This window comes from Neovison vison, chromosome 7 (genome assembly GCF_020171115.1).
Source record: "Neovison vison isolate M4711 chromosome 7, ASM_NN_V1, whole genome shotgun sequence".
Taxonomy (NCBI): Eukaryota; Metazoa; Chordata; class Mammalia; order Carnivora; family Mustelidae; genus Neogale; species Neogale vison.
In genome coordinates, this window is record NC_058097.1 from 181,954,160 (window position 1) to 182,098,338 (window position 144,179).

At 36.4% G+C, this 144,179-nt stretch overlaps 1 non-coding gene across 1 annotated transcript; it reads left to right on the forward strand.

Moving 5' to 3' along the window:
* Positions 1-130,936: 130,936 nt before the first annotated feature.
* On the forward strand, positions 130,937-131,079 carry LOC122914696. The gene has a single exon (XR_006385820.1). It is a non-coding gene; the product is annotated as a U4 spliceosomal RNA (small nuclear RNA).
* Positions 131,080-144,179: the final 13,100 nt, after the last annotated feature.

Here is a 144,179-nt window from a genome sequence, read left to right on the forward strand (position 1 = left end):
CCAACTCTTTTTATTTACTTTTATTTTTTAATTTATGTCTGGAAGCCTGGCTACTCTGCATTTGGGATTGGGGATGTTTGGGTGGGGTGCGGTCCATGTTCAGCATTCTGAACAGTGTGTGTGTGTGTGTGTGTGTGTGTGTGTGTGTGTAAAAGCTGCAGCCAAAATACCATCTGGCCAGATGGGCCCACCAACAAAAAAACCACAAACACACACACACACACACACACACAAAACAAAAAAACAACTATCTATCTATCTATCTATCTATCTATTGTTGAGAAAGAGAGCAAGAGAATATGAGCAGGCAGGAGAGGCAGAGGGAGAGGGACAAGCCAACTTCCCGCTGAGCAAGGAGCCCAGTGCAGGACTCTGGGATCATGACCTGAGCTGAAGACAGCTGTTTAAACCTACTGAGCCACCCAAGGGCCCCATATTGGAGATCTTTCTAATAAATGGAGAATGTGTAGTTACTTCAAATGGTAGGACCATGATGCCTTCATTACAGCTTCTCTTTCCCCTCCAGTTTCCTCCCTCTCCTCCTCCTTCTTCTGGATATGGAAGAACTTTTTTTAAAATTTTTTTTTACAATTTTATTTTTGAGAGAGAGAGAGAGAAAGTATAAGCAGGGGAGGGAGGCAGAGGGAGAGGGAGAAGCAGACTTCCCACTGAGCTGGGAGCCTGACACAGAGCTCCATCCCAGGACCCCAAGATCACGACCTGAGCTGAAGGAAGAAGCTTCACCCACTGAGCCACAGGTGCCCCTGGATGTCGGAGAACTTTTGACCGAGGGGACTCTATTCTCTGACCCCATATCACATGCTCTTATTATTAAACCTCTGCCTTGCAAATTAGTCACATTTCTTCCTTACACATTCTGAATGTGGAGGTAGACACTTCCTCTAAATTATAGATGGTTTTGTTCCGATGAAAGTAAGACCCACTTGTTTTTCCACTTGCCATAATCAGGGTTCTTGCTGAAGTGTCCAGGTGTGCGTGTTCTTTCTGGGCTTCCCCTGCATTAAGGTAATGACTGTGCCTTTGGTGTAATCATAGATTCTGAAGGATTGTGCTGTGACCTAGACCAAATGAAACGCTACTTTCTTCTAAACTCCAGGAAGTAGTTTCCATCCACAAATTTTAAATTATATATTTTGATATTTAACTTCTTTTATGTGAAGCCTATCGCCTGCTTTTTTGCCCTAAGTAACTTTCAAGATGGAGCTTTCATTGCCCTCAAGAAACATTATAAAATTCTCTTTATGTTATGGCATCAGCTCAGCCTGTTTTATTTGCAATCCTACTATAAAGTATAGCCTTACTCTCAGAGTTCTAATTATTGTAAGTAAAAGGAGAAACTGTGTACATGTGAGAGACAAAGAGAGAGAATCTATACCCTAAATATATGATTATACATGATTGTATAAAAAATTCTAGAGATCAAAAACTTAATAGCTCTAATAGCTCTAGACTTAATAGCTCTAAAAACGGTACAGTAGAGGTGAAGCATTTCTAAAGCAAAAGGCTGATAATACTACATGACAGAGTGAATAAGAAAATTGTATACTTGGGCAGGTGATAATGGTTGTCTTGGTACTGAGGAAAATATGTGGAATTATTCTCAGCTCATCAGGATTTGCCTTACTGCTTTATTTTTATTTTTCCATTTATATAAAACTTTTAAAGAGAAAAAAAAAAACCCTAAAAACATATAATGACATATATGTTGGAAATTCTGGCAATGCACTGTCAAGAAATTGAAAAGGCAAGTTGAAAATTATTTTTTAAAATTTGTTCTTTCCGCAAATACTTTTAAGCTTTATTTACTTATTTGACCGACAGAGATCACAAGTAGGCAGTGCAGCAGGCAGGCAGAGAGAGAGGAGGAAGTAGACTCCCCGCTGAGCAGAGAGCCCCATGCAGGGCTTGATCCCAGGACCCTGGGATCATGGCCTGAGCCGTAGGCAGAGGCCTAACCCACTGAGCCACCCAAGCGCCCCTCTTCCAGCAAATACTTAATGAGTTCTTATTTTGAGCTGGATGCTGTTCTAGATGCTTTGTAACAGCCAAGGTAGACTCAGTCACTATTTTCATGGCATTTACTTTGTGGAGATAGAAACAGACAAGAAACAAGTAATTTTCATAATGTCTGATGACTGTTAGGAGAAGAGACATAAAAGGTGCAGAGGGAACTCGTAGCAGTATTAGGGTACGCTAACCATTCTGTGCAGTTGATGAAGTTGGAGGGATATCTGGTCGACAGGAAGACAGATCCAAGGTTGTGAGGGCGAAGTCCCACATAAGAAGTCCATTCAATTCAATGGATTCCCTAAAATTATTGTAATTGCTCTTTGGCTTTGAGCACTATTTCATCATTTTATATTTTGGGAGTAGGTTATGAGCTAAAAATGGTAAAACTAGTTTGTGTTTGCTACTTACCGAGTCTTCTGTGGGTAGTCTCCAAAATCCCTTTAGAATGTATGAGTAAGAGGGTGCCTGGGTGGCTCAGTCAGTTAAGCGTCTGCCTTTGGTGCAGATCATGATCCCAGTAGGATCCAGTTCTGCATGGGCTCCCTGCTCAGCGGGAAGTCTGCTTCTCCCTCTACCCCTCCCCCTGCTCATGCTTGCTAGTGCTCTCTCTCTCTCTCTCTGAAATAACTAAAATCTTTTCTTTCTTAGAGAACATATGAGTAAGAAGTATTCTTAGTTCCCGTATTTGGGGACTCAGCCATAGATAAAGTAGGAAAGCTCCCGCTTAAACATAATGAGGTACATTGGCATAATGGGTCATCTGCTCTGGTTACTTCTGTTGTTCATGTAGGACCCTCAACTAAGTACATTCCAGTTAACATAGGAACATAAAAGTCGATGAAGTCTTTATATTTTCCAAATATGGCTGTACAGTTTCTCTCATCCCTTACACTTTTTGAAACTTACCATGCTACCATCCACATATGGTCCCCAGTTACCCTCTTGAATCTGAGCTGGCTTGAAGTTAGTTTGTAAACAATTGAATTTGGCAGAAGTGTTGCAGCTTGGGTCTCAAAACCTGGTCATAAAAAGCAAGATGATTTCTGGCTTGTTGGCTGGGAAACTTAACTCCGGAGGCCTGAGAAATGATGTAAAGATGATCTTGAGGGGACCGTGCTGTGAGGAAATTCAGGCCTCATGAAAAAGCCATGTGAAGTGCTCTGCTCAACCGCTCCAGCTCTGGGTCCAGCCTATAGCTAGCACCAACTATCAGACACATTTACACAGTTCTAGCCCCCTGTGTTCAGGTCAGCTCAGCCTCTGCACCTTTCCAGCTGAGGCTTCAGATAAGGGACAGACACAGATAGTTCTTGCTGTAGTCTCTATACATTACAGACACACAGAATCCATGAGCCTATTTTTTAAATCATTACTTTGGGGTGACTTCATTACATAGCAATAGTAACTGAAATAGTTACTGTGATTGTCAAACATTGTGTTTACAGAGGAGAGTTAGTGCTCGCTTCGGCAGCACATATACTAAAATTGGAACGATACAGAGGAGAGTTAATATGCACCAATAATATTTATAATTTATTTTATTTTAAATTTTTTATTTTTTAAATTTCTTTTCTGTGTACCAGAATTCTGTTTATGCACCACACCCAGTGCTCCATGCAATATGTGCCCTCCACAATACCCACCACCAGCCTCACCCAACCTCCCACTGCCTGCCCCTTCAAAACCCTCAGATTGTTTTTCAGAGTCCACAGTCTCTCATGGTTCATCTCCCCCTCCAATTTCCCTCAACTCCCTTCTCTCCATCTCCCCATTCTTGTTATGCTCCACAAATAAGTGAAACCATATGATAATTGACTCTCTCTGTTTGATTTATTTCACTCAGCATATCTCTTCCAGTCCTGTCCATGTTGCTACAAAAGTTGGGTATTCATCCTTTCTGATGGAGGCATAACACTCCATAGTGTATATGGACCACAGCTTCCTTATCCATTCGTCCGTTGAAGGGCATCTTGGTTCTTTCCACAGTTTGGTGGCCGTGGCCTTTGCTGCTATGAACTTTGGGCTACAGGTGGCCGTTCTTTTCACTACATCTGTATCTTTGGGGTAAATACCCAGTAGTGCAATTGTGGGGTCATAGGGAAGCTCTATTTTCAATTTCTTAAGGAATCCCCACACTGTTTTCCAAAGTGGCTACACCAACTTGCATCCTCACCAACAGTGTAGGAGAGTTCCCCTTTCTCCACATCCTCTCCAACACATGTTGTTTACTGTCTTGTTAATTTTGGCCATTCTAACTCATGCACCAATAATATTTAAATGAAGATTGTGGTTTTATGGCAATTAGGATTTAATTTAAGAATACAATGGTCAGGAAGATCAAGTCCTTTGGCTTTTCTATTGTTTTTGTAATTGGATCAAGGTGAGATTAGAAATATGAGAGAGATTATTGGCACTAAATAAACTTACTTGAATTTAGCCTTTTCAAAAAGAAAAACAGGAAAAACTCTCTACTTCTTAGAATTCCATTATAAGGCATCATTATTTTTCAAGTTTTTTATTTGTTTTGCTGGACTTTTCATCGAAGAGGGAAAAAGTGATCAAACACTAGATAAAGAATAGGTACTTTTATAACACCGTGAAAGATAAAATAAAGAATAAATAAGTTCTAGGATCTGAGAAACTCACTGAATTGGTTTTTTAAAAATTAGTCATTATAAAATCTATTCGGTTAATTTTTCATCTCTTTCTTATTTCTAGATTTTAAAGGCACATAATTATGTGTGTGCTGTGTTAGGACTTAATCAAAAGGAAGAGAAGCAGAGAGTCACATAATTTTAACAATCCAAATTGTATTATTTTCCCTGGGAAGCTGAGGAACTCTTCAGACTTTATCTAATATGCTGTGTGCCATCCTTCCATGACACTGTGAAGTCCGTAGCTTCTAGTTACTTAATGCCATTTACAATCACGAGGCTTATGTTGTGTCCCTTTCTCATTGCATGAAGATTTACAAGCAGAAGATAAGATCAGTCAAAGTTATGCATATTAATTCAGAAATGATAGATGAGTCTAGGCGTTTTCCTCCTTCTTACAAGGGAATGAAGTACATTTTTGATCAGAGAAAGAAAGTTGAGTGGTTGCTTGTGTTTCTTGTTGCTCCTAGCTATTGAGTAAGATTATATAATGATTTAATACTGTGCAGATTTTTACAAAGCATATGCATGTCAAACATGCAAATTTATTTCATTGGAAGCATTACAAAATAGTGTTAGTCTGGTGTAAATATAGTGCTGATGAAAGATTGCCAACATGGGTAATGAAAGAGTATTTTCCTACGGAACCATGTGTTCAAGTGGCCATTTAATAAATAGCCCTCTTTACACTACTGTAATACATTGGTGATAGTTTGGTTGCTCTGCCAAGTCTTTCGATTATGCCATATTTTTAATTTGGAAGATTTTCTATTCAAAAATGATAGAAAAACTGTAATAATTAAAAATAAAACAATAATTAAAAACTGCCTTATTAAAATGCAATAAAACCATGGAAATTCAATTGTTTTCATAACTGTTATGAAATACTTCCAAGAAATACTGTGAAAAATAAGAGAATATAAGCATTGCTGCAGATTAAAAAAATCCATCTGATATAATTCCTGATCTCAAGACTATATAAATATTTTTATATAGAACCGGAAGTATGATGGGTGTTAATAACCATAAAACAAGGAAACAGAAGAGTGGACACCTGCACAGACTCCTCATCCTTTTTATTCTATTCTGAGATCACTTCTGTGTGTTCTATACACAACAGCAGAAAGACCTTAAAGCACAAAAAAGATAATGTCTTACTATATTGGGACCCAGTCAGTGCCAGTCTGCTTCATTCAGAGTAAGATCCAAATGTATGATAGGATCTCCCAAATCCTATGTAATCTGGCCTCTGGATGCTTTGTTGATACTATTTTAGATACTATTTTATTCTTTCCCCTCTTTACTCGAGTTAAACTTTGCTTTTGGTATTCTTAAACATTTCAGCCATAGTCTTGCCTCAGCCTGGGTAAAGTGTTTCTCTAGGGTTTTTCGATGGCAACACTGTATCTTACTTGAGGTCTCTGGGTATTACCCCTGGAAGGGGGTTATGTAGGCTACACAACTCACATTGTCTCCTGACTCAGATGTTCTTCCTCATTGTGAATTAATGGAGTCATTTAAAAATGAACAAGTGGGAAACAATCACAATAGGTGGGATTGGGTAGTCTGACCACTTTGGAAGTATTGGTAGTATGGGTAGAGTGGGATAGTGACAGACTTCTGCATATCAGTTTTCTTGGCACCAGAGACTGAAGCTCCTTGTGTAACTGAATCAATGTGAGTTTGCTCCTTGATGAGTCAGAAACATCACCAGGTTGAGTTTTTGCAGCAAGTAAGAGGATTATGGTGAATCGCTTCTAATGCCATAACTCCCTGAGCAAGGGGAATGGGTTCCTTTATTTAGGGTTAGGATGAATATTGAGATGGGGAACCCTTGTCGTCATATGTAGAGGAGGGCATAAGGATGCACTTGTATCTTAAAGAAACATGCTGGTACATACATTGTGTTATGTAAATGAGGCTCGTGCTTGCCCTTGGGTAGAGATTTTAGTATTATAAATGAGGTAAGGGTAGTTGTCAGTTGCTCTAGAAGTCACTCCATAGTCCGTCTGCACCAGCATGAATGGGGTTACACTCAAACTGGTCTGGGTAATCCGGGCTAGGTCACGGTTTTGTCAGGGCTGTTGCTATGCCTGAGGGGCAGTTTCAGTTTCCATTTGCCTGAGTTAAGAGGGAAGCTGGAGGGCACCTGGGTGGCTCAGTGGTTTAAAGCCTCTGCCTTCGGCTCAGGTCATGATCTCAGGGTCCTGGGATCGAGGCCCGCATCGGGCTTTCTGCTCAGCAGGGAGCCTGCTTCCCCCTCTCTCTCTATCTGCCTCTCTGCCTACTTGTGATTTCTGTCTGTCAAATAAATAAATAAAATCTTTTAAAAAAAAATCATAAAAAAAAAAAAGAGGGAAGCTGGAAAGAAGAGTTTAAGGAAAATGTAAGATAAAGGTCAGTGAGTAGACACAAGTAGGCCATAAAGGTCAAATCTTGGAGTCTAGCTGGTGACACTTGTCCTAATGAAGTTTACTTTCTAAAGAACAGGATATGGAACTCGAAGGCCCTTCCTAGGTAAGAATAGGTAAGAATAATTTTATATATCCAGATATGCATTTCTATCTATATCCATATCTACTATCTGTCTATCTATCTATCTACCTATCTAGAGTCAGACGTAAAGTTCTTAATCTGTTCAGTGAACTCTAGGACTTCATTAGTATCCAATGGAAAGGATGATGTGTCTATTTTCTCATAAAATCATCATCCATTGAATAAGTCCTTGATGAGCACCTACCATGGCTTCTAAAGCGTTGGTAAACTTGTGGGACAATCTAATGTGAATGGGGTTGAGCTCAATCTTTATTTGAGCTCAAACTGAGTGTTTGTTTGAGTGTGGGCGCATTCTTTCGACACTACAGCCATTATTCATATGTCAACAATAAGCAATTCCTGTTGGTTTGGTGCAGCTTAAAGGAGGTAAAATCCTTAAAGACAAACTAAAAGAAATCAGTTTGGAAAACCATTCCTAGTTTATAAGAGTAAAACAATTTAATCATTTAGGAAATTATATTAATGATGAAGACCATAAAGATGGTATTGAGGAAAACTAATATGTATTATTAAGTATTTATTATGACCTAGGTACTTTTAAACAAAAGTTACTTAGTTGTCGCACAATCCTATAATATAGATACAGTTACGATCCCCATTTTACTGATGAGAAAGAACAATGCACACAAAGAAGTTAAATAACTTGACTAAATTTGCACTGCTGATGATTGACAAAGCCAGGACTTGAATTAAGGTTGTCTCTCTCCAGCTTCTAGAAATTCTGACAGTGAGATATATTCTGAATTGTCAACATGATAACATACATTTTATGATAGGAATATTTACCAGTGACTATGTTCTCTTCCCAGTAGTTTAATTAGGGGCACTGTTAGTTCTGAGTGTGACTGATTGTACGGACAGTAGTGGTGATGAGGACAAAGGTAGAAAGTGGAGACATGACTGGCTGACCTTAGTCATTTCCAGTTCCAATTACCATGAATTTTTGAACTTTCAGGAAACGAATTCTCGTTTGAACTAGCTGATTTTGAGCAAATCACTCTTCGGGAACTGATCCTAAAAGATAGTCTCAATCACTTTTGGAGGCAGAGGGACTGATGCTGTTTGACATATTGCTGGCGTGCTCTGAATCCACTTGCCTGTCAGGATTTTGAAAGACATAAAAGGAGTTTTTAGCTATTCAAACTGGGGGCCTAAGGGACGCTCTGAGTCTCACAACTGGAAAAGAAATAAATTGTGTCAAGTGTTTACTACTCAAATCCTCCCTCAAAATTGGCATGTCAGATTTGCAGGAGAGGGTGGACCCTTCATGTCAGTTTCCAGTAATAGTAGGGGAAGAGTATTTCAGATCTGCAGCACTTAACAACACAGAAAGGGTGGGGGATACTGCTGTGCAGATTGGGTGTCAAGACTAAAAGGTAGGGAAGCAGTGCCAGGGAAGGAATCATATTTTTATAAATGTGTCCAGTTTCGACTTCTGCTATTTCAGATGATTTTTAACTCTGGAGCTCCAGCAGGCATTTCACCGAAGAGTTAGATACTTACATAGTGATTCCCAAGTAATTTATCATTAGGAAGTCTTCTTCATTATTTTCTCTTAAAAAGTATCACCGCATCTTCACATTGTGAATGATGCTAATACCACAGAGACATGTAGTACAGAAAGTATACATACTCTGCTATTTTTAGTTATACCCTTCGAAATAACAATATATTAGCAATTTTGAGTTTATCCTCTCCGTTTTCATTTGTATGAATACACACACAGAGAGTTTCATGGCTTTGTGAACACTGCTTTTTTTTTTTTTTAATTTATTTTAACAAGGTGTCTTAAACATCTCTCCATGTTGTTCTTTTCAAAGGCAAGATGGAGTTTAAAGGTTAAATAATTTATTTAACCAATTATATACAAATGAGTATTTAGTTTATTTCCAAGTTATTTGTTGGTGATTTTGTTCTTCAACAGTGCTTTAGAAACTCCGTATCTGGCCCTGGTTCCAAACTAGTTCCAAACTTAACCTTCTGCTATAAGGAACTCTGCAGCTGCACAAAGTACGTGACACAGCTCTCTTCAGGCCTTGGACAGCAGGCAGTGCAGTATGGTGATCCTTGGGAGAAGTCCCTCCCTGTGTCCTGACCTGATACCTGGGGGCACATCTATGGAATACTGTGTAGTGGGCTAAATCCTAGAAGAGCAAGGAGATCTTGCTGAATTGAGAGTTTCTAGACCACTGAAGCAGCTGGAATTTGGAAAGCAGGGAACGCTAAGGGAGGCAGGGAGGCAGGGCCCAGAAGCCTGATGGGTTCCCTGACGATCCTTGTGCAAGTGCTGAGCTAACAGACAGAAGACACAGCTCCAAGAGACCTACGGGCTGCCACGGAGTGGAGGGCTGACTGGGGGTATCCAAGGTAGGGAAGTGCTGGGGGCACTGGAGTTTCACCCCAGCCAACGGGAGGAGCCTTGCTGATGGAGCACTTCAGACATTCAGTTAGGACCCCAGAAAGGATACACCTTATCAGTAAAAGGACCAAACTATTGACTAAAGTCCAAAATCAGAAACAAAATAGACCAGCCCTGACAAAATATAAAGCCAAGGGCATCTGCCAGTAATTTTGTTCTGAAAGGCAGATCAAAAGTCAACATCCTCTAAAAGAAAGCAACAGAATCTGGACTCCCTATGGCATATCATCCACAATTTTCAACATAAAAATATTTATGTGATTTTTCTAGACATGTGAAAAAGTAAATTTCATCCATTATCATAAAATGTATTCAGTATAAATAGGCCAGGAGATGACGCAGGTATTTGCAATTATCAGACATGTCCCTCCCTCCCTCCCTCCCTTCTTTCCTTCCTATTCATACATGTACTTTAAAACAGATATTGTAAATACATTCAGAGGCTTGCAGAAACAGATGCAATGAGTAAATAGATAGGAAATAATTAGCAAAGAAATGGAAACTATATATAAAAAAAAGATCTGCTTAGTACTGAATTAAAGACGCATTAATAGGAATTACCCAATCTGTAGAATAGAGAGCCAAAATTTTACAAAAATAAATGAATAATGATGTATGGGACAATATTACTCTAGCATATCTGTAATGGAAATATTAGTATGAAAGAAGAGAGTGGACAGGAAAAAATGAAGATGTAATGCTCCCAAATGTCCCAAAGTTGTTGAAAATATCAAACTTCAGAGTCAAAGGTGTCAGAAAAATCAGGATAAATTCAAAGAAAACAAAAGGATTCCTAGGTGACCTATATAACAATGAAATGCCTTAAAAATGATATTCAACTCTGTCAAAGTACTTTAATACTTTTTGTTTTGGTTTCAATGGAAATATGGATAAATACTTGATTTCTCTCATTTTTCAGCTTACTACATAGAGGTGTCTCTGTGGGAAGCAATTCACCCTCTGTATAAGGAGGCCATGTACTTTCGTAAAATATACTTTTGTAGGTCCAATCTGGCATCAAGAGGTCTGTGTGTTTCCAAGTCTATTAAGGAGTGTTCTTTCCCAGGCAGTTGGAAACAAAAATCTGGTGTTAGGAATATCTGGCTGTTCATCAAAAGTCATGCCTCGTGAACCAAAAAAAAAAAAAAAACAAAAAACCAAACAAAAAACCAAAAAAACCCATAGAGAAATACAAATGCAGCAATTTCAAATAGGAGTGCCAAAAAGACCGTGCTAAACATTTTATAAACAAGTTTAGTTTTTCAAATGACATTATTTTTGTGTCCTAAAATGAAAAAGTAAGCCAAACAACTTTGTGGTTGGTGATTCAATTCTGGAAAACTGTATAGCCATTTGGCACATTAAACATTGTATATCCTCCTGTTTCTTTTTTCCCCCTCCTTCTGATGTTCCAAATAGGCTATATCAGACCTTTAAATTCTGTTACTCATGGAAAATAATTATTTTTAAAAATGATAGGAAGTGAGAGAGAATATTGCTCTCTGTGATCCATTTTGGGTGATTTCCTTAGATACCAAATTCAGTATAAACTTCTTTCTTTGGCTGTGTGGAATTTTCTCTTTAACCTATAAACTGAGTTTTTATTCCAAGTCACTCTATTTCACATGCATGAAAATTTTATTTGATTCCTCTGTAAATAGGTGCCTATTCTGTTAATACTATTTGGTTATTTGATTTTGCCTCCTACTCTTTATGTTTTTAATTTTTTTAAACAGATTTTGAAATAGGTTTGTTCAGGTGCCTTATTATTTTAGTTCTTTTCTTGGATGTTTGCATTATTTACTATCACTCATGAAAATTTAGTTGTTCATGTGATTTGCAACTATTTTAGTTTGCGCCGTAATTGGCAAGTGTTATCCTTTGTGGGAGTCCATGAGTCTTCAGCTATGAAAGTGGTTCCTATAGGAATAGCTTTTTATTTCAGTCAGATCAATAGAAGTTTTGACAGTTTGATACCAGATTTTGTCAATTTCTCAGCAATATTCTCTCTCACTTCCTAGGTGTGAATTTGTACCTTACATCCATATGTGGCATTTTTTTCTGTGTGTTTTTACCTGCAGTCTAGAAAAAGCAACACTTACAGAAGATGGCTTACATGCTATTATTTTAAGGGGATTTTAAGTGCAGAGAGTAGCAGTAGCATGGGACAAGGGGAGTGCACATAGAACAGAAAGTTGATATGTATGTGTGTTATCTGGTTGGCTGCTAAGTGTGACTTATATTGGGATTATGTCTCTGAACAGCTTTGTAAATTTCCTTTCAGTAGCATTGCTGTGTCTTAGGCAGGGCGAGGAAGGAGAGAGTCAGAAAAGAGAAAGAAATTTTTCTGGGATCCACTGGTAAAGAGTTCAGGCTATACCTGTGAACTTCCCTGCACTTCAAGGTTTCATTTGCATGGATGTCCATCAGGATTCCTCATGTTTGAGAAAAAACACAGGAAAAAGGCAGGAAACATACAGCGTGTGGGCAGGTAAGAGGTATTGTGTAGTCAGGTTGGGAGTTTTAGGTCTTGTCTGGGTACTCAAGAGCGACCAGAAATACAAATGCCTCGGTCATTTTGACTCTCTAGAATCTCTTGTTAGCTGCAGCAACTTCTTCCTAGAAACATCACCAAAAGCAAGAGAAGAAAGGGCAAAAATGAACTATTGGGACTTAATCAGGATAAAAAGCTTCTGCACAGCAAAGGAAACATTCAACAAAACCAAAAGACAACCGACAGAATGGGGAAGATATTTGCAAATGACATCAGATAAAGAGCTAGTATCCAAAATTTATAAAGAATTTATCAAACTCAACACCCAAAGAACAAATAATCCAATCAACAAATGGGCAGAGGACATGAATAGACATTTCTGCAAAGAAGACATCCTAATGGCCAACAGACACATGAAAAAGTGCTCGATGTCACTCAGCATCAGGGAAATAAAAATCAAAACCACAGTGAGATACAACCTCACACCGGTCAGAATGGCTAAAATTAACAACTCAGGAAATTATAGATGTTGGCAAGGATGCAGAGAAAGGGGAACCCTCCTACACTGTTGTTGGGAATGCAAGCTAATGCAGCCATTCTGGAAAAGAATATGGAGGTTCATAAAAAGTTGAAAATAGAGCTACCCTATGACCCTGGAATTGCACTACTGGGTATTTATGTGAAAGATACAAACGTGATCTGAAGGGGCATGTGCACCTGAAGGTTTATAGCAACAATGTCTACAATAGCCAAACAATAGAAAGAGCCTATATGTCCATCAACAGATGAATGGATAAAGAAGATGTGGTATATATGATAGGTGAACAATGGAATATTATGCAGCCATCGAAAAATGAAATCTTACCATTTGCAATGACGTGGATGGCACTAGGGGTTATTATGCTAAGTGAAATAAGTCAATCAGAAGAAGACAATTATCATATGATCTCACTGATATGAGGAATTTGAGAAACAAGACAGAGGATCATAGGGGAAGGGAGGGGAAAATGAAACAAGGTGAAACCAGAGAAGGAGACAAACCGTAAGAGACTCTTAATCTCAGGAAACAACTGAGGGTTGCTGGAGAGGAGGGGGTGGGAGGGGTGGGATGGACATTGGGGAGGGTGTGTGCTATGGTGAGGGCTGTGAATTGTGTAAGCCTGATGATTCACAGACCTGTACCCCAAAATAAATAACATATCATATGTTAATTAAAAATTTGCTTGCTTTTGAGTTATCTATTTATGTCATTAAATGTTTATAACTTTTGGGGGGGAAAAAAAAAAGAATCTTTTGTTAGCCTGGATTCTGGACCCTGAAAAGAGTCTGTCTGAGTAATCATCAGAGCGGGTTTGATCAAAAGACAAGTATGTGATCCTGGAAATTCCATAAAGCAATCTAGCAGATTTTGGTTTCATTTTTCTATGGAGTACATTTTTTCCTTTCTTTTTCTCTTGATAACTGATCATCTTTCTCAGTGTACCTACATGGATGGGTAGACACATATTTAGCTCCTTTATTTTCATGGAATTAGTAGTTATTTTATGTTCTAAGTTTTATGCTGAATGTCAAGATTCCATTTTTCCTGCCTCATCTCATGCACAGGTATATTTGGCAGGATGTCATTAATGATCCAAGTGAGGGAGAATCACATATATATGTATGTAAAACTTCCCTACCTTACAGAGAATGATTGACTAAGACATGTAAGGTGAGATATACCTGATTTTTAAAAAACTATGGAATACCATGTAGATCTTGTTCTTATATTGGTGTTTATTAATTTATGAAATTTCAAAGAGAATAAAAATTTATATTTTTTAACACACCTCAGTTCTAGTGACAGTGTCTTAATACATAATTTTAGGCATTATCTCATCCAGTTTCTAATAGACAAATGTTCTTACGCTATAGGTAATGTCACTCAGATATTTTGGATACTTTTAAAGTTATAAAGATGCATAAATAATCTAGACAATGTTATTTATTTAAAAAGATTTTGTCTAGTTTTCTATATTTAAAAGTTTAGCTGTGTTTCCTTCGTTTGGATTTCATTGCAGATACATCTGCTTCTGTTTTGTGTCAGAATTGGAATGCTTCCACAATTATATAAATTGTACAGCTTCCAACATTACGGGCTGAAAAAGTTTATAAGTTTCTAAAGTGTGAATCAGATAAATTAATATTAAAATATTTAAAATAGTATATTTGATGTTGCAATATGATACAAAGTTTAGTAATTATTCCTATTAGCTATTTGTGTCATGGCAGATAGCTAGGAAAGTTAGAAAAGACAGGAGTAGTAATATTTACCATTAAGCTAGAGCTAAAACACAAAGTAGGAGTAGTTGATTGACCTTCAAATAAGAACAATAAAATGATTTCCTATTTAATTGCCTCCCTCACATCTGGGTTGGTTCTATAAGCGCTGCTGTTCATCAACGTTCTTAGTATGTTTTTTTCTCCTTATTTAACCACATTGGTGCCTTTGCAAAGTAACCCCAGGGAGAAGGTCTTCCATTGGTAGTCTGGGATGAATAAGCATTTATGATTAATAAATACCAGATTATTGCACATTACATACACAATTGGCTTTCTGAGATTTTTAGGCAGTAAAGAACTTAAAAGCCTATAAACGGCAATTAAAAAGTAAGAAAATAATACATCCTGACTAGAGAATTGTAATAAGAAGACATGCCAGAATGCAAACCCAAATTTAGAAACTTGGAAAAATAATTAAAGGCAACTAAATCTTGTTTGGCTTAGAGTACATCCAGCTAGGGTTTTTCTAACTTGTGACGACACTTTGAGATGACGCTTCCCTGTATCCCCTCTTCTCTCCCTTCTTGTCACAGTCTCACAGAATCTTTCAATATCAAATTCGGTCTCATCCCATGAGAGTAAGGGAAAAATAAGTTCGTTTTTAGGCTTTAAGGGAGAGAGAGTGGAACTACCAACCCAAACTCTCCAGTTCAAGTGAATATAGCATTCTGTGGGAAGGAATAGATGATTTTTGTGCATATATTATTTATGGACAGGAACTTTTCCTCTTTAATAGGAGCAAAAATTAAGTAGCACTATAAATGGGTTGTGTTGAACCAGGAATGTCACTTCTATCCCAATGGATGTCAGCACAAATGAGTATACTTAACAGTGTGAATGTACTTAGTATACACTTAGTGAATACACAGTGCTGAACTGTATACTTAAAAATGATTAAGATGGTAACTTTTATGTAAATTTTAAATAGTGTAAATTTGCATTAAATGTGAGTTTAATGTAAATTAATGTAAATTTTAAAATAAATTTTAAAATCCATAGACCAAACCTCATGGACTCCGAGAAGAGACTGCATACGTATGAGAATATTAGAAGATAGGGATCATTTGGGTTCATCTTGGGGACTGGCTATGGTACCGTTAAAAACTGACATTGTTTCTTTTTCTTGTGACATAGTATATTATATTGGACTAACCTATCCATCAAAATATTTTTGAAAACCGCATAGGATACAAAAATCATATTTGAGACTGGTAGAAGGCAAGCATATGATGTTGTATGTATTTTAACACAATTAAAAAAAACACACTGATGCATTTACTACCCTACACAGTTTCTGAAGATCAGGAATGCAAAAGCAACTTGACTGAATATTCCTGGCTTTGGGTCCCTCGTGAGGCTGTGATTAAGCTATCTGCTTAGGTTGCAGCCATGCAAAAGCTTGACTGGGGCTGGAGGATCTATTTTCTTTTACTTAATTTTTTTTTTTTTAAATTTGAGCATAGTTGACACGCATTCGTTAGTTTAAGGTTTATAACATAGTGATTCAATTTCTCTATACAGTATGCTATGCTCACCCAAGGCATAGCTACCATCTGTCACTATACAATGTTACAATATCATTGACTGTGTTCTTATGCTAGGACTTTTATGATCATTAATTACTCATTCCATAGCTGGGAGCCGGTGTCTCCCACTCCCTTTCATCCATTTTGCCTGTCCTGTACCTCCTTTCCTCTGACAAGCATCAACTCATATTCTATATTAATAGGTCTCATTTTGTTTTTTTTTGGCTTGTTTATTCATTTTATATTTTATATTCCACATATGGGTGAAATCACATGGTATTGGTCTTTGTCAGACTGACTTGTTTCAGTTAGCATAATATCTATCCATTTTGTTGCAAATGGGAACATTTTTATGGCTGTGTAATATTCCCGTGTGCATGTGCGTGTGTGTACATACACCACAGCTTCCTTGACCTTCAAGATCCATTTTCAGGAGGAATCACTCATCTGACTGTGACAGGAGACCTCATTGTCCCTGATTCATGGTAGAAGGCCTCAGTTTCTCACTTCTTGGCCTTTTCACTGGGGTGCCTGTCCTTATGGCATGGCACTGACTCCTGGAGCAAGGGGTCAGGAGTGAGGCAGAAGCTGCGGTGTCTTTGTGACCTAGACTCGGTAGTGCTGTGCCATCACTTGTGCTGTATTCTAATCCACAGACCAGACCTCATGAACTCCAAGAAGAGACTGTGTAACAGTGAGAATGTTAGAACATAGGGATCATTTGGGCTCATCTTGGAGACTGGCTATGATACCATTCAAAACACATTTGTTTCTTTTTCTTGTGACATAGTATATTGGACTAAGCTGTCCATCAAAATATCTTTGAAAACCGCACAAGATATAAAAATCATTTTTGTGGCTGGTAGAAGGCAAACAAGGAAGTCAGAATTTGAGAGGCCAGGATACCTGAGAGAGTGCAAATTTTTCCACTGAGATCTACCTTTACCTGCTTTCTCTCCTCAGAGCATTTGCTGATTTGTGGCACTGAGCACAGGGGACAAGGAAGCAGCAGTGATAGTTTTCCAGGGCTGGGGAGAAGAAAATTGGTGTTTGGGGTTACATGCTCAACCAAGGTCCAGCATATGTGCAGTGTTAACAGCTGTAGACATTGGAGAAGACAGACTTGACGGTGTTGGCCTGTGTTATATATACGTTATCTCCTCATCTCTTTTACTTCTTAGCCCCTGGCATTTGGTGAATATGATTTGAAGAAATTTTTAAATCAGATTGGAAATGCATGAAAATTAATTTTATGATTAGAAGAAAAAAGCAATACATTTTACATTGAAGTCAAACCCGGGGTAATAATAATAATAATCTTAATAATGAATACTCTCATTGTTATGTTGGCCTTATGCTGTGTACTCCGTTGGAGGCTTCATAAGGAGAGGGATTGAGGCATTTAAGATTGAGGTAGTTCTGGTCCATATATTGTCTTTATTTATAGAAATAAGACTTTGGCTTATTTTATCAGGGCAGCAATAATGCATGGGTTTTCACCTAATTTGGAAAGTATACTTGATGTTGCTGTTATTTATATCCTGTGTGTAATGGTTGATGTAAAAATTCACTTTGGAGGACCCAGGTAACACTTAAAAGAGATAGCTGGTTATCTCTATATAGTTATACACACACAATTATGCATATCATAACATATATACACATAATAGTTACATAAATATATTACTGATATATATGATATATATGCATATATATGTAGATATACTTTTTAAAAAATTATTTATTTATTTATGTGCTTACTTTGGGCAGACACTTCCAATGCTTTATAGACATGACATTATTTAATCTCCAAAGATATCCCTGTGAGGTGAACATATCACTCAGAGTCAGACTCAGCTGCTATCGCACATTGAAACCATATGTAGAATAATCTCTCTCTCTAAGATACTAGTTCTAAGAAAGATTTCCATGTCAGCAAGTGTTTTCATTTCATATAGCAAGGGACCTACTGCATTCTATTTTTTTCTGTTCCTTAAGGTATTGTCCTCACCTACATAGAAAGGTTGATGACCTAAAATTTAGGTTTTAGTTGGCTCAAAAAAAAGTAAACTGCAAGAAGAACATGGACGAAGAGTATTCTTAATCCTATAGATGTAGTGCTACAAGCAGCTCTCGTCACTTTTGCTCCCATTTCTGTGGTGGTAACATCTAACGGCAATGGGCTTGAGAATATAGTCCAGATACTTGTGGAAAATGAGCAGTCTTTCCCATGATAGTTATGGTAAAGGTGCTGGTTGTTTCTCAATATATTCTTCCCTTTTATTTTGGGAATAGAATTCCTACTTTTTGGCTTCTGGGAAGTCCATCTAAAATGGATGCCATATTTTCCAGCCTTTTTTTTTTTTTTTTTTTTTGCAGTTGGATATGGCCCCATGTCTAATTCTGGCCAATGGGATGTCAACCCTTTGTGCCATGCATCTGCTTTTTTTTAGTCAGCAAGTGTTCCCCCCCCCGCCACCTCTCCATATTTATTCCTTCCTTCCTTCTTGGTCTTACATCAAAATGCTGATTTCCCTGATCTCTGAAATAGAAGCCATGAAAGATAGAATAAGATCAAGGGGTTCTGGTCCCTTGATGCCATCCCCATCCTCCTGCTCTGTGTTTTATATGAAAGAGCATTAATTGCAGTCTTGCTTAAATCTTTGTTACTGCTTAGATCTCTATCACTAGAAGTTAAATATAATCCTACCTGATGTAATTTGACATTATTATCCTTATCTTATTTAATTAATTAATTATTTATTTATAAGAGGGGGAGAGAGAAAGGAGGGAGGGGCAGAGTGAGAAAAGAGAATCTTAACTAGGGTTCATACCCAGCATGGAGCCTGACACAGGGGTTGGTCTTGAACCCTAAGATTATGACTTGAGCCAAAACCAAGAGTTGGACACTTAACTGACTGAGTCACCAAAGTGCCCCTATCCTTATTCTAATGCCAGATATATGGCCAATGAGGTAAATGATCTTGATTTAGGATATAAACCCAATTTGTCTTTCTCCAGATTAAGTGCTTTTGCCCCTTTGCCCATAAGCCAAGACACAGATGAAAACAAATCACAAGCTTTTTTAGTGACAATGAGAATATACATATGTCTCTTGAGGCAAGAATTTTAGCAAGCTGTTTAGTCAAATCACTGTGCTGAACCAACTTTTTATGTCAGTGTGTCAAAACAGTGCTACCTTTCCTTTCCTTAGCCTCATCCGGGTAGCTCTTTGTAAAAGCCCTAGAATTCTGAGCCTCAAAGGAAGAAATAAAGAAGAACATTAGATTTGTTGAGCTAAATTAAACACCAGATAAAAGCAAACAGGGAAATGTTATCAGTTGAGGGAATAAACAGTATATTTATTCCAGTCTGTGTCTCCAGTGCATTAGAATGGAAGGATACAAATTGAATCTCCTCTCTCTCTATTTTCCTTTGTTGACAACAAATGTTGTGAACATTAAATCCATCAGAGTGTTTGTGGGGAGATAGGTTAGCTGATCCTTCCCAATGATTGACATCTTTGAGTTCTAGAGAATTGACTGATGTAGAGATGATCTAGTCTTTTGACCTTGAGGCTGTTATATTGGTAGTGTCATGGAGTTTGCACTGGTTATAAGTTGCTGACTGAACCTGATTTTTTTCTTCCCTATGAACTAGGATTATGCATTAAATCGGGGAAAAATGAAAACTTAAGCTGCTATAATAGTCTCTTCTCTTAATAGCGGCATTAATATTCTTAATGTGTTCTGAGATACACATTAGGCATGTAGTTACTGATTAAGCCATTATGTTGTGTTATAAAATATTCTCTTCTAGAAAATAAAAGAGATAATATTGTAGAGATTCACTTTGGCAGTGTGGAAAGAACACAGAAAGATGAAGATACAAGTTCTAGACTCAGCTCGGCTACTAACTCACAGGATGACCTTGAAGAAGGAAATCACCTGAATTTTCTGAATCTCATTTTCCACATCTATAAAATAAGAGTACAGCAACCTCTAAGGGGTCTTTCAACTGTAAAATTAAAAGGGGGAAAATCTGGACTTTCATTATCTCAATTCTAATATAAACCTTTTCTTGTGCTAATTTTTGGGAGCAGGAATAATTCTCAATAGAACTACTTTTATCAGTATTTTACCATATGGAGTTATTTTTGATTGAAGGGAACACGATTTGACATCTATCTTTTTTCAGTTTTTATAACCCCAAACTATGTACTAATAACCAGAATGGACCATCATAATATCTGCTAGGGGTTTTCTGCTCTTTTTGAGAAATTGAAGGTGATTATTTGTTTGAACTTTGCTATCATGTAATTCTGTGCTGACACTAAGGAAAATTAGTCCCCAGTTTCTGAAGTGGTTTATGTTTTAAGCATGCATTTGTAAACTTTCCTCCTTGGTAATTATGTTGTGAATGATTGCTATTATTTTAGAGACGAAGTCATGTAGATACTAAGGAGTGAAACAGCAACATTGTCAAACGTAGGAGTCTTAAAATTTCTTGGGGTACAGTTTTATTTTGTGACTACTTCACTTTCTGATTTTGCAAACAAAGATGAGAAGTAGAAAAATAGCCCTCCAAACCTTCCTGGATTTTATGACATAGAACCTGATACTGTGAATTACTTGCGTATAATTTAGCCAAAGCAAATGCTGCCATCATCCAGCTTATAAACATTTGTATTTTGCTAGTTTTAGGTCTCTTTTTTTTTCTTTACTTTAATTTTACTAACACAGCTGAAGCTTCCTTTTAACTCCTTATGTTTCTTATTCCCTTTCTTATCTCCTAAATATAAACCCCATACTAAAAGCATTATGAATTACTCATATCTACAGACAATATATATACTAGCTTTTAAATTTTTTCTTTAAGATTATCTTTTTGGATGTATTCTTCTAATTATTATTATTTAGTGAGTAGAAGCTGGCGTTGTTGCTAAACATCTATATTGCACAGGACACCCCCATGACAAAGAATAATTAGGGCCAAAATACTCTAAAATACTGCTGATGTTGAGAAACCTGATTAGCCAGTTTAAGTATTTTTATCTTATTGTATTAACAGAGTTGTTGAATTGAGGTCCTAAGTATATACAGTTAAGTGGGGGTGGGGGGATGCAGGCATTCCGTACTGTCTTGCTTTTCTCAACTTGAGAAACACAGTGCCTCTAACTTGTGAAGGAAAAAAAAAAGTATGTGACAACACTATATTGTTGAGCTCCTCACCAAATATATCTTGGAGAGCATTCTAAACTTGAAATTTGGAATGCTTTTCCCCCATCCCACTGTCTTGGTTTTATCAAGGAAGCTGGGGTTTCATATTTAACTTTCTGTATCTATTTTAACTTAATTGTCAAAATGTGTTAATCACTTAACAGACAGAAATAACGTCTTCTTACGTAGTAGTGACTGTTTTATTTTTTCCTTTGTGTTAACATCTGGATGTGTGAGGCACTCGTTCCTAATTTAGAGAAAAGCTGGTTAGTTTTACTACTCAAACACAATTTTTAAAAATTATATTTTGTTGAGGTATAATTTATATACCATAAAATTCACTCATTTTAAGTGTACAGCTCAGTGATTTTTAGTAAACTTATCAAGTTGTATTATCACTGGAATCCAGTTTGAGAATACTTTCATTATTCTAATCAGATCATTCATATCTATTTATGGTTAATTCCTATCCCCTCCTTCCCACCATACTCAGATTAGATAATCACTAATCTTTTTTCTGTCTCCATAGATGCACCTTTTTCAAACATTCTCCATAAATGGAATCATAAAATATGTGGTCTTCTGTGCCCAGCTTCTTTCTCAAACAGATTTCATTTCTTTTTCACAATAAATTGCAGAAATTTCTGTAATGGTTTTAGTATGAGTCCGTGGTGGAAGTCACTGAGTTTTAGGGCAGGGTTTTTAATTGTGGTGGTTTAATGAGCTGAACTTGGATGGAGATCACTGGATCGTAATTGGAAGCCACATGTTGGAATTAGTTGAGAGAACAACTGTGCTCTCATTTATGTAGATCATAGTTTTCTGGAAAATTAAAAAAAGGAAAAACATCTTACTGAAAGTGTTATGGAACTTATTCATTCCCTTATTCCTTATTCATTGCCCTTGTTGAATGCTTATAATATGACATCAGTGTATCTTATGCCTTCTGCTATGCAAAGAGACATGGAATAATTTTCAATCCATTTACTATTTCATTTTAATACATTTCAAAACAGTGATTCATGGTGAAGGTGTTTCATAAACTATTAAGCATTTTGAAGCTGTCTATAGGACAAAACATGAAAGACAGTACCTTTTAGTGTTAAGTAACATTACATTTAGATGTTTGAATATTTTGCTATTATAGAGATAAACATTACTTATTTTCGTTTTAAAGATTTTATTTCTTTATTTGACAGAGATCACAAGTAGTCAAAGAGGCAGGCAGAGAGAGAGAGAGAGAGGAAAGCAGGTTCCCTGCTGAGCAGAGAGCCCAACGTGGGGCTCAATGACCCGAGCTGAAGGCAAAGGCTTTAACCCACTGAGCCACCCAGGTGCCCCAAATATTACTTATTTTTTTAAAGAGTCTTTCCTAATATGATTATTATTGTCTCTTTTTCTTGGATTAAAATCAAGAAATGTCAAATCACCAAAACAAAGTTGAAAAACAGCAAAACACAAAGCATATGTAAAGTCTTACATGGTGTTGGGAATCCTTTATTCCGTTATTCCCAATCACGAGAATATTTTGGGACACCTGAAGAGAGAATATAAAAATTATAGTGCCTGAGGAACACATAAGATTCTAAACTGAGCTGCAAAAATCTTCCTATTTCAAATTATTCTTTGAACAAAGAATATAGAATTTTGTTCTGCTATTAAGCACACTGAATCACATAAAATTTCAAAAAAGTAAAAATTTTGGGGACTTATATTCTGCTAATACATGTTTTAGTTGATACTTTTAAAAAAATCTAAGTATAATTTATATACAACAAAATGCAGAGATCATAGGTGATAAGTTTAAACAGTGGTGACAGCTGTTTCACTGTGATGATCACAGCCAACAGCATATACAAGAATTTCACCATTCTAGAAAGTTCTTTTGTGTTCTTTCCTCTGTTCCTTTGTTTCCCTCACTTAGATTTTCATTTCTGTATGTGAGTAATTTTATATAAATGAAATTATATAGTCTTTGGTCTTTTATAACAGATTTATTTCATTCAGTATAATTTGAATGTTTATATAATTTGATAAAGATTTATGTAATAGTTATATTTATATATACATTCATCTATGTTTATTCATATACATTTTTTCTCTTTATTTTGTTGTCAAGTGATATGGATACAGAAAATTTTGTTTGTTGATTCTCAGTGGCGGGACATTTGAGTTACTTTTAGTTTTATTTGTTATGAATAAATTTGCTGTAAATATTCTTATATGATCCTTTTTTTTTAAAAAAAAGATTTATTTAGTTAGAGAGCATACACAAAGGTTCAGGGGGGCAGTGCAGAGTGAGAGAGAGAGAGAGAATCCTCAAGCTGACTCTTCATTGAGCACAGAGCCAGATGATGGGCTCCATCTCAGGACCCTGAGAGCATGGCCTCAGCTGAAAATCAGTGGTCGGTGCCTAACTGACTGAACCACCCAGGCTCCCCTATAATCTTTTTATGGATATATGCTTTAAAATTTTTTAGATAAATACCTTGGAGTAGAATTGTTTGATCACAGTTCGCCAAAGTGATCAAAATGATCAATTCTATCAAACTTTAAGGAACTGGGGTGCCTAGGTGGCTCAGTTGGTTAAGTGGCTGCCTTTGGTTCAGGTTATGATCCCAGGGTCCTGGGACTGAGCCCCACATTGGACTCCCTGCTCAGTGAGAAGCCTGCTGCCCTGCCTGCGATTCCCCCTGCTTGTGCTTGCTCCCTGTCTCTCTCTTGCTCACTTAACTCTGCGTCAAATAAATAAATTAAATCTAAAAGAACAACAAAACTTTAAGGAAAAAATAGTACAAATGTTACAAAACTTTCCCAAAAATCCTTTCAGGTGCCACCATATCCCCAATAACTAAAACATAGCAAAGATATTTTAAGAAGAAATTACATACCAGTATCTCTAATAAAGATAGCTATAAAATTCCTTAAAGAAATACTGCCAGATTTAGTTCAGAAATGTATATTAATACTAAATAAAACATGAGAAAGTGGGATTTAGCCAAAGAATTAAAGTTTAATTTTAATATTTGAAAGTAAATCAATGAATTTATTAGATTAGAAGAATAAGGGACAAAACTATATAATTATTTATTTAAATGCATAAAACATATTTTATAAATTCCATATTTTAATAAAAATTCTTAGAAAAAATCTATAATAAAAGGATCTACATACACACACACACACACACACACACATATATATAAATATAGTTCATGGTGAAAAGTTTAAAGATTTGTTCAGTAAGACAAAGAAAAAACAAGAATTTCACCATCACAATTTTTAGTCAACATTCTGCTAGAGACCCTAGATATCACATTATGGGGAGAACTAGAAAATAATGCCTAATGTTGGAAAGATACAGTGAAAGTATCATTGCTTGAATAGATCACAATTAATTATAGAAAACTACTAATGAATCTACAATAAATAAGAAAAATTTGTAGAAATACAAAGCTAATAAAAATCATTTACATTTCTATACAATAGCAATAAATATTAGAACATGAGATTTTTACAACAAAACATTTTCAGTATCTAAGGAAAAAAATTTCCAGGAATAAAACTAAGAAAAATACGTGCAAAAACTTCATGCTGAAAACTGAAACACTGCTGAGAGAAATTAAATAAAAGTTAATAATTGAAGGAATATACTATGTTCATGGATTGAAAAACTTCGTATTAAGATATCCATTCTCCTCAATTTGATCTATAAGAGCAATGCTATCATCCTAATCAAAATCTCAGCAGGTTTTTTTAAGAGTAATTATCAAACTAATGCTAAAATTTATATGAAAATGATAAAAATCTAGAAAAGTCAAGAAATACAGATTATATACTATCTGACTTTAAGATATCTTTACCATAAAGTTAATGTAATCAACATGTATGTTAGCTGCGTATATACAGACTAGGAGACAAACTGAGCTAATCTTCCTATACGTCAGTTTCCTCATCTTTAAAGTATTTCATATGGATGTTATGAGTATTTTTATAGCAGCAGTTTTGTTACATGCCCCGTAAAATTCTTAAACATAGGAAGAGTTTAGAAAATTATTGTCTCTTTAGAATGTTTCTCCATATCACAGCCTCTAGATGTCTGATGATAGTAGTCAGGGGAGGCAATAAAATAGATCGGGGCCAGGGAGAGAAATTCAAAGCTACAAATAGATGAACACAGAAATGTAAAGTTGCTAAGACATAATAACGACGTGAAGTAGAAAGTTTCCTTTTTATGTATTGTCACTGGTACTCTTTACTCCATTTACAAATATATTTAGCTTCCTCTAATCCCATTTGTGAATTGTGAAATATCCTTGTTCACTTTGTGTTCAAACTGTGAGCTTTAAAAAATTTTTTTTTCCTGTGTTTATTATAATGAGAGGAACTGAAACATAGGTGAGCACATTTCTTAGCTACTACTGGCTGAGACTCCAAAATGCAGGCTTCTATTCCTTTTTACAGAGACCAGGATTTCCTCATTTAAGAGTTCTTGGAAATTGTACTAAAAAGAATGATAGTTTATAGGTCAGTGGTCTCTTCTCAAAACAGATTCTTAACTTAGGCCCTTTTGGATTCTACTAAGGAAAATATACAAATAAAATCACCAAATCAAAGAACCTGGTTAGGTTTTATAACTTTGGTCAACTTATTTAATCTTTTTGTATCTCAGTTTTCTCATCTCTAAATACTGTGTGTATCTCAAGGCCCATCTTGCTCTATGAATATGAAATGGTAAATAATATAGTATCATTTACAGCTTTTTAGATGATTTGGTAACCTTCATGGGTTCTATTCTAATTGCTGTTGACACAGTACATCACTAAAGAATAATTTAATAGATTGTAGCATTTTCTGGAATTGATACATATTAAATTGAATAAGGACTAACCTCTAATTATTGTCCAGATAGTTCACAAAGTAGCATATTAGGATATTATGTGTAAAGGAGTCACACGGAGGCATTATTTCTATATTAGATATTTTTAAAATCCAGATTATTTTTTAACCCATACCATATCATCTTCTAAAATGCTCTTTATTTGTCTATGTCTATTTTTGCAACTTTCTTTATTTACATCCTATGCCTCCTTTGCCAATTATCCCATCCTTAAGAGGTTTCATACCCAGCACTCTACAATCTTGATTTTCATGACTGATTACCTACCATATGTTCCCAAACAACTGTTCATTGATCGTGTTACCTTATCATACCAATGCCCCCCCTTTTAACCTTTCTTAAGCATTCATTGTAGATTATCTGATCTTTTAGCCCATAGAAGTTATGGGATTTGAAGCTTAAAGGGAATAGTTCAAGAAGAAAAAACAATGGTGTAAAAACAATAAGGAGCAAGGGGGACACATGGGCATATCCTTGTGCCGCTGGACCAGGTAGAACACAAGAAACATGTTCACCTCAAGGGGTTGAGGAAAATTCCACGGACTATCAGGGAGGACTCATGTTTCAGTTTATGCAAGATGATAAGTTGAATATCTGAGAAGTGGTTAAGGATACCAGGCAAGTTTCAGATGACATAGTTAAGCATAAGTGAATACATCAATTAGAAAATATCTAATAAGTCATTTAGAAATCCATGCTTTCATTTCCCAACCTATAAAATGGAAATTATACTTGCTTACATCTTTCCTCATGGGCTTATTGTTCAGGGTGGGGAGAAACACTTGACATAAATATATTTTGTAAATTTTAAGGCATTTGACATTTATAGCATTATTATCAATACTTTTAAAACTCATTTAATTAATCCAAGCAGTAGATCATTTTTTTCACTTTTGAATTTGATAAGCCAGGATGTATGCATGTGTGTGTGTGTGTGTGTGTGTGTGTGAATTTGCTATTGATATATGTTTGCTAAATCATTCTTTTTTTTAAGCATTATTTTTCAAATGAAAAAGATATACTTAAAATTTTTTGAAAAAGAATGGTGAGGACAGAAAGGACAGTCTTTAAATGTATTAGCTTTATGAAAAATTCCTTTATGTTTTTCTTCATTCATCTCAGGCCAGTGAAATCTTCATCATGGAACATAAGACCAAAAGTTATTGTTTAAGAGCCACTGCTGTAGACACTGCCTTTAAGAGGTATAAAATTTTTATTGCTTCAGGTACTAATATCACAGAAGATGATTTTGTAAATTCAGAGAACACTGAAATATCATTAAAAAGTGACTTTAGTCATGACCTCTAAAATGCCACATGCACTGAACTTTGAGTGCAGCCCTACTGTCAAATTACCATTTTAAATACTGGTTTATTGGGCCAGGTGAAGTGTGAAAATACTCAGAGAACTAACACATATACTTTTGTTTCTGTAATAAATAATAAAAAGAGAAAATCTGCTCAGATACTACATTAATCTGCTTACATTTGGCTCTGCCTCTGACTTAGCCAAGAAATGATGAGCTTTTTGGAAAAATAGAGCCGTATCTCAGTCTTGGCTGCTTTTCACCATAACAACTAAGACATTTTTCTTCTCCTCTTCCTTCTTCTTCTTCCTCCTCCTCTTCCTCCTCCTCCTTCTTCTTCTTCCTCTTTTCTTCTTCTTCTTCTTTTTTTTTTCATATAAAATATTTACCAGTAAGTTTTTTAGAGGCCAAAGTGCATTTAGAATCAAGTATAGATCATTTAAAATTGTATAGTAATCTGATTCACGGTTCCCAAGTCAACCTGCATCCTAATCCCTGGAATCTGTGAACATTACCTTATATGACAAAAAGGCATTGGTGGATATGATTACATTAAGGATCTTGAGATGGGGAAATGGTCCTGGAAAATCCAGGTGGGCTCTTTTTAAGCCTAACTGTCCTCCTAAGCAGGAAAGCAGGAGTCAGGGGAGAAGGCATGTGAAGAAGCAAGCAGTGATTGGAGGGGTGCATTTTGACACAGAGGAAGGGGCAAGGACCTGAGGAATGTAGGTGGATGCCAGGAGAGGAAATAGGCAAGGAGACACATTCTCCCCTCAAAGCCCCCAGGAGGAATCCACCAGGCCAGCACTGTGACTTTAGCTTTGTGAAAATCATTTTAGACTTCTGACCTCCAGAACCATACAATAATAAATTACATTGCCTTAAGTCACCAGGTCCATGGTATTTTCTTATTGCACCAACGGGAAACTGATGGACATAGTAAGGGATACACAAGCTGTTTCAAAATGAAACCCTGAGTTACTTGGAATTGATGATGCTACTTGAATTTGTTCTTTTTCAAATACCAATAATCAGAGAATATTTAAAAGCCAATTTTGCCCAAAGGTCCATAGCGCAGGGACTAACAAGGATTGTTTTCTTCTTTACTCTCTTGGTTAATTATCCCTTTACATTTTTTGGGTGGACTTTTTATCCAAGAAATGGCTTAAATGTATAAAATACTTTTAAATGCACAAAATGTATTTATTGTATAAGGTACATGTAACAGGCCTACAACTTAGTTAACAGCTGTTACTGCTTTTATGATTGTTATTACTGCATTTCATAATGAGATTTATCTTTCATATGTTGATCAACTGAGATTATTCTTCCATGAATAATCTAATAGACCCATTAGAGAAATATTTGCACTAGTATTTTTCTGTAATCATATCCTCCAAATTCTATTCCTACTTGTTAAGAATTTTTTTTTTTATCATGAGTAAGTGTTGGCTTTTATCAAATGCTTTCTAACACCTTTAAAATCCTAGTTTGTCTTTTTAAATACATTAAGATAATAAATATATTTTTATATTCTTTTTTTAAAAAATATTTTTATATTCTTAAAAATACTTTACATTTACATTATTACATTGAGCCCCAGTGGGTTGTGATTTTTTTTTGTACATTACTTTATCTAATTAACTAGTGATTTACTTAGGATAATTCATATCAATATTCATAAATAAGATAAAATTATAATTTGCCTTTATCTAACAGTGTTTGCCTGGCCTTGATGTGGAGTTTATATGAACCCATTAAATACATGTGAATATATTTTCTCTTTTTATACGCCTTAGCAAAGATTTCATAAAATAGACATTATCTGTTCCATGAGGGTTTGAAAAAAATAATTTTAAAGCCTTGTGGTTATAGCGTGTGTTTCCCAGATGATATGTATAGATGTAGGTATAGATAGCATATATACATTGGAACAGAGAGATAGAGAAGGAGAGAAATGATAGGTAGGTAAAAGGTAGATTTACATACCACTGTAGTGATTGGCAAAATACAGTTTGCCAGACAAATCTGACCTATAATCTACTTTTATAAATAAAATTTTATTAAAATACAGTCATATACTTCATTTACATGTTGTCTATGACTGTTTTCATACTATGATAGCAGCTCTGAATAGGTGCAATACAGAATATAGGTCCAAAATTTTCCAAAAATATTTACTGTCTGTCCTTTTAGAGCAAAGTTGTTCACTCCTAGATTACAGAATCAATATATTTTAGTGTTGTATGTTTATTAAAAATTTCTTTTTAATATCAAGTCAACTTGACAGTGTATATATTTTCTTGACAATTTTTCATTACATCTAATTTTTCAATAAATATTTAATGAGTCTTTTTTTAAGCACCAGACACTTTTCTAGACAGTGTAGGTATAACAACAGACAAAACAAAGCAAAAGAAAACCCTGTCCTTTTTGACTTTCTGTTCTAGACTAAAGACAGTTAAACTAATAAATGAATGCAGCAGCTTTAGGTAATGACCAGTGCTAGTAAGAGCACAAGGAAGTGCTTAAAATTGTATTTTTGATAATGTGTGTAGGAAAGGTCTCTTTGAGAGACCTTTGGACAAGTATGGAGTCAAGGGAGTAAATCTTTTGACTACCTTGGGGAAGAGCAATACGGGAAGAGGAAACTTCAAATGCAGAGCTCCTGATACAGAAACATACTTACATTTATTTTATGGAAAAACAGCAAGGAAATCAGTGTGGCTGGAATGGAGTGACTGAGATGCAGAAGGTTAGAAGATGAAGTTAGAGAGTGTTAGAAGGTTTAGAAGGGGCCAGTGTCAAGATTCATTTGTCTCTTAATAGTGGGATGCTATTGGTAAGTTTTGAGCAGGATTGTGACATAACATACAACTTATTTTATTTTAATTATTTTATTTATTTATTTTTATTAAGATATAATATATTATTTGCTTCAAAGGTACAAGTCTGTGAATCACTGATCTTACACAATTCACAGCACTCACCATAGCACATACCCTCCCCAATGTTCATAACCCAGCCACACTATCCCTCCCACACCACCCCCCAACAACCCTCAGTTTGTTTCCTGAGATTAAGAGTCTCTTAAGGTAAAACTCATTTTTAAGTGAACAATATTGACCTTGTGTGGAGAGCAAACCTTTAAAGAAATAAGGAAACTATCTAGGAGTTTATTGTCCAGGATTGTCCTCAGTAGAAAAACTGGTAGTTGGACCAAGGTGCTAGCATTGAAAAAGTTACACAGATTTTCAGTTGAGATATATCTGAACAATGATTTTTACTCATGGAATGGATGTGCATTATGAAATCGAACACAGATCATGACAACATTTTTGTTCTGAAAAACTGGGTGATTTTAATGAGATTTGCTGCAATAGAGAAACATATTTGATGTTGGGGGAATTATGAATTTTGTTTGAACACGTTAACTTTATGATGATTATTTAATGTCCAAATGAAGCAATATAGTACACAATGAAATAGAAAATCTGGGCTCCAGGGAATTAGGCTGGGATGGAGATAGAGTCTTGAGATTTATTATATTATGGGACGCCTGGGTGGCTCAGTTGGTTAAGCAGCTGCCTTCAGCTCAGGTCATGATCCCAGCGTCCTGAGATCGAGTCCCACGTCGGGCTCCTTGCTCGGCAGGGAGCCTGCTTCTCCCTCTGCCTCTGCCTGCCTCTCTGTCTGCCTGTGCTCACTCTCTCTCCCTCTCTCTCTCACAAATAAATAAATAAAATCTTTAAAAAAAAAGAGATTTATTATATTATACATTGCAGTTTAAGTCAACAGCCTGGATATGATCATTTTTTGGAAGGTAGATAAAATTCACAATCTTGAATTCTGGACTATTCCAGCACCTAGTGGTCAGGAAGAAGAGAGAGAACCTTTTTAAAAAGATTCTGAGGAAGAGTGAAGTAAGAAGAGAAATAGAATAGGACTAGAAATTCGTCTTATCATGGAAACAAAGGAAAGAAAGAATTTCAAAAGGGAAATAGTGATTGACTATGTCATATGCTATCAAGACACCTCCGTGAGGACTGAAAATGACATTGGAGAGGCACCTGGGTGGCTCTGTTCGTTAAGTAGCAGTCTCTTGGTTTTGGCTCAGGTCATGATCTCAGAGTTGCTGGATCGAACCCCACATCAGTTCCATGATCCCCACCCCTGTTCACTCTCTCTCTCTGAAATAATTAAGTCAGTCAGTCAGTCAGCAAGTAAATAAATAAAATTTAAAAAGAGAAAATGATAGTGGATTTTGCAGCTCGGAGATTATTGCTGTCTGTGATGGCGATGTTTTGTTGCAGGAAATGGACAGCATCATGTGAAGAAGCATCAAGAAAAATGCTAGGTGAAAAATTCAGATGGTAGATGTTCTTATGATTTTAAAATTTCAATTGTATACATACTTATTTCCCTCTTTTAAAAAATAAATTCAATTTTTTTCTTGATTTATTTGTATTTCCATAGGATATCTACGTTGTATTTTCTAAGAATCAACTTTTGTTCTGGTATGTCTAAAGTGGCATATTTATGTAAAGAAGAAAGGATGCTCTCTCCTTTTGTATGTTTTTCACTTCACAGACATTTTGGGTAAGGGAGAAAAATCTGAGAAACTTTTTATTCCTGTAGCAATAGACCTGTGTATGTTGACGGCTCTCTTCTACCCATACCTATGCAACATCCGTCATGTGAATGACCCCTTAGTAAAAATGGATCTTCTACTCACTTGGTTTTGGTCTTTGAGATCCTTTTCTTAAAATAATTTATGCAACTAGAAGCCTTTAATGATTAAAATTATCATCTACCCAGATATATGGGCAATGTATCATGGCACTTTCTATAATTACTTAACACAAATTCTTCACCTGGAGAAGCATTGAATTTATTGTTGTGTTTATGACATAGGAGTCAGTTTGCATGTGATTAGAAAGATTTCATAACACATCTATACTTTCAATAAAATCCCTTAGTAATTAAGATGATATTATATAAAAGTATTTTGAGAAATAAAGTAATTAATACCTTATCTTTTCTTTCTTTTTCTTTCTCTCTCTCTCTCTTTTTTTTTTTTTTTTTTTTTTTGAAGTAGGCCCCTTGTCCAACATGAGGATTGAATTTATGTTCCTGAGATCAAGAGTGGTATGCTCTACTAACTGAGCTAGCCAAGTGCCCTGATTTTATTTTGTTTATTTATGGTAATTAGAGGTGCTCTTTTTAACCAATGTATCTTTTGATTTAAGTAAAAAAAAAAAAATTAAAAATAAAAAGGGAGAGAAAGAGAGACAGACTGACAGAATCTTGATTCTGCCCGTGAAGAATTAACTGCTATAGGAACTGTAGTCTCACCAAAACAGAACAAAAAGCCCTATAACAGTACACCATAAGGGGCACCTGGGTGGCTCAGTTGTTAAGCATCTGCCTTTGTCTCAGGTCCTCATCCCAGGGTCCTGGGATCTAGCCCTGTATCAGGGTCCCTGCTTAGCAGGAAGCCTGCTTCTCCCTCTCCCACGCCCCCTGCTTGTGTTCCCTCTCTCAATATCTCTCTGTCAATAAATGAATAAAATCTTTTTTAAAAAGTACACCAAATATTATAATATAAAGAAATACATCTATTTCCAGACACTAGACAACAAAAATGCAGGACTCTATTCTTGAAAAGAAAGGAAACAACTATTTCGTGCCTTATGATTGTAATGTTTACTGCCTGGAAGTCATTTCCAGGCTGCAGGTGTGAAACAGAGTCCAACATGGAGCTCTGTAGTCTTGCTTAGTTGGGAGCAGGGATAGGAATTTGATGGAACTAAAAGAGCTAGGATTTGCAGAGCAGAGTAAAGGAAAGAAAGGAACCGTGCATAGAGCAAACCCAAGAGATTTTCAGGTGGACTCCCTTGGGTTGACTTTTTTTTTTTTTCCCCCGAAAACACTGATAGAACTGACTTGCCAAGCCATTTATTTAGCATCCTGTAGAGCTCTTGAGTATAGAGAAATTCAATAGAACTGAATCTTCAGAGTTTGTATAGCTTGATTTTAGAGATTGTTAAATTCACCTCCATGTATTATTGTCTTGATGCATAAGAGAAAACCATGAAAAGCATCACTGCATCTTGTGAATGATCACTTCAGAAGAATACCTAGTATGTTATCCAATGACATTTTCATTACCTTTAGAGAATTTCTTTTAGAATTTGGAAACCACGGGATCAATTTCTCTCTCTGCAAATTGATAAGCTCTAAGAAATACATAATCCATTTTGGTTCTTTTTTCCCTCTTTCTTTCTAAGCTGCTTCAATGAGAAGCTCTCCTGGTGTGATCTATGTGGACCCTGAGGTCCTCAGCCTGTATGAGATGGAAATGAGGAAGAAAGGCACAGTGCAGATTATCCTCTGCTTCAACTACCCTTTTTTCAATGGAAATTCATTTTTCAGATAGGATTTTGTTTGAAAACAACTTCTGTTCCTCTTAGAGTAATAGGAACCACTAACTTTAAATTCAGCTGTAAATCGATTAACCCCATTTTCTTAAGTTTCTGGTCAAAGTGGCGGTTGGAAGTAATATAATCCAAATCAAGATATGAATTACATCTTTATTCATTAGTCTCTGTGACCTCTGGTAATTTCTTTAACATTTGTATGATCCAGTTTTCCCATCTTAAATGAGAACATTTACCTCCTAAAGTTGTTATAAGGCAATAATGAGAAGACATGGCTGGTACTCAGCAAGGATGATCAAACAGTAGCTCTTTGTATAAATTTGGCCACAACCCTAGCTACAGATTAGAATCATCAGGGGAGCTTGTAAAATTCAACACTGAATATATTCCTTCAGAGATCCTTTTAAATTACTCTGAGGAGTAGCTTGGGGAATGGGAGTTTTAAAACTCTCCAGGCAATTTTCATCTCTTGAGAAGTTTAAGAACAACTAAGTTAGGTATGCTGTTTTTGAGAGAAAGAGAGTTACTCTGAATCTGTATGTCAAAAAAGAAATTCATTGGAAGCTTATGATATGGCTCACAGATTTGAAATAAAACAGTACGGTGCTACCTTTGGGTGGACCCAGTGATCCAGGTGCATGAGCTAAACAACTGTTTCTTCAGAGGATAACTCAGCCCTGGGATATTTTTTTAAACCTTTGTCTCCAAACTTCAGTGTTAGAGTTTACAAACTCAAGAGAAAGATAGAGATCATAATTAAACTGGCTTGGGCCATATGCTCTCCTCTTGGCTACGAAAAAGTAGGACACTGTGGTAGATTTAAAAAACAGAAAGCATAGTGATGGAAAGGTAATTCCTCACATGGGAAGTGCTTTTATAAGAAGAAAATGAGAATTAGACCTAGGTAGCCAAATAATGCCAATCATTCAATCAATACATACACACAAACACACATACACATTGCTATTATCTCTCACATAACGACCTCCCCTCTTAAGAGTTTTTAATTATATAATTATACATCTGTATTTTAATGGCTAGTAGTTCATAGTTCTGGGGAATAGTTCAGAGAGCCCCCAGGTGACTGCATTATAAACAGGTGCTAATGATAAAGCAGTGACCATCAGAACAGTGGCTCTCTAGGGCCTTGGTAACTGCGCGGATTCTCTCTTCTGAGTGCTGTTGTTCTCAGTGCTTGAATTCTAGATAATCTGGATTATAATCCCTATTTCTATGGCAATTAAGTTTTGAATATCATTCACCTCTGTTGCAGTCTATGTCCTGAAGCATTGATAAAAGATAGTATTAGTTTGGGGCGCCTTGGTGGCACAGTGGGTTAAAGCCTCTGCCTTCGGCTCAGGTCATGATCCCAGGGTCCTGGGATCGAGCCCTGCATTGGGCTCTCTGCTCGGCAAGGATCTTGCTTTTTCCTCTCTCTCTGCCTGCCTCTCTGCCTACTTGTGATCTCTGTCTGTCAAATAAATAAATAAAATCTTTTTAAAAAAAAAAAAAAGATGGTATTAGCTTGATGCTCCAGGAATCTTGGGAGGGCAATATTTTACTGAGGAAGGCACACAAACCCTAGCAAGTGCACCAGAGCTGGGTAATCATGGGTATAAACCTCTTGTAGCAGATAAACAAGGCAAACAAACAAACAAACAAACAAAACCCTGTAAGAATCAGTAATGGTGGCCTGATTTATCCAGATATATAAAAGGGCAAACTTGAAATAAGTTTGCAAATCCTTAGAAGAAAAAAACACAGTGGCGGCCACTATTTTTAAGGCCCAGAAAGAGTGAACTCATAATGCCCTTAGAAATGTGTGCTATGGTGAGTGCTGTGAATTGTGTAAGACTGAAGACTCACAGACCTGTACCCTTGAAGCAAATAATGCATTATATGTTAAAATAAGCAAGCAAGTAAATAAATAAATAAATAGATAATAAAATTTTTGAAAAAGGAACATTAAAAAAATAAAAGTAAAATTAAAACTGCAAGGAACTCCTAATTGTCTATAGAACACTTCCTGACCTTGGCATTATTCGATCAAGAGAAGTAAAGAGGAGAAAATTAAAATCTGACTACAAAATCAATTTGGGGAAATCTCTTAGGCATATGATGCTGTGTTTACTTAACAAATACCAGTAACAATATAGCTAGTAATTAAGCCAGGTAATATTTTCACCTTTCATACAACATGCAAATAAATGTTAAATGAGCATTTATAATTAACAATATGCAGGATACTCTATTATAAGGTAAATAGATGTAGTTTAACATGAGAATAAACTCAGTTTTATAACCCTAGATTTATTTCATATATGTTCTTTTCAAAGATAAAAATCATAGATTAGGGACAATTTAAATAGACCTGGCATATACTCAAAGTGACAGAGTTAATACTCAGTCATACTTGGAATAGTGACACTTTCTATCAGGAGAGGTTAAAGTTAAGAGACCAGAAAGCAAGGGGTGGGGAGTATTACAGTCAGGAAAAAATTGGCTTTGAATCAAATTTGAGCCCAACTCAATAAATAATTCTTTGTGTTATAAAAGCCATACATGATTATACATGAGTATATGTTACACATAACTGTGTAACAAACTGGAATAGGTCACATAAGACATGAAATTCATTAGACGTTTCAATTAGAAGGAATTGTTAGAACCCTTCTGCCATGATCAGAGGTCCACCCTCTTATTCTGAGACATCAACATATCTATCAGCTTTCTGAACATTTTCCAAATTGTGGAGGACATGTATGTGTATGTTTCCATAAACAAAAAACTTAAAAAATGTAATTTGTCTTCTAACTGGAATGACAGTCACCCTATATATTAATTTTAGGAGATTTTATATTCAGTCATTTATTTTTAAATCCAAACAAAAAAAAATATTTGAGTGTCAGACACTTTGTTAATCGGGGGGAAAGAAAAAAAAAAAAAGGAAAGCTAACATGCAGTCCTTATTTTCCTGTGTTCATGTTAACATGAAGTTAAGCTACAGCTCAAGGAATAGTGAAACAAGATTTTTGTAGGCAGGAAAGGCAGCGTAGAGAAGATGAGACTTTCCCTCCAAGAGTTGGCAAGAATTTTCTGCAAAGGGTCAGATAGTAAAAATATTTTAGTTTTTGTGTGCCATGTGGTTTTGGTCTCAAGTACTGAACTCTGCTTTGTAGTGGCTGAACAGCTATCAACAATACAAAATCAAATGGGCAGGACTGAGTTCTGGTAAAACTGTGTTGACAAAACTAGGGGTGGGGTGAGGTGGGGTAGATTTGGCTCACTGGCCATACTTCTCAGAACCCTGATCTTGATATTGAAGAGACAGATGGAATTAGCTGGAGAAGAATAAATATCACATCAGGCAGAGGAACTAGCATGGTCAAAGCATAAAGTAGTGTGATGTGTTTTGTGAATGATGAAGAGCCATTGAGAGTCTACTCCCATGTTACATAGCTGGAGGCCAGATTATAGATCGCCTCTTCAATCAATACAACAACCATTCTTACTGATGAAGCAGAAGTCCATATTAAGTGGTGAAACCAGGATTCAAAGAGTCAAACACAGGCTTGACTTCAAAATCCTGCTGTTTGCACCATAATTTGCTTCTTTGGTCAGAGGAATATATGCTTATTAAATACCAAATACTTAGTAATTAAATTTCCACCTTTTATACAGGAATTGCATTTGGTGGATCCAAAGAATTTAGCATGTATGGTGAGCTCTACTTGCTTAGAATGCTGAAGAAAAATTAAAAAAAATTTACCTGTGATTGCATGGTTAGGGCCATCTAATTAATCTTCCCTGAAACATCAGCTAATTATGAATTAGAGGTTGCCAAACAGACTGAATTTGAAATCGAGTCACTTTTTAATTTTCTTTTGCTCAAATTGTAGTGATGATTCTGCTTTCATTCACGTATCATTGGCTGTAAGTGGAAATGAATCTGTTTCCTTTAACACTTTCCCATTGCAATGCCCACCAACATATGTTCTTGTGGGAGTCTCAATTAATTACAAGAGAAACTGTGAAGCACCCTCTGTGCTTCCTCTAGAAAGTAAAATGCTATCAATCATTTTTGCCTGTTGCCTTGAGAAAATCAGTGATGTGCTATTTAGGCTACAAGATGGGAATGTTATGAAGCCTCTATATTAAAAATAAACAGGCAAAATCATCCCCAAGGGCTTTCCAATTGCAGGCAGTATAAACATACAAAATGGGGTAAAGGAATGACTTCTAAACATGTTATTCATATGTTGAAACATTTTATAAGATCAATTTTCAATGTCAAAAGTGAAATCTGGAGCCTGGTTACACTTCATTAGGTCCATTAAGTGTGACGACAACATCTTAATATAAATTATTCTCATATGAGTTCTCAAGAAGAGAATTAAACACTTTTCAAAAAAGATGAAAAAGAAAAAAATAATGGACTGCATGGTTTCTGATCTTGTGATCATTAATGAGCCACATATCTTTTGTGCTGTTAAATCACCTCTAATTAGTCTATTACAAGAAGCACACTCCTTACCATTGATCTTTCCACCATGTAAAAACCCTCTCCATACAGAATGATAGAGCTACAAATGACTTGAAGATTAGTACATTCTACACCTTCATTTTGCAGAGAGGAAAATTAGAGGACCAAAAAGTGGTCATGTAAGTAGTTAATAGCACAGACAAAATGACCAGAGTGCTAATTTAGTACCCTTTACACTCTCACATATTTCTTTGCTCTCCTTTCTTTGAAGGGTATTTTGAACTTGGATATACACTGCTGTAGCATGTAAGTTTGATTTCATGTCAGTGTTAATGCCTTAATTTTACAACTTATTTTACCAAATTAACCTCCCTTAATTTAGTCTTAATATATAATATTGTCTTTTCTTCCCCCTGCAGATATTACAATCCCAACTCTAAATATCAGATACTATTGATCAGATACTTGATCTCTGAGTCACTGCATTATGTGATCAAATTGGATTGTGGGGATGGACATTACTCACATACGTATAGCGTCATTGTTTTAACTTTGATAAACTTTAACTTTGAAAGTTTAACTTTGATACCTAACTGTGTCTACATATATTAGACAGGTGAGTCTACTATCTAAATCAAATACCTACAACAATCTATTGTTCCTTGCCTGGTCAGCAACATTCCGTTGGCTGCTGAAATGAATTTATGCTTCAAAAACCATTCAAACTTACCTTTTCAGTTTCTTTTCTCCTTCTCTTTCTCTCCCCCAACAACAACTACTCAGTCTTCTTTTCCTATTTTTGTTCAAGCTGATACCTCCGTTTGCATTATTCTCTCCAGTGTCTTCTCTACACATTTTGCATGGCTCTTAAATACAAAATTTTCATCTCTGATCAACCAGCTATGATTTCTCCTAGGATTCACACATTATGATGTGTCCAGAATTTTTTCAGTGTAATATTAGTACTAAGAGTCTCCTTCTAGTAGCTCTAGCTGATTAGGTCTTCGAATTATATAGATTTGGGGTATCAGAATCACAGGGGACATTATGACACTGTTCTTTCAACGTGGTGTCCTTATTTGGCCATACGTATCAGAGTATAATTTCTGTGGAAAATGTTTAGAATTGCTAATATTACAATAAAGTATCTATACTATGTTCCCAATGTTACAATGTATTATAAATCATATTTTTGCCTATTTCATTCCTTCTATGTCTATATATTGTTATAATATAAATCAAATTAAAAGTAGAACAAAAGAAAGGATTTTCTATTATTTTATCTTCCAGGATGATATCCAAAAGGGTTGTTGGTACTTTGACTAGATCTCCCATAATCTAGTAAAGAGAGAGCTAGAGATGCCTGGACATTTTCTCCTTCCTTCTGTAGACTTCTGCGGTGACTGATTATTCTGGTAGTACAATGTTGGATGGGAGAACCTTGACAGCTTGCACTCTAGTTCCTCATTGGTCATTCTATGATCAGGCTACATCTGTATTGCAGGGACATTGCCTGACATGGTTACCTTGTTTGGCCACTCTTTCTTTCTTTTTTTTTTTTTTAAGATTTTTTTTTATTTATTTAACAGATAGAGACCACAAGTAGGCAGAGAGAGAGGGAAGCAGGCTCCCCACTGAGTAGAGAGCCCAATGCGGGGCTCGATCCCAGGACACTGGGACCATGACCCGAGCCGAAAGCAGAGGCTTCAACCCACTGAGCCACCCAGGCGCCCCTGGCCTCTCTTTCATTGCCGTGGTGTTGTTCCCTTCTTTCTCTTTAACATAACACTTGTTTCACTGTTTGCTTCGAAGAAACTAGTCTGAGGTACTAAAGAGAAATTGCTCTAAAGAGAAATAAGGCATGCATCTTTTTAGGATTTCCTAAGACTTAGCCCAACTGTGCTAGCAGTTACCACAACTGCCCATGGGAAAGGTTGGAAATTCATTGAATGTGAAATTTATCTGGAGTGAATTCATAGGAATAAAACAAACTATGGAATTTCCCTCCTTTCTCCATGAGGCAGGAGATGAACATACTCCCCATCTCTTGAGCCAGGGAAAAGGACAGCAAAAGAACTCCTTACAGAGATTGGGAGGGGACTTTTCACAAAAGGAGACTATAAATGATGGAGGTTTTCTGAAATACAGGATCTCAAAGGCTCCACAGTGTTGTTCCCTGAACGCAGATTTGAAATAGTTCTTGATACAGTTTGATGCGGATGTAAATTTGGAACAAAGATGCTGGTTGGTGTGTGCCTATACTCTGTGGAAGTCTTGGTGCAGGGGTCTGTCTGGAGATTTTCTGATGACATGTGTTGGAGAAAGGCCTCCCTTGAACTAATTGATGGGGCCAAGATGCAGGAAATATCCCTGTGGCCAAAGCGGGCAGGGCAAAAAAGTAGCTGAGCTTGCATCATCTGCAAAAGACCCCACATAGGATAGCTTCTGTCTGTGTTCGCTGACGGACACAGTGGGAGGCAGTAGCCAAGGAAAAGTTAAGAAACGTGTGGGGATTTCTATTGAGTGGTGCAAAGAACATACTTAACAGTGGGGAAGGTCCCAGAGGTATGCTTCAAAGTGACTTATTTGGCATCTGATAGCTATGAAAGACCTATACCGAACAGATGGCAATTAGGGAAATCTTGCCAATTAAGTAAAACTTCAACTCTCTTTTCCTGCTCCCATATTGGAAGTGCTACCAGAACAAAAGGAAGTTGGATAGGAGCGAGAAAGAATGGACTGTACCTACCTTACCAGCTTTGGTCAGATGTGAGCTTCTGGGGTAAGAAAAAGCTTGGGATTGAATGAAAGAGTAAAAATAATTTTATTTTACTAATTGAAAACAAAAGAGTTATGGCTGAGAACCACAGCGCATTTGTCATTAGAAGACTAACAACCCATTCAAGTTATCGTCTAGTAAAGAACAAAGGATATCTGACAAAGTATAGCTAAAGGCAGAGATAGAAAAATATTGGGCTGTTACCTGATCCTACCTGATCACATAGGCCTCTTTCACAAGCCATCTGCAATCTCTATAGATTAGCTGTCTTTTTCAGAGTACCCAGCACAAAAACCAGCCATAAATGGAACTCTGTTTTTGACTTTCAAAGACCATCAGATCTAAATGTAGAAAAAATTACAAGAGGGAAGTTGCTAGGGAAAAGAGCGGTTTTAAAAAGTTACCAATAGGAGATTGTCTCATCCTAGTCCTTTTGTGTGGTCATTGAATTGCCTGCTGACTCTTCCTAGCTGAAGAGGAGAGTCTTTCTTTACAAGATAGAAAGCTGATTAAAGCTACAGTTATTTGTTTGTTACATCTCCTCTTATTAAGTGGTAAGACACGTGCAGCGCATAACTTATCCGATTGTCTTTTATAGAGCAAGTCCTCAAAAAATACATTTGGGTTGAGTTGAAAACAAGCACACTGGCTCAAGTTTGGAATCTAGTCTCAAATGTGCTTCTTTCAACTATGGGTATAACTACTATTACGGAATTGTGTGCTTTTTAAAATTAAAAACTGTGTTCTGTATATCTGCAGATGCTCTCGCACCAGTGAAGGTGGACATTCCTGCATTTAGACATAAGTAGACAGACGGCTGCCAGTCTGAACAGTGTCATAATTTTGACTTGTGAGTCAGAACGACCATAGTCCAAAGAGAGCAGAATTTTTATTATAATTTATTATAATTATTATAATTGTATTCATAATAAAATAGAATTTTATTAATAATTTTTAAAATACACATCTGCAGCTCTATCATGTAATGCATATAATAATTTACTTCGTAGCTGCAGTGCACCAGGATCACGTTAGGGCTTCATGAGCTTTATCTCACTGAACCTTCAGGGTAGGCATCAAGTGACACTGAGGTTGCATTCCACCAAGCCTAAGGAGGAGACGGAGGGCAGTTGTTGCCTCCTCCTTTATTCCAGTTCTGTGCTCCCTAGCTCCCCAGCTCCCCAGTTCCCCACTCACTCAGTTCCTGCACCGCACCCACTTTTTTACAATTTTGTGGTCAACACCTGATTCCTATGGTCGCTTGCTTTTTTATGAGGCTCTACTCCAGGAGGGTGTTTACTGGAAGAAACTTTCCACTGCAGCTAGTAGTTATGGTCAACCCTACTCTCTAAAGCACAGGAACGTAACATATAGCTTTATCCCTGCCCCCAGTGACAGCACGGCTATCACGCATCTGAGGGCATGAAACGCTGTTGTCGTGTGGTGAGCAAACCTGCTGCAGATCTCCGCATTCTCTCTTGCCTTCCATCCAGAGGTGTAGCTACAAGGGATATTGTTTTCCTTCGCAACATTCTTTGTGTCTCTTGGGAATTCCTTGTGGGGGCGAACATGTGCACACATCATGTGTTTTTCCTGTTCTCCCACTCATGCTTTCTTGTCTTCTCACACCTCCATATGGATGTATTAATTTGTCCTGCAACCAAAAGCTCCTCTTCCCTTGCTTACAGTGTAAAATAAGGTCAAGTCTCCATTTACTCTTCTTTCTGTTATATTGTTTCTCTGCACATCCCACTTAGTGCTCAGCCAGAGGTGCTCTCTGAGCAAATAACCTGGATGACTTCTTGCATCTTTTTTTTTTTTTAAGACTTATTTATTTATTTATTTGAGAGAGAGAGAGAGCATGAGCAGGGGGTGAAGTAGAGGGATAGGGAGAGAGAGAACCTCAAGTAGACTCTCCACTAAGCACAGAGCACAGCATGGGGCTTGATCTTATGACCCAAGCCAAAACCAAGAGTCAGATGCTTTAACAACTGAGCCATCTAGCCCTTGCATCATTCTAAGCCTGTTTCTTAGGGCTTTTCTACAAGCCTTTGATTTAGGGCCAAACATTTCCTTTTGTGGACCTGTTTCCCTTCAATGTTTGCTGTCACATGTCTGAACTCTGTCAATTATTCCTCTTCCGTATTTCAAGTTAATTTCCATATAACTTCCAGAATAAGCAACATTTATTTCAGGGAGGGAAAATCCTCGATGAACTGCGTAATCATCTTCCTCCTTAAGCAGCAGTTGTTTTCCCCGTGTCAACATAGCAGTAGTAAAGAAGAGGCTACAATAACAAAATTATAATCAGTAACGAAAGCTGAAAGCCAGAAACATCTGACGCTTCTACATCAACACATTTGTGTATTTGGTATCTAAATTGTGCTGATGTCACCAGAAAGTTACATTTGTTTACTTGTACAATTCTGAGTCCAAAAAGATTTAGTTACTGTCATTATCTGTTATGAAGGAAGACTGATTTTTTTTTTTTTTAACCAAGCTCTGGAAGATTTCCTGAACATGAGACTTTTGAACAACTCTAAAACAGTTCCAATGATATCTTTGTTAATCTTTTACAACATTGATTACATATGCCTTTTGGAATTAAAAAAGGAATTGAATTATTTGTTTTGCAAAATGTTAGATGAGTAGATTTTCAGTATAATCAATTCTTTTGAATGCAGCCTTTCTTTCTGTGAACATCTACTGAGTACATACCAAGACTTAGACACAGGTATAAATAGATTACCTATTTATAGATAATATAATAGATATATAGATAGGTATCTATATAGATATATAGATTAAGCAAGAAAACAAAAGTACATGCCAATAGGGAGCTTAGTTTCTGGTGATAAGAAGCATGTTAAACTGGTTATTGCATTAAAACTTAGTTTATGGTACAGTAGGTGTAATTTATCTAGAAGAACCTTTTCATTTAAGCTGCCTGGTCATTAAATGCCATAGAATAGTGACGTAGAATATATGAAGGGTACCATCCTTTTTCCATCTGCCTACAATGAGCTGGATGCAAACTTTTTGACAAGATTCAGGTTTAATATCAACTTTTCAGAGAAATCTTCCCCATAAAAATGTCACCGCCTAGTCATGTTAGCCCTTCACCATATTTTAATTCTCTGCATAACTTTCTCATTTATTTATTTATTTACATGCTTCTGACATACACTTCTCTCCTGGTATTTGCCATTGTATTCTTAGAGCTTGGATTGGTTTTAAGCAAATGATACTTGTTCAACTAATATTTACAGATTAATTGGATGGTGATACATAGATATGTCTCCTTGAATATAAATATGGGTAGTTATTTTAAAAATTACCATTATTAGTTTAGCAATATGGTTTTCGTAACCTTTAAAAACTACAGTTGTAAGTGACTAAAGGTCATAGGCCACCAATGTGTATAATACTAGCCTGCTCAGCACTCATTCAGCTTTATTCTGGTAACATCATCCTGTTCTTTCTTGGCTAATGGCGTCTCTAAAATCTCAATTATTTTTATTGGTTCAGGCTTACCCAGACTCTAAGGAGAATAGCAACTTGACCAGCCAGAGTACCACAGACTTTGGGACTTCTGTTGGAATTCTCAGAAAGTGCAGTTCCCCTTTTCACCTAAATTGGGCCCATGATGCCATTAAACCAGTGCCGCTGTGGTCCACCATGAGAGCAGGACCAGCCTGAGAGCGCGAAGCCAACACGTAAGGAAGCAGAAGTGTAGTACCACTCCCTGTACAAGCATTTTGGTGCCTGGCTTCAGCTCTGTGTTAAAATTCTGCTGTGGACTTGTGTACTGTGTCAGCCAATTTAAATAGAGTTTGTGTCACTTGCAAATGAGAGTCCTTACTGTTAATCTATCATTTTGTTGACTGCTATGTCTTAATACCTATAGACTTCACCTTACATCTCTTTGCTAATTAATGTCCTCACCATGCATCATCCCTCATCATGGCTTTCCAGCTTTGATTCTCCTGCCACTTGCCCCATTCTCATGCTGTTTCTAAGCTCAGTTTTACAAAGAAGGAATCCAGGTGGCATAGCTTTTTGTTTCCTAGAAGTGTTATAGATCAGGTGTAGAGTTTGTGAGTTGGCTATGTTTGGACGAGGTGACCATACTTTGCCTGTCTACTAAAAGGATGGGTGGATTAGAGTTATATATGATATAGTATAAATTTGACTACCTAAAGGACATTGGAGAAACTGAAAAAGACAGGGAGTATGGTAGGCAGGGCTATACTCAGTGATAATTTTAATACATGGATGCAGCACATCCATTAAATATTATTGTCTGTGCTTGTCACAAGAAGGGAATCTTTAGTTGATATTGCATGGAAGCATATACATGAGGTAAGCAAGAGGTTGGTACAGAGATTTTCTTGCTGCTTTTCACTTCAGCTGGTGTGTCATGCAAGGTGAATAGCCAGTGGCTGATCACTTCTTTTTAACCCAGATTTTTCTTACCTTTCAATCCAAAGATCTCTGTCTTTCTTGTACTAGCAGTCACATAACCGAGACAGCAGGAGAATTAGAAGAAGCTGTCATTTCTGTAGTAGGAGACTATAGTCGCCAGACTCTTCCTATGATAATACTGTTGATAAAACATTGGAAGTCCAAGCAAGTTTGGTCTCTCTCTCTTTCTCTCTCTCTCTCACTTTTCTTTTCTTTCTTTCTTTCTTCTTTTTTTTAAGTCCTGTTTCTATTTCATTAAATTCCGACCCATTTCTGGCATACCCTCCACAAACAAGGATCTCAAAATCTACACTTTCCTGCTCCAAGCCTCCATGTGCTCAGTCTCCACTTAAGTCCCTCACATTGGCAGGATGACAGTAACCCTTTCATGTAAAGCTACAGTGTAAACTGGTGCAAAAGGGCCCTGGGCCAAGGGTCAGGGGGCCTGGGTCTTCTCCTAGCACGATGACTCATAAAGCCATGTAACTGTGGGTACCACTCTGCCTCCTTGGGCCCAAGTGAGCACTAAGGTCATTTCCTACAGTGAAATGCCCCACATGAGCTCTATAGCGTGGGAGGGGCAGACATCAATGCCTTTCTTTGCTCTACAACTGAGAAAACAACGTAGTCGGTCAGGTCACTGCTTCAGGGTGACATGGGTCTTCATATACTTTCTTCTTCTTCATTGGGCTGAGGCTGGTGCTTAAGGTTCTTTGGGAAGTTGGGTAGATAATTGGCCTCTGCTTTGGGACTTCCACATTTATCAACTCATTTTATTAATATTTTAAACTTTGAGGAAGGTATTACCTCTCATTTAATAGATGAAGAAACTGGGTTTTATAGAATTTCAATTATTTTTTAAAAGGATCGTATTTATTTATTTGAGAGACAGCGAGAGTGCACAGGAGTGGGGATGGAGGGCAAAGAAGAAGAAGGAGAAGCAGACTCCCACTGAGCAGGCAGCCCAATGTGGGACTGACCCCAGAACCCATGACCTGAGCCAAAGGAAGACACTTAATTGACTAAACCACCCAGACGTGCCCAGAATTTCAATGATTTTTCAGTCTGTGTCTTATAGTGTGGTTAATGCTACTCTGTTTTTCCCCTCTCTCCTTTTTGGAACCATAGGCTAAGCAAACTCTTATACATGGGTCGGGGATTCTAGGCATGATTTTTTTTTTTTTTTTACTTTTTTACTTGTATGATTTTGTTACTAATAACACATAACTGATGATTGATGTTGATACGCGTTTTCTAGGATGCCATTATAAAAAATATCACATTTTATTTTAATATGCAGACATTTCAATGCAGTAGGAATTATAAAGTCACCAATTTTCACAGCCTTGAGAATACTTTTTTGTTAGTTATCAATCAATCATTATGAAATATTAGTTGATCCTCTAGGATATATTTCTGTTCTGAATTATAAGATTTTAAGAATATGTTATACAGCTGGAGGTAAAAGGAGGCTAATTTATAACTCAAATGCCAAATAGAAACTTCAACCTTTTCCTGTAAAATGAACTTACGGCTCCCTTATATTTATTAGTGACAGCCGTACTTTGCTGTGGAATTGAATCACATAATAGACATCAATCATTTGTTCTTTACTGATTGGAAGAGAGACTCTTTTGTATCTAAGACTCAAATTCTTTGCTTGGCATTTTGCAGTGGATAGTAAAATCAGTAGTGTTACTATTCAAATAATTAAACATTGAATTCTCCTATGATCTCTGCTCTTTGTGTAAGTGTTTCTACTACCAAAGCATGAGAAATAAATATGTTTAGATTTGTGAGGATGATCAACACAGTGGAGATTGGTGGTATAAAACTGTAAAGTAGTGATACGTCACCAGATATATTTGGGTCCCTAGCCATATAGTACAGACAAATCTGGTAAGTTTTATAAGACCAGTAAGAACAACCAAGTTTCTTAAGCTGTTTAGCCCTAAAAAATATTCAGATAAAAGAAAACTCATGGCATCTGCTAGTATAGGAGGGTATGCAGAGAAGTGCAGTATAAATGAGGTCACATTTGTCCCCAGGGCTACATACTCCCTGCCAAGTGGCAGGAGAAAGAGGCTTCCTTCCCTGTGGGAACAGATGTGGCCTTTTGATCTATGGAGGGAAACAGCAATAGATAGATGGTACAGAGACACGGAGAAAGATAAGGAGAAAAAGAAACACTATCTGCTGAACGTGCTTACTTCCCTACCACGGGCGGTGGAGGGGAGCACCAGAAGAAGCTGCAGAGAGCCTCCTTTGTGAATGAGATCTTTAAAGTGCAGTGACCCTATGCTCAAGCACACAGGGCCCAGTCAGGATCTGGGATTGAACAGCAGAGGCTGACGGTCTGTCTCTCCTTTAGGTGATAATTTAGCGAGAGGTCGAGGTGCTGGTAGAAACTGCTTCATTATCTCTGCATTACCACGCTAGGAAGTAACAGAACAGTGATATGGTCCTAGAACTTTCCTGGGAAGAGGGACAGTGACTGTTTTCTGGTATGACATCCTAGCTTGGTGACTGAGAAGAGAGATCAAGGAGTGTTTAAAGTGTTAGAAGTCACCCACTGCCTTCACATTTTTATGTGTAAGTGTGGTGCATGGCTAACATGGCAACAATGGGTAACATCTGCTTGGGTAACAATGTAGTGAGTGATCATATCCCCACAGGCTGCCTGAACTTGGGTTTCACATAATGACCTTCTTCAGAAAGGTCAAAGAGTTAGGCGCTTGCATTCTAACATTTGTTCCCATGACTATCTGGGTAAGACAGAAAGTCTTGTAGTGGCAAAAATATACAAAGATTTATGAACAACATCATTAATTGCAAAACTATTGGTAATAGTAAAAGTCTAAAAATTAACCAAATACATAGCCATAAAGACTTTGTTGAATAAAAAATAGCTCATCCACACAATGATGTACCATGCATCTATAACAAAAGGAATGAAGGGCATCTCTACATAGTTCTACAGAAAGATTACCAGAACTGCTGTTAAATAAAGCAAAGAGAAGAAAGTGTGTGTGCTAACAACCTACTTTTTTATCCAACTATGAAAGAAATGGATATATCTATGTATTTGTTTATATATTTTTAATGGATAGGTAAGTCTTGCAATATAAAAATTATTACCCAGAGGGGAAACTAAAAAGGGAGGGGGAACTGGGATACAGATTGTTTTTTTACTATATCTTCCTTTTCGTATTCTACTTCAGAATACTGGGAAATTTTTACCTCATTATAAAATTAACTTACATTAAAAATCACTAAAATCAAAAGTTAAATTAAATAAATGAACCTAAAGATGCAGTTGGTAGAATAAAATGCAGATAATAAAGGAATGCATCAGCTAATTGAATAGTCTCCCACTAGCCAAAATTGGGACCATTTCAACATCAATTAGAATCATAATTACAATCAATTGAAACACATCATCTGCTTCATCTTGTGAGTGGGAGTAAAGAAGACATAAAAGTCGCCAGGAGCTGATAAATTTTAAAGCTGAATAATGAAGACACCGTGTTTCAATATACTATTCTCCTTGCTCTTTTGTGTGTTTGAGACTTTCCACAAAAAGACCAAAAGGAAGAGAAAAGAAAAGAAAGGCCATTTGCATTCGCAGGGAAAATCAATGCTAAATTTATATCACAATGTTCTATTACAAAATACTGTGTATTAACCACAAGTGATTTCTCTCACCTACACAGAAGTGGAAGACAAGATAAAATGGTCTGTCAAGCAGATTTCTTTCCTATTTTGTTTCCACAAATCATTACAAGAGATAAACTGTTAAATTAAGCTATTTACAATGCTAGACATGTTCTGTTTCTAAAACGCAGAAACACAAAGCATAACTTGAATTGCCGGGCATCTGTTTGTCAAAGATGAATCAAGAGTAGGGAAATACTTTCTTGAGGCTGTTCTGTGGGTGTTTAGAGGATGGCCCCTAGAATTACAGTCACTGGAATGGTAGCCACTAGCGACGTGAGGCTTTTTAAGTTTAAATTAATTAAAGTGAAATACAGTCCAGACAGTTCAGTTCCTCAGTCACACTGGCCACATTATGAGTGTTCAATTGCCACATGTAAGAGAGACATTACCTCACGCGGGAGAGCTGCTGTGAACGTTTATGTCATCACTGAGAGTGCCTGTGGCCAGAGCTGGTCTAGAGGTCGTCACCCTGTATTCAAATGTCAGCTAAGCTTATGACTGACCATGTGAACTTTCTGCTCCTCAGTTTCCTCATCTTTCGAATAGTATTAAAAATACAGGATAGAGCCTGCCTCTGGAATGGCAGCAAGGGTCGACAATAAAGCACTTAGAAGGCTACTTTGTATAGTACAAACACTCACTCGATAAATAGTGCGTCTTTGATTTCAACCATTCCTTGAAATAGTATTAGAAGGATTAGACAGGGACGCCTGGGTGGCTCAGTCAGTAAAGTGTCTGCCTTCGGCTCATGTCATGATCCTGGAGTCCTGGGATCAAGCCCCACGTGGGGTTCTCTGCTCAGCAGGGAGTCTGCTTCTCCCTCTCCCTCTGCTTCTGCCCCCTGATTGTGTGCTTTCACTCGCTCTTGCAAATAAATAAATATATATATATATATATATATGTATTTTTTTTTTTAAAGAAAGATTAGACAGCCTTGTCTGATTACGTTGCACACACAACTTTTTGGTAAGTGAAGCATTCTGCAAATGGTAACTGATTTCCAAATGTTGACAAATTCAGACGGTGCTCTAAATATAGATTTAAAAAGTTGAAGAAATCCACAGTTCACTTTTCTTAGATTTTCATGATGCATCATTTTGCTTAGCTTTTATGGGTGAAACTGTCTGTAGTATTCAGACCACAGATTCTTTCTGTCTAGAGAATCTGGGAGATATTTAATCAGTACATTAGGTTCTTCAAAGATGTTCATGCTGTAGTTTGAGAACCTGTGACTTGTGTCAAGTAAGATGCAGGTAGAAACAGGTATGATTTGAAGTGTGAAAAGGACTCATTCCAGTGTTGTTAGCTTCAAAGACAGGGGAAGGGGGCCACTAGTCATAGCACATAGAAGACCTTGAAGGTCTGGGTATGGACTGGTATCCTGGTATCCTGCCAGGCAACCGGGATTTCAATTCTGCAACCCCAAGAAATGAGCAAGGGATAAGATTCTCCCCCTAAAATCTCCAGAAAGGAACTCAGCCCTACTTCTGCCTTAATTTAACCCCTTGAGATCCATGGCAATATTTTGACCTGGGGAACTATAAAATCAGGAATTTGTATTATTGTAAGCTGCTAAGTTTTTGATAATTTGTGGTAGCAGCAGGAGAAAACTGATACAATCAGGATAATTGAAAATGCATTTAAAAACTGGCAAAGCAAAAGCCTTAAACTTTTTAATATGTTCCTGCCATGTTACCATGACAGCAGAATGTAAGTGCTTATCAGTTAAGATCCTCATGAAGATAAAACTTGATAAAAATATTGAGGCTGAAGAGAGACCATATTCATGTTCTAAGGGACAGTCCATAGTATGAGGATGTATGAATTGAGAGTAAAGGATCTTGATTGGTATATCCTCTGATGAGAAAAACTAAATGACTTTTGATAGAGGCAGGATAGTCCTTCAGTGCACATCACAAGTTGATCCCAACTCTAGATGTGAGAACTCAGCATACAGAAGAAAACTGTATTTCATGGCAGATGAATCTGGGTTGGTCAGAAATGTCACCTAATCCCCATTAGTTAATTTCTTTCCATCATCTTTTAAGGAGAACCATGATATTTTAATATGCCTATACAATTATTTTAATTGAGTTTAAAAAAAGAATACTGGTTTTTCTTTTAAAAATAGATTTCATTTTACCTGTGTAAAAATAAAAAAAAATTAAAAAATTTTACATTTATATAGGTGTAAGATAGTCTAAACACTTTTACTCGAATAGACCATATAATCCTTACTACAGCTATATTAAGTAGGCCACTTAAAACAATATATATTGACAGTTGTGTGACATAATTTTTCATTGCTTATTTCATTTGTATTATCATAATAGTGGACGAGAGTCTTACCAAAATACCCAAGAATTTCTCAAACAAAACAGAAACAGAAAACATAGAAAAAAGTAAGAATTACCTGAGATTAAATGTTGCAGATGCTTCTGTTAAAATGTAAAGTTCTGTTGGGCGCCTGGGTGGCTCGGTGGGTTAAAGCCTCTGCCTTCGGCTCAGGTCATGATCTCAGGGTCCTGGGATCGAGCCCCACATCGGGCTCTCTGCTCAGCAGGGAGCCTGCTTCCTCCTCTCTCTCTCTGCCTGCCTCTCTGCCTACTTGTAATCTCTCTCTGTCAAATAAATAAATAAAATCTTTAAAAAAAAAATGTAAAGTTCTGTTAAAAATGTAAAAATGCTTTATGATGTTAGAGTCAGGAGCAGGGGTATGAATAGATTAATGAAATTGGGTTTCTCTTCCATATTATGTCACCAAAGAAACAGAATTTACTATCATCTTGTGATAGGTTATGTCCCAGATTAACTTTTCCAGACAGGAGGACCTGTGGAATATAATGGTAAGTAAAGTTAGTTTCTAAAGTTTGATACATTCTTTTGCTTATTCAACAATGTAAGAATCTCTTATTCAACTGAATTGCCACCTTTCTCACCTTTACCTCCATGGATGTGAAGTTTTAATTTCTCAAAAATGTCCTTGACAATTGGGGAATAATTTCCATGTGGGACACAATAATTTGAGAGCTTATTTCTTTATCTTCAGTATGACTGTCCCTAGTATTCCATAAAACAAAGATCATGTTTTCAGTTTGGGCAGCTAAGCAACTGCGTGTGTGTGTGTGTGTGTGTGTGTGTACACATATACACACACAGCACACACTAAGTGTATACGGTGCAGCAGGAAAGAAGTGTGTTTTTTTTAAGAATTTGCTCAAATTATAATTTGGAATCAAGTTGTTCAGTTGCAATGTTTCTAAGAATTTTCCTGATCATATTTTGATATTTGGTATTTGCTGCTGTGTTTTTTTTCCCCTACAACATGGAAAATGTTCTTTATTTTAGTAAACTTAATTCACTTTTTCTTTTTTATTTATTTATTTTTTTGGTGCCTGTTAAGGGCTTTTGAGATATAATGTTTGAAGTCATGGTCTAAAGACAAATACAAAAGAGTTTTGTAGAGGAGAATTTGGAATGGATAGCATATATAAATCTAGCGGTAATTTGTATGTGGAGAATGAGATAAGAGAGGGAACTATGAAGTGTAATGATGGTTGTTTGTGTGTACTTGTTTTGGCCGTTATTGAAAGCATATTAGAAAATCATCAGTGGTTACTGTTTTACTTTTTTTTTTATATATCTTATTTTTGGTAATTTTTCAGAGTGTGTTTTGTGGGTTTTTTTGTTTGTTTGTTTGTTTGTTTGTTTTCTTTGGTGGTAGGAAGACAGTTACCAGTTAGTCCAGGGAGTTTTAATTTCCTTGAGCTCACAAAGCTTTTATATAATAATGTTAGGATTCAGAGCCATATCTTTCTGATCTCAGACTTTATCCCCTGCACCACACTATCAGAGGAATGATGGAACCAGCTAAGAGAATTCAACTAAAATCTTGTGCTGGGGCGCCTGGGTGGCTCAGTGGATTAAGCTGCTGCCTTCGGCTCAGGTCATGATCTCAGTGTCCTGGGATCGAGCCCTGCATTGGGCTCTTTGCTCAGCAGGGAGCCTGCTTCCTCCTCTCTCTCTGCCTGCCTCTCTGCCTACTTGTGATCTCTCTCTCTGTCAAATAAATAAATAAATCTTTAAAAAAAAATCTCTTGTGTGTACTACAAAATAATCTTTGGAGGGTGTAAAGCTATATAACTTTATCAGAGTATTATAACAGCTGGTCATAGAAACTGACTCTTGTTCTTCTTCTTCCCCCCCCCCCCATCTAGAGCCTTTAATTTGTTCTAATTTTTCATAATCAAAACTCTGTTGAAAAGTGTAAATCCCATATAATGCTCTAGACTTTTGTGAGTTTTGTGTGCCCAAATGGTCCTTCCTCATCGGGTGAAATAGAAGTATCAATCATATATCAGGGTTCCATTGACGTAAGATACAGGGTTCCTTATTTGAAATAAAGAGAGATGATTCTAGTATGGAAAATCATAGTCCAAATTCAGGAACCAGGTTCTGTGCCCTGATAAAATGAAGATGCTAGGGATTAATATCTACACTAGCACTGTATAGGGAGATAGTTAGAAGCTGGGGAAGTAGATCTGGAACAACGGGTAAAGGCCTCACTGTCTGTGACATTTAGAGCAGCGTATGAATCCCAACTAAGCTATTTATTATGTGAATCTATCTCAGTTATTTATTTCTCCCATCCAGGGATAACAATGGCACATGTTTTATTGGATTGCTGTACAGGATCATCAATGAGAGAATAGCTATAAAGCATTATATAGTTTCTATCACATAACATGTACTCATTAAATGCTGGCATCCCCTCCTTGGGCTTTATATTTTATTTTATTTTTTTATTTTTTCCTCACAAGTGGGAATGAAGGAAGAAATAGTACGGTTGCAATCTAAGTGCTGACCTGTAGACTAGGAGTTCTGGAGCCCAGCACTTGGGTTTCACTATGTAATTCTGCCAAATACAGTTACTCCGAAACAGTAATAAATTGACCTTCATATGAAAGCCATTATGCAACGTTATGGTTCATTTCCTGTGACATCTAGGGCAGAAATGAACAGTAACAGTATCATATGGGATGGAGACATTGGAATGCGAGGAGGTGAGTGCTGTCAGAAAGTGCCTAGACCCAGATGTATTTGGAGGAAATACATGAAACTTGGGTTACATTTTGCAATATCATATTGATTCGATACAATCCTTATTAAAATCAAGGGCACATGACATCTTCCTTATTCTAACAAAGACTTAGTACAGATACTTGTACAGATTCTATGAGGCTTTGGAAGTGGTAAAAATAACATGTAGCCCATGTCTCTTTGGGAGACACTAGGAAGTAACCACTGTTCTAAAGTCAATAGCCGCTGCTGGTAATAATCTAATCCACTCAGGTTGAAAGGAAAAGGAGATAAACTATTTTTGCTCTGGTGTCCTGAAGTAAAGAATATGGTCCTCCGCGGTTGATGATTATTCTGAAGACTGAGTGTGGTCGTAAGTAATGACTCAGAGCTGCCTCCTCTTTGCCATTAGAACTGAAAGCATCCCAATCCCGATTAAATTGGAGACGAGTGCTGTACTTTTCATTACAATAGAGACTGTTCTTGCCAAAGGGAAATTTTCCTTAATTAATGAGTAAGTACTCCTTTCAAGTACTACACAATGAGGTCATTGCAGTACAACTTTTCCTGCAAAGGGCAGTCAGTCAGCCTCTGAATCCTGGACTGAAGGAGTAATTGTTCAGATAATAGCATTGAAGTCAGATCACCTTGCCATGAAATACTGGTTGTTAGCAAATTTTTCAATAATCTTGACCATATTATTTCACATCTTGGTTTCCACCTCTGTAAAAGTGGAAATGCCACTTCTTATCTCATAGAATTACTGTTATAATTAAACAAGGTAAGTATGATAAAGGACTTAGCACAGTGCTTAGAACTTAGTGGGGTGCTTATTAAGTAAGTGATAGCATTTTCTAAACATTTTCATTATCAGTCTTTATTGAATAATGGAAGCTATGATTTTCTCATGAAATATGTGTCCAAGAGAAAAATGATCAAAACATACTTCATTGTTTATTATGAGTTGATGTCAAATACTACCTTCTGCTCAGATCCCCCCAAACTCTACTTTTATAAAAATTACAGGCTTGGGGCACCTGGGTGGCTCCGTGGGTTAGGCCTCTCTCTGCCTTCGGCTCAGGTCACGATCTCAGGGTCCTGGGATCAAGCCCCGCATCGGGCTCTCTGCTCAGCAGGCAGCCTGCTTCCACCTCTCTCTCTCTGCCTGCCTCTCTGCCTACTTCTCTCTCTATCAAATAGATAAAATCTTTAACAATAACAACAACAACAATAACAAATTACAACCTAACTAGTAGGGATGACAAATTCGTTTTTTCTCACAAAATGTTGAAAAGGAATCTGTGGCAACACCTAGATACACTGAAATCAAGTGTCATAATTAATAGTGATCTCTACCAGTGGGGAAAGAATGGAATCTGAAGCTACACATGCCACCCGCTTTCTATAGCTGACCTGGACCAGGCTTCCCCTCTTACTTAAATGAAAGCAGCTGAAAATTGGCTCTGCTTCCCAAATGTCCATCGAGCAATGAATGGATAAAGAAGACACACACACACACACACACACACACACACACACACACACATTCCATTACAGGAGTAATGAAATCTTCCATTTCATGGATGGAGCTAGAGAGTATTATGCTGAGAAAAATAAGTCAGGCAGAGAAAGACAAATACCATATGATTTCACTCATGTAGAATTTAAGAAACAAAATCTATGAGCAAACGAGAAACAGACTCTTCACTGTAGAGAACAAACGGATAATCACCAGATGAGAGGTGGGTGGGGGGATGGGGAAGAGAAGTGATGGGGATTAAGGAGGGCAATTGTGATGAGCACCAGGTAATGTGTGGAAATGTTGAATCAGTATATTGTATGCCTGAGACTAATATTACACTGTATGTTAACTAGCTGGAATTTAAATAAAAAAATTTAAGAAAGGAAAATTGGCTCTGTTTAGTTAATATCAACATTATGTCACTTATCTCTCTGATAATTGCTAAGTCACCAGCTCTTTCAATTTTAGGGAAATATTTCAGGTGATTAATGTAAACATTAAAAAATTGTTCAACCAGTATCTCTTCATCACTGTTTAAGCACATTTTGAGTAATCAGCTTTTTTAAGTGCTGAGAAAATGATGATAACATTAACCTTATTGCTGCAGCCTCTCAATATCAAAGCTCATTCCGATGGGGACAATTTGCAAAGTTTGGAAACCCAGATGGTTCATATTTTATTTGTAAACTAATTGTTTTTCTCACATCAGAAGATTAGCATTTCATTAATTTGGGTAGACTCAATAGTTAAAAGTACAGAACTGGTATGTACTTAACTGCTTTTCCTAATTGGACATTAATTAGTTGTAAGATCAATTTCACATTTAAAAAAGAAATCTGTGTTTGTCTTTAAGATATATAGATGGTCTATAATCCTAATCCACAGATATTTCCTGATTTTGCATTTATTTATAGAAAAACTCAAGTGAAGTTTGTTATCCTCCTCCCCCTCCCCATTTTGTTCTTTCACATGTATCAGTAGTATCTTGGGTTTCTTTCAAGAGAGAAAAAATACAGAGGGACATATTTATTGTTTCTTAGCTACCAAATATTAATAGTACTGGCACTCTTCTGTACTTTATTATGTGACTCTTTATTATAAAAATACAAGGGATTTTTCACACAAAACAAATATAGGAAAATGCAGAACTGAGCAGGCACAAGGGACTTCCTTTCTCTTTTATAGGGTAGATTTATTTTTCCTTTGCTTCTCTGTGCTCTGTTTTCATGCTGTTCTCCGTTGACCCACTTTACCTTCTTAAATATATAACATGGCAGAAGGTAGCTCCACCAGTCACAGCTTCCAAAATCAAAACCTAATTCCTTGATCAAATTCTGAAAGAAAATAATCTTATTGCTTTTGCCACATCTCTGGCTTGGTTCTTCTGCCATCATTCGCCATTTGAAGTTCAATCAGCTGCCCATCTCAGGGACGGAGGGCTTGGGGAGAGGGGTCATCAGGGCAATAGTTGTTTTTTTCCTCCGAGATGGGTATAAACAGAATCCTCCTTCTGCAAACCTCATTAGTATTTTCCTTCTCACCCTTCAGTCTCTGTCTGTGAACATGTCATTCCTCCCATGTGTCGTTACATCAAAATAAGTGTTCTGTGTTTAGGTATCTTTGCTTTTTTATTAATTGTTCTTAATCTTACACCTGTAAACTTATAATTTTCCATGAGTATTCATATATTCATCTCCTGTTCTATACTCTGAATTTCTAAGAACTCTCTACCTTTTCTTTCCTTGACAACCCCCCACCCCTACCCCGCCACATGCTACAACCTTGCTTCCAGGGGCAGAAGAATGATAAACCAACTGAAAATGCAAATACCAGTTTAAAGAAATTATGCTGCCTCACTGATAAAGGAGTATGTGTATGTGAGTTCTAATTTTTATTTTTAAAAAGATCTTTATTTATCAGAGAGAGAGAGAGAGAAGGCTTGTGACAGCACAAGCAGGGGGAGATGCAGAGGGTGAGGGAGAAGCAGGCTTCTTGCTGAGCAGGGAGCCAGATGCAGGGCTCAACCCCAGGACCCTGGGATCATGACCCAAGTTGAATGAAGGCAGACATTTATCTGAATGAGCCACCCAGGATCCCCAAGATCTAATTAAAAAAAAAAAAAAAAACCTTATTCTGCAGTTTTTCCAATATCTAGATTCTACAGTTTCTCTCCTACAAACTTTTAAATTCTGCTAAATGAGGTTGAAGTGAATAATAAACCTATGATTCAGGAAAACTATATTAATACTGTTACAAAATTATAGTAGAAATAAAATACCTATAAAAAGGAAAGTGATTGATGATGGCGTGAGCCTCTACTTATAGCAAAAGTCCTTGAAGAACAAACCTGACCCCTGGATTCTGAGTCCTTTGAATAGTGACAGCAGTGACATACAGCTTGTGACTTGATCGTTGTATCTCTAGGAAACACAGTATTAAAGAAAGGATATGAGCTGTGACATAGTAATAAGTCACTGCAGCCTGAGGCTGAAGCTTCAATATGTAAATTTGTAAACTCTTTAATATGTCCAGATAATAAAACTGGAATTATACACAAAGCAATCATTTGGAGTGGCCATTTTCAGACAGCTGAAGGACACTAAAGTGTATTTGAGTTTGAGAAATATGCATTGCACTGATTTCGGTAGATTGGAATTGCCAGTAATCCACTTTGTAATAGAAGGTTCAAATGGTTTTCCTGAAAGTTTTCAGATGCTGGGGTTGCCTATAATACATTTCTCTTAACTAGACAACTTTCTTTTCTTCCTTCCTTATTGAGATGTAAATGACCTATGACATTGTATAAGTTTAAGGTATACAAAGGGTTGATTTGATACATTTATATATCGTAGTGATTATTGTCTCAGAGTTTGCCACTGACTCTATCACACAGGCAGCTTTCCAAATTATTACATAAGGATGACGAAGGGTACCTGACTCAGTCAATAGTCCTGACCTAAACTCCAGGCTTGATAGGACAGAGGAGAACAGGGCAATTATCCATGTTCTTTCTGCCTCCTTGAAAAGGTGCTGCTCTCCAGAAATTTTATACAACCTCATAAGAAATCTAGAGCATAAACAAAGCCATCTGGATTCTAAATTAAAACCAATCACAGGGGCACCTGGGTGGCTCAGTGGGTTAAATCCTTTTCCTTCGCCTCAGGTCATGATCTCAGGGTCCTGGGATCTAGCCCAGTGTCAGGCTCTCTGCTCAGCCCTTCCTCTCTTTGTGCCTGCCTCTCTGCCTACTTGTGATCTCTGTCTGTCAAATGACTAAATAAAATCTTTAAACAACGACAACAATAATCACAAGGGACGCCTGGGTGGCTCAGCGGTTAAAGCCTCTGCCTTTAGCTTCAGGGTCCTGGGATCAAGCCCCTCTCAGGCTGTCTGCTCAGTAGGGAGCCTGCTTCCTCCTCTCTTTCTCTCTCTGCCTACCTCTCTGCCTACTTGTATCTCTATCTGTCAAATAAATAAATAAAGCCTTTAAACAAAAAATCACAAACCAGTCCTGCAATAGGAATGCAAATTAGGGAAGTAATTTTTATTGGGTAGTTTTGTAAGTTTATATTTACTCTTCTATATCTGTTAGATGATTTAAAAAAATCAAAATCAGGTGTATCTATTTCTAATTTTATGTGTGCAGGTATTTCTATATTTCATTTGGTGCATCATTAATTTGTTCTGACAGCACTTAAGGATAACTTTTAGCTTCTCATGGTCTTGTTCTTTTCATTTTTCATAAATTAAAAAAAAATTCTGCTTAACAGTTGGAATAAAAGGACCAGGGAGATAGTAATTTTAAAGAACACACAGTTTCGTAGGGTAAGCTAATGTTTAATACACACATGTTCAAGTAAGGAAGTATAACACTAGCAGTATTTACCAGGTTAATGCAGTGTGATATTAAAAATATTAATGAAGATTCCAATATAGATGCTAACCAGTAAGTGGAGATGCTGGTCTTAGAATGAAGAATTGGAAGATATAATATGATCTACCAAAGTGTCCATTCTTGAGACTTGAATGCTGTCAGAAATTGTTATGCTTTCTTATATATTTTCTCCCCATTTTCCAGAGCTACTATTTCAAACCTTCTCTGCCAATACCTCTTACCACAAACTTTATCCTTTATCTATTTTGGCAATCAACCTTCTTATTTCCCTAAGGGGGGAATAAGGATTAATTAAATTTCCTACTTAAGATCCTAAAATTTATCTAAATCCTCACTATCTAATCTAAACCCTTTTTAACTTTCTAAACTGACCCAGCAAGCAAGGCTGCTAGCAGCCCTCCCCCAGGCCTGGGGAATTCTGTTACTTGTTGCCTCCTCTGAAATACTGCTCTATCGATGATCCCTCTATCATGTGTACATCTTCTTCTTTTTACTGATTCTTTCCAACCAGGGCTGATACCCAGTTCTTGTCTAGGTTCTTTATAAATGTTTGCTAACTTAATAGTCAAAATAATCTCATGAGGCCGGTATTATCATTATGAAGCAGGTGCACATTAATTCCAGTTCTTAGATGAGGTGATTAAGGCACGGAGATGTTAAGGAAATTGTTTATTAATGAAAAATTCAACAATACTCATATTAATCTGTAAATATAGGACACTCTCACCCAACTCTTCAGTGGTGGATTTTATACCTCAAATTCCTCCCAAACCACTTGTTTTAAAAGGTAGGAGGAAGGAAAGAGAAAGAGAATGAATGAATATGTTGTTCTGGAAAAAAACCTTTTTTAAAAAGATTTGTATTCTTTTATTTGTCAGAGAGAGCACAAGCAGAGAGAGCAGCAGGCAGAGGCAGAGGGAGAAGCAGGATCCCCACTGAGCAAGGAGCCTGATGTGGGACTTGATTCCAGAGCCCTGGGATATTGACCAGAGCTGAAGGCAGATGCTTAATCACATGAGCCACCCAGGCATCCCTGGAATAACACTTCTAAACTATTCAAGACAATGTATAATACAGTACAGTACAGGACAGTACATAATACTAATAATGAAAAGAGATGAGTAAAATTATTGGAGAATGAATTCATATTCAATAAATATTAGAACCTGGCTAACATTTGAAAAATTGAATAACATATATATGTATATATACTAATACATAGTATTTAATATATTACTCAAAATACATACCAAAATTAATAATATAATGAAGCATTTTTAAATTTTAAGTCGAAATGAAATTAGTTGACTTTTTAAAAAATATGGTGTAATGGGACGTCTGGGTGACTCAGTTGGTTAAACGTCTGCCTTCAGCTCAGGTCATGATTCCAGGGTCCTGGAATCCAGTCCCGCATTGGGCTGCTTGCTTGGCAGGGAGCCTGCTTCTCCCTCTGCCTGCTGCTCCTCCTGCTTGTGCTCTAATAAATAAAATCTTTTAACAAAATGTGGTATAAGAAGGAACTTTTTCATTCTGACATTAAAACCAAAAACCACAGGGACACCTGGGTGGCTCAGTTGATTACGCATCTGACTCTTGATTTCAGCTCAAGTCACGATCTCAGGGTCATGAGATTGAGTCTGATCCTTGGGTTCTAAGCTCAGTGGGCAGTCTGCTTGAGATTCTCTCCCTTTCTACCTGCCCTTCCCCTCACTTGCTCTCTTTCTCTTTCTCAAATAAATAAACCTTAAAAAAAAACCCAGAAATCATCATCATCATCATCATCATCATCATCATCATCATCATCATAAATTCAGCTATGAAGTATAACATAGAATTTTATGTATGAGGAGACATGATTCTCTTTAAAACCTATATAAGTACTCCCTGAAAATTAGAAATATATTTTTCAGTGTGTAGCTGATCTTAGAAACACAGGAATATCAATTCCAGGGGCTACAACCAAGAGAATGCTAAGCTGAATGAAGCTGAGCTTTGTTGATCTCAGTGACTTGACACAAAGGCATATGTTTTATGACTACTAAAAAACCCAAACTTTGGGCAATTTAGAAAAAAGTATTGAACTGAGATGCCTCATAAAGCTGGAGCCCTGGAGAGCTAAAATCCCAGTGAAACTGGTCTGAGGCAGTAAAGATAGACCCCATGAAAATGTGTATGTCTCAACAAGGGTTTGAGTGTAAACGTCTCTTTGAGATATATATAGCCACTAATATGCCTTTCCATAATATGTGTAAATGCTATATGTATGCATCATTGTCTGGGAAGCTCCAGGTTGAGGAAAAAAAGAAGTTCTACATTGGTATCAACATGCCAAAAGCAAGAGGAAATTCCTTCTACACATGTTGAAATGTTGAGATAAGCACCTTTCCTAGGGTTCTAAAACAGCAACAAAAATCCAGTTGAATATGAGACTATAATAAAAAATTAAACATTTGAGAAAATAACAAAGAGCAGACAGTAACCCCAAAGAGTTCAAATATGCAACTAGAAACAAAATGTAATTAGAATTAAGTTTTAACAAACCTTACTTTATACAGAAAAATTGTGGAAATAGTACAGAGTTCTATATTATCAATGTATTCAGCACCTACCCCTAATTATTAACATCTTTAAGACAGTATGTTTGTTACTGTTAACAAATTCATATTGATATTTTTAACAACAGGGCATCATTTATTAAGTTTTCCTCCTTCTTTACCTGATGTCCTTCACCTGTTCCAGGATCCCATCCAGGTATCACATTGCATTAATAGTCATGTCTCCTTCCTCTGCTCTTGGTGCAGGAGACTAGGATTAGTTCTAGAAGGGAGCTTTTATAACACATTAACACACATCTCCGAAAACCTTACAGTTGACATCAAACTTAATGGTGAAGCATTGGACAATTGGATGTTGTGAATACTGTTGTTCTGAACATTTATGTACACATTTTTTTTGTTGTTGTTGTTCTGTTGTTTTGAGTATCTGTTTTCAGTTCTTTTGGGTATATACCCAGAGGTGGAATTGCTTGATCATAGAGTAATTCTATTTAACTTATTTAGGAATCACCAAACCTTTCAGCATCATCTGTATACCATTTTAGATTTCCACCAATATTGTATAAGAGTTCCAACTTCTCCACACCCTTGCCCATACTTGTTACTTCTCATGTTGTTATTAAAAATAATTATTATTATAACTGTAATTATTATTACTATTTCCTTCCTGCTTGGTATTAAATGGTATCTCCTTGTGGCTCTGATTTGCATTTCAATGATGACTGGTGATATTGAGCATCTTTCCCTGCCCTTCTTGACTATCATTAATCTTTGGTGAAATGCCTATCCAAGTCCTTTGCCAATTTTTTAATTGAGTTGTCTTTCTTTTTGTTGTTGAGTTGTTAGAGTTATTAATATATTCTGGATACTTGATTCTTTTGTTTTTAAGATTTTATTTATTTATTTGACACACAGAGAGATCGCAAGTAGGCAGAGGCAGGGAGAGAGGAGGGAAAGCAGGTTCCCTGCCGAGCAGAGAGCCAGACATGGAACTCGATCCCAGGACCCTGAGATCGTGACCTGAGCTGAGGGCAGAGGCTTAACCCACTCAGCTGAGGGCAGAGGCTTAACCCACTCAGCCACCCAGGCACCCCTGGATACTTGATTCTTAACAAATATATGAATTGCAGATGTTTACTCCCAAACTATGAGCTGTGTTTTCTCTCTTTCTATTTATTTATTTATGTATGTATGTATGTATGTATGTATGTATGTTTTCTCTTTCTTGATAGTATCATTTACTTAATACAAAAATACTGGTATGAGAAAGTCCGATTTATGACTTTTACATTTTTTTGCTGGTGCTTTTGATGTCATATGTGAGAATCCATTAGTAAATCCAAAGTCATGGAGATTTATTGCTCTGATTTCTTCTAAGGTGTTTATAGTTTTAACTCTTAAATTTAGATCTTTGATTCATTTTACATTCATTTTTGTATGTAGTATGTAGTGAGGGGCTAATTTTATTTTTATTTTTTGCACGTGGCTATCTAACTATTCCAGCACTACTTGTTGGGGAAAACCTTTTTTCACATTAAATTGTCTTAGCACCCTTGTTGATAATCAGTTGACCCTAGGTAAGTGGTTTATTTCTGGACTACCAAATACATTTAAATTATCTATACATCTAGCTTTTTGCTTGCACCACATTCTCTTGATTACTATAGCTTTGTAAGTAAGTTTTATTGAGTTTTAAAGTCTGGAATTCTGAGTCCTACACATTTGTTCTACTGGATTATTTTGATGTTCTGGTTTTTTTGTGATTCCATAGAAATTTTAGGATCATCTTTTTTAAGTATGCAAAGAAAAGCATTTGAAATTCTGATAGGGATTCTGTTTAATCTGTACATTGGTAGGGAGATTATAGCTTTCTTAACAATTTATTTAGGCCTTTATTTTTCTTTCAATGGTGTTTTGTAATTTACAGTATATAAGTCTTCAAGTTCTTTGGTTAATATTTTCCCCAAATTTCTTGTTTTTTAAAGTTTTTATTTAAATTGCAGTTAGTTGACATACAGTGTAATACTAGTTTCAAGTGTACAATATAGTGATTCAACACTTCCATACACAAGTGTTCATCACAAGTGCGTTCTTTAATGCCCTTCACCTATTTCAGTCATCCCCCCACATACCTACCCTCTAGTAACCATCAGTTTGTTCTTTATAGTTGAGTCTGATTCTTGGGGCACCTGGGTGGCTCAGTGGGTTAAGCCTCTGCCCTCAGCTCGGGTCATGGTCTCAGGATCCTGGGATCCAGCCCCACATCCGGCTCTCTGCTCAGCAGGCTCCCTGCCTGCCTCTCTGCCTACTTGTGATCTCTCTGTCAAATAAATGAATAAACTCTTAAAAAAAAAAAAACCAATAACTAATGATGTATTTTGTGGTAACTAACACAATAAAAAAATTCACAAATGAGTGAAATCATATGGTATTTGTCTCTGAGTTATTTTGCTTAGCATAATACTCTCGAGTTCTATCCAATCATTACAAATAGCAATATTTCATACTTTTTATGGCTGACTAATATTCCTCTGAGTGTGTGTGTGTGTGTGTGTGTGTGTGTGTATACCATGTCTTTATTCATTCATCAGTTGATGGACATTGGGCTGTTTCCATAATTTGGCTATTGCAGATAATGCTGCCATAAACTCTTACTGCTTTTATTGCTAGTCTAATCATAATTTCCTTTCAGATTATTCACTGATAGTGTATAGAAATAAAATTTATTTTCATAGGGATTTTCTGTATATAAAATCATATCATCTATCAATATGGATGTTTACTTCTTTTTTTCCATATGGTTGCTTTTATTTCTCTTTTTTTTGCTTAATTCGTCTAGCTAGGACTTTCAGCACAATGTTGAATATTAGTGGGGAAAGAAGGCATTTTTATCTCATTGTTGATCTTAGTGGAAAGCTTTCAGTCCTTCATCACTAAGTAAGATATTTGCTGTGGATTTTTCTTAAATGAACTTTATCATGTTGAGGAAGTTGCCTTCTATTTCTAGTGTATTAAGGTGTTTTTTTTTTTAATCATGGAAAGAGTGTATGATTTTGTAAAATACTTTTCCAGCATCAATTAAGGTGATTTTCCCTTTCATTCTATTAATGGGATAATTTACATGAATTTTTTTATATGCATTCCTGGGATAAATCTCACTTTGTTATAAAGCCTGAGCTGTTTAATGTGCTGTTGGGTTCATTTGGCTATTGCTTTACTAAGGATATTTTTCATCTATATTCATAAGGAATATTGATCTCTAGTTTTCTTTTCTTGTGATGCCTTGTCTGGCCTGGTGTCACAGTAATACTCTCCCCAGAGTATGAATTGTGAAGTACTTCTTCTGCTTCTGTTTTTTTGGAAGAGTTTGAAAGGGACTGCTGTTATTTCTTTAAATGTTTAGTACAGTTCACCAGTGAATCCATCTAGTTCTGGGCTTTTCTTTGTTGGGATGTCTCTGGTTACTGATTCAATCTCTTGACTCCCTTTATGTCTGTTCAGATTTTCTATTTTTTTGAGTTAGTTTCAGTAGGTTGTATGATTATCTGAATCTGTTTCACCTCGGTCATGAAGATGTTAGCCTAGAGTTGTTCACACTTTTTTCTTATAACACTTTTTGTTTCTTTAAGGTTGGTAGTAATGTCATACATTGAATTCTTTTATCAATAACAGTTTTTCTTGGTAAGTCTAGCTAAAGTTTTATCAATGTATTATCATTTCAAAGAACCAGCATTTGATTTTGCTTTTTTATTTTCTATTATATTTATCTCTGCTTTTTTCCCTTTAATTTCCACCTTCCTGTTTGCTAGTGTTGGGAATCTGCTTTCCTTTTCCTAGTTTCCAAAGATAGAAAATTGGGGTATTGATTTGAGATCTTTCTTCTCACAATATAGTCACTTATAGTTATAAATTTCTGTGTACTGCTTTCACTGAATCAATGAATTTTGATATATTCTTGTTTTTATTTTCCTCAGAGTATTTTCTAATTTTTCTTTTGATTTCATCTTTGACCCTTGACCTATTGGTTGTTTAAAAGTATGTTGTGTGATTTCCACTTATTTGTGATTTTCTTCTCTTACTGATTTTTGTGTTTTTGTTTGTTGGTTTAGTGAATGTTCTGAAATAATTGTGTAAAGTATTCATTGTTTCTAATGTGTAGTCTCTGAAGTCTTTATTGTGTTGGCTTATTGGTCAGTTAGTGATTGGCAAAGATTTCCTTATACATTCAGAACCAAACCAAATTAAACAAAGAAAACAAAGCTTTCCCAGTTTTTGCAAATTGGCATTGTGTTGGGGTTTTCCTTTACTGTTGTGCCTTTGTGTTGTTCACTTCTTACTTGTGTGGACACAGAAAGTCAGTAAGAGTTGAGAAATTAGGATTTCTTGGGTCTTTTTGGAACCTGCATCTAGTCCTGGGCAAGCATGTAACCTTCTAGATTTCTTGGAATGCAAAGGAAATTTTCAAATCCCTTATTTTCCTCAAAGTCTCCTTCCCACTGTCTTTCTTCCCAGGCTTTTCAGTCTATCTATTATTTGCATGACTCTGATCTTTGTCCTGGATAGCACCTGCTAGTTCACAGCCTTGGGAGTTTTCTGGTATGTTCTGAAACCTGCTTCTATGCAGAAGAAAGGGAGAGACTGAAGAAAGAGGCAGACCACTCCAGATTGGCAGGTGACAATTTTAATGTACAAGGGAATTTACTGAAGAGGTTTGGACCTCAAGAAGAGTAGTTTTTGCACCTGCCCACCAAATTTTAAATTTTTTTTTTTTTTAAATTTTAAAAATTTATATAGAGGCCTTCACTAGATCCAATCACATATACCATCTAGGTAGTCTCAATACTATGTTTCTGTCTCAAGACTTTATCCTTTGGGAAGCTTCTGGGATTGGGGAAGAAAAGCAGAATACACATTCCAGGAATGAGAGAAGGAGTAGGGAGCCTCTAATTGCCCCCCGTCCAGCTCATGGCCAGTGGTCATATTTTCTTAATGACCTGCCCCCCAAAAGTAACATCTAGCACATTTGCCTTTATATGTTTATGACCAATGACACCTGAAAATGTTCCTCAGCCTCGGACAATTTCCAAGGTGGGTGAAAAAGAGCCAAGCCCTGAGCCAGTTCTTCATGGAACCACCAGGTAAGTTAAAACTGCTAACACAATTCTTCTGAGAAGGTTATATTGCTTCCTCTGGTACTGACAGCCTACACCAGGAATTCAGGCTCTTTTATTCAAGACTGCTGCAGAGGGGGAGAGTGGTAATAGGGTAAGTCAACATGTCACAGAGTCCTTTTACTGAAACTCAGCATTTTTTTTTTCTTAAGTATTCCATTCATGATGCTTTTCCTATTAGATAACAGAATTCCAAAATAGTTGATTCTGGCAGTTTTTGCCTGTTTAATCATTACTATTAGGGAGTGAACATTTCTGGAGTTCTCTACCTTTTTTTTTTCTAATGTCCTCCACATTTGAAGCACATTTTTCCTAGATATAAAATTAAAGGTTGATCCCCCCACCCCCACCCAGCACTTTAAATATTTCATTCCACACTCATTTTGCTTGCATGGTTTTTTTTTTTTTTTTTTTAAGATTTTATTTATTTTATTTGACAGAGAGAGATCACAAGTAGGCAGAGAGGCAGGCAGAGAGAGAGGGAGGAGGAAGCAGGCTCCCTGCTGAACAGAGAGCCCGATGCGGGGCTCTATCCCAGGACCCTGGGATCCTGACCTGAGCCGAAGGCAGAGGCTTTAACCCACTGAGCCACCCAGGTGTCCATCTTGCATGGTTTTTGATGAGAAGTCTCCTGCGGTTCTTATTCTTGTTCCTCTGTAGATGATGTGATCTCTCTCCTTTTCTCTCTCTCATATGTACATATACTTCTATTAAGATTTTTCTCTTGGTCTTTGTGTTTTTGCAGTTTGAATATGATATACCTAGGTGTAGATTTTTGGTATTTATCCTGCTTGGTATTTTCTTAGCTTCTTGGATCTGTAGTTCGATGTCATCATTAATTGTGGAAAACGCTTCACCTTAATTATTGCAAATATTCTCTCCTTCTCCTTTTGCTATTCCAATCTTGCTTGTGTTTGTTACACTTTAGAAACTGTCCAATAATTCTTAATTGTTCTTTTTTCTTTTCTCCAGTTTTTTTTTTTTTTTAATTTTTATATCCCTTCTTTGCTATGGATTCCCTAAGTACTTCTCAGAAGAAGATTGTCTTGAATTATTTTTCTGGAACCCTGTCAGTCTGATTGTAAGGCATTGAGGAGGGGAAGCACTGTACAATCTTATGATTAAATCTAAATCTCTTAATGAACCTATCTCCCTGCATTTCAAACTTCATAATGTTTATGACTTGTTACTGTTTTTTTTTTTTTTTAACACCAAAAGTGAGTCAGGAAATCTAGAGACTATAGTTTGATAAATGTCCTTCCTACAAAAGGGATAAGGCTTTGATAAAGTCTCTTCCCCTGGGGAGTACAACTTTGTGTGTGAATGCTGTAGGCATATTTCACAGTGTTTAGTTCTTCCCAATCACTATCAGAGCCATGAGGTAATCCTTCTTGGCTCATCAATACAAGAACTGGTGCAGTTTCATGAGACAAAACCTACAAAAGTATGGGATTCCCCCTAAGTCTCCATCAGAAGGAATTTATTGTTTTCACACTAGATCATACTCAGGCTCCAGCCGATTCATCAAAATTACCATTTAAGTGTTCTACCAGTTTATGGCTCTAGCACATTTTGCTCCAGATAAGTAAATTCCAGCTGTAACTGTTCATCTGTCTCTATAGATTTTGAGGTGGAATTTGTCCTACAATCTCAGTTGTCTGATACATCCAACAAAAATTGATTTTCAGTTTGCTGAGCTTTTTTCTTGCAAGAATGGGAATGATCAGCTTCTGAGATTGAAGTTCATCTTAACATTTTTAAAGTAATCAAAAAAAAGAATCAAAATAGTCTTCACTGAACAAAGAGTGAAAAAAATTCAAGTTTATAAGCAGTGTAAACAAAAATTAAGCACATATTGGGCTATAATGGAAGACATTCCAAAATATCAAAGAAGCGAAAGCACTCAGGTCATAGTCACTGACCAAACTGCAGCTACAGTAGAAATCAGTGAGCAAAATAAAACTTAAAAATCTTAAAATGAAAAAACAAAACCTCCTGAAAAAGTCTACAATTCAAAGAAAACCTACTAACACAAATTAGAAGATAGTCAACAAGTAAAACAAATATTAAAGTCTGTCATATGTAGTCAAAGAATAGAATGGCAATTTATTATGTTATAAATATTGAATATTAATGAGTTGAGTATTTAATTGAAAGATTAAAAATACCCACAATACTACAGGCATGTCTGAATTTAAAAGATAAATAGTACACTATAAAATATTTATAACATATATGACAAACATAATGAAGACTTACAACATTATAAAGAAAAATGCAAACAAACCAATAAGGAAATACACAAAGCATATGAATAGGAAGAATGAAGAATGTAAGTAAATTGTCCTAAATACATGAAATTTTTGTAGGAAAATACACCTTCAACTTGAACTCTTAACCTTGTTATAGGCTATTAGTAGGTTTTGTTGATTTCTCCAATAATTTTTCAGTGGAATACTGTGCAGCTAACTTTCTTTGAAATGAAAGTATCAGCCTTTATGGATGTCCTTCAGTATGGTTCTGTGTCATTATCTAACAGAAAATATCTTAAAGTTATAGCTATGGAATAGCTACTATACTCTGTTTTAATCCTAGTGAACTTTTCCCCTAATTCTTTTCTGTTTATTTAACTGGAGTTGAAGTTAATATAAAGATAGTTACTTCTCTGATATTTTCTTATCCTTTTCTTCTTCTTTTTTCTCTTTAAGAGCCAGAAGGAGAGGGGGTTCAGGGGAGGGACAGAGGAAGAGGGAGAGAAGGAACCCTAAGCAGGGCTCATGCCCAGCATGGAGCCCAACTTGGGCCTTAGTCTTACAACACTGAAGTAATGACCTGAGCTGAAATCAAGAGTTCGATGCTTACCTGACTGAGCTACCCAGGCACCCCTGATATTTTCTTATCTTAACCAAACAAAATTTGATTAAGTTAATGATTCTATTTTCATTGGAATAAAGTTTATGATTTGGACAATATGCTTTTGCTAGTTAATATGGTATAAAATGACAAATATTTTGATTACTTTCATCAAATGTTAATTGACTCATTCTAATAGCAGGCCCATTGGATATTCATTGATTGACTCATTGTCCATAGCCAGGGAACCACAAAATTTATTTGGACTTTTATGTCATAAATTATAATTATGACAATTATCCTGATAATGCAAACTCAACCAGTAAGTTGCATTTCCCTTTAAAGCAATTGTGTGTCTCTTGCCAATTTTCTGTGTAACTATGACATCTATATTTTTCTATTCTACTTAAAATTTGAGGGACACTTGGGTGGTCAGTTGGTTAAGCGTTTGCCTTCTGCTCAGGTCATGATCCCATGGCCCTGGCTTCGAGCCCTACATCGGGCTCCCTGCTCAGTGGATAACCTGCTTCTCTTTTTCTTTCTGCTGTTCTCCTTGCTTGTGTGCTCTCTCTCTGTCAAATAAATGAAGAAAATCTTTCTTAAAAAATTTCATGAAACTATGTGCCTTTGTGCCTCAGTAGGTTAAAAATCCAACTCTTGGTTTCAGCTCAGGTCATGATCTCATGTATCATGTGAACCTCCCACCCCACCCCCCTTACTTTGGCTCCATGCTCAGAAAGGAGTCTGCTGCCAGGATTCTCTCTCTCTGCCCCTCCTCCCACTCACATACAGTCTCTCTCTCTCAAATAAATAAGTAAATTTCTTTAAAAAAATAAAAGTTGATAAAGTGCAAAAGATTTAATTTGTTATTTAAATCACATAGTGTCAAAATGTTTAAGATGTGGTTTTCCAAGTTTGATGACATTAGCAGGTCATTCTGTGACATGCACTGAAAATTCAGACTTCTAGTATATATATAAATGTCATAATAGCTGTAATTACTATCTACTGATGCTTAGAATTTAATTCTATTTATTTTCAGATATAGTTGCTATGGAATCACAAAAGCAGTGCGTTTTGAAATTCATCTAAAGTAAACGTCATCAGTGTAATGACAATGGAATCCAAACCTCTTTATCTGTCATACTTTGAAGTTATATAATTTTTTTACTCAAAGGAGAATTCAGTGCAATTCTTGAAAGGAACAAAGAAAACAGCAGTAATGTTTACTTTATTGTTTATACATGAGCTATAAAATTAGCAGACTCCAAATGGAATTCTCCTACATTTTCTTTTACTTTAACACTTACTGATCATTTACAAAAGAACTCAACCCAAACAAAAAATCAATAAGCCAAAAGAAGCATCCAGTCAATAACATTGAAATTCACAGCTTTAAAGAGAGAACCAATGGAAGAGTTAACATTATAAACCCTTTGTTCAGGATAATCAATATATAAAATTCTACACTCATTGAATACCTGCTGTGTGTTCTGTTCTCTCCCCAGTCATAAAACTCTTGAGAAGAAGGTATTCCTATTAGTAGAAATTCACAGATAATAAAATTGAATTGCAGAGAGGTTAGAGAATGTCTTTAAAATCTACAGCCAGATTGTAGAGCTGGGATTTGAATTCTAATATCTCTAACTACAGAAAATTGTGTTTTCCAATATACCCCTTATAAACAAAAATTTCTTTTAAAAAATTTTCCTAAATAAGCATCAACAACAACAACAAATCTAACTGGGGCCATCTGGGTGGCTCAGTCAGTTAAGCATCTGCTTTCAGCTCAGGTCATGATTCTGGAGCCCCAAGATCAAAGCCCACCTTTGGGCTCCCTGTTCAGCAGGGGTTTGCTTGTCCTTCCCCTTTTTGCACCATCACCCTCCCCACTCCCCCAGTTCTGCTCACTCTCTCTCTCTCTCTCTCTCAAATAATAAATAAATAAATAAATAAATAAATAAATAAATAAAATCTTTGAGAAGAAATCTAACTTGATTCCTCTGGCAAATAAACACTAGATTGTCTTTGTGATGATCTCATGGGTGATGACATCACCTTAGAATCCATAGATACATACCCAGGAGACAAGTGAATGTCATTGAAGACATAAAGGGATTCAAAAACAATCTCAGGAGAAAATGACCTATTCAAGTCATGTGATAGTATTTTCAGTGCACCATACTTGCTTATGAAAAAAATCTTGATCAAAATTTGTAAGATGAGAAAAAGCAAATGTACTACATACTAATGAATGAATACCTTGACCTTGTGCTAGCAAATTTTTATATATAATTCATTTGTTTTATTTTCTTAATATTTTAAGTACCTGCCAAATAGTACTTTGGCTCCAGAGATATATGAACCAATTATTTAAATAATGTAACAAAACTGGATATCAGGTAATGAAAGGACACAGACGCCTAAGAGTTAGGAAACAAAAGAAATGAGTCTTAGGATTGCCGCAGCTTACTTCCTGTTTAGTTTCCAGGCTCTGGCATAGGGAGGGAGAAAGGAGGTGAACCTGGCAGAATCCTGGTGTTAAGCAGGTGAGGATGAAAACAGAATACCAGTGATAAGACTGGGCATAGGGAGAGTCCCAGCTTTTCAGAAGGCCCTCGTTTGCATATCCAGTTGTCTACTAATGAGCAGTTTCATGAAAACAGATATCTACACAAAGACTTGTACATGAACATTTATAGAAGCTTTACCTATAATAACTAAAAACTAAAAAAAAAAATCGAAATGAGCATCAGTAAGTCAATGTATAAGCCACTTGTGATAGATACATTCAATGGAATATTACTCAGTAATAGCAATGGAACCTAGTATTTTTTAAATTTATTTTTAATTTTTTTTTAGATTTTTTTTATTTGTTTATTTGACAGAGAGAGATCACAAGTAGGCAGAGAGGCAGGCAGAGAGAGAGAGAGAGGAAAGCAGGCTCCCTGCTGAGCAGAGGGCCTGATGCGGGACTCGATCCCAGGACCCTGATACCATGACCTGAACCGAAGGCAGAGGCTTAACCCACTGAGCCACCCAGGCGCCCTATTTTTTTTTTTTTTGAAATATTTTATTTATTTATTTGACAGAGATCACAAGTAGGCAGAGAGGCAGGCAGAGAGTGAGGAGGAAGCAGTCTCCCCACTGAGCAGAGAGCCCGATACGGGGCTCGATCCCAGGACACTGGGATCATGACCTGAGCCGAAAGCAGAGGCTTTAACCCACTGAGCCACCCAGGTACCCTGGAACTTACTATTGTTAAAATAATAACATGGGATGAATCCCAAAGTATTTATGCTGATTGAATGACAAAAGCAGTATATTCAGTATGACTCTGTATACATAAAGTTCTAGAAAATGCCAACTGATCTGTCATGACAAGGTAGCAGTGGTTCCCTGGGCAAGGAGTAGAGGGGAGTGATATGAAAAGGAGCCAGACAGAGCAATTTTATATAAGAAATATATGAAAAAAACCTTTTGAGGGTGATAGATAGTTTCATTGTCTTGATGGTAGGACTGCTTTCAAATAATTGTATTCATATATCAAAACTTATCAAATTATACATTTAAATATTTATAATTTATTATAAGTTGATTATTAAAGTTAAAATATAATATTAAAGTTTTCTGTTACAAAGAAAAATAGATGAATATAATGTAATAAAAATGAGTTATGGATGGAAGTAGAAGTTTTAAATTTTTGATAAATATCTTAAGATTTTTGAAGGGTAACAATTCTCTAAATTTTTGAAGGGTAACAAAAAATGTGTCTATTTTTGTGGTAAACCTTAAGCTTCCCATAATTTCAGAGAGCTACTTAAATTCAAGTTAGCACATTTTAGTCCAAATCTTCAAATAACGTTTAATACATCCACAAGGCATTAAAAAAAATTAAAAAAAAAAAAACAGTGACAGTGATGATAAAATTATTTCCTTGCAGTGATTTGTGAATAAAAATGCCTTCTTCAGATTTATCAAAATGTTAAACTAAGGTTAAAACCAATGATCTTGAAAGACATTTTCTAAGGTTAACTTTTCAAAGAATTAATCCAATCTGATAATATTCTTGAAAGTTTTATTAGGGTGGGAGTTCAGCAATATATTGGTATCAGAATAAATTCTTGCTTAAGATAACTTCAATAAATCCTTTCTGTAAAACCTATTTCTATTTATCTAGTAAATTTGGTAATAAATTGTCATCAATAAATAATATGCTTATTATAAGTAGGATGGAATTTAAATTGTATCATAAGAAAGAGCAGCAGACAAAAACATTTTATTCCCCAATACCATATATAAAAAGATTAAAGATATCCTAGGAAAATATGTCTTCAAATGTAAACTTCAAGTTTATATATATATTTTCCTTAATGATGATACTAGGTATTTATAATGCTGTAAGGTTTATAAAAAAGACTACAATATTATTTTTTTATTTGAACAAATAAATACAGCTTAAAGGGATGCCTGGGTGGCTCAGTTGTTTAAGCTGCTGCCTTCGACTCGGGTCGTGATCCCAGGGTCCTGGGATCGAGTCCCACATCGGGCTCCTTGCTTAGCAGGGAGCCTGCTTCTCTCTCCGCCTCTGCCAGCCAGTCTGCCTGCTTGTGCTCTCTCTCTCTCCCCCTGACAAATAAATAAATAAAATCTTAAAAAAAAACACAGCTTAGAAAAACAATGTATCACACAATGTCACATGTATCTCTGTGACATATATTTGTACATATGCTTTGATATTTGAACAATCTAATTGCTCCATTTCTTTTGTATATCATGATGATTCTTCAGTCACTTCTGATTTAAGTTTGCTTATTTTAAAAAATTTTAAGTATGTTGGCTTTGATGAGTTGTCTTTTCATCCAGCAGGACTGAATGCAAGATTGTAATTTTTAAACTTTTTTTTTTTTTAATATTTATTTATTTATTTGAGAGAGAGATAGAGGGCATGCAGGGCAGAGAAAGAGGAAGAAAGAGTCCTAAGCACACTCCATGCTAAGGGCTGAGCCCAGCGCAGAGCTTGATCTCATGACTCTGGGAATCATGACCTAAGCTGAAACCAAGAGTCAGATGCCTAACTGACTGAGCCACCCAAGCGCCCCAATTTTTAAACTTTCTAAGATGCATTTATTGAAAGAATTGGTATTTTAAAGAATGTAAAATACATTCAGGAGTAACATAGGACTCTAGAGTTCCTATCTCAGTTTTGTCTTTCACTAGTTACATGGTTTTTTAAGTCCAAATAACTTCTTTTCTTAGCTTCAGTCTCCTCCAAGATAGTATGAGCATGAAAATACCTACGTGCCTAGGCTGTTAAAAAGACAAAGCCAATACTATGTATAAAGCTTCTGACACAGTTAAGTGTAAATAGCCACTGTTATTATTAGCACCAGGTGCTTTTCTTGTTGTTCATATCTTGTTGTTCGAGACAAACTCTTCTGTGGTTAGCTCAGACATCACTGATGATGTCCTACTGGTCTTGTCACCTGTGACCGCCTCGCCTCTCAGTTCATTTCACTCCAGCCATTGGTGCTGTTCCTTGTGAATGACTCAGACCTGCTCCTGTTGCCCAGAACGCACAGCTCCCATGTATTGCTTGGCTAACTTACATCCTCCCAAACCCTCTTCATATGTCACCTCCAAAGCTCATTTTTGTAGGATATATGTACCAAAGGAGGCATAATCACTTGGTCTCTAAATAAGGAATTGAAGAAGTGGACAAACCAGGTTTTTACTCTGTCTTACTTCAGTGAAATTGACCTTCCTGTGAAGAGAAAGAAAGAAATATGTAAGATGTGAAGCTTAATCTATTAGTTTAATATGAAAATTAATTACCCTATGGGACTGAAAAATCATTATCTGAACTAGTAATTTTGTTTAGGGTTATCTTAGAGCACAGAAAAAATCTCTGAATGACCAAAGGTAGACTTACCTAGTCAAATAATATAATGCCACTAATTGACGCAAAACTCTGATCCATGGAACGAGATATCCTAGGAATAGCAGCATAATCCTGCTCTGTAGTTCATATCGACAGCAAGGTATGTGACCTTGGTGTTGGATCTCAGTACATCCTAACTATGTAGAACTGTTTAGGGTTTGTCGTTACAAGGGAAGTTGTATGAGATCTGAGTTCAGACTGGATCAAGTGATGTCAACTTAAACTACATTTATTCCACAAAAGACATAAAACCCACTTTACAACAGCACCATATGTTGATTAGATGGAATCATAATCATAATCATAATCATAATTTACCATAAATTTGGTAAATTTGGTAAATAGAGAATAGGGCTCATTAAGGTAACAGAACCATATAATTGCATCTAAGTTAAATGGTGATTCCCCAGAGCTTCCACTCCAGCTCGACATCTTAGCAAGTCTGTTTTGCTCAATCTTATGCTACTTATTATCCTAATCATATTTGCCATGGTTTTTCTAACACTGATTGAATGAAAAGTTGTAGGGCCGTGATTGGTAAACTGTGACCCAAATCTTGCTGTGTTTTGTACAGTCTGTGAGCAAAGAATGCTTTTCCCCCCTTTTTTCTTTTACATTTTAAAATAGACTAAAAAATCTAAAGAAATTCTTTATGATGAGTGGAAATTATACAAAATTCAAATTTTGATATCCATAGAAAGCTTTATTGGAACACATCCATGTCTGTTTGTTTACATACTGTCTGTGGCTACATTTGTGATATAATGAGAATGGCGGAGTTGATAGTTAAGTAGAGACTGTACGGCTGGAAGAGTCTAACATATTTATTATCTGTCCCTTTAGAGAAAATGTTTGCTGATCCTCCATGTAGGCTATACATGGCTATGAAAAGAACCAGACATTGTAGGTTTTTACGGACTACTGCAGCCCAGTTAAAGGTGGCCATATAATTATACATTAATTAACGACTTTGACCTTTAACATCATTAGAACTATTAGTCACTATTGCATCTATCTCATACTTTAAAAAAAAAAAAAGATTTTATTTATTTATTTATTTATTTATTTATTTATTTATCAGAGAGAGAGAGGGAGGGAGAGTGGGAGAGTCCAAGCAGGCAGAGCGGCAGGCAGAGGCAGAGAGAGAAGCAGGCTCCCCACTGCGGAAGGAGCCCAATGCTGGACTCGATCCCAGGACCCTGGGATCATGACCTGAGCCAAAGACAGCTGCTTAACGGACTGAGCCACCCAAGCACCCCTCTCATACTTTAGTATTAGCACTTAGAATACCAATCTCGGTACTCTGCCATTTGATTATTTTTCATTCTGTTTGTATTGATTCTCACTGTTGGTAGCATTCTGTGATTGAATAAACTTCAAAATATGCTTCTGTGGCCGTCCTGTAAGTAGTAATACAATTTCACAGGAGCTTACACTAGTGATTGTTTCATTATCAACTATACTAGTTAATGTGTGGTCAGTCACAGTTTCTACGGTCGTCATCCTGATTCATGACATCTTATCTTAATATGATTTATTTCAAACCCTGACAGAAATGTATTTCTGATCTCTTTTGTCTTGTACTGTTTTTCAGTAACACAGATTTCCTCTAACATGCTACAAGATTTACTTCTTTATTATATTTATTGTCTATGTCTGCTTCCCTAGCCACTAGATTGTAACCTGTATGAGGGTGAGAATTTTATGTTTTTATTGTTGTTGTTGCTCACCGATATCCCCAGCTTAAAATAATGCCTGACACATGACAGGCACTGACTATATATTATTCAATAAATCTCTTTTCTGAAACTTTTCTATCATCTCTGATAAGAGATAGTAAAACTTCCTTTGTCCTCAGAATATATTCTGTATTATAAGTATTTGTTGATATGTTGACCTTCTTAGTCTATCATTGAGTTTTTAAAAATAGGACTTCTTTTCTCTAATCTTTGTTTGCAAGTAAATGTTTGCTGAGGCAAAGAAGACATAAATAAATAAAATCTTGAAGCACTGAATTCATTGACTTCTAAATCTAAGGTCAGAATTAATTTGTATCTTATGGCTCCTGGAAGAGTAAAATAATCAGTCAATAATTAGTTAACCAAAAATTGTCCTAAAAAAAAAAAAAAAACTTCCAAATGAGTCTCTGTATTTACCCTTATAAAATTATAGGTTGGCTTAAAACATTTTGAGTCAAGAAGTCAGTTTTACTTAACATATACTTTGGAGGGGAGCCTGGGTGGCTCAGTGGGTTAAAGCCTCTGCCTTCTGCACAGGTCATGATCCCAGAGTCCTGGGATCGAGCCCCACATCAGGCTCTCTGCTCCGCGGAGAGCCTGCTTCCCCCTCTCTCTCTCTGTCTGCCTCTGCCTACATGTGATCTCTGTCTGTAAAATAAATAAATAAAATCTTAAAAAAAAAAAAAAAGGAAACAAGAAAACACAAAAAAACCATTTACTTTGGAGCACCTGCTCTGTGCAAGGCTGCAGCCGGAGCTGGGGTCTGGCAGGGCTCACACTCTCGGCCGGGTTGCAATCCACATAGGTGGAGAATGGAGCAGTGTCATTTTCCAGTGAATAACTTGTTTCCAGGAACTAAATTAAATCCTGGGAAACTGGAATATATTTTAAAATGTCCCTGAGAATTTTAGTTTGATAAATTAATCCTGGCATTTTTCTCCTCTAAAATGTCAGCAGTATCACTTGAAGCTGAGTTACTGTTTCCGTGCAGAAGCCCTCTACCCTCTCCTTGGCAGCTACCTTTTCAGAGTGAAGAGGTGTTAGGAAAATCTTGATTTTTTTATTATAATTGAAGCTATTTGTGCTGCCTTGTACTCTTCTTGAGAAAGGGAGAGAAATAATTCAAGAAGTTATCATTTTCCAGGGGACAGAAAACATATTGATTGCTTTTGGTGAATCAGAATCATGGAGACTGCCAAAATCTCGGTGGAGGCTATTTTTGTCCAACCCCCAGTACAGTCACCCTGTTGTCCTTGATTTTGAACACTCTCACAGTTGACTGTGCAGAGCTAATCATAAGGTAGAATGAACAGCCAGTTAATGATTTGCTCATAGATCATGTCACAAACCAAAGGATCATGTCACAGACCAAAGGAATAATGCCTCAGTAAAAGAAAAATGCTTCCTTGAATTCATCTATTAGAGTCTGCATGCTGCCGAGTATCTACTTTGACCACAGAGACATGAACAGTGCATACGATTATGGTCTTTGTCAGCTTGGGCTGCTCTAACAAAATGTCATAGACTGGGGGTTTAACCAACAAATATTTATTTCTCACAGTTCTGGGAGCTGAGGAGTTCGAGATCAAGGTCTGACAGATTTGATTCTCAGTGAGGACCCTTTTCCTGGCTTGTAGACATAGACAGTTACCTCTTCCCTGTGTCTTTATGTGGCCTTTTTTCTGTGTGTGCTCTTCTTTTTCTTCTTCTTTTTTTTTTTTTTTTAAGATTTTATTTATTTGACAGACAGAGATCACAAGTAGGCAGAGAGAGGAGGAAGCACGCTCCATGCTGAGCAGAGAGCCCGATGTGGGGCTCCATCCCAGGACCCTGAGATCTTGACCTGAGCCGAAGGCAGAGGTTTTAACCCACTGAACCACCCAGGCGCCCCTGTGTGTGCTCTTCTTATAAGGGCACCAATCCCATCATGAGGGTCCACCTTAATGACCTCATCTAACCTTAATTACCTTCCAAAGGCCTACCTTTAACCACCATCATACTGGGACCTAGCATTTCAACATGTGAATTTTGGAGGGATACAACCATTTTGCCTGCCCTGGTTATATACACTGTGTAGTAGAGAGTCTAACAGGATGTGGAGCCAGCAAATTATGGCCTGGTAAATCAAGTTTTATTGGAGTACAGCCATACTCAATTGTTAACATATTAGCTGTGGGTGCTTTGAGATGTTAATGGCAGAGATGAGGACTTGTGGCAGGGACTGTATGGCCCACAAAGCCTAAAATATTCACTCTGCAGCCTTTTCAATAAAGGTGTACCAACTCCTACCCTAGTTTACACAATGATTTGAGACAATCCTATGAGCATACCTGCACTTCTGCTACTGTAGATCAATGCTTCGCAAAGCTAAACATGCAAAAGGATTATCTAGACATTGTTTACAGACTCCTGGGCCCCAGCCCCCAGATGGTCTGGAGGATTTCTAACAAGTGTCCAGGTGATGCTGCTGGTCCAGAGTCTACACAGCGAGCCGCACTTGTCATAGTCGAGAAAACTGATGTTTTCCAGTGTTTGTCCAATCGAGGAAATTATTGTTACACAAAAATGTTATAATGTGTTGAAGGACTAGAATATTTAAGTAAATGTCATAATGATATAACAACAGTTTCAAATGATTGTGTTTAAGAGGAGTGAGGTACAGTGTTTTACAGACATCGTTTAATTCTCACAGTTTTATTTCTCATAATATTTCCGTAAGGTAAGTTTCATGATTTACGTTTTATGTGAATACACTGAGGCTCGTAAAAAGTATTGAAGAAATATGTGTGAAGCCACACACAGAAAGTGGAGAAAATTGAATTTGGAGCAAGGTCTTCTCACTCCAAATGCCATACTTTCAATCTCACTTTAATCTAAAAACAAAACAAAACAAAACAAACAAACACAACAAAAAAACCCACCAAGGGGCGCCTGGGTGGCTCAGTGGGTTAAGCCGCTGCCTTCGGCTCAGGTCATGATCTCGGGGTCCTGGGATCGAGTCCCGCATCGGGCTCTCTGCTCAGCAGGGAGCCTGCTTCCCTCTCTCTCTCTCTCTGCCTGCCTCTCTGTCTACTTGTGATCTCTCTCTGTCAAATAAATAAAATCTTGAAAAAAAAAAAAAAAACCCACCAAAAATAAAACCTAACTTGTGATTCTTGGATCTCTGACAACTTTGGTGAAAGAAAAGAGCATTTTTGGCAAAGAGCATTTTTGGCAATTTCAATCTTGAAGCCTGGAGCAGGTAGAAAGTGAGTATTTTATCCAAATAACTACATTTATTTTTATTTTCTCTAAACCAGATAATGAAGTTTTACTACTTAGGAAGCATACTGATTTTATTTGTTTATTTATATATTTATTTATGTATTTATTGGTGAGGTAGAAGAATATGTAGGAAGACAAGGACCAACAAAAGTAAGTGAGATGGTCAAATTACTTTTGCTGCACTAATAATACCAAACTGAAAGCCTGTTTCTCCACATTGAATGAATAACACTGCCTTCAGGCCAGCATATTTATCATACTTGCCAATAAATTCTGTTCAACATATTCATCAGTATACCAGAAGAGCATGTGCAGAAGCATATACCTTGAGGACTTAACTATCTGGCAGACATGCTCTAAGCATGTATCAGTTCATTTGATACCTACAATAACACTGGCTTCATGCCTTTCTCATCCGATTGATCAGGGACTTGATGAGACACAGACAGGACATGTATTGTGACCTACCCCATGCTCTAAGAAAATGGCAGTCCCAAAGTCTAGGTCTGAAAGGCTTTTCTTTGACCACAGCACTTAACAGTGCTGGCAGATGCTACTGTGTTGGGGAGAGGCAGGCAAAATACTCAATACTGGAATTATTGGATACTTTGATATTTTCTAATTCTATCCCAGATGATTACATTATTTTCACTATGGTAGAATGGGTTTTAGGTTGAAGCATCGATACTGTCTCCCCTTTGTCATTGTAACTATGCCCATCAGGCTCTCAGGACCCCATGCAGAAGGTCTCCAGTGACTTACCAGACTTTTGTGATGTGTGACTTGTCCTGTGGTTTGCTGTAGTTGTGGATTGAGATTTCTCTGCTAGTAATACCCTATTTCCTAACTGCTAACTGGGTATCTAATGGATCCACTTTATGTGACGCACATAAAATTGGTAGTAAATATTTTACAGGTTAAGAATTGTAGACATTGATATTTACATGATAGTAGATAACAGTTTAAAAGCTTCTCCCAGTGCGCAAATGAGCAATTATTCTTAAATTGCCCGAATGTTTATGTTCTGTACATTGTCATGTGGTTAGCAGATAGAAAGTATAGATAAGGAAATTTTATGTGTTTAAAATGGCAGAAATTAGACAAAGCTGAGTGGATTTCTCTTTTAAAAATCTCTAAGCTTTACTAATTACTATTATTAAGAATTTATATTGTACCTTGTGTTTGCAAATACTTTGTGGCCAGCATTTAACTATTTACCTGAAGTTATTGATGCTATTATTTTCACCATTTTATATGTTTATAAAACCAACAAGCAAAATTAAATGCTCTTGTGATATGCATGTTCATGTGCTTGTATGCATGATACCCTCTAGTTCTATCCGTGTCATCGCAAATGGCAAAATGACATACAATGGAGAGTGTCAAAAATTTCTGTCTCCTCAAGCCATGGTGACTTTCATGATAATTAAAATGATAGTAATTTAATTGATAAAGAATTTCAAATTTCAATAGAATATTGCTAGAACACCCAGTGACAGTTTTAGCTTGCATTCAACATTTGGCAACATACCCATTTTGTTCTAGTTCTTTAGTCCTTGGGGAAAGATATTTATCTAACTGTCATCTATAGCTAGCCCCCTCATTAACAATGTGATATTCTGATTGGCATACCTTTTTTAGAATTTTTATTAAACAGATAACTTATTAATTCCCCATTTTGTTTCTGTCATTGCTCAAGAGATCAAGCACAAAAAATTGAAGAAACCCAGAGGAGCCATATCTTTCTAGGCATACAGATTCATAACATCAGTGAATTTGGCAAATCAAAAGTTGCTATAGGAATTTAAACAAGAGGGGCACCTGGGTGGCTCAGTCGTTAAGCGTCTGCCTTAGGCTCAGGTCACGATCGCAGAGTCCTGGGATCTAGTCCCGCATTGGACTCCCTGCTCTGAGGGAGATCTACTTCTCCCTTTCCCTCTCCCCCTGCTTATGTTTCCTCTCTTGCCATCTTCTCTCTGTCAAATAAATAAAATCTTTTAAAAAGGGGGGAGGATTTAAACAACAGAATGATGTTTTCCAAACCTGGAAATAGAGTTTGTATTTGATATGTATGTAATACTTACTATTTGCCAAGCATTGTTTCAAGCACTTTTCTAATATTCATTCAGTTCTCATCTCTTTCTGAAGTAGGCACTATCAGGATCTCCGTTGCTGGTTGAGGTTCCAAGGCACAGAGAGGGGCAAAGTCACAAAGTTGACAAGTAGCAGATCCAGGACTCAAAGTCAGGCTTTTAACCACTACTCTGTGTTACCTCAGTGTTTGTGAGATGAACACAAGAATTTCACATTTCTTGTTTACAGAGGTAGGATATCTATTTATATTTTCCCTTGCTTTGACATAAAATCAGTTCCATTTTGAATGTAATATAAATGAAGTCGATGATCTTTATAAAGATACCCCCAGGATATCCTCAAATAGATGTTAGGAATCAGTAGAACAAAGTCGATGCCTTTAAAGTACCCCGAGCTTAGACAAGTAACAAAAATGAGTGAAATAGATCATGCACAAAAAAACCGTCTTTGCTTCCACAAAGAAATATTGTCCTTCTCATTTTTCTTGAAGGCTGTGGCTTTCTTGATCACTCCTTTATTTTCACATTTCCTGCAGAAACGAGTGGAGGGAATATTTCACTCTCCCGTTGATTCTACAAGAAAAACAGCAGCTCAAGTGTGGTGATGAATGGGGGCCAGTGTTCAGAATCATGGTCAGGGAGACAACAGCGGCAGGGGCATCTTGACTAACTGTGCGGATTTTTACAATGGGCAGATTCGGGCCCAGAGGTAATAGATTTCCTGATTTTTTTTTAATTTATTTTTTTAAAATTTTTTATAAACATATAATATATTTTTATCCCCAGGGGTACAGGTCTGTGAATCGCCAGGTTTACACACTTCACAGCACTCACCATAGCATATACCCTCCCCAATGTCCATAACCCCACCTCCCTTCTCCCAACGCCCTCCCCCCAGCAACCCTCAGTTTGTTTTGTGAGATTAAGAGTCACTTATGGTTTGTCTCCCTCCCAATCCCATCTTGTTTCATTTATTCTTCTCCTACCCCCTTAACCCCCCATGTTGCATCTCCACTTCCTCATATCAGGGAGATCATAGGATAGTTGTCTTTCTCCGATTGACTTATTTCGCTAAGCATGATACCCTCTAGTTCTATCCACGTCATCGCAAATGGCAAGTTTTCATTTCTTTTGATGGCTGCATAGTATTCCATTGTGTATATATTCTTCTTTATCCATTCATCTGTTGATGGACACCTAGGTTCTTTCCATAGTTTGGCTATTGTAGACAGTGCTGCTATAAACATTTGGGTGCACGTGCCCCTTTGAATCACTACGTTTGTATCTTTAGGGTAAATACCCAATAGTGTAATTGCAGTAGTGCAATTGCTGGGTCGTAGGGTATTTCTATTTTCAACATTTTGAGGAACCTCCATGCTGTTTTCCAGAGTGGTTGCACCAGCTTGCATTCCCACCAACAGTGTAGGAGTGTTCCCCTTTCTCTGCATCCTCGCCAGTATCTGTCATTTTCTGACTTGTTAATTTTAGCCATTTTGACTGGAAAAAAGACAGCCTCTTCAATAAATGGTGTTGGGAAAATTGGACAGCCACATGCAGAAAAATGAAATTGGACCATTTCCTTACACCACACACAAAAATAGACTCAAAATGGATGAAGAACCTCAATGTGTGAAAGGAATCCATCAAAATCCTTGAGGAGAACACAGGCAGCAACCTCTTCGACCTCAGCCACAGCAACATCTTCCTAGGAAGATCGCCAAAGGCAAGTGAAGCAAGGGCAAGAATGAACTATTGGGATTTTATCAAGATCAAAAGCTTTTGCATAGCAAAGGAAACAGTTAACAAAACCAAAAGACAACTGACAGAATAGGAGAATATATTTGCAAACGACATATCAGATAAAGGGCTAGTATCCAAAATCTATAAAGAACTTAGCAAACTCAACACCCAAAGAACAAATAATCCAATCAAGAAATGGGCAGAGGACATGAACAGACATTTCTGCAAAGAAGACATCCAGATGGCCAACAGATTTCCTGATTTTTAAAAGAGGACACAGACATGACATGCATCAACTCTCTCTCTCTCCCAATACAAATGTATAAGTTGAATCTTGATTTTCTTTATTTAAGCAAAAAATTAAGAAAACAAATAAACAGAAGCAACAAACCCACTGTGAAAACCAGTGCCATGTGAACCAATGTCAACCTGGCTGTGGGCTGAACTTCACAGTCTGGACTGTGTCAAAGCAAGAGTGAGATTGTGGCAGTGATGTTGAGGCACAAACCAGGGCATCTGAGGTTGAAATGAAGGAAGTGCATGAGGAGTGCCTCTGCTCCCTCTACTGCCACCAACACTCTTGAGAAAGGCTGAGCCCTTGGGGTTGGAAAAGTCAAATATCTTCCCCTTCATGTCAGTGTCTGTATCTGTCAGAATGTGCTAGTCTGAAAGGCAAGAAAACAATCCCCAAATTGTCACAACGAAGGTTCTTTTTTCGTTAAGCTCTTTGTCCGTAGCTGGTCAGTTGAGCATGATGTCCAGGACTGTGGGGCTGCCGCTGTCTCAAATACTGCTGAGTCACTGTCACAGGGAGAAAGAAAGGTCTAGTGGAGCCTCCTCCTTAATTCAGTGTTCTGGCATTTATTTGATCCCAACTGGAAACACAGCACTTTCTAGCTACAGAAAGGGAAATTCTTATACCCAGAAGAGAGAAAGCTAGACCCAATCTCCATTAGACTTTCCTATTATATAATTGAAGAGCAGGCTGCTCCTGGTCAATTAACAAGCCAAACAAATTTATTGGCTATTGATTATGTCACGGCTTTTGTTATGATTGGTTGTATTAATCTTTTTTTAAAAATTTATTTATTTTTAAAAGATTTTATTTATTCATTTGACAGACAGAGATCACAAGTAGGCAGAGAGGCAGGCAGAGAGAGAGGAAGGGAAGCAGGCTCCCTGCTGAGCAGAGAGTCCTATGTGGGGCTCAATCCCAGGACCCTGGATCAAGACCTGAGCAAAAGGCAGAGGCTGTAACCCACTGAGTCACCCAGGCACCCCGATTGGTTAGATTAATCTTAAAGCACAAAAGGCCGGATGTAGCTTCTGCTTCCCATTAATAAACGTGATTTTTACTTGCTCTAGTAGCAGTTAATCTGTCGTGATACTTGTAGTGGGAATGAGAGGGGCTCTTCTGCAGTTCTAGTTGTTAAAAAAAAAAAAAAATTGGTACTACCGGAAACACAATACATTAATCCTGTAAAAAATATCCCAGGCCAGGGCGCCTGGGCGGCTCAATGGGTTAAAGCCTCTGCCTTTGGCTCAGGTCATGATCCCAGGGTTCTGGGATTGAGCCCCATATCGGGCTTTCTGCTCCGCAGGGAGCTTGCTTCCTCCTTTCTCTTTCTGCCTGCCTCTCAGCCTACTTGAGATCTCTGTCTGTCAAATAAATAAATAAAATATTTAGAAAAATAAATAGGCCATTTATTGACATTTCTTAAAAAAAAAAAAGAAAAAAAAAGAAATGGGAACAGGCTCATCTTAACTAAATGGGAAAGTTTGTGACATCAGAAATTACATTCAAATAGGGTTTTGGAAACATTTACTATTGTCTATAAAAGATTTATCAGCTTTAGAAGTAGGTATTATTTGTGTGCAAAATAGGTCATCTTACTTAATGCCAGAGTTAATGAAAGTCCTACTATATTCAGAGCATACTGGTGCCATGAACCACGTAAAGTGAGACACATATACAAAAAAAATACGAAAGCAAAAAAAAAAGATTGTTATGCAATGCATAACAGTGTCGACCCAGAGATGGAATAGAAGCAAGAAATTAAAACTTTTGCCTGATATAGCAACAGCTGAAGTAAGCTCTTGCTATACATTATATTACGAAAAACTCCCTTAAATACATAATGCATGTCTATATGGCAAAGGCAAACAGGGTTTTAAAATTTTAAAATGTACTCCGTGTTCAGCTGACAAGACAATTTTACTTATCACTTAAGGCTCATTCCAGATGCCATCTCTAAGAAGCCTTGCCTGGAAGCCTTCACTAAAATTTCTTAATTTTCCATTCCCTAGAGTAAATATTTTCTCTCTTCTTTAGGATTGCCACAGCACTTGTTTACATTTCTACCAAAGCACCTGTCAAATCTAGCTTGGGTTGTGGTTATTTGTGCCTCTGTCTCCTGAAAAAACACGGGCTCTGAGAGCACCAGGGTTTACCTTATTTGTTTGGGGGATTATCTACATTGACGGTTCCATTATGTGCTCTAAGTAGCTGTTGGGGAACACAGCTGAGTGTCTACAAAATCTCCTCCACCAGGGGAAGAACAGTACTCGTGCTACGAGACGGTAAACATGAATTATATTTTATTTAGTTCTAGGTTCATCAGCTGACACAGATGATGGGAATATAGCAATGAACGTAACTGACAGGAATTGACCTCACATACCACACATTGCCTATTTGTAAATAAATTGTAAATAGGGAGGGAATAGCTTCTTCAAGAGTGTCAGCCTGTCCCAGTGAAATACACCCTGCGGAGTAATAAAGCATAGTTAGCACCTGAAAGTAGAGAAGAGTTGTGAAGTAGTTTATTTTTCCTAGGGAATAAAGTGCTTTAATACATTTCTGAATCTTTAGCAGACTGTCTGACTAAAGCGTTTCTATAGCAGAAGAAAAAAAAAAAAACTACTACTTTGGTTATAAATTTTGTCTACTTTAAAAAAATATGTCCTCATGACTGTCAAGAAGTTTAACCATAAGAGTTTCCTGCTATGAAATATCGGATATTCAAATAAAAGTCAATGAAACTCAGTTAATTATATTCATAATGATTGTAATTTAAAAATGTATTAGTTTAACTTTTGTGTTTTTGGTTTTCTTATGTTGGAGAAATTCAAAGTCCTCATTTTGGTGGTATTCGTGATTGTTTCTTGCAAGTTTTATTGTAATCAGAGTATTATGTGGCAGTAGTTAAACAGTTGTCCTGAAATATAGGAAATGCTGTGATAAATAACCAACAGGAACAAATGGAAATGGAATTTTCTTTCCTTTTTTTTTAGTATTTTTAAAAAATTTTTTATTTTTATTAACATATAATTATTATTAGCCCCAGGAGTACAGGTCTGTGAATCATCAGGCTTACACATTTCATAGCACTCACCATAGCACTTACCCTCCCCAGTGTCCATAACCCCACCCCCCTCTCCCTACCCTCCTCCCCCCAGCAACCCTCACTTTGTTTTGTGAGATTAAGAGTCTCTTATGGGGGCACCTGGGTGGGTCAGTGGGTTAAGCCTCTGCCTTCGACTTAGGTCATGATCTCAGGGTCCTGGGATTGAGCCCCGCATCGAGCTCTCTGCTCAGCAGGGAGCCTGCTTCCCTCACTCTCTCTCTGCCTACTTGTGATCTCTCTCTCTCTGTGTCAAATAAATAAATCAAAAAAAAAAAAAAAAAAAAGAGTCTCTTATGGTTTGTCTCCCTCCTGATCCCATCTTGTTTCATTTTTTCCTTCCCTACCCCCCACATCCCCCACTTTGCATCTCAAATTCCTCATATCAGGGAGCTCATATGATAATTGTCTTTCTCTGATTAACTTATTTTGCTCAGCAGAATACCCTCTAGTTCCATCCACATCATTGCAAATGGCAGGATTTCATTTCTGTTGATGGCTGCATAGTATTCCATTGTGTGTGTGTGTGTGTGTGTATATATATCTTCTTTATCCATTCATCTGTTGATGGACATCTGGGTTTTTTCCATAGTTTGGCTGCTGTGGACATCGCTGCTATAAATATTCAGGTGCATGTGCCCTTTCAGATTACTACATTTGTATCTTTAGTGTAAATACCCCGTAGTATGATTGTTGGGTTATAGGGTAGCTTTATTTTCAACATTTTGAGGAACCTCCATGCTGTTTTCCGGAGTGGCTGTACCAGCTTGCATTCCCACCAACAGCGTAAGAGGGTTCCCATTTCTCCACATCCTCGGCAACATCTGTCATTTCCTGACTTGTTAATTTTAGCCATTCTGACTGGTATGAGGTAGTATCTCATTGTGGTTTTGATTTATAGGAAATGGAATTTTCAAAGGAAAATTTTCAGTTGTTTCTACTGGAATAAGATTGTTAATTTTATTTATTTTTTAAGTGTTTTGATTATTCATTTGGGAGACAGAGAGAGAGAGAGTAGGAGCACAAGCAGGGAGAACAAGAAGCAGACTCCTCATCGATTAGGAAGCCCAAGAAGGGTTTGATCCCAGGAGTCTGGGATCATGATCTGAGCCAAAGGCAGATGCTTAACTGACTGGGCCACCCAAGTGCCCAAGATTTCTAATTTTAAATAATAATAATACACTTAGTTCAAAGTAACTTTGATAAAACGATGCTATATGACATATGCAATTTTTCTCTTGACTTCATGTTTTGATAAATGAAACTTTGCTTTATATTAAATCTCTACTTTCCCTCCTCTAATCCTGAAGATAAGTTATATCATGATTTTGAAGTAAGTTAAATGTTTATGTTTGCTTTATCATTATATATACACATACCACATGCAATAATTATAGATATTCTTTAATATTTCTCAGACTTAACAATTGCCTTGAATTTTTTTCCTATCTACATTACCAAACACTCTTCAACCTATGTAGCATATAGCAATGATATTTTCCAAATTATTGCATATATTGGAAAATTAATTTATTGATTTTTTTCCTTGATTGGAGTCCTTTTCCAGAGCTTCATCCATCTTCTCCAAGGCAAACTACTCTCTGATCTTGTTGTCCCATTTTCCTACTAGAAATAAATTCTTTCATTTATACTTTTCTTCTTCCTTGGTTCCATATTGTCTTTTTAATTACTTATTTTCCTTAGCAAATCCTTGGTAGCTCCAAAAAATGAAATGTAGCGTTCATTTTAACTTTTACCCTTACTGTCACACTTGACTTATATTTGGACTGTGGTCAAGTATGGAGTACTTTTCTTCAAAATTTTGAAGATACTTCTTCATTGTCTTAAATATTCCCAAATAGCTGATAAGAAGTTCCAGCCATCGTGAGTCCTGATCTTTTGCTTTTTTTAAACATTTATTTAATTTTATAAATTTTTAACTTTGTAAACATTCTGGTGATCTTTATTTCTTTGTGATGAAGTGCTCTGAGGAAGTTATGTTCATTCACTGTGTGAAGAACTTGGTTGGATTTTCCAAACCAGAAATTTTTCAGGTCTAGGAAGAAATTGTTTACATGTGTGTGTGACAAATATATTCTACCCATAGAGAGATATTTAAAATTATATGTTTAATTTAAAGCAAAATAAATATTAAAATAGCATTTTTATAAATACTACCCAGTGCTGGGAAGACATTATTTTTAATAATTTAGAAGTCTCTATTCCAGTTTAGTTACATATCTCTTACCACCAGAGTAGCTATTATCTTATTTTTTGTGTTGATTATTTCCTTGTAATTTCACTATTTATGTATATGTCAGTAAACAGTATATTGTTTAGTTTGGGGGGAAAAAAGGTGCTAAGCACAAACGTGGATGTGTTAAGAAATACAATGGCAATAGTGAAATGAAGTTTTGCAGAAAACAGTAAGGTAGGTGAGCAGAGCCTCTTTATCATGGTGGCACTTCCTTGACAATGTACAAAAACCATCCCTAGAGAGGTCAGTGAGTGAGCAAGGACAGGAGTCCAGCCCAATGCACAAATGATTATTTTGTTCACATATTCTTTTTGGGTATAGTGTATCTGCAAATCCCAGAAGTAAGTCAAAACAGAGTGCCTCTGTGGAGTAAGTGAAGTGTTTTCAGCTTTTCTGAGGCATAGAGGGAAGGGGAAAAAATTATTTTCACATGGTCAAGACAAACCAAATGTAGATAGGATTCTGGAACCAAGTAGCCAGGATATTCTCAGCTCAGGCTAAAAATGATATAAAGACAGCTTGCTGTGCTTCTCTTGAGTCCTTTCCCATGACTTTCTCTTTCTTAGTTTATCAATTTATGCTGTTAGAACTTGGTCTCCTGTAGCATTTTAAGAAAGTATATATAGAGGTGGGTGAGGGGAATGGGTGTAACAGGTTATGGAGATTAAGGAGAGCACTTGTTATAAGGAACATTGGGCAACATATGGCATTGTTGAATTACTCCATACACCTGAAACTAATATAACACTGTATGTTAACTAAACTAGAATTAAAATTTTTAAAAAAAGAAGTGAAGATCTAAAAAAAAAAAAAAAAGTATTGGGAGGCAAATTTTGAGACTTGCTGGTTTACTGTCTTCTTTGCCCAATAATGTCAGCAGGTGGGAATTAATTTTCCTTCAGAATAATGAAGGCATTGTTTCCAGCTTTATTGTTTATAAGTCTGAAGACATTCTGCTATTGATTCTTTCATGTGACCTATTTACTTCTCTTTACTCTTAGTACTTCAGTCATAAAATTTCACGATGGTGGACATGGGTACTGGTTTGTTTACATCCATTTTTCTTTATGCTCTGTAGGTCTGTTCAATTTGGTAACTTTGGTTCTTATGTCCCAGCACATTTTTTTTTTAAATATCAGTGATTCCCCACCCCCCCATCTTTTTTTTTTTTTTTTTTTTTTCTTGTCTGGAATTCTGTTATTTACAATTTGGATATCAGAGAATGGTGCTCTAAAATATATATACTATATATATATAAAATAATTTATATATATTATATATACATATATTTTGCTAAAATTTTATAAGTAAATAAAATTTATTTTATAAAATAGATATTTTGCTTATATATATTTAAAATGTTTATATACAAAATATTTTTATATATAAGTATCTATTTTACTTATGTTTTCTACACTCATTTTAACCACTCTCTTTTCCCTAATTTTACCCTTTATGCAAAATATCCAATGCAGGTTTCAATTTCTATCATATTTTTAATTCTTAACAGCTGTTTGGAAAAAGTCACTCCCTTGGAAGTTGCAGAGTTAAAATTCATACTCTCATCTTGGTGATTCCTTTCTCTGTGCCATAAGCCCCTAAATTAGGTTTTATAATACTTAGGTATTTTACTTGAATTTATTAGTCTAGATATAAAACTATAAAAGCATCATGTAATGTTAGTACTATAGAATTGTTTAATAGATTTTGTATGACATCTAGAAAGGCTTTAATTATTAAAAATCCTATTGGCAAGTTTATTAAAGTGGAGGAATATTTCATGTAAGTAGATGACCACATACATTGCACTTTGCAGATACTGTGTTTTTTACAAGTTGAACGTTTGTGACAAACCTGCATCCAGAAAGTCTATTGATGACATTTTCATCAGTGATCTTCATCAGTGATCTCTCATCAGTTACCTTTGATGTTACTATTGTAATTGTTTTGGGGCACCAGAAACCATGCCCATTGAAGGTGGTGAATTTCACTGATAAATATATGTTTCTGACTGTTCCACCAACTGGCCATTCCCCTGTTTTTCTTCCTCTCCTCAGGACTTTTTATTCCCCAAGATACAATATTAAATTAGGCCAAATAATAATCCTGCAATGGCTTGTATGTGTTCAAGTGAAAGGAAGAGTTGCATATCTCTTAATGTAAATTAAAAGCCAGAAATTATCATTGGTGAGGTAGGCATGTTGAAAGCCAAGACGGGTCAAAAGCCAGGCTTCTTGGGCCAGACAGTCAGGTTGTAAATGCAAAAGAAGAGTTCTTGAAAGAAATGAAAAATGCTACTCCCTCAAACACACAAATGATAAGAAAGTGAAATAGTCTTATTGCTGATATGGACAAAGTTATAGCTGTCTGGATGGAAGACCAAACCAGCCACAACATTCCCTTAGACCAAATCCCAATCCAAGTGAGGTCCTAACTTTTTAATTCTTTGAAGGCTGAGAGACATGAGAAAGCTGCCGAAGAAAAATTTGAAGCTAGCAGAGCTTCGTTCATGAGGTTGAAGGAAAAAAGACATATCATAAAAGTGAAAAGTATGGCAACAAGTGCTGATGTAGAAGCTGCAACAAGTTCTCCAGAAGGTCTAGCTAAGATAGTTAATGAAGGTGGCTACAGTAAACAACAGATTTTCAGTGTCAATGAAATAGCTTTCTACTGGAAGGTGCTATCTAGGACTTTTATATTAGAAAGAAGAAGCAAAGGCCTGGCTTTAAAGGACAGGTTAACTTTTTTTTTCCCATTTAAAAAAAATTTTTATAAACATATAATATATTTTTATGCGCAGGGGTACAGGTCTGTGAATTGCCAGGTTTACACATTTCATAGCACTAACGGAAGCACATACCCTCCCCAATGTCCATAGCCCCACCCCCCTTCTCCCAACACCCTCCCCCCAGCAACCCTCAGTTTGTTTTGTGAGATTAAGAGTCACTTATGGTTTATCTCCCTCCCAATCCCATCTTGTTTTATTTATTCTTCTCCTGCCCCTTTGATCCCCCATGTTGTATCTCCACTTTCTCATATCAGGGAGATCATATGATAGTTGTCTTTCTCCGATTGACTTATTTCGCTAAGCATGATACCCTCTAGTTCTATCCCCGTCATCACAAATGGAAAGATTTCATTTCTTTTGATGGCTGCATAGTATTCCATTGTGTATATATACCACATCTTCTTTCTCCATTCATCTGTTGATGGACATCTAGGTTCTTTCCATAGTTAGGCTATTGTAGACATTGCTGCTATAGACATTTGGGTGCGCGTGCCCCTTTGGATCACTACGTTTGTATCTTTAGGGTAAATACTCAAGTAGTGCAGTTGTTGGGTCATAGGATCACTCTATTTTCAACTTTCTGAGGAACTTGCGTACTGTTTTCTAGAGTGGCTACACCAACTTGCATTCCCACCATCTGTAGGAGAGTTCCCCTTTCTCTGCATCCTCGCCAACATCTGTTGTTTCCTGACTCATTACTTTTAGCCATTCTGACTGGCATGAAGTGATATCTCATTGTGGTTTTGATTCATAGCTCCCTGATGCTGAGTGATGTTGAGCACTTTTTCATGTGTCTGTTCATGCCTTCTGCTCATTTCTTTATTGGATTATTTGTTTTTTGGGTGTTGAGTTTGACAAATTCTTTATAGATTTTAGATACTAGTCCTCTATCTGATGTGACGTTTGCAAATATCTGCTCTCATTCTGTCAGTTGAGGAGTGATTCCAATTTTAAAAGAAGTTCTGTGAGTAAAATGCTGTCAAACAGCATCGCATGCTATAGAGAAATCATTTGTGAAAGAAAAAGTCACGTGATTAGATAAACTTCATTGTTGTGTCATTTTAAAAACTGCCAAATCCACTCCAACCTTTAACAACTGCTCTGATCAATCAGCAGTCATCAACATGGAGGCAAGAACCTCCAGCAGCAATAAGATTATGACTCACTGAAAGCTCAGATGATATCTAGCATTTTTAGCAATAAAGTATTTTTAATTAAGGCATGTTCATAATTTTTTAAAATTATTAAAAAACAGTATGACATAACTTTTATATGAACTGGGAAACCAAAAAGCTTATTTGATTCACTTGTTGCAGTATTTGCTTTATTGTGGTTGTCTGGAATTGAGCCCACAATATCTCCATGATATGCTTGTTTAGCTTTTTAAATCTATTTACTGGATTTGAAAAAAAAATCATTTTTCCTCTAAATTAAAGAAAAACATTTGTCCTGAATGACTCCCCTTAAGGGCAACATTGGCAATGATTAGAAAATTATACAAAAATGTCATTGTGTATTTTGTGTACTTGATGGTAATTTTAAAGAGCATAATATATGTTCACAGTATATTTTAAAATCAATTAATATATATAGGAAAGTATAAAATAAATTGACTTATTATACTGGGTTTTATGAACTGCAAATACAAAATTTCAAGCATTTGTTTATATTTCACCTCATTGAGGTTGGGTTTGGAAGTAGAACAAAGCATCTGGCTAATTTCTTCCCTGATTTTTCAAGAAAGAGTCAATTTGAAGGCAATTTCAGCTTAACTTCACCTTCTTTATGGGAGCTTTTCCCACTTTGACCTTAAAGAAGTGGAGAAAAGATTTCATTGTATAATATACTAGAATTCACTTCTATGTGCTGGAATACCTTTTATTTTCCCTAGGCCTCTGCCTACAATCCTATTACTTGAGGTTCAGTTCATTTTGCCCCATTGTATATTTCTGGGAGTTGATTACTTAGTTTTAGTTGATATTTAGCAAGAGATGGTTGAAACATAAATCATTTCTGGATCACCAAATTCATCACCTAACAAATGTAGTAAATTCTCTCATGACCATATAGGTGTAAGGAATATAGAGTGACTATACATGATTATAAATCATTGCAAATCTTGAAGTAAGTATTGGTTTGTTGAGATTTAATTCACCCTGTTTTCCTAATTATTATGTTATAAGACAGTCTGGACTACTCAACCTCAGTTGTGACCTGGGTCACAAAGTCAGGTAATTTATTTCATTGAGGATAATATGTACACTTGTTGACATTTTCCCTTTAGCTCATCCTGCTTCTAAATGTTCAAGATAAAATAAGCCACAAGCTTGTAAATTAAATTGAAAAAAAAAAAAAGCTCTGAATAATTTACCTTGAGGAAAGTATAGAAAGTGGAATGATGTGTACAGGCTTTATGCATATGTGTACTCCTATCAGGGGTACAAAACACAATATTTCCTTCTCCATCACTGTATGCATTAAATTATTTACTTGATAAAAAAGAGATCTACATATATTTTTATGTAATAAACCTCAACCTTACTTTCCTCAACTTAATTCTAAGAAGGTATCAATTTTATGGTTGCTTCAGATAACCTGAACTATTTTGTGGGTAAAATAGTGAGAGTAATTTCTGCTTATTTACTCTGAAAAGAAGATATCATCAGCCTTTTTTTGTATCTTTAAAGAAACAAAATGAAATAAATAGACGTATTTATTTTAAGATACACTATGTGAGAGTTGAGATTAAAAAACATTTAGAAAGAGTATCTGTTCATTTTTCATTATTATTTGCAGAAGCAGCCTGGGTCTGTGCTACCGTTCATGCAATTTGCTCTTTCTTCAAAAGAATGAAACACAGCCATGTGAGAGTTACTTAAAACATCTTCCCCATTCTACACTTCCTCATCTATAGATGATTAAATAATCATCTATAGATATATAAATAATCTATAGGTATGTGTATTTCATTATTGCAACATGTTTCTTGTCAAAGCTATGCTTATCTATTTACTCTTCTTACATTGCTATCATGTTTCACTTTTAGGGCACAAAAGTTCCTGGGTTTCATTAGGAGAAATGAAACTTTTTTTTAAACAGCCTTTTAAGGGATATAATATGCATACAGGAACACAAAAAATGTATAGAGTATGCATTGGAACATCCTTCTGAATGCTCATAGGAGGATGTGCAGGAGCTCTGTTCACCAGTGTTCTAGCCCTGTGGTGATCCTGAAACCTCTTTCTCCTGTTCCAGTTTGGTCTAGTACAGGAGGGAGCCACAGTTAGTTTTTAGGACTAGATCCGATCATTTAAGGGATCTCAGACCATCATGTCATTATCTATCTCTTTCCAGTTTGTGGACTTCAAGTTTGTAGGCTCTCATCTGACATCACCGAAAAGTTAACCTACCAAGTAACAAAGATCCAACATATACACTGCTGATGATTTCATTACACAGCAAAGTGTCCTCCACTCAGGCAAAACTGGAATACCTTATAAGACACATACAGACCCACCCATCTTAATAACATTGTCAACTTCTTCCAACCCATCATTCTTCTCTCTCCCTTTCCAGTTCCTGCTCTATGGAATTGAAGGAGTATGACAGAGGGGACCAGTTCTGAATAGGACAGAGAATATTGACACACTAATTTGTTTGTTTTTTAAAAAACTTTACAAATTTTTATCTCTCTTTTTGATATCTGTGTCATATTCCTTAGAAATTTACTAAATGTCAAAATACTGTTGGTTTTGAAAGAAAATTGATAAAACCAAAAGTTGTATTAGTAGCAAAGTTTGATTAAAACACTTTTGCTTTTCTTTATGCTTTTAAAAAATAAATGGTTAAGAATTAAAAAGATAACATCAGACATATGCTATGCCATTTTTTGCTTTAAAAACTTTTTATTCATTGCTTACTTCTTTTTCTTTTTTCTATTTTTCTATTCTACTTTGCTATTTTTGGGTACCTAACTATGTACCACTCATCTAAACCTTGTGGATGCATTAGTAAAGAGAAGAGACAAGTATTCCTTGTGGTGCTGTCCCCATGGAGTTTATATTCTAGTGTGCCCCCTTTGTTTGTATGCCCCAAACCATGGCATGGTGTATATAGTATTCCAGAATCTTCCATAAATCTTCCACTCCAGCAGATCTGATATCAAATCTTCAAGTACTAAGTAGTTGGATGAACTCTGAAAATCTCTTTCATTTCTCTGAGCCTTGCTATTCACATTTATTAAAAGGGAATAAACACCTTTTAGCTGCATGGAAATAATTGACCAAAATAATGTGTGCAAAATATTCTGTAGAAATACTAGTATTCCTCCTGTGATTTCATAATGATTAGGATTTTAGATAAAGAATAACTATATTATCCTTCCTAAGACCCTTTGATATACTATGGAATGGGAATTCTAATGATTCATATTTTACCTATACCAAGATAGAAATTCTCCTCTTTTTAAAAAGATGACTATTTATGTTAACAAAAGAGACTATCTATCTTCTTCTCTCCATTACCCCCAAATCTCAGAGAATATGAAAAGATCTCAAGTTTAAAAGCAGAAGAAAGGAAAACATGAGAGCATTGCTTCATTTAACCATGTGCATTGTTATTTTCTCCCAAAATTGAAGTTACAGTTCATAATGGCCTTTTGTCTACGTTAAAGAACTGTGACTCCGCAGGCACCTTGCTAGGCATCTCTGTAATGAATAGCAGTCCTTGTGGTCAGATTCAGAGACAAATAAAATTGGACAACAGAATTTTGCTTCTCCAAAGTTGCTTAACTGATTGGAAGTCTTTTATATGACAGTCTGCAGCTGTTGACGCTTCCCTCTGAGGCAGCCTTCCCCAAGCAGTGCGGAACTACCTGCTGGAGAATAGCTTTCACAGCTGGTTTCTTCTCTCCTACGGCAATAATTGTGTTCCAGGCAGGGCTACATATACAGATCTCCCAGCTGGAAGGGTAAAACATGAGCGAGAAGAAAATTCTAGGCTATCGACAGTGATTTTCCATGAGAATTTTTAAGAACAATGCCAAAATATATATGGATGTCTGAGTTTGTTTAATTAATTTATGATGTCTGATTGGGAACTCTATACAGTAAGTTTAGAGGCTTTAGAAAAATAAGCAGAACTTGCCATGGGGTTCTTGCTAAGCTGTTGCTTATTCCAAGTGGTCACAAGACAGGAAAATGAGTGAGTCAGGGCCCAATGGACATTCAGCTGCTGACCTTATAGTGCCCATCATTACTGAGTTAACATCCAATCTACTTCATAGAATTTAGCAGGCAATGTGGCCTGTCTCATGACCAAGACAAAGGAAAGGCACAGTACCTTTTTGTTAACCAGCGTATGATTTTCATGCTTATAGGAACAGACTCTCAGTTGTCAAAAGGACTGAGATACAAAGTTGGTCAAAAAGCAGATGGGGCAGTGTCTCTTGCAGGAAGTCTGATTCCACAGACACATTGGTAAGAACTTGAATGCTTGTGTTCTCAAAGTCGGAAAAGTAATTCAGCACAACTTTAACTGTGACCTTTGATTATCTCCCTAATCCTTCGTTACCCAAGACAGAATTAAAAAAAAAACAAAAAAAAAAACTGCCCTTTGCAGAATCTGTATCTCCAGAAGAAACCTCTGATGCCAATTTCAAAGGTGAGGAAGGATCAGACTGTGATAGAACTTAATGATCTATTTTCACGCCCTAGTGGGAAAGAAAAACATTCAAAAGAAAAATGAGAGTGAAAATGGGATTCTGACTACAGGTGTCTGCTAATTAATTTGCAAAGTATCCTGAAAACATTAAAGACTCACCAACAAAACTTCTACTTAGCAGCAGCCCATGTATGAGATACAATGTGGACCAAATGTTTGAGTGTTTTTATTTATGTTTCAAACACATATTTCTATATTTTATTTATATAAAAGTGCAGAACGTAAGTGGGAAAACCTACATATTTTTGAAAATTACATTTTATATAGACTATGCCATTTAATTTATCTTGAGACTCTGATGACAGCTTCATTTTCCTCCTTCCACTGGTGAAATGTGAGGAACAGAGAGGCAGAGGCCCTTGCTAAGGGCATTCCAATAGCAAATGAAAGAACCAGAATTTGGATATCATGATGCCTATAAGCAAAGGACAGAAAAGTGAGCTGTACAAACTGATACTCCTCATCCTCGCCCATGGAGAGATCTGGACTTTTAGTATTAATTTTCCAAGAGTTTTATTGAGAGCTTGAGTTTCAACGCATGTAGTGATGTCCAACAAATGCATTTCTTCCAATACTGGGCTGCATCCAGAACCTAGGCATAATATAGTTCTCAAAGTCAGGAGAGTAGCTGCCTTTTCCCAGATTATTGGTATAGGATGGCAGAGAGAACTGAACTATGCAGGTTGGGGGTTGAATGTTATGGGAAATAGCTATATGACCCTAGGCAAATAACTCTCATTTCCATATTTGGAGCCTTCTTCCATGGATTAAATAATTTAATACATGAGGAAAATTGGAATTATTCCACTCAGAGAAGTGATCAGGAAATTAAAAATCTAATGTCAAGACCTGGGCAGTATGGTCAGTGGAAGCCAGTGGAAATGTCCAGTTAGATTAGGCTACAGCTATACAGAATAAGAGAAAGCCCTCACTCTCTAGATGTGTTCTTGTTCTCTCATCCTAAAGCATCCCATATGCCAGAGCTCCCGAGTTCTGCAGAATGATTAACTGTGGGTAAAGAGTTTGGAGTATGAATATACCAAATGATTGAGACTATTGACATGCTGTCATGATAAAATAGAATACATGTGCATGTTTACTGATTTTATTAGTGATAAGTCTAACTTTCTCCTCTGTAATGTGTAACATTTTCCATCCATCTAATTGCCAGCCTCTTATTATAAGCAGGCCTTTGCCTTGTTTCTCTTTTTTAAAAAGATTTTTATTTACTTTTTTGAGAGAGAGAGAGGAAGCCAGTGAGAGAGAGACAGCATGAGAGCAGGATGAGAGGCAGAGGGAGAAGCAAACTCCCCGCTGCGCAGGGAGGCTGATACGGGACTCAGTCCAAGGACTCTGGGATCATGATGTGAGCTGAAGGCAGACGCTTAACTGACTGAGCCACCCACTTGCTCTGCCTTTTCTTTTCTTTAATTTTCATTAGTCTGGTTACCTCTAATCCAGGCATGTGGATTTTTGTCTATTAAATGAGGTAAAAATAACTATCAGAAAACAATGTGAAATGTGTTTAATTAAATCCAATTCTTAATTAGTGAGGAGAGAATATAATTGTGTTCCCAATGATGCAGACCATTAAACTGATGTTCCTCTGATGAGTTTTAACACATGGATAACTAATTCAGAATCATTGGCTGTTACCCTTTTAACTCTGAATAACATGTCTACTTATTTAAATAACACAGAGCATTCTTTTAATTCTTTGTTTTTTTTTTTTTAAGATTTTATTTATTTATTTGACAGAGAGAGATTACAAGTAGGCAGAGAGGCAGGCAGAGAGAGAGGAGGAAGCAGGCTCCCCGCTGAGCAGAGAGCCCGATGCGGGACTCAATCCCAGGACCCTGAGATCATGACCTGAGCCGAAGGCAGCGGCTTAACCCACTGAGCCACCCAGGCGCCCCTAATTCTTTGTTTTGTGCAGTAAGAAATGATTGCTTATCTATGTTCATCAAAATCTATGCTCTAGGTTGTTTTTAAGCAGAATTATTTCAAAGTGAAAATAATCCAATGTCCATCAACAGAATGGATAAGAAACTTATAGTTATATTCACAAATGGAACTCTCTAAGGCAAAAAGAATAAATATACTACATGGATGAATATCAGTAACATGTTGAGTGAAAGAAACAAAACTCAAACAAGTACATAATATCTGATTTCATCCAAATAAAATTACAGAACCAGGAATGACTAATAGATGATTTTTAGAAGTCAGGAAAGTAATTTCCCTTGGTATGAATGTTTGAAGGTTCATCAACAGAAAGTAATACAAACAAGAGCTATTCTGGTGCTACTATTGATCATTCTCAATGTTGGTTACACAAATTTATTCAATTTATGAAAATGATTAAACTGCACTTATGAAAAATTTTCATGAAATAAACAGTTTTTTAAAGTACATAGAATTTTTTAAGGGTGCACAGTGATGATTTAAGAATGCAAGAAAGTAATATTTGTTGTCTGGTGAAAAAGATGGCTTTACCTTGAATTTATATCAAACAAGGTGAAAGTGTCAGGTCTTGTAAATTAGATCCTAGAGGAAAAGAAATGTTTTAGACAAGCTTAATGGTGAAGGCTGATTATTTAAAAATAAAATAAAATAATAAAATAGAGTAACATTTATCAGGAGAAATTAGACAACTCAATGGTCTATTTTGCATTGATTACTTTAGGTAGGAACTGAATTACCTAAACTTGCTTAAAAGATAGAGTGCATAATTAAATAAAGGTGACTAATTAGGAAATGTGTTATCAATCTTGATAAATAAGAAAGTTGTAGTTAATTTGAAATTGGAATAGGAGTGTACTAGTTTAAAAAATGAATGCAATTGCTGTTTTTATAGGACATATTTATATTTATATTTTAATTATAACATTATATTTAATATTTATTTAAAAAGACCTGAAGCCAAATGATAATTTATAATGAATGTCAAATAGGAAGTTTAGTCATAGTAGTTTAGGGTCCTACATTTCCCTTTCATAAAACTAATTACACCATATATCTAGTTTCTTATTTACTCTTTGTTACCAGATAGCCCTTAAGATGAGTCTACCTTAGCCTGTTTTTTTTTTTTTTAAAGATTTTATTTATTTATTTGACAGAGAGAGATCACAGTAGACAGAGAGGCAGGCAGAGAGAGAGAGAGAGGGAAGCAGGCTCCCTGCTGAGCAGGGAGCCCGATGCGGGGCTCGATCCCAGGACCCTGAGATCATGACCCGAGCCGAAGGCAGTGGCTCAACCCACTGAGCCACCCAGGTGCCCCTACCTTAGCCTGTTTTATTTATGTTTTCTTTTTGATGCCTGGAACGTATGATAGTATTCATTAAAAATCATCAGTACAGAGATGCCTGAGTGGCTCAGTCAGTTAAGTGCCTGCCTTCACGTTAGGTGCTGGGATCCAGCCCTGCATTGGGCTCCTTGCTCCATGGGGGACCTGCTTCTCTCTCTCTCCCTCTGCTTTCTGCTCTCTCTGCTTGTGCTAGCTTTCTCTCTCTGTCAAATAAATAAATAAAATCTTTTTAAAAATCATCAGTACATTAGATGGTGGTTACCAGGACATAGGTGATGGGGAAAGGAGGGAGATTTTAGTCAAAGGGTACAAACTTCCAGTTATGACTATCTACCATACAGCATAGTGATTATAGTTAATAATATTGTGTTATATACTTGAAAGTTGTGAGAGAGTATATCTTGAATGTTCTCACCACAAAAAAATGGTAATTATGTGACACACTGGACATGTTAGCTAACACTGTGGTGGTAATCATTGTGCAATACAAATCAGTCAACACATTGTACACCTTAAATTTAGTCAATGTTATATGTCAATCATATCTAAATTAAATTGGGGAACAAATAAACAGTAAAAATATTAGGGGTGGGTGTGCCTGGGTGGCTCATTTGGTTAAGGATTTGACTCTTGATTTTGGCTCAGGTCATGATCTCAGGGTCATGAGATCAAGCCCGGTACTGGGCTCTATGTTCAGTGGGGAGTCTACTTGAGATTATCTCTTTCCCTCTCCCTCTGCTCCTCCCCCTGCCCATGCCTGCTCTAAATAAATAAATAAATAAATAAAATATTTGAAAAAAATATTAGGGGGAAAAAGGAAGTTAGCTCAAGACAAAATATCTCTAATAAATAATCAGAAATATTGATTGTTGAGGATTATTAATGACAAATAACTTGATCATTTTTATATTCCTATACATACAGTAAAGCTAAATATGTACAACTACCCTAATTTCAATAATCAGGTGACCATCAATCTAATTGAGTAGAAACTTCAGTGACCACAAATGACAACAAATACAGGCATTAGAAAATTAATACAGGATGGTACTAACAAAATAAACCACCACCACCACAACAAACATCAATAATAACAAACCTTTGGTAGGAGACAGTGAAATATATAAGAATGGAAAATTTTAAGACTCTATATCATATTTTAACTAGAAAGAAATAATCAATTAACTTGAAGATAGGTCAATTGATCTTATTCAGGCTGAGAAACAAAAGGAATAAAGAATGAAGAAACAGAGCCTCAGAGACCTGTATTCTTATACTATCAAGTGTAGGAATACATTCATAGTGGTATTATAGAAAGGAGAGGTTAAAAAAAATGTACAGACATATTTGAAGAAAGACTAGCTAAAAACTTGCCAGATTTGATGAAAGATATGAATTTACATATCCAAGAAGCCAAACAAATTCCCACTGGTATAAACAAAGAATTCACACCTAGACATATCATAATCAAACTATTAAAAGCCAAGGACAGACTTTTGAAAGCCTCAAAAAGAGATTCATCATGAATAAGGCAACTTTAATGGGTTAACAAATAATATCTCATTAAAAACCATGCGGACCTGAAGACAATGAGATGACATATTAAAAATTCTAAAAGAAAGACAGTCAGTAAAGATTTTATATCCAGCAAAACTCTACCTCAAGAATGAAGGAGAAATTAAAACATTTATAAGTAAAATACTTAAAAGAATTTTCTCAGATCTACGTTATAGAAACTACTAATGGGAGCCATCCACTCTAAAATGAAAGGACACGAGACAGTAATTGGAAACCACATGGAGAAATAAAGAAATGGAAAGAGAACTACATAGACAAATATTTTTTAAATCATATAAATGCACATTTGTGTTTTAACTCTTCTATCTGATTTTAAAGACTACTACAACAGTGATTTTAAAACTTCTTATGAGCTTATAACATATAAAGATGTCATTTATATGACAATAATTTATATGACAACTGTGTTTTGGTCCTATAACATAAAAATGTAATTTATATGACAATAATAACACAAAGCAGGGGCGGGTATTGTATAGTAGCAAATTTTAATACAGGTAAAATTAATTTAACAATGATCTGAACTATATTGTTATAAATAAAGATATTGATTTTAGTCTCCAGGGCATTCACTAAGAAAATAACTAAAAACTAAATAATGAAAGAAATAACAAGGGAGTTAGAATTATAAACTAGAGAATATCTATTTACGTAAAATAAGTGAGCCATGGAAGTATGGAGGAACAAGAAAAACATGGTTTATAGAAAGAATAGCAAAATGACAGACTATAAGTTTTACCTTTCCCTTAATTACATTAAATGTAAATGTAATAAGTACTCAATTCAAAGGTAACAATTGGCATTATAGATTTTTAAAATTCTAATTATGTAGTGTCTGTTAGAGACACATTTTTTTAATTCAGTTACCCAGCAGTTAGAATGTAAAAGATATAAAATTGTATACTTTACAAACAAGCCAAAAGAAAGCTGGAGCGGCTATGCTAATATCAGACAATATACACTTTAAGAGAAAAATTGTTCCTTTTTAAAATTAACATAAAATGTATTATTTGCTTCAGGGATACAGGTCTGTGAATCATCAGTCTTAAACAATTCACAGCACTCACCGTAGCACATACCCTTCCCAATGTCCATAACCCAGCCACCGTATCTCTACCTAAGCCACAGCAACCCTTAGTTTGTTCCTGAGATTAAGAGTCTCTTATGGTTTATCTCCCTCCCTGGTCCCATGTTGTTTCATTTTTTCCCCTCCCTAGCCCCCACGACCCTCCACCCTGCCTCTTAAATTCCTCATATCAGAGGAATTTGTGCATCTAACCACATGAGCATCTAACCACAGAGCTCCAAATTACCTGAAGCAAAAATCCGACGTAATCAAAGGAAAAATAGACAACAATACACAATAATATTTGGAGATTTCAGCATTTCACCCTAATAATAGAACAACTAGGTGGAAGATTAAAAATGAAATTAAAAAGTTAACATTATAAACAAATCAGACTTAATAGACATTTATGTAGAACTTCACCCAATCACAGTAGAATACACATTTTCCTCAAGTGCACGTGTATCTTTTGCCAGGATAGATCAAACATTATGCTGTAAAACAAGTCTTAAAATGTTTAAATGTGTTGGGGTGCCTGGGTGACTCAGTCAGTTGAGTGTCTGACTCTTGATTTCAGCTCAGATCATGATCTTAGGGTCTTGAGATTGAGCCTCACCTCAGGTTCCACACTCAGCAGGGAGTCTGCTTGGGAATTCAATCCCTCTTTCTCTGTCCCTCCCCTGTGTTCTCTCTCTCAAATAAATAAATGGATATTTAGAAAAATGTTTATTGGAAATCACTCAAATTATGTTTTCTAGTCACAATGTGATGAAATTAGAAATCAATAGCAAGAATTTTGAGAAACTAAGCAATGTGTGGAAATTACATAAAAGTCTCAAGCAACTAATGGGTCACAGAGAAAATCACAATGAGAATACAAAACTACTTTAGAAGTATTGAAGAAAAAAAAACCCCATAATATTCCAAATATAGTAGATGAAACAAATGAAAATGCCTAGAGGGAATTTTATAGTTCTTGTTCTAAACATATTCATTAAAAAGATAATTGGTAGCAAGTCAATAATCTAATTTTGTATCTTAAGAAACTAGAAAACCAAGAGCAAACTGTATTCATAGCAAGAAGAAGGAAGAAAGAATAAAAATTAGAGAAAATAGAAAATTGGTAGAGAAAATCAACAAAACCAAATTTTAGTTCTTTGGAATGATTAGCCAGTTACCAAGTTCTAGCTAGGTTGATCAAAAGAAAAATAAAAAGAACTCAGATTGATAAAATCATTATTAACTAAGGTGATATTACCATTGGATTTTTAAAAAATATTTAATTTTATTTCTTTTCAATGTTCAAAATTCATTGTTTATGCACCACACCCAGTGCTCCTCGCAATACATGCCCTCCATAATATCCACCACCACGGTCACCCAACCCTCCACTCCACTGTCCTCCCACCACTGCATTTATAGAAAAATATATTATAAGAATATACTATGAATAATTATCTGCTAGCAATTAGATAACCTAGATTAAATGGACAAAAATCCTAAAAACACACAGATTACAAAACTGACTCAAGAGGAAACAAAATCTGAACATGCCTATGACAAGAAAAGAGATTGAGTTAGTAATCAAAAATCTCCTAGCAAAGAAAATCCAGGAGTCAGATGGTTTCAGTGGTGAATTTTGCCAAAAATATAAAAAAGAATTAACATCAGTATCTCACACATTCTTTCAAAAAATAAGACAAGATGGGACCACTTCTCCAGAATGTTGAACAGGCTTGTATTATTGGATACCAAAACCTGACAAAAATACCTCAAGAAAATAAAACAACAAGCCAATATCGCTTAACACAGATCTCAAAATCCCCAACAGAACACAACTAGGATCCATATGCCAAAAAGCTAAGTTATATTCTCTACTTCACACCATATACAAACATTAAAATGAATCATAGACCTAAGTGTAAGAGCCAAAGCTATAAAACTCTTAAGAAAGGACATAGTTTTACATCTTGAATTGGACAATAGTTTCTTAGGTGTGACACCAAAATCACAAGGAGAAGTTAAACTTTGTTGAAATTTAAAATGTTTGTGCTTTTATTAAAGAACGTTATCAAGGAAGTAAAAAGACAACCTACAGATGTGAGAAAATGTTTGCAAATTATCATCTATCTCAAAGGTTTAGTATCTAATCTATATATAAAAAGTTATAACTCAAAAATAAAAATATTAATTACTTAATTTGAAAAATAGATAAGGATTTGACTAAACATTTTTCCAAAGAGGATGTAAAAATTCCTTAAAAAGTATGCAAAATGATGCTAAACATCATTTGTGAATTGGATAATGTAAGTCAAAATTGCAGTAATCTACTACTCCACACCCATTATGGGGTGTCTAATACAAAAAAAGAAAAGATAGGCAGTAACAAGTTGTACTGAAGATGTTAAGAAATAAGAACACACACACATTGCTGGTGGGTTTGTGAAATAGTGCAGCTATTTTGGAAATAAGTTTGGCTATTTATCAAATGTTAAACATGTATTTACCCAGATCTTGTTTTCCTTTCTATACCCTTGAGAATTTGAAAGCTTATTTCCACATGAAAACATGTACAAGAATAGCCACATTATTCACAATTTCCAAAAAAGTGGGAATAGCCCAAATGCCCATCAACGGATGAATGAAAATACAAAATGTGGTATCATCATACAAAGAACTTTTGGTTGATAATAAAAAGATATGAAATACTGATACATCCTGCAACATGGATGAACTTTAAAAGCATTTTGATGAGTAAAATGAGTCAGTCACAAAGGTCACATATTGCTTAATTCCATTTATATTAAATGTCCAGAGAAAGAAATCCATAGCAACAGAAAGTATATTGATGGTTGCCAGGGTCTGGCAATGAGAATGTGAGTGACTACTAATGGGAATGGGTTTCTTTTTAAATTATAAAATTTTCTTTCGTTACACAGTGGTTTTGGTTCCCCAAGTCTATGAGTGTATTGAAAAATCTCCGGATTGTACATTTTTAAAGGGTATATATGAATTACATCTCAATAAAGCTACTGTCATTAAAAAATTCCAAAATTCATGATCCCATGCTATGTGGAATGATTTATTTATTTAAAAAATCTAGAATAATTGGTAAACAAGTGTTATTTGTATGTTTATGGCTTTTTCAATCAGGATACATTAATATTTTGTGTAAGGTCTAGGTCATATCTTTCTTTCTTAGGATCCAGTATTCATTTCTTCAAATTCATTATTGCCAAATATATTATTCTTGGTGCATTTCCTATCTCTCAGGATATAACAAAAAGAGCAATTTTGTTATTTCTATATCATGTCTCTTTAGGAACTGTTTTATTGTATTAAAATTGATCTTGCTCCTTTTGTTCCTTAATACCATTTTTAGTGCTGATTACATTATTATTTATGGGATGATGCTGTATTATCTTTACTACCACCTATGAGTACAGGTTTTCAATGACTCTATCAAAGTTGTTTATTTGCTATTTTGGTAATGACCACAAGTACAAGTTTTACTCAGAACATGCAGGAAAATGAAAGCAATAGTTTGGTTTCTGTTTATGTTCCATTTACCACTTGGAATTTACAACATACAGAACAACACATATTCCACCTTTGTCTTCTATAGAATGCTTTAGGCCCTAACTGCTCCATCCCAGAATGTAAACTTTTTCCAGTATTAATCATGTATCAGTGTTGCAAATACTGCCATCAGGTGGGAGGAGAGTTTTGGGGTTGTGGGCAGAGTGAAAAGAGCAGTTACATTTATACTAAGAGTAACCCTCCCATATCTGGCTTGGCTTAAAATTAACCCAGCAGAGTATGATGATTTTGTATCAGTTGGAGGTAAAGGAAGACATCTCTTGGAGCCTACTAAAGTCTTCAGAAGACATAGGCATGGTAACTACTGGAGGACAGCCTAACTGCCATGTGTCCTGGAACCCTCAGGAATGTGAATACTGTCTGGCCCACTACCACTCCTACTACCCTTGAGTGCTGTAGACTTAAGTGGGTACTGCACTAGCAACACTGATGATGGGAATTGACCAATCAGCAAAGGCTGATGCATGGACCTTCTAGCTCAAGCCTAGGGTGCAGTGGATAGTTGTCAGCACAGAGCCCTGAACTCAGCTTATATCCCATATAAGTGAGAGTCAACAGAATCAGCATGACACCACCATTCTGGAACCCAGTTTTGTGCAGTCTCACACACATGCAAAATACCATGTATGTCAAAGGAACTTACTCACTTGCCAGGCCACCCTCTTGGAACTGACCATGTTTTGGGGTTCCAGGGTGATCTAATAAATGTGAGTTTTGGAGCTTGGACACAGTGACTGGGGCCCATGTAGTGCTGGCCTGGACTTAGATTATTCAACTTAAATGGCAGAGCCACCCCAGTCCATCTCAGGCTCTGGAGGGGGACTTAGAAAATTTTGAGAAATTTATCCTACAAAAAAGTAGGATACTGAGATACAGTGTTCAGAACAAACTTTTCTTTAGGTCTCAGAGCAATATCATCTAACCTATAAGTATTCCAGACAAGTTCTAATGTGACTATTTTAATCTTTTACTTCCTCTTGGAGCAGAAGAATTTTTTTTTTTTAATTACTGTACAAGTATAACTACGATTGTGAGTGTGAAGTCTATGGTGATTCAGATTGCAGTACTTTCCTCTTTGGTGTTCCTTAGGTCTGCCTGCATTATAGGTGCCTGGAATAGGTGGAGTAGTGGGGAGTGACTTGAGCATTTAATACAGAGTTCTCAACTTTTTTGTGTTTTAGTCAAGGGATTACTTTGGTCAAAAATTTACTTGAAAATCTGATAAAAATAAAAATACGTCTTCTCCTGGAATAAAATAAGTATCTGCTGGCATAAAATTTCAGGAAGGGTTGAACTCTTTAAGTCTCTCCTTAGATCCTAAATTTTAAGAATCTCAATATTTATGAAATGCTGTGATTCCTTTTACAGTATTTTTCTCTGCACTTATCAATGAGTAACTTAAATTCTTTGTCCCGCAACAGCTTGATTTTTCCTTATTTCTTTATTTTTTGATCATTTTTTTCTTGTTTTTAGAAAGGAGCGCTTTACAGGCCAGTTTAATATTAAACTGCTTCTAACTTATATTCAAAATAATTGGGAGAAATTGTTATAGTGTGATAAATTCTGTTTTTTCCCTCTGTCAGTCCTATGACCTTTGAATTCCAAACAATACATGGTTATCAGGTATAGGATAGCTAGAGTTAGGCTATTCCATTTTATCTTGTTTCTATATCAACAGTTATGCATAAATCTGTCTCTATTAAATGGACAATTTGCATGTAATAAACTCTGATTTTCACTAAAAAATATTGAATATTTTTGCTACATCATCTGTTTTAAAAAACATTTTTATTATAAAGTTATATATGTATAAATTAACACAAGAACCATAATACCTTTAAATAGTTTATTTAATGACAAAATAATCTTATAAAAGTTTAAAATATTTCTTCTGTGTAGCATCTTTCACTTAGTCCTTGGAAAAGAATCTTGGCTCATGAGAAACAGTGGTTGTGGAAAAAAAAATAGAAAAAGGGCAGAATTGGTAATAATAAAGAAGTCTACATATTGAGTTTGTAAGATTTATTTCAAGGGCTTGAAGGTGAATGAGAATGAAGAAGATGGAGTAGAAGATCAATGATGAATTTTAGTTCTAACTATGAATCACTCTTTCATAAATTTAGTCAAGAACATTGGCTGCATCTCAGTGCATGCAAGCGCTATGCTAGCAGTGGAGAGATACAATATCATCAGGGGAGTTATAGCCTAAAATACTAGAAATATTATTTTTTAAGGACTCAAATAAATTAAAATTTTAACTATCATAAGTGAAACTTTTCTTTAGGTTTTATTATTATTTTTTAATGTAACCTCTACCTACAACTTGGGGCTCAAGCTTATGACCCTGAGATCAAGAGTAGTATGCTTTACCGACTGAACCAGCCAGGTCCCCCAATGGTAAGATTCAGAGTCTTCATGTAAAAGCATTTGAGGGGTGCCTAGGTGGCTCAGTGGGCTAAGCCTCTGCTTTGGGCTCAGATCATGATCTCAGGGTCCTGGGATCAAGCCCCACATTGGGCTCTCTGCTCAGCAGGGAGCCTGCTTCCCCCTCTCTCTCTCTACCTTATTCTCTGCCTACTTGTGATCTCTTTCTCTCTCTCTTACATAAATAAATAAAACCTTAAAAAAAAAAAAGCATTTGACATAGGTCCTGTACTATTACTGTGGGATGGGCATAAAATTCTTCAGTGAGAAGTTACCCAAGAGTTGAAACTTGATTAATGAGAATGGAGGGCCCAAGTCTTAGGGGTGGTGTAGGGTTGTTCCTTTATGAGTAACGGCAAAGCCTAGGATAGGATCTCAGAAGTGGGTAAAATGAGTGGTAGGGCAGGTCTTTGGATAGTTGACTTACTGAGGCAATGAAAACCCAGGATGATGCCAGGAACTATGGTGAAGATGTGCCATTTTCCAAAGACTTCCATAAGGAGAATATGGTGTACAAACTCTAAAGGGGACCACCAGTTATTTTTACCTCACTCAGACCTCTTGTGTATTCCCATCCCCTTACATGTAGTCAGGACCTGTAACTTGCTGCTAACGAAGAGAATACAATGAAGGTGATAGGATGTCATTTCCTTGATTGTTGTAGAGGCTTATAACATGGTTTTGCTATCATCTCACTTGTCAGCTTTGCTGAAGCCAACTGCTATGTTCCAGGCTAGTATATGGATGCATTTGTGTGGCAAGGGAATGAGAGTGGTCTCTGGCTAACAACCAACAAGAAGCTGAGGTTCTTGGTTCTATAGTCTGTAAGGAACTGTCTCCTTCCCACAGTTACACATAAGCTTGGGAGCAGAATAGGGAGGCGTGAGCTGAGCTGATTGCATCAGGCATGTGAAAAATCTTGGGCCAGAGGACCCAGCTAAGCTGTGCCTGACATCCTGATCTATAGTGAGATAGCAACTTTTGTGATCATTTGTTACACAGTGGTAGATAACTAATACAGAGGGTATGAATTAAGTAGCTGATAATTAGAAGGGTGAGTCTAGTCATCACCTTGCACTAATATGTTTTTTGATTTTGGAAAAAGTGGGCTAACTTCTTTAGAACTTACAAGACACAATGGCTAATTTACGGCAGGAAAATATTATTTTTAGATTAAAATGAATTCATGGTATGGAGAGGCCTTAAGAAATCTATATCATTAGAAGGTATTACACATACTGTCGATCATCATTATTATTCTGTAGTGTGTTTCTGGAAGCAGTATGGTTTTTAGATAGTCCTAGCACTAATACTTACAAAATGCCTAATGCATTGCCTGGATCTCATCTGATGATAGCTATTATTATCAGTTCCAAGAAGGAAGGAATTAGTCAAATCTGAAAGCTTTTAGATAAACTACAAGACAAAAATTGTCTGAATTCTTATAAGGCTTATATCAAGTATGTATATTTTGGCAAATGCTATGCCTTTCATGAAGAGGTAGTTTCTCTCTAACATATACTTCCCATAAATTCCACATGTCTCATTGGAACATGTTACCAACTGAAGTTATTAATGCAACTACAATTTTGCAAAATGTTTATCATCTCTAGTAAAACTTCTGTGCAATTATTACCATTTCAAAGCTTAAGGTTAAGCAGCATTTACTGATTTTGCTATTGGGGTGATTTAATGGTATGTCAAATACCTAGAATGGCAAAATACCTTCAGGTAGGCAGTATCTTTCATCATCCACAAATCCCTGCTATTTACAGCTATCAAAACATATCATTACAAGCAAAAGGCAGGGAGATAGAAGTGAACAAATACATGCATTATTCATAAACTGTTTTTTTTTCTTCTGCTGGCTTTCTCAAAACCTTCTTTTCCTTAGGAGATGCCCAGAGGCACGCATTTAGATTAGTTTATTAACAAGATCATTAATCAGGAATCCATGTTTTAAAAATGTCTTGTTGATCAGCAAGTAAAGAAAAAACAGATGCCTATAGGAAGGTGTGGAATTTAATATAGTTGTACTCCTTTAGAAATTACCTGATTCATGATTTACTAATAATCCAAAAAAATAAAAAATAAAATTTACACGTAATACATACTTTATAAACAAAAATACATATTTTCAAAATCAGAAAGCTTTGCTTGTGTTCATCTCAGGAAAAAGTAACAGTTTCATTGACATCTCAAAGTGATTTTACATTTATGATCATTATGTATCCTGTTGATTGCCAGGTGAGATAGGAAGTATTTTTAGTCCTGGTGTATGGATAAGAAAAGTGAGACCAAAAGATGTGCCTATGCTGAAAAAGTCTTTCAGTCCCATTTCTAATCATTGGCAATGATCCTTTTTTAACCACTGTTTTAGATTGTTTCCTACTTCTTTGAAAGCCTGCGACTTGAGCTCAGAATAATTAGTTTTTGAACCCCAGTTGCCATGTTTGTAGGTTGAAAGGAATACCCATTATCGAACTGATAATATTGCAATTAAAACATTGGATCTGGGGGCACCTGGGTGGCTCAGCCCATTTAGCATCCGCCTTTGGCTCAGGTCATGATCCCAGGGTCCTGAGATTGAGCTGCAATTGGGCTTTTTGCTCATAGGGAGTCTGCTTCTCTCTCCTCCCTGCTTGTGCTTTCTCTTACTATCCTTCTCTTCTTTCTCTCACTCAAATAAATAAAATATTTAAAAAAAAAAAAGAGCATTGGATCTAAGTAACTTCAGGGAACATACATGTTTTAAATGTTGGCATTATTGATCACATAATCTATGTGTTATAGTAATAGTAATCTTCATTAATACTATTCCTTGCTAATATATATCAATATATCAATTGTATCAAAACTAGCTTTAAAATATAGACAAGTTATTAATTTTATAGGTCAGTCTTCATCATAATCCATGTTAAATTCAAAGCTTCCTTTTCCAAGGAAAGATGCATACAATTAAGAATTAAAGAAATATTTTGTTCTAATGATGCTGTATAATTACATTTTCTATAGTAAATACGTTATCTGGAAAGTGAAATTACATGGTATATATAAATCCTGAGTTTGTATAATAGTATGAATGTGAAAGAATGTAAAAGCTCTTCCTGTTTTCAAAAAAGGAATGTAATTGATTTCACATCTTTCAGTAAAGAACCGAAGATTCAAAATGCATTACTGATGTTATGCTGTAGTTGCTTATAAACATTTTATACTAATTATTTGAAAAATCCTTGACAATTATTATATAATCATTTAGATATTTCTTTAGAACTTACTTTAGAAATTTCTGCAAAGACATGTTGCAATAATTATTAAATTCTTATTTAGCAACTGCGTATTTTGGGTTTTGTTTTCAATTATAAGAAAACTCTTTGCAGTTTCCATAGCAATTACAAACTTCAAAGACCTAGGGAAGGACTGAATAATTTCCCAAGAGCTGATATAGCCAAATGATAGAGAGATGAAAGTGAATAAGTTGCTCTTATTATTTTCCATTTCAAGACTGCCTGTATATTAGTTACTTTGCCAAAAATCAGTGATATGATCTGATCTTATCTGGACTCACCTGCAAAAACATTCATTCTAACAGTAATTCTACATTTCTCCGAAGTATGCTTATTACTTGTCCACCCATGAATTAAGTTGTTGTTATTATTATTATTATTATTATTAAGAGAAGGAAAATACAGGGGTCACATATCCATGATGAACATTTTCCTTTAGAGTAATAAGCAAGATCAGGGGAATAGCCAGGAGTCAGAAGACCAAGAATTGCATCTGAGACATGAGATAGCAATTCAATATTTGAAAGGACACAATTTCTAAAGGTTTTAGCTTTTGTCTGTAAAATTGGATACTTCATTCCTAATGCCATTTCAGGGTTGAAGATTCTATGATCTAAAACATAATTAGAAGTATCTTCCCAGAAATGTCAACAACTAAAATTTCTTCAAGTTTCACTGCAAATATCTCCCATATGATACTCTCTAGAAAGTGTTTTTTTCTTATTCCCTGAATAATACCCCACCTCAAAAGGTATCTACCTCCTAATTCTTGGAATCGATGAATATGTGACATTATGTGGTAAGGAACTTTGCAGATGTGATCAAATTTCAGCTATTGAGATGGGGAGAACATCCCATATAATCCAGGTAGAACCAATTTAATGATAATGATTTTTAAGAGGATTGCAGGGGGGTCGGAAACAGACAGAGGTAGTGTGATGATGGAAGCAGACATAGTTTGGGTGATGCTATGCTGCTGGCTTTGAAGACAAGAGGAAGTGGCCGAAGTCCAAGGAATTGAAATAATTTCTCTATACTGGAAAAGGCAAGCAAATGTGTTTCTCGCTGAATCCTCTGGAGGGAATGCAATTCTGCTGACACTTTGATTTTAGACTTCTGACCTCCTGCACTGTAAAAAGGTGGTGGTAAGCTACTAAATTTGTGGCAGTTTATTAGAATAGCAATAGGAAATCCACTCACCCTATTTATGGTGAGATAGATACTGAGAATGGGTCAATATGGTCACTTGAAAAATGTTAATTTCCACCTGGAATATCTAGAACTGTAGCTATCCCTAATTGTGGTTTTTGAACTAATTTTGATCTCAAACCGTTTTCCTAGAGTACTTATTTGTTTTGTGAGGGTTTGATATGGAAACTACCAGAAGCAGCCAAACAATTTCTTAGAGTTTACTTTGTTCATTTTCAAACTTATTTCCCCCCAAAAAATCTATTCATATTTTACAAATTGAAGTGTGAAAAGTACATGAATAAAAGGGATTTAACCATGTTATGAAATAATATCTTTGCTGTTTGAATTTAGTAGACAGGACTTCTTGAGTGTTAAAGTCTACAGAAATATTTTTTTAAAAGGTATATACAAAGGCCATAAACCATGTATTCCTTGCCTTAAAGAAACTTTTGATATTTTGTCTGTTTTTAATTTTTGGTAGGAAATATATTCTGAAAGTGCCATAATTCTCACTCAAAAAAAGAAGCTTTTGATTGGTACAAGATATATATTTATTAGAATCTTTCACAGCATAGATTCTGGATCGGACTGTCTGTCACCAAATCCTAGCTCTGCCACACACTAAGTATGTGACTTAGGAGAAGTTATTTAATTATTAATAATATAGTAGTTAGTAATATATATATATTAGCACTTAGTAATTGGTAATATATATTAATAATTATTAGTAATTCCTAATAGTAATTAGTAACATATTAATAATATAGTAATTACTAGTAATATAGTAAAGCTATATTTCCTCTTCTATAACCTTGAGTTCAAAATAGTATCTTGTTGGAAGAATTATGAAAGTAAATATATGCAGCACTTTTATTAGTATCTAGTACAAGGAAATAAAGTTTAAACATGTTAGTTATTTTTATCGCTGCTGTTCTTATATGATCCTCAGTAGTCCAAGTGGCACCAAGTTTTTACTATTTACAGAATGTGGTATTTTATCCCATTTTAAGACTGATATCATGTGTTCCATTTTAAAATGAATCGATTCCTTATCAGGTGTTCCATTTTAAAATTAATCGGTTCCTGCAGAAACCCCTTCCCTTTCCATCTCACTTTATCTAAAAGAGTTTAAATTAAAATTAAAAAAAGATTGATTCATGCAGAAACATAGTTGCGAGTATTTAAGAATTTTTACCCCTTGTTTTATAATAGCTTGTTCTGGAAATCAGGGTAGTTTTAAATCAATTGGTCTGAACTTCTGAAAGAGGATTTAACTTTGAAAACAAAATTTCCTGAATAGACAGATTTCTTGATTGGCAAGTTATTAAGTTGAAGAGAGTCAATGAGCTGCTTCCTTAGCCAGTTTAAATTTAGATTTTTTTTTTACTGAACAATTATTTTCAGATATTTTTAATAGGAAGGTTTTTCAAGAATTTCATTTCAGACATTTCAGCTTCCATTTCAGACTAGTCATACTTTCATTGCATGTTGCTCTCACACTAGAAAAGCCGATTTCATCACATCATGTAGGGACATGTAGGTGATGGATGTTATTTTAAAATGTTAACCTTTAGGGGAGCCTGGGTGGCTCAGTGGGTTAAGCCTCTGCCTTCAGCTCAGGTCACGATCTCAGGGTCCTGGGATCAAGCCCCACATCGGGCTCTCTTCCCTCTCTCTCTCTCTGATTGCCTTTATGCAACAAATAAATAAAATCTTTTTTAAAAATCTGTAAAATGTCTTTAATTTCCCGTAGTCTGTTGTCAACTCTTGTCCTTCTTCGCCCGCTCATGTACCTGGATTCCATTTTCTGAGAAGTGAACTTCTTGCTTTTGGAGCTTTAAGTCAGTTGGAACCATTGTGTTGTAAAGAAAACAAAAGGGTGAATGATGGACGTCCCCATGCCTCTCACTCAGAACAGTTGAAAGATCTCGATCCTGGAGCATGAGGTGAGTCTGAGGAGAATGGGGAGATCTGAGATCTGGATGCTTCTCTCTTCTGCTTCCTCCATCTTGTAGCATGTTTATGAGGCGGGAAATCCTATAATGGACATTGCGGGGATCTGAGAACGGAGGAAGACTGGAACAAACACAATATCCGGAATATCCCAGGGAACCTACATGACATGGCAGGTCTTAAATCAGTCACTCAATGCAATGGTAGAGAAAGAAAAGAGCAATGCTTTTTTAATTGTATTTTATTTTTGTAAAGACATTGTTTATCTTTGCATAATATTAACATCTATTCCTAGGCAAAAGAAAAAAAGTAACTACAGAGTTATTTTGACTGAAAAGCAAAATAATCAACAACTCTAAAGGTTTTTCGATTTTAGGACTTATTTATCCAGCAAAGTTTCTTTGTAACTTCTTTCTAGACACAGGGAAAGCACCTGCAAGGGCTGGAAAGTGGGGGGGCAGGGGGGTGGGAAGAGTTCCATTTTGACAACTGAAAGTCATTCTGAGAGGGCAGTGCCTTTATTCCTCCTGTCATGTGGCTTCTTGTCAGTCTAAGACTCCTATTCGCTTACAGGGAAGGAAAGGCTTAATTTCATGTGTGTATGAGGAGGACATGCTTGACTGGCGTATCCAGGCATCTTATTTCTGCTTCCTGGAAGCCTGTGGTCTACACGGTTTTTTCAGGCTGTAAGTTTTGCAGTGGCCAGTGCCAGTGAGTGGAGGTGGGGAGCGCGTGATGGTTTTCAGTGCAGCTTATGACTGGGGTTTGTTATTAGGAAATCTCTTTGTCCCCTCATTTAAGCTATATCATAAGAGTGATATTTGGGCATCCACATCCCTGATTCTTCTCTACCCTCATTTTGTGGCAAATTTGTGCAGCAAATAGGGCAATGATAATAATTAACTGTATGGCACGGACTGCTATATGTCAGAAACTCTTCTATGTACTATAGTATAATAACATTTCAAGCCATATTGTTACTCCCATTTTTCACAGGAGGAAGCGGAGACATGCACATGCTAATTGTGGTGCCCACGATTACAGAGTTAGTGACCAGCAGGGCTGGGATTCAAACCCAGGGACCTAGGCTCTAGGTTGCATGTGTGTTATAAAGCTTCTAAGTGTTTTTTTTAAAGTCCCCCTAATTCTAGTACTATGAAGCAGTAGACTTTTGATAGATAGAAAAGATGGCCCAGATATGACCTGAATGAACAGTGCTCTAGAAAAAGCTTTGTCACTGGGAAGAAGAATCTGAAAACGAAGTGTCCATACCTACCTCCTCTTGCTTTTGTATAACGAGTTCTCCCTCTGTAGTTATTTTTTTTCTTTTGCCTAGGAATATACAGATTAATATTTTGCAAAGATAAACAATGTCTTTACGAAAATAAAATATAATATAAATGTAAAGATTAATTGCTCCTTTGGGGACAGTGGTCAGAACCCCTGAAATTCATGTGAGCTTGTTTTAAGCATTAGCATAATTTATAGGAAAATGCAGAAACATTTCTTGCCCTTTTGGATTCACAGGCTGAGACTTGCATTTGCTCCAAAGAGTGGTAACTCAGTTCTCCAACATCACATTGGGCTCACTTAGCCAGTTAAACCTCAGAAAGATATGAACACACGCTGCTGTAACTGTATTTAATAAGATAGACATTCAGCTTTGTTGGCGAAAGATTATGGCAATGTACTGTTTTATCTGAAATATTAATCATAGAACTTTGACTCACTTCAATATTTCAGAATAAATAAATAAATAAATAAATATCCCAGACTACATTACCTACTTGATTACACATGAGTCTAAATACTGAAATAAATGTGGCATTAAATAAAATTTATAGGAAAGCTGTTGGAATCGTTCACAGCTAGTACTTCTCAGTATAAGAAAGATGATGAGACCACATTTTGACAACTGCCTTTATGTGAGCTACTCTTTTCATAGTTTTCTTACTATCAGGCATCATTGCTTACTTAATAAATAGTATGATAATAGATGATTTAAACACACATTTATCTACTTTTGTTTATCACATTTTAAGAAAGTAATTAATCTTTCTTCTATTCATCATTACATGTACATTATGTGAAACAAACACATGGAGAGATTCAAAATATCTCCATATTGAAGTATAATTATTTCAAATCAATTTAATCTTTATTTTTTCCAACCCTCCACATTATGTATTTTGTATCATGTTGCTAGCTATTGTATTTGTGAAACCAACAATATTTGTTTTTACATTCTTTCATCAAAATTTTCTTAATTATTAGCTGCCATCTACCAAGGGTTGTTCTAAGTACTGAGGATAGAGTAGAGAAACTTCCTTATATAATGAAGTTTATAATTTAGCACTAAGTTTAGTAGGCGATGAGAATAGACTTGTCTTATTTCTGACCTTGGGCGATAAGTATTATATTTTTTGCCAGTAAGTATGTCACTAGCTGTAGGTTTTTCATAGATGCCCTTTATTAAGTTGAGAATGTTCTCTTCTATGCCTGGTTTGCTAAGTTTTTATCAGGAATTGGACTTGGATTTTGTTGAGATTTTTAATTTTTCAACTATTGATATGGTCATATTTTTCATTCTCTTAATATGATAAATGACAGTGATTAATTTTTAAAAATTTTATTTTTTAAGCCACTTACTGAGGTCTGATTGACATGGAAAAGGTGTACGCATTTAATATACACCATTTGAGTTTGGGGATAAGTGTATAATCATGAAGCCATCGTCATCATCAAGGCCATACATGTCCTTTACCTCTCAAAGTTTCCTTCTACCTCCATTATTATTAATTATTATTGTTATTATTATTTGTGTGAGTATGTGTGTGGTAAGAACACCTAACATAAGATCTGCCTTCTTAGTGAGTTTTACGTATATAGTGTAGTACTGTTAGCTGTAGACACTGCTGTGTGCTGGATCTCCAGAACTTCCTTATCTTGTGTAACTGAAAGTTTATATCCTTGGACTATCACCTCCCCAATTACCTTTCTCTCCAACCTCTGGCAATTACCATTCTATTCTCCTCTGTTGTGAGTTTGACTATTTTAAATTTCACATGCAATTCGGATCATTTAGTATATGTCTTTCTGTGTCTGGCTTATTTCACTTAGCATAATGTCATTCAGGTCTCTACCTTGTGTTGCAAATGGCAAGATTTCCTTCTTTGTTAAACCTCAATACATATATGTCACATTTTCTTTATCCCATTATCTGTTGGTAGGCACTTAGAAATGTTAAACAGACTTGGCATCCTTGGCATAAATTCCACTTGCTCATAATTCTTATCATTTAAAATATTTTTACCATCTATTTACTAAGCTTTTTGTCTACATTTTTGTGTCTATATTCATTTTGAGATGTAGCTTTCCCGTGGTCTCCGTCATTTGTGCTAGGGCAATGTGGGGCTGCACATTGAGGTGGGGATATCCTCTCCTCAGTTTTCTGGAAGAAGTTGCATGGAATTAGTGCTATATCTTACCTGTTGTTGGTTAGGATTGACCAGAGAAGCCATTTGAATCTGGGGTTCTCTTCATGGGGACATTTCAACTACACATTCACCCATAAACTTTTGTTGAAGATATAAAGTCTTGTCTTTTAGTTTACTGTGTTTTGTTTTAAGATGCTTTAATTTGCAGAGAATGTAAAACTATTTGGCAAAATCATGCACAAAAAGCACATTAAGTCCAAACACAGTCCTTTGGACATTTTACGAGAGTTTTTGACATCTTGCTTTAATCCTATTTCTAGTTCAAGTTTGTTTGATATGAGTTCAGATGGTGATTGTTATTTTATGATTACTCATCTCTTCTGTAGCATGATTTTACAAGTAGAATATTAAAATATAAAAGGTCACAGATTTCATAAATGTAAAGTCATACTCTAGTACTTTGCATCCTCCAGGTATTTTAAAAGATCTGAGGATCTATTATCTGATAGAAGTGTAACTGCTAAGCCATGACAGGCACTGAACTGATATATCTAACTCTTATCTACAATAATAGAACATCTCCCAAACGTTTTTACCATAGTTGATACAAAGAGTTACTCATTTTTAAAAAGCATTTTAAACTAACAATATATATATATACCAAGTTTACATGAAAATACGGACATGGCATGAAAAGATTAATTCTAAAGCTTGGATATGAAATAAAACACTGCATCCAATGTTTGGAATGTTTTTGTATTTTTTTTTTAAGTAAAGCTTATAAGATATTTACAAACTTAAAATATAACTTACATCGCAGATAATGAGAAGTCTTTGGAACATCTTGGTGTGATCCTGTGATGCCACAGAAAATAGATAATAAATTCACTGACCTTGGTAATGGAAGTCAGTTACATAAGGAGTTGTCAAAAAGTTGTAGTAAATATCTTCAATCCACTCTCTTATTGTAGTTTTTTTTTCCATTCTGTTGATTTTTAAACAGAACAATTCACATGTCAGAATGTGTGACTTCAACACTTTAGAGATGAGAGAAACATAAAAATATGGTCTCAAATATTTGAATTAAAGTAATTACTTATAAAAAATAAAGACAATCAGTGAGTTTTGTCAGGGAATTCTTTTTAATGTTGGGAAACTAACCTTAACTTTTTACCTAATCTTTCACATAGAGTTAGCTTTAACATATTAGAGATTTTCTTTTGCTTCTTTTTTTTTTTTTTTTCCATAAAGGTTGGTGGAGGGGAGAGTATTGAAACTAAGATCTTTGAGCTACTGCTGTTTGAGTAGAATAAAAATTTCAGATATTCCTTGGAGACACCTGTCTCATTAACTTCAGTATGGATTTTGTCAGCATGAAGATCGTGTGATTAGGCATTAAAATTAATTTTATAAGAAGCTCAAGTGAAATTAGATTTCACATGGGTTTAGTTTGGCAAAGTATTTTTCATCAGGGCTAAAGGGTCATTCAGAAGAAGTGTATGGATTTTTAAGTAGATGTAACTGATGTACAATATGAAGAATTTTTACTAAAAAATATTTTCATGTTCATTAAAACAATTACTAGATACTAACAGATATTACCTATTCAGCTGGATACTAGTTGGCTGAAGTTCTTAAGAAGAAGAAGGAAAAAAAGACACTATATTTTTTCCCTCTGCCACCTCTTAATTTCTCTCTCCATATTCTAACACTACACATGTACCTAAAAGTAATTAATCTTTTGATAATAGATTGGTAAATTATTGTAAATCTCATCACGATTGAGTCATAATCAGTAATGATTTTTCAATACTTAATAGATTATAACCATAAAAATGGAATGCATTACTACTTATATGGAAATATGATAAATTTGATAGGAATTACAGAAAACAATACATTCAAGGCATAATCCCTACCTTGAAGTAGTAAAATAATTAAATAGTAATGAGTTTTGAGTATTTATTTACTTGTTTTAAATATAATTCTTAAGCTATAATTTTTTAATGGCTCTACCACATTTGGCTTTCTGAATTCCTGAAAATGTAATCACCATTTCTCAAAAGCTGATGTGAGCTGTTTGTAGCACACCAGCAACATATAAGACAGACATTTACTTGTGAAAAAGGTTTCTGTTTAAAAATTCAGAAATGACATAGGTGGGTCAGCTTTCCAGTGTTCTACTGTGGCTGGGTCCTCAGGTAGGAAACCTCAGATGAGAGAGGACAAGAACAGCTTTGGCTGCATGGTCCAGTTCCAAGATGGCTTCCCTACTCACCGGTGACATGGACTGGACTCAACTGGAATTGTCCATCAAAGGGCCTTCATGTGGCTTCTCCATTGCAATACTCTCAGGGTGGTCTGACTTCTGACATGGCAGCTGAGGACCCAGTGTCAGGGGTCGTAGGACATTACTTCCTCCACAGTCTGTTGGTTGAAACAGTCCCAAGCCCGTCCAGATTCGGGAAGATGGGTTTTAGACCTTCCCTCCTGGTGGCAAAAATGTGAAATAATTTGAAGCCATGTTCTAAAATTACTGCACTGTGTATATAGGTTTGTATTCTGCTTTTCCACTTAACATTATATTCTAAGACATAAATGCTTCTCTTGTAAACATCATTGAAATACCTGTTTAGCATGATCTAGCTCTCCTCATCAAATTGTTTGCTGTAGATGCAAATATCAAGTTATAGTACTATTGAGTGATTCAGGTAGGAAAAAGGTAGTGTCTGTTTATGCAAGAGATATCTTCATAATAAGGAATCATGAGAGAATAAAACTACTTCATGGGTGTTTAGCCAGGTAAAATTATTCTAAAAGAGCATCTGCATATAGAAATGCATCTTTTAGCATTTTATGGAAAATTGCAGGGCATATTTAATTTCATAAAAATATTAGATGTTGTGTGTATATTTTAGCAAGTACAATATAATAATAATCTTACAACAACTAAACTGCAGAATTTCTGCTGCATCAGCCAATCTGTGTTTGCATCTACAACTTTGTCAAAAGCCAATAAAGCAAAAAAGCTTATTCATCTCGCTAAGGGGTTGTAAGCTCTATTTATTTAAAATGGAGTTCGGAGATTGGTTTTTTCCATTTTGTTATGAGTCGTGTATCACTTTCATTTAGTGACATCAAGTGTTAAGCCTCAGTAAAACTGCCTTATAGAAGAAAAAAATATGATGTTGATTTGGTGATAAACAACTCCAGATGAAAAGAGGACACTAACAATGGGACTAGTTGCAGAGATTTTAAAAATTTTTAAAATATTCTGGGAACATGTCTGGTTTAGAGAAACTTCTGCTTAGTAAAAATGGTTCCTGGGGCTCCTGGGTGGCTCAGTGGGTTAAAGCCTCTGCCTTCGGCTCAGGTCATGATCCCAGGTCCTGGGATTGAGCCCTGTATCGGGCTCTCTGCTCGGCGGGGAGCCTGCTTCCTCCTCTCTCTGCCTGACTCTCTGCCTACTTGTGATCTCTCTCAGTCAAATAAATAAATAAAATCTTAAAAAAAAAAGTTTCCTACTTTGGAATGCTAAGTATGTTAATGTACCATCTCAGTTAAAAATCTTGGCTGGAATATATGTTATTATTGGTAAGCTGGAAGGACACAAGAAACCAAAGAAAGCCTGCGGAAATAGATCACTTTTAATGGTTCTTCCTCCAAGTCCATCATTTTCCTGCAATCCAAGTTTGGACCTGTTACTATGATCATTGATACATACCTCATTCTAATTCTTCTCATACATCCAGACATCAGGTCATACTTATTTTTCCCTGAAGATATCCCTTGTATTCATTTCCTTCTTTTCATTTTATAATTGTCATCTTGCCATCTTAGAAGATAGGAGGACGTTCTGATTTTCTAAGGCTGCAACTGCCTTTTTAATTTTTAATTTGAATTTAAATGCTTTTAGGTGAGATAGCTCCCTTCTTAAGTTCTTGGTTTTCTCTGTGTTTTAACAAATATGATTGTATATACGTGAGACCCATACAGACATTTGCATTTGTGAAGTGTTACTATCTGAATAATCTCACACATGGTGAAAGCTACCTTTGTAGAATTTCTTGTTTCCACCTATTCACTCCTCCACAGTGTTGGCCACAAACATTTTGTACTAATTCACACTGTAGGAAAAGCTACCATAAGCTTTTTTAAATACCTGTAGTCATATGGCATCATCACCCTTTCGTAAGTTTCCATGAGTCGTGATAGTCTAGATCATGTATGTTTTATAATCTAGTCTCACTGAACTTCTGAAGATATATTTCCTCTTGGCCCCTCCCCTCAACGTCAGAGCAGCTGAGCCTCAGTTCACAACCTTGAAGTATCTAAGTCTGTCTTCATTCAGAGAGGGCATAGGCTTATCTACCTTGTTTCAAGTTGTGTTCCAGGGACCACGCTTAGGGAAAGCCAGACTCGCTGTCTGCGAGCTTTACTTCTTCTACTATAAGGTCACAGGGCAAATGTTAGACTGGAAACATAATAATAACAACTTGCACTTATTGAGGACTTACAAGGTGCCAGTTTCTGTACCAAAAAACCATTTATGTGTGCTGTTTATTTAATCCTCACAGCAAGCCCCTGAAGGAGGTAGTATCTTTTTTTTATCGGTAGGGACACTGAACACACAGGATTTGTGGAGCTTGTCCACAATATCACAGCCAGTAAGTAGCAAAAGTGAGACTCCAGTTGATGGTGTCTGATTCTAGGTAGGCATATCCCAGTCATTATGCTGTATCCTGGGTGGCTCAGTGGGTTAAGCCTCTGCCTTCGGCTCAGGTCGTGATCTCGGGGTCCTGGGATCGAGTCCCACATCGGGCTCTCTGCTCAGCGGGGAGCCTGCTTCCTCCTCTCTCTCTCTGCCTGCCTCTCTGCCTACTTGTGATCTCTCTCTGTCAAATAAATAAATAAAATCTTTAAAAAAAACAAAAACAAAACAAACAAACAAACAAAAAATCCGAAAAGGTGTGAAGTTGCTTAGATACTTAAAGAGACAGGATTTTATCACTCAAACTTATTTAAGTGCCTATGGGTACTATGTTGTGTTCAACAGGAGAATATTTTGACACACACAACAAACATTCCTGACTTCATAGAGCTTATGATGCTGCAAGAGGACAGAAAGCCCAGTGTGAGCAGAGGAGGTAGATGTATCCAGTGTTAACAGGGACATTTTTAAAATTTCGGAACCTGCTGTTAAGTGAATGATTCAGCCTTGTTTAAGTGCAGTGAGTTGTAGTTGAGACCTTTATATAAAAAGGTATTTCAAGTAACTTCCAAAGTAACTTCCAAGTAGTTGGTTCAAGATTGAAGTAGTTTTTTTCCCACTGAAATAGAAACTTACTAGCAATAATTAATATGAACTCAATTTCTTGAAAAAAGATGTACTTGTTTCTTTTTCAATAAGTTATCACATTTGTTGCATATTTTGTGTTCAATAAATATTTGCAATGAATTAATGGAATGTGTCTTAAATATCAGTTATATATGTGTATGAGAGTGCATTCTTTTTATCTTTTACAAGTATAGTTAATCTCTAATTGGACTTTTCAGTTTTATTGAATGGCTCTTCTGAGAACATTCCAATATCTTGAGAAATTATAATCTTGTGTGGCTATCAAATGTTCTCAAGAGAAGTTTTATCCATTTTTCCATTTTAAAATACTTTGAACAAGTGTATGAACAAAAACACTATATGGAATCCTTTGTCGTGGCTGTTTCATGATTTTTTAATCGGAATAATGACAGCAATGACAGTTTTAGACATTGTTTTGGGCCAGAAGAAGCTCTTCAGCCTCAATCAGCAATTTATCTTTCGTAAAAGTAATGATCCCTGAACATCTTCAGACTCAAAGAATTCTCCAGTGATTTGGAGGAAGAAAAAAACAGAATTACCAAAAAGATCTGAAAAGACTAATTTCTTGCATATGACAGATGATTGTGTGTTGTGAAACACACACATACTCACACACACACACACAATTTTTCTTAAAGTACTTTAATTTAGCTAACCTCGTTTATGGGGGTATATCAGTTCAATTTATTGGAAAACTATTATAGACTTGGAAACAGAGTGATAAAATAAAAAAGAAATAAAGTCTTAGTATTTTCCCTCCCTAGTATTTTATCACACTATTTTAAGAAATCTGGATTACATGAATAATTTAAGGCATGAAATTACATCACCTGCAAATAAGACATTAAGTGTAAAAGAAAAATCTATTTTTTTAAAAATAAGAGAGTTATAAACTCTGAAAAGCAGACAGAGTGAGATTTTATCAGCAGCAAGTACTCAGTACCCTGAGGTCCATGCACTCCCCTAGAGGAAAGGCTGCTCTGAACTTGCAGTACTCATTTATAGGTTTGAATAGTACTCAGATAGTCCTTGATGACTATTTGAGAGGTTGATTTACTCAGCTTTTTGGTTAGGTATATACCAAGAAAAAAAATAGCTTTCGTCCCTTATTTCTTATTTAATTAAGTAGTAATACTTTTCAAACCAAAAGAATATAGTGGGGTTGTTTATGATAATAAATATGGTCCTAAGACATCCTAAGTAGAGTCGATGCCAAACCAAGCAGTCTATAGGATTCAGTCAGCCTTAGTGATTCTGCATTTGAGCTTCAGAATTGTACTTGTGTGCACACAAGCATATCATTCAGGCTAGCTACACATGAAGTGTCGAGTCTGTCTCATGCACATAAAATAGTATATTTATATTGAGTGTATTTGAAACTTAGACATCAAAAATAGTTAATGCAGGAGAAGACCCACAACATATTTCAGTTGCTTGCGTTTATTTACCATACAGTTATGTTTACTAAATGTCAGGCACTGTTCTAGGGTTGTTCAAACAGAAATGTTTCCAATCTTTATTGCAACAATAAATGGTGGATTGCATGTTCTCTCTATTACATTAGGTGAGGAAATTGAAGTATCAGAGTTGTTGATCTATTCAGAGTCTCACAGCTAATGAATAGCAGGGTTGGGACGTTGTAAATACAGAGTCTGTTTCCAAAGTCTGTACCTCTAGCTTTCATTGTTTGGCTGATTTCTTGCTGAAGAATGACAATGAATACATTCCAATTTAGTGATTTCATTATGCAGTATTATGGTTAAATAAGTAGTTGGTAGAGACCTGGAGATCACTTGTTACCTTTAGAGGAAAAAAAAAATCCTGGGGTGCACATACCTAATAGCAATATCCAGTATTTATTATTTACTATGTGACAACTACTGTATTAGCACTTCATATAAGCTGCTATTTCTTCTTTACCACAAACTTTTGAGATAAATTCTGTATTCACTTCTATAGATTACCAAGTTCATTTTTTTGAGATGTTAACTTGCCCAAAGTCTTATAGCTCGTAAATGCTTGGGAAAACGTTTAAACCCATAGTCTCTTACTCTAGAGCCTGCATGACAGCACAACACCCATTCAGTCTTTGTGAATTATCAATAGTGAAATGTGGTTATTCAATTGTCCTATCATTACTAGTTTTAGCTATAATGTATTCTTTAAAGAGGAGTAAAAATAAATACAAAGTATCATGGTTAAGCATTACCGTAAGTTTTTCCCAGTGATCAACTGAGGAAACAAGAAAAAAAATTTATTCAGATTCCACTATAATTGGTCCCATTGATTTATGCCCCTACCCCTCAGAAATATTATAATAAACATTAGAGAAGGAAGAGAGCTAACTCTGTGACTGTTCTATCTAGTGCAAATAACCAGAAGAATGAAGTATTACATTATTTTTAGTAATGGCATCCCTAAATGTGTTGAGACTACATTCATTCAATTAGTTTCTCTTACTTTTCTATCAAAAAAGGATTTTTCACAAACTATAATCTTTATATTGAATCTGTGTTAAAACTAAAGGACACTGTGCCGAAGTCGTCGGCATCCCGCTTCTTCACTGAGAATGTTTGCAGAGTTCCCCATTTAACACATGTCTTTTAAGTAAACATCTCTCTCAGCATTTTGCATATAACAATGCCCATAAACACGTTAGTGGGAGACCAAACAATGCCACATAACTGGTAATCTTAATATCTTCTTTATAAACTAAATCTGCTAACCATAACAAGGTAGAATCCCAAGACTGTTTTCAAAGTCATGATATTTTAAGATAATCATGTGCTTTTGCCTAATGAGCATATGCATTTAGAGTTCCCTGCATCCACACAGTGGAGAAAAACCTTTGCTATCTTCCCAGGCTCTCTTGAGGAAGGATAGTGTGAACCATCAAACCCAGTGTATGTGTATGAGGTTGGCATGTGAGCATGCGTGCATACTAATGGTTTTATGTGCATACCAGTACCATGAAGTAGTACATCTAAAACAGTTACAACCCTGTAACTCACGTAAATCATACTGAGCTATGGCGGTGTGCTACCTCTGGATCTCGGTGTTACTCCTAGAGTTCGCCACAATACATTTTCTGCTTCTATTGATAGTTATCATTTCCTACGAATATGTCCTATCTTCTCAAGCAGATTCAAATTAATTATTTTGCCTTGTATTTAATGGGAACTCAGTGAACATTTTTTTTTTAAGATTTTATTTATTTATTTGACAGACAGAGATCACAAGTAGGCAGAGAGAGGCAGGCAGAGAGAGAGGAGGAAGCAGGCTCCCTGCCGAGCAGAGAGCCCGATGCGGGGCTCCATCCCAGGACCCTGGGATCATGACCTGAGCCGCAGGCAGAGGCTTTAACCCACTGAGCCACCCAGGCAGCCCTCAGTAAACATTTTTAACTAAAAAATAAATGAGGGGCACCTAGGTGGCTCTGTCGGGTAAGTGTCCAACTCTTGGTTTGGGCTGAGGTCATGATTTCCTGGTTGTGGGACTGAGCCCCACATCAGGCTCCCCACTCAGTGCGGAGTCTGCCTCAGATTCCTTCTCCCTCTCCCTCCCCTTCCTTGAGTGTGCATGCTCTCCCTCTCTCTCAAATAAATAAAATAATGATTCTATTACCTTTGCTATAAGTTTGAAATTTTCATAATGAACAGCCTGGAAAGAAATAACAAATTTCCATAGCTATTCTTAGAGTATACAAATACTGCACTAAATTTAAGGAAAACAAATATGTAAATACATATTATTTTTTAATATTGTTGCTCAGAAATACTAAATAGTTATAGCTTTTCTAATAGGTAAGAATAGAGTTAGCTAGTGGCAGACCATGGGACCTATGTTACCTTTTACAAAAAAATTTCTCAAAATCCCCAAATCCTTATTTTTACATAAAATATCCTATATGTTGCAATAGGGTATCCTATTGGAGAAATATGTTTTCCACAAACTATGACAATCACACATTTTTTTTTTCCCTAAAAGAATCTCATTTTCTTTCTAAAAATTTCTAGGGTGATATTCTTTGCCTAGGATGTGTGAAAAACCTTGCCTATTACACTGAAGAGATGTGCCAGGCTATATTTCTGAAATGCTGGAGATTCTAAGACCCTTTGGAATTTACAGAGCCTTCCTCTTCATTAAAATGAAATAAGGGCCTGCACCGGAAGGCAGCATGCCCCGAGAAGGGTAATGTGGAGGATAACTTAGCTCACTTCTTCAGGGAGTCACACACTAAGTTCCCCAAATAAACCAGAATGGGAGTAGTGAGCCTCGTCAATTTTTCAAAAGTCATAGAGAATAAGTTGCTTCCATAGACAATTCTTTAAAAACATTATTGGAAAAGACAAACAAACAAACAGAAACACTGTCCCCAAGTGAGCATATTTTGACTTTGAAATTCTTTGCGCAGTGGCAGTATCGTAGCCAATGAGGTTTATCCGAGGCACGATTATTGCTAATTGAAATTCTAAAAGTTGTATAATGAGACTGTAGTTAAAGGAAGGTTTTTGGTTTTGTTTGTTTTCCTTTCAGCTTAAAACATTTAATATTCAGGCTTAGAAAGATGTGGGCTAACATAAATTTGCAAGTAGATGCCTTATTAGGTTTCTGTCTTGACACAGGAAGGGTGTGAGATAGTTCTTTTCATAGTTTATTATTTCTTTTTTTTTTTTTTAAAGGTTTTACCTATTTGACAGAGAGAGAGAGAGAGAGATCACAAGTAGGCAGAGAGGCAGCAGAGAGAGAGAGGGGAGGAAGCAGGCTCCTGGCGGAGCAGAGAGCCCGACATGGGGCTCGACCCCAGGACCCTGGGATCATGACCTGAGACAAAGGCAGAGGCTTTCAACCCACTGAGCCACCCAGGCGCCCCCATAGTTTATTATTAGCCATGGTTTCTTACCTGTGACTGAGTGGGTCTCAGGCAGATTAGAAACACCTGAAATTATATTCTAAATTGTACATGTACAGATGTCTTTCTGGGTGTAAATATCTGTGTCTTTTTCAGATTCCTTAAGGGTCTTTGACGCCTGAACATTTAGGTCTTTGACTCTAAAAAATATTAAAAACATATACGCCACCGTTCAGATGTTTAGAAAGTTAATAAATGTACTTCTCTAGAATCTCTGCTTTCTGACTGAGTTCTTGGGCCTTTAGAAAACTTTAATTTCTTATCAGTAGGAGCTTAATACTCAATATCGTAGTTAAAAGTAAAATTCCACCAAATAATTTATGGGAAAATAAATTTAAAGTTTGCGACTTCACACAGAATCAATTCCATTATTCTGATTTTAGTTCATTCTGATGACCTGTCCCAGGTGGGAGTGAGTGTGGTAGGCGGGTAAGGGAATGGCAGGTAAGGGACTGGTCCCTAAAGCCCAGGTTCTACACTCACTGTCCAGGCAACTTCACGCCAAGGATTTGGTCACTTCCAGTAAAGAATGAAAACGGAATCAGTTTTGTCGTTGTATTCTGAGAATTAAATGAGGTCATTCACAGGAGGTTTTTAGAAACCTCTTAAGCACACAATAAATGTTAGCTAATAATGAGGGTTCCTAACACATGTCACTAATACTACCAGGTGTGCCTCTGAGCACTTTATATTAACTACTTTAACCCTCACAACAATCCAATGATACAAGTGTTATTGTTATGCCTATTTTGCAAATGAAGAAACTGAGTCACAGAGAAACCAATTAAATAATTTGTCCACCATTCCATAGGTCATAAGTGGTAATGTCATTTCAGACTCAGGTAGTTTGGTTTTAGGTATCACATTTAACTACTCCAGCTTTCTCAGATTATCATTACTACTATGTATTTTTTTTTTTTAGGAATTTCACTGTCTAGCTGCCTATTATAATTGGCATAATGTAGAAGAAATCACAGTATGAGAATTCTTAAAAAAATGATACGTATTACATAGATTACACAAAGGCATATTTCTTGCTAGTACCTGGAGAATTGCAACTTCTTTCTTTTTTCTTTTTCTTTTCTTCCAGAGAAAATAAATGCCAGCTAATGACATTTGTAGAATGTCAGTACGAAATCTATTTTCTGAAAAGAACATAGTCACATTCACATCCATTCTGTAAACATTCATGTAGGATGAAATAAACATATTGTTGATTTCATGTTAACGATGAAAGAGGACAGAGTTTATAGCTGATGGGGGGTTGTTATGGGTTATTTGCAAAACAGAACTGGAGCCGATATTCAGCATAGCCAAAGATAGAACCAAACTCCTACTGTAGTGTTTTAATTACTATATTAAGTGTATCTGCTTTGCAGAAAAATAAAATAATAAGTGTGTCTGTAAAGAAAAAGAAAAACATTCTGGGATTTTGCTTCAGAGGAATTTGTACTGAAATGACCAATTTCCCCTTGAGGTGCAGGAGCACAAATGGTATATTTTCTTGTTCAGCTATTTGAGGCAACAAAACATGAGGAAATATATAATCTACTGGTTTATACAGAAAAGAATTAAAGAGAGAAGAATGTGCAAGTTGAATGTATTTTTTTAAGATCTGCCTATGATAAATGAATCTAGAGAGAAATTTCCAGCACTGTAATGACTCTTAGAAGGAAAATAATGTGAATATACAGTGAAAGATGCAAATTTTTACCTGTTTCTTAATGAAGATCATCTTATCCATACTGAACACACGGTGAGACTGTTCTATGCAAAGATACAGAATAGATGTAAGTGACATGTAAATGGGCCCCCAAAACGTTAAGCACATTTAAAGCAAAACAAAACAAAAACAAACTATCACATCCAAAGCAGTTGCTTTGAAAGGACATTAATCTTTGCTCTTTCAAAGTGGGAATGTCCTCTCCCCGCATAAGAGATAGAGGTTTCTTGCTTCACTTTCATTTTTCCTTTCCCAATAGGCTTCTTTCTCTTTCAGAAAGAGAAAGAAATAATAAATAAAATAATATAATAGTATTCATAAAATAATATAATAATTAATAAAATAAATCATATAATGTTATAAAAAGTTATTCATAAATAATATATTTCATGAAATAATATAATAATCATATTTAAACCATACAAAGGGGCTTTTCTTCTCTCATGCCTGTCCCATGTTTGCGTTCATTCATTTCTGAAATCTTTTTAAAATTTTCTTAAAGATTATTTATTTATTTATTTATTTGACAGAGCGAGAGAGATATCACAGGTAGGCAGGCAGAGAGAGAAGGGGAAGCAGAGTCCCCGCTGAGTGGAGAGCCCGATGCGGGACTCAGACCCAGGACCCCGAGATCATAATCTGAGCGGAAGGCAGAGGCTTAACCCACCGAGCCACCCAGGCGTGCCTCATTTCTGAAATGTTTTATTTTTTTAAAGATTTTATTTATTTATTTGACATAGATCACAAGTAGGCAGAGAAGCAGGCAGAGAGAGAGGGGAAAGCAGGCTCCCCTGCTGAGCAGAGAGCCTGATGCGGGGCTTGATCCCAGGACTCTGGGATCATGACCTGAGCAGAAGGCAGGGGCTTTAACCCACTGAGCCACCCAGGCGCTCCTCATTTCTGAAATCTTAAGAGAATATTTTACTCTCACTGCCTTGGCTTCCAAAATCCCCACCACTGTAGGCCTCTTGATGTCGGCACTGTCTTCACCAGGGAAAAAACACCAGAACCGCTCTTCCCGGGCCTTCTGTAGAATGCCAGATCTAGTGGCCTCCCCCTTCTAGACCTTTGTGTTATCTGCTGTTTTGACTGCTAAAATCTTTTAAACCTGTCTGTGCTCTTTCCAAATCCACTTCCTCTGATTCTTACCGCCGTCCCTTAACCACTTACTGCCTCTGTTACCTTTGCTACATTCTTTTTTCCTGGTGTTATCCCAGGCTTTGTTATCCCAGAAGAATGACTTCACTTTTTCTCGTTTGTATTCTCTCCCGTGGTGGACACACTCATACTTATGGCTTAAATCCTCAGTTATTATAAAACTCACAAATCTGGAACCCCCATTTGGACACCGCTTCAAACTCCTGATCTGTATTTTTCACCTTCTCCTGTATACTGTCCGAAGAATGTCCTACTGATACTGTCAGTTCCTCTTCTAGAAGATGATTATGGTTAGTTTAAGATTAGCGGTATGCATTCACCCAATATGCAAATTAAAAATATTTGTGCTATTGTCTTATTCCTTTATTTGCCTACTGCCTTGCCAAACAGTCTGTAGCAGGGAGTGGAAAACCAAAAAAGTCTGTCAGCCTGGGTCTCTGTGTAACTTTAAAACCAGAGCCCCTGATGGTAAATAAATATGATATATTGTACAATATAAATACATGTAACATTTATATTTATATTATATAATATGCTATATAACACATATTACACAATTATGCTTATAAAATATGTATAAGTATTACAAATATGATAATATTTATATATAATATAATAAATATTTATTGTATTTCAGCCATGATAACTTCAAGATTGTTACTCTAGTATGACCTTTTCTCTTCTCACTAAATGCACCTTTCTTAAGCCCATATTACATTCTAGCTATCGCTTTCTTTCCCATTTTCTGCAGCCTTTAGTAGCAAATCTCCTTGAAACCGTTGTCTACGGTGGGAGTTCCAAATTTCTGAACTCTCATTTTCTACTTAGATTGACTTTAGTGCTCCTTCTGCTCAGCTGAATCAACTGTTTTCAAGGGACTTCTCTTCATCTGACTTGATGGTCCGATATCAGGCTTCACTCTATGAGACACTGGTATTTGGGAAACACTATTCCCTCTGCTTTTACTTGCTTGTTTTCTTCTGCCTGGATGGGCTTCCACTTTTCTATCTTTGCATGGGATGCCTACTCCTCTTCTCATCACGTTAGAGTGATGTGGAACCATTGTTCTGTTCAAGCTGGGCATCTTCTTTAAAAACCCTGATTTTTAAAAAAATTTTTTTAAATTTATTATTATTATTATTTATAAACATAGAATGCATTTTTATCCCCAGGGGTACAGGTCTATGAATCGCCAGGTTTACATACTTCACAGCACTCACCATAGCACATACCCTCCCCAATGTCCATACCACCCCCCCCCAGGCAACCCTCCGTTTGTTTTGTGAGATTAAGAGTCACTTATGGTTTGTCTCCCTCCCGATCCCATCTTGTAAAAACCCTGTTTTAAAATAACTACCATGTGCCTGGCTGTTATAGGGATCAGGTATAGAGTAGTGAGCACAACAGACAAAATCCCTGTCCTCACAGAGAAGCCGTTTTAATGGGAGAAGACAAACAAGATTTTTAAAAACAAATAAATAAATAAATAAAGGAAGTATAGAAGGTGTAGAGTCAGTTAGTGTTAAGTGCGTTTCTGAAATTGGATTTCTACACTTGACTGGGCATTTTAATTACCAAAATGATATCCTTCTTGGCACCAAAATTCAGTGGAGGACTGAATTATTTAAGAGTGCCTGAAAAAAAAAAAGTGAGTTATGTCTGACATTAGGGTTAGGGAAAAAAAGCAGAGCAGGTAAAGGTTTGGCACAAGCAAAACAACAACCAAAAAACCCTTTTTCCTCTGCTTGGGTTTCTGGATTTCAGTGCTTTCAATGAATGACTATAATTGTAAGAAGTATTGCTAGTGTTTTTTATCATCTTTTTTGCTGTTTGTCATTTTGTTGCTTTTGGTGTGGTGGGGTGTTGTTTATCAAGTGATTTTTTAAAATGACAACCAAATAATGTCATTCTGCTCTAGCTCTTGCCATCGTTCTATTTTGACTAAAATCCAGTTTCTTACTGTCGCCTACACAATCCGATGTGATCTGGCCTCCTGATTGACTCTTCCATTTATTACCTGTCATTCTTTCCCTTGCTCATTGCAAAGCAGACAAACTGACCTTTATACCGCTCCTAAAATATTCCCAGTGCACTCTAGTTAAAGAAGCCCCTGCCTGGGGCGCCTGGGGCGCCTGGGTGGCTCAGTGGTTTAAAGCCTCTGCCTTCAGCTCAGGTCAGGATCTCAGGGTCCTGGGATCGAGCCCTGCATCGGGCTCTCTGCTCAGCGGGGAGCCTGCTTCCTCCTCTCTCTCTGCCTGCCTCTCTGCCTACTTGTGATCTCTCTCTGTCAAATAAATAAATAAAATCTTTAAAAAAATAAAAAAAAAAAGAAGCCCCTGCTTCGAGGATCTGGAATTCTGCCTGGAACATTCTTTCTACCGATACACTGATGGCTCATCTCCTCAAGTTCCTGCTCCCATGTCCACTTCTCAGACAAGCTCTTTATATAATATCACACCACCTCACCTGATTCGGTGCTTTTTCCACTCTGATACATTTGTTAGGGGCTTTTCTGGACATAATATATGGTCATTTTTTATATCAATGCTAATATTCGAGATTAAGGGTAAGGAAGACATTAATTCAGGGCATCTCCTACAATGGTAGAGGTATTTCCATGAAGGAAAGACAAATATTTATTATCTGCTATCAACTATTGCTTTGGGCCTTCTCTTTCTTTCTTTCTTTTTTTTTTGGTAGCTTTGCTGTCAGAAAGGTGGAAGGTCTTAGCAGCTCATTGGAGAGAACAGGACATATTCATCACTGTCTGACCTACAGGGTAGCAGATCTGGTTCTCCCACTGCAATTACACAGAAATCCCGCTTTGTCTTAAGATGGGGGCTGGAGAGGGTTCTTTTCTTTCTCTCGGCTGGAGTGTCTCTGATGTGATAGTCCCTGAATATAAGCATAAGTGGCATCTCCTGGTGCCTTAAAGCTCTCTCTCTCTCTCTCTATTTATTCTGCTCACAATGTCCCAGGATGACTTGTGACTCAGAAGATGATCATGATGTCAAGACAAATGAAGGATGGCCAGCACTATAAACAAAGCCCATGCACAAATGAAATCCTGAATGCGGAGACTCTGCTATTTCTAGCGTTTTGTTTAAAAAGAAGGAAGCAAGTGAAAGAAAGAAAGTTGTCCCTAAATGGGATCAGTAGAATTTCAAAAGCCACATTGGGTGGCATTAATTTTTGAGGCATTTAAGCCCTTTATATTGAAAAAAAAAAAAAAAGGTCATAAATGGCCATACTCAATAACAAAGTGGAAAATTTATTTAGCAAACTCTAAATTCACATTTCACGGTGCAGCCTAAAAACTTGAAACCTAATTCCTTATGCCAGATATTTCTAGCAATATTTGCTTGGGACAGTTGTATTGTTCATGTCAAACTGTCCGTTGTGAATAGTGATTTCAGGGAAGGTGGAAGTGGAGGTATGTAAGTAATTCCCGACTCTTTGACTGCAATAATAAAGCTGTATTTAGAGTTAAAGCAACAAAGGGGCACCCGGGTGGCTCAGTGGGTTAAAGCCTCTGCCTTCGGCTCAGGTCATGATCCCAGGGCCCTGGAATCAAGCCCCTCATCGGGCTCTCTGCTCTGCAGGGAGCCTGCTTCCTCCTCTCTCTCTCTCTCTGCCTGCCTCTCTGCCTACTTGTGATCTCTCTCTGTCAAATAAATAAAATCTTAAAAAAAAAAAAAGCAACAAAAACAAAACAAGAAAACATACAAACACTTTACTGTTCAAACAAAAGTGAAAAAAGGATTCAAAGTTAGCAATATCATTGTTATTCATCAAATTTTTGTTATTTTGTGTGAGTATCTGTTAAATGATAGGCACAGCTAAAAGTTTTACGGAAGAAGATTGTTATAAAAACCCTTTGAGGGGCACCTGGGTGGCTCAGTGGGTTAAACCTCTGCCTTTGGCTCAGGTCATGATCTCAGGTCCTGGGATCGGGTACCACGTTCTCTGCTCAGCAGGGGGCCTACTTCCCCCTCTCTGTCTACTTGTGATCTCTCTCTGTGTCTAATAAATAAATAAAATCTTAAAAAAAAAAAAACCCTTTGGGAATAGTGGTGCCATCCTCAGTTTATGGCAGAAGTACTGGGAAGTGAAGTTGATCTTACTAAGATATCATTTGCAGTGTGTTTCTGTTAATGTAAATGTAAAAAGAAAAAAAAAAGAACCCAAGATAAATTTAATTAATACATCTTTCCTTTTATATCCCTTGTACCGCAGTTTTGGATCAATTCTTATGTGTATAGTTAATGTTCATAACAAAGTAGCAATTATATCAAATAACTGATGATTTAGTGTTTAGATGTCCAGATCCAGTTTTTCACTCTCTATTTCTCAGTCCTTATTCACGTCTTTATTTTTTTTGAGAACAAAAGCACCTCTTGCATTCCCTAGTTTAATCTCATGAGGAGGTTGAATAAATAAAAGCCTTGGATGGATCTCATTATTTGTGTGAACTTTGGTTTCCTTATCCCTACAGCCAGAAGAATGGAATGAAAGATCTGTAAATTTCTTTAGCAGTCTATAATCTGTGATTTTGCAATTTATATTTTCCTTCAACTTATTTTTTGGATTATAATCCCACATTAAATGTGTCAGTCGAAAGCAGTAAAAGGTAGCTTTGGAGAGTTCCTACTCTGTTATTTGGTTCCCATTTCAAACTCGGTAGGTAATATGAGTCTGTAAAGCATTGAGTCTTACTGGCCTCATGTGGCATTGTCTTCACTTTTCATTCAACAAATACGAATTTACGATTGTTATGTACTGAGTACACTAAGTGCTTCAGATAAGGTAGTGAGCAAGATAGCCCTGCCTCTGGAAGGATGACATTTTTCTAGGGGTCAAGGACAAGTAGATAGGTAATTCCACAGAAGTATGCCCAGGTTAAGGATTCATTTGGTGTACTATTGGAATATATGTAATTACGTCCATTTTTTAAAAGCTTCCTAAAGGACAGGAAACTAAGCAGAATTTGTAAGTTTGATGAAGAGTAGAGGGGGTGGGACATTGAAAAAGAATATAGTATAGTACCCACACTTATTAGCTGTGCAATCATAGAAAAGTTGGTTGACCTCTCTGTCCCTAAATTAAAAAAAAATAAAATAAAATAAAAACAAAAGCTAAATACTAGAGTGGTGGTTATAAGGATTAAACAAGACTATTAATAAAGAAATTAAAATAAGGCCTGGTACATATTATGCTAAATACTTAAAATATATATACATATATATTTTTAAATATAATATAATACATAATAATATCATATATATTAAAATATATGCTTTTTGATCAAAAATTCTAGTTTTGGGGGTACCTGGGTGGCTCAGTCAGTTAAGTGTCTGACTCTTAATTTCAGCTCAGGTCATGATCTCAGGGTCATGAGATGGATTCTGTGTCAGACTCCCTGCTCAGTGGGGAGTCTGTCTCTCTCCCTTTCCCTCTGCCCTCCCCCTGCTTGCACACACATGCATACAGCACACTCTCTCTCTGTCTCTCTTTCTCTCTCTCTCATATAAATAAATATAGCTTTAAAAAACTAAAAATATAATGTTAGTTTTGTAAAAGAAAAGAGCATGTACCAAGGCTTAGAATCAAAAGAAGGGGCATAATTAATTTCATCTATGTGCTCTTAGTTGCCATCTGAGGAATAAGAAATGATGCTGGGGAGATTAGTAGGCATCAGCCCATGAGGACCTTCTTCTATATCTCCTGAAGGATTTGAAACGTTATCCAATTTGCATCACACGACCGATAAAGGTCTCAGTGAATGGCCAACGAAGAGCTCGACCTAAGAATATGACTTGATTAGGTCTGACTCATAGAAAGATCCTTCTGGCCATTGCAGGCAGATTCTCCTGGGCCGGAAGAGAGACACAAATTAGAACAGTATTGTGGTGATCCAGGTGAGAGATAAGGATGACTCAGATTTAGCTGATGTCACTGGGGTATTTTTGAAAGATATTAAAGACCATTAAATTATAGGAGATCTAGTTACTGATCAGATGTAGAGGTTGATGCTGAAGAAGAAAGCAAGGATGACTTCCACAGCTCTGAGTTAAGCAAGTCAATGAGTGGTAATTTTAATCCTTGAGAAGGAGAAAGCTGGGGCAGGAGAGGATTGTGGGAGTTAGTTTGGGCATATTGATTGAAATTTTACAACAGTAAAAGGATGACGACTAATAGTGTCTTCGGTCCACTGGAACCATTTGTATCAGCCCGCAAAAAGCCAATTGCTGATATTCAGAAACTTTGTGAGCTAGTTATTTAACTATTGGTAGCTTGAAATTGGCTATAGATGGACTAATTATCCCACAGAAATCAGCAAAAGCTACAAATTATGCCTTTTTTCCTACACAAAGCAAATGGACCCGCTTATTATTGTACCTATTGATCTCACGAGAGAGCTCTGGCTTGGAGACGTGATCTTCTTGGTCACCTTTATGTAATTAGAGCCATGGAACGGAACACAGTAACTCTAGAAGAACATGCCACATGATAAGAAAAGAGAGCCAAGGGCCATGTTCTGCAGAGCATCCCACGGGAAGGGGGCCCTGTGCAGGGATCAGAGAAGGAAGAATGGAAGTCATGAGAAACCATTATCAGAAGTCTGGGGGGGCGCCTGGGTGGCCCAGTGGGTTAAAGCCTCTGCCTTTGGCTCAGGTCATGATCTCAGGTTGTGGGATCAAGCCCCGCATCTGGCTGTCTTGCTCAGCAGGGAGCCTGCTTCCCTTCCTCTCTCTCTGCCTGCCTCTCTGCCTACTTGTGATCTATGTCAAATAAATAAATAAATAATCTTTAAAAAAAAAAAAAAAAAGAAGTCGTCTGGGGACACAAAAGCCCAGGAAATAAAGCATTCAAGATTGAGAGGCTAGAGAGAAAATCAAAGTATGCCTCTTCTTGGAAAGGAATTTTCTAAGAATTTGTGTGTGGGTTTAAACTGAATATATGAAATACACCACAGCAATGAAATACAAATAGAAAAATAATTTATTGGTCAAGAAAAAGAGGGTTTTTCTGCATATTTCATATAATCAGAGGCCTTTTTTCCCTAAAAGAACGTATAAGTGTTGTTCGTGTTAACTTGATGTATAATAGCGTTACTACATTAAATCATTAGAATAATTTATCACAGCCATACCGATGTGATGTGAGTGGTGAGTGCAAAGGACAAACTGTTTGCTGCTCTTGCGAGTGTCAATTAGGTAAGAGTGACATCCTTGCTGTGGCATAGGGGTGCATCGGAGAAACATAATTTCCTCCCAATTATGATATAAAGGACCCTCATTTCCTCATGCAGACCTCATAAAAAGAGACTAAAAGCATAACTATTTTTTGAAAAGTCAGAGAGCTTACCACCAACTTTAAAAGTTTCCTTGTCTAAGAAGAATTTTCTTTTATTTAACAAAACTTTAATTAAAAGTAACAGATAGGGCTCCTGGGTGGCTCAGTGGGTTGAGCGACTGCCTTCAGCTCAGGTCGTGATCCCGGACTTCCAGGATCGAGTCCCGCTTCGGGCTCCCAGCTCCTTGGGGAGTCCGCTTCTCTTCCCTCTGACCTTCTCCTCTCTCATGCTCTCTCTCACTCATTCTCTCTCAAATAAATAAATAAAATAGCTTAAACTTTAAAAAAGCAACAGATAAATTTACATTCTTTTGAAAATAGGGACATTTTTCGTCAAGAGCAAGAAATCTGAAGGCAGGGATCTGCTGCTACTGGTCTAGGACTCCAGATTTCTATTTCCCTTTCCTGCATGGTCACAAAACGTCTCCTGCGGGGTGACTATGTCTGAGATTCCGGGAGAAGGAAAGAGGCAGAAATAGGGCTACGTTAATGTATTTCTGCGTATGTTTCTTGGACGGAATTATATCACGTAGCCACCGCCGTCTAGCTGCAAGATAAGCTTTCTCAACTTCGTATCCTAAGTATTCAAACAAAAAGAGAGTTGTTTTAGGGCATCGTATGAGCCAATGTACAACATCTTCCTCAAGTTTCTTTCCTTTTTTTTGGAAGCAAAAATACCACAAGCTGGAGATGGTGATGGGGAATAAGGAAATCAACAATAAGATAGTTAAGAAGCTCAGGCCGTTCGTATAACTGAGAGCTTTCAGCTAATTCAGAAAGCTGTCGCCTAGAAGGAAACATGCGACATATGGAAGGTGCTTTGTACTCCAGGGACAGGGAAGAATGGTGAGGTGTGAAGGCCAACTTTGACTTGTATCAGTAGTCAGAGTGAGGTGAGCCCTTTGCAGAACCCTACTCTTCTATCTGCTTTCATTATTCAGTGCTGCTAAGCACTGGATAGCAAGTGGATAGCAAGAGGGACTTAACACTTTTCAGGGGAAAATCTGGGGTCAGGGTATAACGGAAATCACAAGAAACTTTTTAAGGAGCAAAAGCCTGGTCCTTAAGTTAAATCACTCCATTCCTTTCACATTCCGACTCCCTCTCAGTGGCAACCGAGAAAAGATGCTTCAGATGATGTTGTGTCCTGCAACGGACAACATCTGCTACCTACCATAAGCGCAGCCATTTGTTTGGGTAAATAAATGTGTGACCACGGGGAAATCACTCTGGCACATGTACTGACACTGCCATGGTGTTTCGGTAATAAACCTGGGAATCACCTTGCTTTAGGATACAGATGGCTGCAGCAGGATGATGCCACAGTGAGCTCTTGGAAATGAATGATCCAACCAACTAGTTTGGGTTTCTAAAATGATTCTGACTTACTCGTGGTAATTGACTAGAGCTTAATGAGAGTATTATCCCATTACACTTAGTATGGCAGAGCCTCTAAATAATTCTTAAGTAATTTAGGGTTCAGACATAATTGTAGCACTTGGATTTCTCATATGGGATTTTGCAAGGCAATGGCCTCCTTATTTTGTGACACTTAAACTTAGTCAGACCTGTTCTTCCTGAACCTGGGTATTGCAATTTACGTGCCTTGTCAAACTGTAGCCATTTATTTACAAATGCTTAATTTTCTATTTATTTACTTCATTAAGGGGACTTAATACCACATAGCTTCTTATATTTACAGTGTCTCCCTGGGTATGCATATGGGATGAAACCACAGTAAATGAATATATAAAAGTGACGTGCAGATAAAAATAAATCTCCCATTTCATTTGAACTGATACAGACACTTAATAAGCACAGTGTTTCCCCCCCGTGGTTTAGAAATATACTCCAAACCACTATATACATAAGAAATAAAAGGCACATGTATATGACAGTGAAAATTCTGCAATATTAATTCTTATTAATATTTTTAACATATTGCAAGGGGTAGTGTTAGGGTCTGTGATCAAAGGAACGAGACTGATAGAAAGCGAAGGTCAAGCAAAGCTTTATTTCACGCCAAGCATCAAGAATCAAACTGACTGGTCAGGGCTGTCTCTTAAGAAAAGGCGACGACGATGATCCCGACAAGGTCACTCCCAAGAAGGCCGCTCCAGACGAGGTTGCTCCGCAGATGAGACCGCTCCCCGGTCGGAGCCACTCCCAAGAAGAAAGAGGCCACTCTGGACAAGGCCACGCCCAGGATGAGGCCGCTGCTCAATGAGGTCAGCTCCCCGGATAGGGCCGCTCCCAAGAAGAGGCCACTCTGGACAAGGCTGTTCCCGACGACGAAGAGGCAACGATGACAGCGATGATGACAAGGAGGACAGCCCCAATGACACAGACTCTGCTCCCCATGATGCCACTCTGACAAGGCTGCCATCCAGAGGAGGCCACCGCTGCAGAAAAGGCCGCTCGTGGGTCAGGGTGGCAAGGCATTTTGCGGCGAGGCTGCTGGTGGCTAGGGGCCATTGACGTCTCAGGGCCGCTGGC